The sequence below is a fragment of the Chiloscyllium plagiosum genome, unplaced genomic scaffold, assembly GCF_037043375.1.
Source record: "Chiloscyllium plagiosum isolate Xiang-an unplaced genomic scaffold, Cpla_swu_hap1 HiC_scaffold_12, whole genome shotgun sequence".
NCBI classification, from domain to species: domain Eukaryota; kingdom Metazoa; phylum Chordata; class Chondrichthyes; order Orectolobiformes; family Hemiscylliidae; genus Chiloscyllium; species Chiloscyllium plagiosum.
Genome location: NW_028270150.1, coordinates 72,735,569 through 72,879,747, shown reverse-complemented (window position 1 = coordinate 72,879,747; position 144,179 = coordinate 72,735,569). Strand labels below are relative to the sequence as shown.

Genomic DNA, 144,179 nt, shown 5'->3' with positions numbered 1-144,179 from the left:
TAAAGAAAAAAGTCCTGGCTTGTCCAACCTCCTTTTAATTCAGATTGTTGAGTTTTGGCAATATCCTTGTAAATTTGTTCTGCACTCTTTCCAGTTTAATTACATCCTTACTATAGCAAGGTAACCAAACCTGAATACACTACTCCAAGTGCGGCCTCGCCGATGTCTCGTATACAACTGCAAGATAACTTCCCAACTTCTATAGTTATTGTCCTAACCGATGAAGGCTGGTGTGCCAAAAGCCTTCATCACTGCTCTGTCTATCTGTGACCCCACTTGCATAGAACCATGCACGTGAACTCCATGGTCCCTCTGTTCCTTAAGGCCCTACCATTCACCATGAAACTCCTGCCTTGATTTGACTTTCCAAAATGCAAGATCTCTCACTTATCTATATTAAACTCTATTTGCCATTTCTCAGTGCACTTCCCTAGCTGCTCAAGGTCTTGCTGCAATTTCTGATAAACTTCCTCACTGTCCATGATACTGCCTACTTTCATGACATTTGCAAATATATTAATCATGCCTTATACATTCTCATCCAAGTTAAAATCACACAACACCAGGTTATAGTCCAACAGGTTTATTTGGAAGTATTAGCTTTCAGAGCGCTGCTCCTTCATCAGATGGTTGTGGAGCTGAATGAGCAGTGCTCTGAAAGCTAGTACTTCTAAATAAACCTGTTGGGTTATAACTTGGCATTGTATGATTTTTAACTTTGTCCACCCCAGTCAAACACTGGCTCCTCCACTTCATTCTCATCCAACTCATTGATATAGGTAACAAACAGTAGTGGATCCAGTAGCAACCCCGAGGCATTCTGTTAGTCACAGACTTCCAGTCTGACAAGCATCCTTCCACTATAATCCTTTGTTTCCTACCATCAAGCCAATTGGGTATCCAATTTGCCAGCTCCCCCTTGATTCCCTGCAATCTAACCTTCCAGAGAAGCCTGACATATTGAACCTTAACAAAGGCCTTACTAAAATCCATATAGACTACATCTACCACCCTGCCCTTGTCAACCTTCCCAGTCACTTCATGAAAGAACTCTAACAAGTCTATAAGACATGATCTCCCATACACAAAGCCATGCTGACTGTTCCTAATCAAACCTTGTCTTTCCAAATCAAACCTTGTCTTTCCAAATGCATGTATATCTCATCTTTCATAATCTTCTGAAATAACTTACCTACCACAGATGTTAGGCTTCCTGGTCTATAGTTCCTAGGATTTTCTTTGCAGCATTTCTTTGAACAAAGGCACAGTATTTGCTACCTTCCAGTCTTCTGGGATCTCACCCATGGCTAACGATGATGCAAAAATATCAGCCAGGGTCTCTGCAATTTCATCTCTAGCTTTTTGCAATGTTCTTGGATATGTCTGGTCAGGACCAGGAGATTTATCCAACTTCATACATTCAAATATATCGAACACATCCTCTACTGTGGTATGGACTGTCCCCAAGGTATGACCACTAATGTCCCCAAGTCATCTGGTCTTTGTCCACAGTAAACATAAAGGAGAAATAATCGTTGAGGACCTCGCCCATCTCCTGCAGTTCCACACACACATGTCCAGATTTAGTCCTTGGGGGTCCTATTCTCTAGCTATTCTTTTTCCTTTAATATACTTAAAGAACCTCTTTGGATTCACCCTAATCTTCTCAGTGAATGGCTATCGCATTTCCCTGTTTTTGCCCTCCTGATTTCTTCAGTAAACTCCTGTGTCCCATATACAGAAGAACCTCGATTATCCGAATACCAATTATCTGAAAATTGGATTATCCGAAGGAGATCTTGAGGTCCTGATAGAAACATTACATCATAGACGTGTTTCCAACAGTGATCGCGTCTTTTGTTTACAGTAATTAAACAAGCACCGTCTCCAAATGACTAACCCCCCCTCCCCCCCCACCCACACACAAACACACACACACACACATACACACATACACACACACACGTGCACACGCATTCGCACACACACACACACCACACACTTTCTCTGAAGTTCTACATCGGGGTGAACTCTAAATCTCCCTTCCCCAGATAATCTCTCCAACATTGTCCTATACGGGGCAGAGGTGGAAACTGTCGAAAAGTTGCAGTAAAAAGGTGTGTGTGTGTATTTGTACACGCTATATGGAGACTTACTCCACAAAGGTTGGTGTATAGTCTGACTACCCCGGAGAGGGGGCGGGAGTGGATAGGGGTTCTGCACGGGTGGGAGCAGTGTTGGATAGGGTTTGGGGTTGAGCAGTTGGAGGGGCGGGGGTAGCGGTGTTGGCCGGGTTTGGAGGGTGGTGTTGGACGGGGTTGAGGGGCGGGCGGGGGCGGTGTTGTACAGGGTCGGGGCAGGGGTGCGGGGGGTGGTGTTGGATGGGATCGGGGCAGAGAGGCAGTGTTGGACGGGGTTGGGGTAGGGCCTCGCCCTCAATGTGCTGCTGCCTTGTCTCCTAAACGGAGAGCAGACTTTTAAAAACTCCAAGCCCCAGAGGAAAGGCATTTAATCGATTAACTGAATAATCGATTATCCGAACGAAATAGTGTCTGCCCATCTCATTTGGATAATCGAGGTTTCCCTGTATACTACCAGGGACTCACTTGATCCCAGCTATCTGTACCTGAGCCATACCTCCTCCTCTTTTCTGGTCAAAGTCTCAATATCTCTGGTCATCCAGGGCTCCCTATTCCTGTCAACTTTGCCTTTCACCCTCACAGGAACATATAGACCTTGAACTCTAGCTATCTCACCTTTAAAGACCTCCCACTTGCCAGAGGTTACTTTGCCTGCAAACACTACTTCGACCAACTTCTGCAAGCTTCTGTCTAATTCCATCAAAATTCCCCTTGCCCCAATTTAGTATGTGTACATGTGGACCAGTTTTATCTCTCTCAATAACTATTTTAAAATTAATAGAATTATGGCCACTGATCCCAAAGTGCTCCCACTGTCACCTGTCCTACCCTATTTCCCAAGAGTAGGTTGAGTTTTGTCCTTCCCGAGTAGGACCCTCTAAATACTGCCTGAGGAAACATCCGTGCTGTACACCTCTATTTCTGAATGCACTTAAAACTTCCATCCATTTAAGTCTTTAATGCTATGTAGTCCCAATCAATGTTAGGAAAATTAAAATCCCCGACTATGACAGTCCTATTGCTCCTGCAAGTCTCCCCAGTCTCCCTGCATATTCGTTCCTCTAATTCCGTGACTATTTGGGGGCCTATAGTACAACCCCAATAATGTCACCATCCCCTTCTTATTTCTTACCTCCACCCACAAAGCCTCTTCAGTTCTTTCGTCATGATTCTTCAATTATTTCATCTGATTACTGCTGTGATACTTGCCTTGATCAAAAATGCAACTCCCCCCTCCCCTCTTTTCACCACCTCTGTCCTGCCTAAAACACCTGTACGTTAAGCTGCCAGTCCTTTATCTCCTTTAGTCCTGTTTCTGTAATGGCTGTGATATCCCAGTCCCATGTACTTAGCCACGCCGTGAGTTCCGCTACCTTACCTGTCAGTCCTCTTTCATTGAAATAGATGCAGTTTTATCTAACAGGCAGCTCCCTGTCATGTTCCAACCTGAGCCCTGTCTTCATTTTACGATCTGTGATTACTGTATTTCCTTCTAGCCTTACACTTGCCTCCTTGCAGTTGAGGATCTCATCCCTTTCAATCTAGTTTAAACCCTCCCTTTTAGCACTAGCAAATCTGGCCACTAAGGTATTGATCCCCCTCCACTTCAGATGCAACCTGTCCCTCTTGAACAGATCATCTCTGCCCCAGAAAAGATCCCAATGATCTAAAAATCTGAATCCCTGCCCCCTGCACCAGTTCTTTAGCTGTGCATTCATCTGCCATATCCTCCTGTTCTTACACTCACTAGCACTGGAAGTTATCTGGAAATTATCACCGACGAAGTCCTGGTTTTAAACTTTTTTTTCCAGCTCTCTCTAATCACTCCACAGGACCTCATCCCTATTTCTACCTTTGTCATTTGTGCCAATGTGCACTCTGACTTCTGGCTACTCACCCTCCCCCTTGAGAATGTTCTACACCCTCTCTGAGACATCCTGGAGCCACCATCTTTAAATTCTTCTCCTTTGTCGTCTTCCTCAAACTCAAGTCTTTTAAATTCAATTTCCTTTTCAGATTGCTTTAGTTCTTTCTCATGTTCAAGCTGCTTTAGCCGCAGTTGAATTCTCGTGAACTCTGCTGACTTGTTAGATGGTGTATTTCATCACTGCTATATTTCCATCTGTCCAAAATGCTGTGCTGGTATTTTATTTATCTTTGCTTACCTAGCTTTTCAGGAAATTCTGTTTTTAATTCCTTTGTCAATTCTGTTGCCTTAGCCTTAGTTCAGTCCACTGAAACAGTCAAGGATACCTTCTCAGTTTGCAGGATGATTTTGGCCACTTTATATAGAACATAGAAAAGTACAGCACAGAATGGGCCCTAATCTAAAATAAAATAACGTAACCTACGCACACCTGAATTCACGCTGTCCATTGCTTAAATGTCCCTACTGACTATACTTCTACCACCACCGCCGACAAAGCATTCCATGCATTCACAACTTTCTGCGTAAAGAACCTACCTCTGACATCTCCTCTATACCTTCCTCTTAATATCTTAAAACGATGACCCCCCCCGTGCCAGTCAATCCTGCCCTGTGGAAAAGTCTCTGGCTATTGACTGTATCCATGCCTCTCATTACCCTGTATACCTCAATGAAGTCACCTCTTTTCCATCACCTCTCCAGAGGGAAAAGTCTGAGCTTAGTCAACCTCTCTTTGTAAGACAGGACCTCCAGTCCAGGCAGCATCCTGGTAAACCTTCTTTGCACCCTCTCCAAAGCCTCCTTATCTTTCCTCTAATAGGGTGACCAGAACTAGTGCAGTCTCACCAGGGTCTTGTAGAGCCACAGCAAAACCTCGCGGCTCTTAACCATGATCCCCTTGTTAATGAAAGCCAAAAAACCATGTGCTTTCTTAACAACCCTATCCACTTGGCTGGCAACTTGAGGGATCTATGCACTTGAACACCAAGATCCCTCTTCCTCCACACTGCCAAGACACTGTCTTTAATCCTATATTCAGCATTCAAGTTTGACCTTGCAAGATTAATCACCGCATTTATCCAGGTTGAACTTCATCTGTCATTTCTCAGCGTAGCTCTTCATCCTGTCTGTGTCGCGCTGCAGCCTGCAGCAGCCCTCGATATTATCAATGGCACCTCCAACCTTTGTGTCATTGGCAAATTTACTAACCCATCCCTCAACCTCTTCATCCAAGTCATTTATAAAAACTACAAAGAGCAGAGGCCCAAGAACAGAGCCCTGCAGAATACCACTCACCACTGACTTCCAGGCAGAATACTTTCCATTTACAACTACTTTCTGCCTTCTGTCAGCCAACCAATTCTGAATCCAGACAGCCAACAGTCCCTGTATCCCATACCTCCTGACTTTATGAATGAGCCTACCACGGAGGACCTTATCAAATGCTTTGCTGAAGTCCATATACACCACATCCACTACTCCACCTTCATCGACCTGTCTCGTCACCTCCTCAAAGAACTCAATAAGATTTATGAGGCATGACCTGCCCCTTCTAAAGCCACGCTGACTGCCTTTAATCACGCTATGCTTTTCCAAATAGTCATAAATCCTATCCCTCAAAATTCTTTCCAAAATTTTGCTGACCAGAAACATAAGACTGACTGGTCTGTAATTGCCAGAGATTCCCTATTCCCCTTCTTGAAAAGAAGAACAACTTTCGCTTCATCCAGTTTTATAATATGAGAAACCTGGTATTAGCCCTCTTATCCATGATCAGTTTATTTTCTGCCATGTCCATGCTCAATTGTCTACTTTCAGAAATCCCACATTTGACCCATAAACTGTTGACAACTGTTCACAAATATATAAATAACCAATTGAATTACTAAGATGGTTAATTTGTCTGACTTTGTTAAAGTACAGAAAATACCACAAAGGGATGGAATAACCTTTTCACGTTGGCAGCTGATGATGAGTGATGTATTAAAAAGATCAACGCAAGAGTTTTGGGTATTTAAAAAGACCAACGAAATGCATCTAAGTTTGTTGATGACACTAACTTTGTTGAGATTATAAACTGTGAGGATGAAAAGACTGCAAAGATATGCAGACAAGTTGTTGGTAATTTTGTTTCATTTCTGGGATGTCAGCATCACTGTCTAGACAACCATTTATTGTCCATTCTTTGTTGCCTTTGAGATTAATGCAGTAATGTTCTGACAAACGTTTGATTTCCTGTTGCAAGATTGCGGCTACCCCATTTTTCTTTCCCAGGATAACAGAAGCTCCATCTGACGTAATCAGTGGTAGTGAGCTGCTGCCTTGGACTGTACTGTCCATTTGCTGTCAGTAGATCTACAATATCATTAGAGAGGGAGATCTAGGATTTCGACCAGCATCACTGAAGAAATAGTGATACACTTCAAGTCAGGATGGTGAGTGGCTTTGAAGTGTTTGTGCAGGTAGTAGTGACCTGTGTATCTGGGGCCCTGATCCTACTGAATTGTAATGGTCATGGATTTGTAAGGAACTTTGAGAAACATGGATGAATTTCTAAAGTGCATCTCTTACTGATACTGAGTGTTCATTGAGGTGCAAATGAATTGGTTGTTTTATCCTGAAGTGTCGAGCTTCATGAATGGTTTTAGAACTGTACTCATCCAGGTAAGTGAGGGTAGCTTTGCATGAGAACATTCACAGTGTCGTGGCAGCCACTTCACTTCATTCAGTGGTTGGAAGGCCACTGTATCACACTGTGTAACTTTGCCTGGATCTTCAAATTGTCCTTTTTGGACAGTTGACCTGTTGAACACTATACGCTATCCTTAGAGTAGTTTCAATGTCTTGCATAATTGGCACGTGCTTCCAAGCATCATCTATTCCCAGATCATCTCTGATCATCGCAATCCTGTACAGACAAATGTTTGATTTCATGTCACAAGATTGCAGCTAGCCCCTTTTCTTGCCCAGCATAACATAAGCTCTACCTGGTGTAATCACCACCATCTTCCATAATTCAAGATTACTGTGAACATAAAATTGTGTGTGATTCCTGTCACAATGAAAGCACTGTAGGAAACAGGAATTTTGAAAGTTCAGGTTTATTCAGTTCGTCCAGAAAGTATCTGTATGATGAAGCCGATACAGTACAAATTTAAAGGTGTATTTCTTGCTATGTCAATTTTCAGTAATTACTGTATACTTCACATGATCATGAATGTAGCACAAAGCAGAGATGCTTTCAGCTTTACTGCAAGTGTGACATTCAACATTTCAAGATTGTCTATATCATCATTAGTGAAAATGTCAACCATTCATACATCCTTTGTATTGAAAATAGCATTTTGGCTATGATGACCTTAGAAAGCCATTCCCTTTTGAAATGTGCACTGGGTTTCCTTTTTCAAGAACTTGAAGATCCATTTGCTTTTCTTTTTCACATATTTTAAATTGTTCAAGAAAATCAGGTTTTAATGTATAGAAGAGAAATGTAACCTACTGCTTGCTTCATGTACACTTCATTCTGAATGCACGCCTGCCTTCCCAACCTTGTGCCTGGTCCTGCTGGTCATTATTGAGAAGACCCTGTTTCTATAGCTTTCGACTTAAATCCCTTGCTGGAGTTGATGAATTCTGGCTTCTTCCCCTTTCTGGAGACAGCTTTGACAATCATGAATGTTTACAATTCGTCTGGAACTGGAATCTGTTGCATGGTTAAGTAGTGAATTGAAAAGGCCAGGGCTTTGTTCTGGCACATGGAGAATCTTGGGCTTCATGGGCTGTTTGTAGAAATTGAGGGCCATACAAGTGGTCAGAAAACTGGAGTTGACAAAGAAGATTTAGCCATGATCAAAAATAACAGAACTGACTGGAAAGGCCATATGACCTTGTTTTTGTATTGGGCTGTGCCATCATTGAGGATATGGGTGATTGTGGAACTTTCGCCTTCTCATTACTGTTTAATTGTCTATCGCCATTTACAACTCGAAGTGACAAGTGGATATCACAAAATAATTTAAATACTAAAAGCAGAATCTAGAAATATAAATCTGTTGCTTTATTCCCAGTGACTTTCCTGCAGATATACAAATTTGATTTTAACAATATGTAATACAGCTTTGAATTGAGCAGTTGGTTGTGGGACCATTCAGCACTGTCTGTAGCATGCTACTTCTTTTATCGTGCACATTGTCTTGTATTGTAGCTTCATAGATTTTTGGGTCTGCTTGGTGCTGTCTTACACTTCATTCCTGAAGAAGGGCGTGTGCCCGAAACGTCAAATCTTCTGTTCCCTAGATGCTGCCTGACCTGCTGTGCTGTTCCAGCAATAAAGTTTCAGCTGTCTTACACTTCAAACTTGGTTCACATATGCCCTGTCATTTGATGATAATGGAAGTATGAGAGACATAGTGGGCTATAGGCTTACAGATAGAGAATTCAGAACGAAGGACGTTGAGACAGATTGAGTGAGTAATTTGGAATTTGGGTCCAAGTGGGAATTCAACTGATGAATCTAATTATAAGAGTAAAAGTCACGATAAGACCAAGAACCAATAGCCTAATTCAACAGGCAACTACATTATATTGGCAGTTATTTGTCAAATGCCAGCAATTTTTCATGTGAATTACGTGTCAACTAGTCTAGCAGAAAGTTAAGAAAAACAACTAATTCATTAGAGGTCTACCTAAGACCTTTTTCAAAGCATATAGTCACAGTGAGAGTGAGAGCGACTCTGCCAGAGCGAGTGTGAACTTGGGTCAGAGTGAGAAAGTGATTGTTTAATGAAGGTTTACCTCAAGAACTAAAGCCTTTTAGTGGAATGTGAAATAAGGCATGATTGAAAGGTCTATTTATACTGAGACCATGGTGGTGAGACATGAGTACAAGGAAAGCCAGGATGCAGGTTTGGTGAATACATCCAATCTTTAGTGAAAGTTGGGTGTTTAATTTCTGTTTAAGTCTCTGAATGTGTTTTTTTTCTCTCTTTCTGAGAAATAGCTTGTGTATTTTCAGAGTAAGTTTTATAGTAGAAGGACCAAATGGACTGTGCATCCGATGTTTGAAGTCATGAACCCACCACGTGTCCAGACAAACAGATTCACAGGAAGTGTCACAAGCTGCACAAGCCTGAACTTTGAGTTGCAGAACCAGAGCAATGGCTGGAGTCACAGTTGTGCAAACTGGTGGTCCTACCACAGATGAGAAGCACTCAGACAGAGAGGAAATGGGTGCCTACTAGGCAGTTTCAAAAAATCTGTTAGGTAGTTTAGGAGCCCCTCAATCAATTGTGTTTTCTAATTGGTATTCTATCTTGGAAACTGTTGATGCAGTGATTCCTCAGGGTAATGCAGTCAAAGCCAATCCCTTAGTGACACAGGGAGAGGAAGTAAAATGGAAGAACTGTAGATATAGGTGATTTCATAGTCATGAATCAAATAGGCATTTCAATAGCAGTAAATGTAACTCTAGCGTGTTGCATCCCTGGTGCCAGGCAAGGATGTCGCAGAGCTGCTACAAGACATGACTTCTGGCTGATATTCCTGTCCCCAAAGAATGGTCTACATTGATACTAATGACATAGGGATGAGGGGTGAGGTCCTGAAGGCAGATTTCAGGGAAAGGAAAGGATTATTCACGGTGCTACGTGCTGTAAGGGTAAAAATGGGGCATTGATTGGACACTTGGCTAGAGAACTAGTGTCGGAGAAAAGGCATAATTTTTCTGAGAAGCTAAGACCAATTCTGGGGTTGGTCTAAAAGCTGGAAAGTTTATGTCTTAATGGGACTGGGACTGGAGCCTCACAGAAATTTGCAAGTTCTATTGGGGTCTGTTTAGACTAACTTGCTGGGGGATGAGAACCTGAGGGGGAAACCCAAATTGGAAGAAAGTAAAAGTTTATAAAATGAAGTCAAAAAGATGTGAGGGAGATGAGAAAACAGGAGAAACAAATCTGAGCATTGGGTATGGTTCAAAAGCAGAATGATGTCAAAAAAGAACCAAGGGCACTGTACTGTAAGGACAATGTCTTGTTATTTTTGTCTCCTTAAAATTGTGGACTGCAGTGAGAAAGCAATGTTTTTAAAAACAGCTTTACGAGGGTGGTTGTGAATTTTGTTTTTGTGACTGGGTTCTTGCAATGCACAGATGATTAGGAGCAGAGGAATTGTTTAAAGGGAAGCTGGTTCTTAGCTAAACATTAGAAATGCAAGCAGAGAGGGAGAGAGAGACACACAAAGACACAGAAATGTGTGCAGTTCTTCTCCCCAGAAGAAGGTGTCTGTTCTCTGTAGTTTTTTTAAAAAACTCGGTTTAAACTTGAACAAAACCAATTAACTTTGCGGCAGGAGTTGCCGTAAGCTATGACTTTTGGAAAAATAAATAAGAGATTTTCCAAATGACTCAGTCACTCTGTACTTCTTACAAACCAGTGAAGTTTCCAGAGCAAGACAAGTGCCTGGTTAGTAAAGAAGTATCGTTTCAGGTAAGCAAAGCCAACTGAACTAACTTTCTAGTTCTCCACCTCCACCAATAATCTATTTTCCCTATTTATATGTCTTTCAAGGAGAGTTTACAAGGGCTTTAATTAGTTTACCTGTAGCTATTGTCTAATTACTTATTTAAAAAAGTCTGGTCCGTGCTTTCTGTCAACCTTGGTCTGAAAGTCAAATAAATTGGGGTTCTGTGCATATTTTTAAAACAAAAGTCTAATATTTGGTATGACTCCAGAAACAGCACGGCTCGATTTATGGCATGCTACCCCAGTGAGTTGTAATTCTAGCTGAATGCACACGGCAGTTGAAACAAGGTGGACGACCTAAAGGCACAAATAGACATACATGGGTATGATCTAGTTGCATTACTGAAGTATTGCTGTATGATGACCAGAACTGGGAACTAAATATTCAAGGATGCTTGACATATGAAAGGACACAAGTGAAAAAGGAGGTGGAGCTGTGCTGATTATGAGAATCAATACATTTAATAAGGAAGGATCTCAGATCAGACAAATAAATTGTGGAATCTGGTTGGAACTAAGAAATAGTAAGGGGCAGCAGACATTGGTTGTATTATTTATAGGCCACCAAATAGTAGTGACAGTGAGGGGCATAGTATTAATTACCTATGCGTAAGCAACATAATTATCACTGAATTCCATCTGCATATAGACTACGTAAACTGAGCACTAAAGCTATAGAGGTTGATTTTCTGAAATGTGTTAAGAATGTTTTCTAGATCAGTATATTGAGGAGCCAACTAGAGGACATGCATTTACATCTAGTTTTATGTAATGAAAAGGACTAATTACTAATACAATTATCAAAGAATCTTTAGGGATAAGTAATTACAATATGATATAATTTTACATTTGGTTTGACAGGAGTTAATTTATTCAGAAGCAAGTGTGTTAAATTTGAATAAGGGAAATTATGAAGGCATAAGGCTCAAAATGGCTAAGGTAAATTGTAAAAATGCATTAGCTGGCTATAACTGTACATAGGCAATGGATAGGAGGCAGGCAGAGATGAGTCAAGATTAGAGTGGTGCTGGAAAAGCAAAGCAGGTCAGGCAGCATCTGAGAAGCAGGAAAATTGATGTTTCGGGCAAAAGCCCTTCATTCCCAATGAAGGGCTTTTGCCAAAAACGTCGATTTTCCTGTTCCTCAGATGCTGCCTGACCTGTGCTTTTCCAGCACCATTCTAATCTTGACTCTGATCTCCAGCATCGGCAGTCCTCGCTTTCGCCTGGCAGGCAGAGATGATAATTAATCATTGATTTTTTGAATGGCAGATGGTGGAATTTGAAAAGTGGGATTTGGACCTGGGACCCCAGAACATCATGTGGTTCTCTGGATTGACAGTCCAGCGATAATACCATTAGGTTGTTGCTCCCCTAATTCATTACCATCACAGTCAGAAGAATTTATTAAAGGGAATAGAGAAATGACAAAGAAGCTGAAAGATTGTTTTCACTGAGGAAGATCCCAGAAATATCATAGAATCAGAGATCCAAATGGTAGGGAGAATAAGGAGTTGAAGGAAAACAGCATTAGTAAGAAGATTACACAAGAGAAATTAAAGAGCTTGAATGGTAAGAGGTTGGCAATTGTACATGTACAGTGTGACCTCGGTGTCTTTTATGAAAGTGTCTCTTGTGCAGGACTGTAAACCTATATTGCAGGAGAATTTGAGTACAGGAATAGTGAAGGCTTGCTTTAGTTATATAGGAGCTTGGTTAGACTGCACCAAAAGTTGTGTATAGTTTTGGTCTCCTTATCTCAAAGATGTTATTGCCACTGAGGGGTGCAACAAAGGTTCATCAGACTTGTTCCGGGATGTATGACAGTCTCATGAGGAGAGATTGGGCAAAGTAGGGACCATCTTCTGCACAATTTTTATGAATGAGAGGTTATCTCATTGAAACTTACAGAAACTTAAAGGGATAGACGGGGTAGATGCTGGTAAAATGTTTCTCATTTTAGTGTGTGTGTTATGGATTAGGCCAAAGCCCCTCAAAATATTTTAAGATGATAGCCTAGACCCTAATCTTTTCTTATTTTCAAGGCAAGTGCCAGATGTTGTATTCTGGATGCAATTTGATTGGTCAACCTACTCATCTTGAAGCAAAACACATTTTATTCATGTACTATAGTTAAAATACAACATAAGAAAGAATAAACTGGTATAACTTAACTATTGGAAAAAACAGAGTGATAGTTTATTTGACTACTCAACAGTAACTGTTCAAATATGGTAACATCTAATAAACACACCCTTGGCAAAGGCAAATTCTGTAACATAGATTGCCTCTCATGCAATTCCCCAGTCCAAGGGGGACAAACATCAAGAGAAGACTCCGCATCTGGGATAGATACACTGCAACTTCAAGACCTCAGCAACTTAAACTAAAAGTCATGGTCCTGTGGGAGGTTGACCCCACCCATTCAGATTGCTTCTGTTGTTCCAATGTTTTTTTTTTAAAAGTCTCACGAGCTGTTGACTTTATTGGCTTTGGAGCAGACTGTCTGACATTTCTGTCACAATCTTTTTTTAATTAATAAGAGAAATGACAAAATGCCACATCTGAAAGCCATAGTATCACCACAAGAGGAAGCTAGGAAGAGGCATCATTTAAAAATAATGGGGATGCTACTTGGTTTTGAAATGAAATGTTTTTAACTCAGAGTTATGAAACTTTGGAATTCTCTCTAACAAAGTACTGTGGAGGCTTAGTCTTTGAGTATTTTTAACATAATGGTTAATATATTTCTGATATACCAACGGGTACAATATACTGAAGTGCTCAGACAGCTATGCTCATGCTGGAGGAGTTGCATTACTGGTCAAAGAAGATATAACAGCTGTGCTGAAGGAGGGCACAAGGGAAGACTCGAGCAGTGAGGCAATCTGGGCAGAGCTCAGAAATAGGAAGGATGCGGTAACAGTGTTGAGATTGTACTAGAGGCCTCCCATCAGCGATGTCATAGAGGTGCATATATGTAGAGTGATCATAGAAAGATTTAGGAGCAACAGGGAGGTGGTGATAGGAGATTTTAATTTTCCCAACATTGACTGGGATTCATTTAGTGTTAGAGGTCTGGATGGAGCAGAACCTGTAAGGAGCATCCAAGAGGGTTTTCTAGAGTAGTATGTTAGGAGTCCAACTCGGGAAGGGGCCAAACTGGACCTGGTGTTAGGAAATGAGCCAGACCAAGTGATTGAAGTTTCAGTGGGGGATTACTTTGCAAATAGTGATCACAATTCCATAGGTTTTAGGATACTCATGGACAAAGACGAGAGTGGTCCTAAAGGAAGACTGCTAAATTGGGGGAAGGCCAACAATATCAAAATTCTGCAGGAGGTGGGGAATGTAGATTGGGAGCAGCTGTTTGAAGGTAAATCCACATTCGATATATGGGAGGCTTTTTAAGAGAGGTTGATTACAGTACAGGACAGGCATTTCCCTATGAAAATGATGGATACAACTGGCAAGATTAGGGAACCATGGATGACAGGTGAAATTGTGAGACTAGCTAAGAAGAGAAAGGATGCATCCATCAGGTTTAGGCGACTGAAGATAGACCAAGCTTTGGAAGAATATTGGAAATGTAGGACCAGTCTGAAATGAGGAATTTAGGAGGGTTGAAAGAGGTCATGAGCAGGGTTAAGGAAAGCCTTTTATTCATTTATAAGGAGCAAGAGAGTAACGAGGGAAAGGGTGGCCCACTCAAGGACAAAGGAGGAAAGATATGCATGCAATCAGTTCTCCTGTACTGAAACCATGTCTTTCAGCAACTCCCACCTTGTACAAAGATCTGTGACCAGACCTCAATAATTTTAAATGTCAGTCCTGACAGAGCTCTTCATTCATTCTGTTTGAACCTACAGAATTTGCAATTTGTGACATGTAGGTAGCTGGAAACAATTATTTATCCAAAAGTTTCGTGAGGGCAGAAGTCATTTGATCTAGAAAAGAATCTCTACATAAAATTTAATCCACTATCAAAATCAAAAGTCATTCCATGTGAGATTTGTGCTTAAAATCATAACTTGAATGGAAGCACAGAGTCAGGAATTTCTCTCTTTTTTTTTTAGTATTTTGTGTAACCTGTCAAAATCCATGATATGTTCCTTGAAGGATTAGCTGTCCATCATCTTAGAGTTATTAAAAGTCAACCATGCCTCGAGGGATTGCAGCAGATTTCTCTTGGAAATTTTGCCCGTAAATTGTAACAGAATCTGCAATCCTTTTTCGGTATCTAAGTCAATTACGTACTTATGGTTCTGAATATAATTTAAACCTTATTTTTCCCTGGTAAAGAAAAAGCCAAGACCATACCTTGTTTCCAGAAGCTTCGAGAAGCAGTCCTTTTGTTGGAAAGAAATTTCTTTATTTATCTTCCTGTCTGAAGGGACCATGGTTTATCCTCTGGTATTTTTTATCCATTTTAAACAGTGGACTTATTGAAGCAAATATCGTTTTGTGTTCCACAATGGTTTATTTGCATATTATAGTTCATAACAAATGCAAATCTGCCTTTCCCCTTCCTAACCAACACCATTTACTAATGGAAAACTAGCTCATCTTTTTCATTAACTTGTTCAGACATGTTCTATCATGCTTCTGGAGCAGGTGTGACTTAAACTAAGACCTTCTGAGCTAGGCATAGGAACACTGCCACTGTACCACAAGAGTCTGAAAAGATCAATCCATGGATTTTTTTTAAAATCAACCTGTTCAGAGATGTTACACTTGAACCCAGGCTTCCTGCCTCAGAGGTATGGACGATACAACTTCACCACAGGAGATCATTCAAAAACCAGTCTTTTTGTTTATAATCAGTCTGTTCAATATAGTTTGACGCATTTCCAGTGCAGTTGGGACTTTGGCTTTCTGGGTCAGCGGTACCGGAGCCCTTAATCTGTTATGACACACTTCCGCAGCAGGTGGCACCTGGATTCAGGCCTGTTGTCCCTGAGGTAGGAAGACTTGCACTGCTGTATAGGATATCGGGTTTTTTTTTTCAGTTTACAGATGTTATTACATACCTCTAAATGTTTTTTTACCTCTAATAACCTGCCTGTGTTTCTCATTAAAGGAGCAATAATCTACCAGGGCAGTACAATAATAATGAACATAGGAGAGAACAAGAAAGAGAGAACTAAATTAAAATGAAATTGGAGGAGGAAGTAATACATTCCAGCCCCTGCAGTTTCATATCTCTCTAAAGACTTTGAAGGCATCAGTGGAGAAAAACAACCCTTAACTATATTCAATGGGCATCAGCTACTCTCTAAAACTTCTGCGACATGTCCTGGTTCATTATTAATTCGATCATGATTTACATTGTCAGGCTTTTGTATATTAACATTACATATCTATTAACATTATTATGGCACTATCCTAAAATCAGTTATACTTGTGAGAAGAAAAAAATCAGATCTTTTATACACGTGACATTAAATTATTGAAGTAGAACAAAAATGAATGGCAGGAATTCCAGATCAGAAATTGTAATGTGTTATTTTCTAGATTTTAAGTAAACTTTTCTCTTGGAGTATGAGTCCAGCAGTATTTGTTTTATAGTGATACATTGTATATTACCATAATTAACCACAGCATACTATTTAATTCACTTGCAGCAGCAACATGGATGATCTAAGATTTTCTTACATGTTTGTCCTACTTTAAGTAGAACATTAAGTGGTAATCTCTCTGTGCAGACACTGTTCAGTATATAAGGCAATTTTAATACTTTATAATCTGAAATCAGTTTAAGGTTCTGACCATCCCAAAATGTCACAATCTCAGTTGGAATATTCAAAAGCAAAATAAATATTAATGGGAAATAAAGTTGTTCGTGTATTAAGAGAAAAAGCAAGGGCTTAAAATTTAAAAGATAGACTTGAAAATTACAGTCATGATTTGGAGATGCCGGTGTTAGACTGGGGTGTACAAAGTTAAAAATCACAAAAGCTAGTGTGCTCCGAAAGCTAGTGTGCTTCCAATTAAACCTGTAGGACTATAACCTGGTGTTGTGTGATTTTTAACTTCTGAAAATTACAGAGCAGACTGAGTCAGATCATCTTCTGTTACACCATACTTCTGAACTGAAGCTTGAAACTGGCACAAACATTCTAATTTGCAAAGTTACTTATGCAAATAAATAAAACTGAATAACCCGAGGATCTGTTTATTTTATGTATAGTCTGCACAAATGTATACTGTTTCCATTACCAGTAGTCCCTTATATTGCATTCTGGATCAGTGGTGCTGGAAGAGCACAGCAATTCAGGCAGCATCCGAGGACAGGCAAAATCGACGTTTCGGGCAAAAGCCCTTCATCAGGAATAAAGGCAGAGAGCCTGAAGCGTGGAGAGATAAGCTAGAGGAGGGTGGGGGTGGGGAGAGAGTGGCATAGAGTACAATAGGTCAGTGGGGAAGGAGATGAAGGTGATAGGTCAGGGAGGAGAGGGTGGAGTGGATAGGTGGAAAAGGAGCTGGGCAGGTCGGACAAGTCCGGACAGGTCAGGGGATCGAGTTTCTGGAGGTTAGAAGCTAGGATGAGGTGGGGGAAGGGGAAATGAGGAAACTGTTGAAATCCGCATTGATGCCCTGGGGTTGAAGTGTTCCGAGGCGGAAGATGAGGCGTTCTTCCTCCAGGCGTCTGGTGGTGAGGGAGCGGCGGTGGAGGAGGCCCAGCACCTCCATGTCCTCGGCAGAGTGGGAGGGGGAGTTGAAATGTTGAGCCACTGGGCGATGTGGTTGATTGGTGCGGGTGTCTCGGAGATGTTCCCTAAAGCGCTCTGCTAGGAGGCGTCCAGTCTCCCCAATGTAGAGGAGACCGCATCGGGAGCAACGGATACAATAGATGATATTAGTGGATGTGCAGGTAAAACTTTGATGGATGTGGAAAGCTCCTTTGGGGCCTTGGATAGAGGTGAGGGAGGAGGTGTGGGCGCAGGTTTTACAGTTCCTGCGGTGGCAGGGGAAAGTGCCAGGATGGGAGGGTGGGTCGTAGGGGGGCGTGGACCTGACCAGGTAGTCACGGAGGGAACGGTCTTTGCGGAAGGCGGAGAGGGGTGGGGAGGGAAATATATCCCTGGTGGTGGGGTCTGTTTGGAGGTGGCGGAAATGTCGGCGGATGATTTGGTTTATGCGAAGGTTGGTAGGGTGGAAGGTGAGCACCAGGGGCGTTCTGTCCTTGTTGCGGTTGGAGGGGTTGGGTCTGAGGGCGGAGGTGCGGGATGTGGATGAGATGTGTTGGAGGGCATCTTTAACCACGTGGGAAGGGAAATTGCGGTGTTTTTACCTTATATTGCATTGTCTATCACACCTATTACTACCAATTGAGCGTGATTAAACTTACTATATGAAATGTAATGGAAAATGCTGATGTATCAAGGTCCATCCTCAAGAACTTAAACATAGCCCAGTTTAAATTGGTGTCCCTCGAGCATGGTGAGGTGAAGACAGGTACAGATATCTAATGAAAGACTCCAAAGTGCACCCTTCAGTATCTGAACCAGATACTGCTATTTCTGAGAACACGCACCACAAGAAAACAGAAGGATGATGTTGACTTGAATTTTCATTTATTGCAAATATATATGTGGTATTACATAAAAGTGGACTAGTCCTTCAAAAATTTTAAAACAATCAATTTTTTTTTAAGGCTGTGGCAGTGCTGGACCTCATTACAACCCCTGTAATGAAACTCATGGAGCACCAGAAGACAAAAAAAGGTGAGTTTTATCTAAACAGCAAAGTTTGAAATGCTGAAAGTTTATGGAAAAGTTTATGAAAAACTTTGTTACCATGTTAATTATTTTGACTAAGTACACTTTGGCTTTTCATCTGTATGGCAGATGAAGTATAATGTGGATACAAGTAGGGTTATCCACTTCAGTAGCAAAATCGGAAAGGAAGATTATTAGTTGAATGTCTATAGATTTGGAAAAGGGGAGGTGCAGTTTGACCTGGGTGTCCTTGCGCACCAGTTGCTGAAGGTGAGCATGCAAGTGTAACAGTTGGTGAAGAAGGCAAATGGTATGTTGGCTTTTATTGTGAGAGGATTCGAACAGTGAAGCAAGGATGTCTTACTACAATTGCATTGAGCTCTGATGAGGCCACATTTGGAGTATCGTATACAATTTTAGTATCTATGGAGAATGTGTAACAAAGGTTTACCCGGCTGATTCCTGGGATGGTAGGACTGACATTTGGTGCAAGTCTGGATCGGTTAGGACCACATTCACTGGAATTTAGGAAGCATGAGGGTGATGTCTAAGTTGGATTAGTTTCTGATCACATCAGGTTTTCAGAGTATTTTTAAGTCATATTATATTCCACTGTAATGTTTTTTAAAAAGCAAATCATTTCAGTTGATAAACAAAAATGCCTGTTGAGTGACGTTTTGGAGTCTAGGGATGGATTCAGTCAACTATAACCCTAATACTGAACTTCAAAGTTAGCCTATATTTTAATAAAGTCAGAAGTCACACTACACCAGAGTTTTATTTGAAATCATAAGCTTTCAGAGCACTGCTCCCTCATCAAATCCCCTGACAAAGGAGCAGTGCTCCCAGTCAAATTCTTTCTCACAAACTTTGAAATTTTCTCATACGAGCTTACACCTTCACTTTTTCTTGATTATGCAACCGATGTTGAGCACATTTCTTGGGGAATCTCATGGCAAGTGAGGTGGTAATGCTTGCCATTGTCAGGACCTTCTAACTATTTAAAGCACAGCTGCACACCATTTCAATGCTGCAGCAAGGATCAACCTTTCACACTGTGGTGTTCATTTCTGAAATCTCAGCATATTGTGCCAAAGAAGGCCAAGCCTACTTCCTACTTCCAAGACAGAGTTCCTAAGTTGCTGGGAGACAGGTCATAGGGAAGAAGCAGCCAACGTCTTTGCTGACCATCACAGACGGCCAAATCAATACACCCAGCCAGCCTGACGAACGTTTCAGTATGCCAAAAGTAGTGTCACAAGAGGGTAAGTGCCACCATTTTCTCATCCTCTAATGTATTGCTCACATTATTACTCTACCACTCGATTGGCATCTCATCAAGTTAGATGAACTACACTTTCCAGTATCCTTCCAAACTCAATCCATATTGCATTCTACACATTCTACTTACTCAGTGGGGACACCTCACTGTCTTTCCTGCTCATACACGATCACTAATTTTACTAAGCAAGGGCCGCTTGCTAGTATAACAAAATAATTGCAATTAGTTAAACAAAGTTAAAGCCCAACTTATTCATCCTGGAGGTAAGGCTGTCTCTGATCTTCTGGCTTGATGGCTTCTTGGCCTTTTATGTACTCAATGGATGGCTGACCTGGTGAATATCATGATCCTGATCCTGATCCTTATCTTCATGCTCAGAATATTGCTGTTCATTCCACGATTCTTTCTGCATCCAAGACATTTCCCAACTTTCTCAGCTCTAGTTATGAAGGACAAACTATGCCAGAATGAGGCCCTCCCCAGACTTGCTTTCTCTAGGACCAATTGAACTGTCTTCTGATGAACCCTGACCATTATTGACCAAATCCCAGGACTAACCTAACAGGACAGCCATGAGTAATCATGCCATCCCCTAGACTTATATCACAATGATAACCTGACTGACAGTGTCTAGGATCAGGATCTGGATCCAGAGACTTGCATGGGACCAAGTGACTGACTGACCAAGGCCAATCCAAAGAACTGGAATAGGACACGTCCTTTGACCTACTTCCCACTGTTATCAGTTGCCTGCTGCTTCTATGCTGAAAATCAAGATAAACTGCAAAAGCTGACAGCCTGTAAATATGTGCTCAAGACATTGTGAACTAAGAAGGCAATAAGGCTGGGAGCCTCCAAATAAGTGCTGAACTCCGAGAGCTCCAGCAAAGCAGTGTAGAAACTGGCAGCCTGTAACTCCACAATAGAGTCAGTGAGTGCTAAGAAAGCAAGCTAAATGGCATAAGATACTTGTGACTATGTCAGTGTAAAAGCTTCTTGTGTAGACACATGAAATGCATGACTATCCCTGCACACATTGCAACCTGGAGGAAGCACACAAGTCAGCTCCAGATCCAAAGTAAAGTATTGTAGGCATGAAGTGTTGGCTGAGTTGTTCCACGAGCAAAGCTCAGTGTGGTGAGACTGATGACTTGCTGATGATGAGCTGCATGGATGAAGGGTTGAGGAGGATGGTGGCCATGGAGCACGTAGGTGCATTATGCAGATGAACCAGTTGTATGAAGTCTGGGTGAGGCATTTAACAAGCTGCAGCTGTGTCTGATCTGTCAAACACAGTTTTTGCACTATTTAATTTCATACAGGAGGAGAGAAAAATTGCAAGTGGATGTAAATAGGGGGATTTGGGGCATTAATGAAATACAAGTACACAAATATAGTTAGTCACCAATCGTGGGTGAATACCACAAGAATTTCAGAATACAAATGCCTGTTCAACTACAAGATGTGTGCTGTGAAGCATACCAAATTCAGTACCCAAGAGGATTACATTGAATATAGCAGACATTTACCTTGTATGTTCCTGTCACTTAGGTACAGCTGGGAGGACTATACCAGTCATTGAATATATATTGTAAGTATTAAGGCTATTACAATTATAGTAAGGCACCTAAGAGTGCAACGAGATATCTAGAGACAAGTTGAGCTTCTTATGTAAAGTCTGTAAATTTTCAAATGGAATTAGTTTGTAATCTACTTTTACCAGTTTTATGAATAAATATTTTTCTGAAAAAAGCACACGGTAAGAGTACACAGCTTATATACTTCTGCCTCCCTCCTTTCTTCTCGTACTGTAACACAGCTATAGTGTACACCACACAACAATCACATGCAATTCAACCGTTTCAACTTTTCTATTTATAGTGCTGTAGGGCACTCTTAGAGCAACATGGGTGCAGTAAATAGCACCCTGCACTTTGGGGAATACGAATGCCATAGCTGCTTCACTACCATTGGCAAGGAGAAAGGATATGAAGAGGTGGTGTATGGCAAAAATGAATCTTGTCATCAGTAACTTCCCAGAGTAATTTTGTGGATTGGAAAATGCCACACAAATCCCCTAGTGCTCCCTGTAATGAGCCCTGTCCATAAAAGTTCAGGACTGCTGTAATAATTAGCAGTCATAGGGTGGGATTGCCAGTTATTCTGAGCAGAAGTCCCCCTGCGAAAGCTGGTATAGTTCAGAGATAATGGGGGTGAGGCACTCTCAATTTGCACTTGCAATGTCAAACAGTTGAAGAAAGTGACATTGAGGTCTTTTATGAGGGATCTAATTTACCTGTGCTTCCTGGGCTGAGGTCACACAACATCAGGTTATAGTCCAACAGGTTCATTTGGCAGCACTAGCTGATGAAGCTACCGATGAAGGAGCAGCACTATGAAAGCTAGTGCTTCCAAATAAACCTGTTGGACTATAACCTGATGTTATGTGATCTTAACCTGGTGGTGTGATTTTCAATTTTGTTCATCCCAGTCCAACATCAGCTTCTCCACATCATTCCTGATACTGTGCTGCTATTTCCCCCTCTGGTGGCTGTGTTACAGCTGCTGTTATTGCTGGTGTATTAAATATATTCTAATTGTTGTCTTGTATTGTATTCTTCTCAGAATCAGCAAAGCTGCAATGACTCCAATGATGGAGTTATCCACGTGAGCTCTGTGAGCATAGAATTTGTGGGAAATGTCAGGAATATTTGCAATTTCAAATAAAGAACTTTTGAGTTCTCACATCTATAAAAATGAACAGCACTGAGGCATTCCAAAGAGATCATACTTAAGCCTCAGTAAAAACTAAGCTTCAATAATAGTTATGTCTGACAACAAAAGTTTTCAATGTCAAATTGGGAATAGAGTTCTTTATTCAATTATTCACCACGAAAGACACACCTCCCCAAGAAAGAAAAGGTTCCCTTCCGCATCATAACCCTTGCTGTACCCTATTTATAAATCGGTGTGACGGTCTGGCAGATGAAATGTATTGAATTCCAGAACTTTCTGTGGTGTCATAAATCATACAGTACAGGAGAGGCACTTCTTCAGCCTATCAAGTCCGCACCAATTAAATCTATTTTAAATGTACATTTACATCCATAGCTTTGGATGGCATGACATTTCAAGTATTCATCCAAGTACTTTTTAAAAGTTTCAAGGTTCTGCACTTCAACTACCCTCCTAGGCAGTGTATTCACATTCCCGGTACCCTCTGGGTGAGATTTATTTTCCTGAAATCCCCTCTAAGTCTTCCACATGTTTATGACCTCTTGCTATTGACACTTCAACTAAGGATAACAGCTGCTTTCTGTCCACCTCTCCATGCCATTCATCATCTTACATACCTCCAATCAGACCTCCTGTAAGCCATCTTTGCTCTCAACAAAACAACCTGAACTAAATTGTGCAACATCCAGGTGAATCTCTTTTGCACCCTCTCCAGTGCAATCATATGTTACTTATAGTGCAGAGACCAGACCTGCACAGAGTACTCCAACTGTGGCTTTTGTACAGCTTCAGCATAACTTCTCTCTTCTTAAAATCTATGCCATGACTAATCATGACAGCATCCCAAACACTTTCTTAACTACCCTATTAACCTGTCCTACTGCCTTCAGGAATCTGTGGATGAGCACCCCAAGATCCTTATGTTTCTCTGAGCTTCCTAGTGTCCTGCCATTCATTGAATTCTTTCTTATTACATCTTGCAAAGTGCATCACCTTTTTTTACATACATGGTGTGCATCTGTGGAATGAGCTGCCAAAGGAAATGGTAGACGTGGGTAAAATTACAATATTCAAAAGATATTTGGATAGATACGTGGTAGGAAATGTTAAGAGGGATATTGACCAAATGCAGTCAAATGGGACTAGTTCAATTTAGGATACCTGGTTGACATGGATGAGTTGGACCAAAGGGTCTATTTCTGTGCTGTTATGACTGTGACTCTTGCTTAGGTTTAAGTTTCATCTGCTATTGATCTGCCCATGGCCAATCTATCTATATAATCCTGTAACAAAGACAACCTCCTTCCTCACCGTCAACCACCTGGCCATTCTTTGTAAAGTTATTGTGTAGTTAGCTTTTGAATCTAGCATAATAGTATTATGATGTTGTATTAGTGAGAGTGATTTGCAGGGTCCACCTGTGATGCACTGTTTTCCTAAAATCCTTTATGTTCCCTTTTCCTATTGCTGTACCTATGGTCATATGACTTTTCAGCAAACCCCCAGTTTTGGTCGAGCCCTTTTGCATCACTATAAATATGCCTTGAAATTTTTATGCACTTACTGGCCCTACACATCTACATCATGTAGGCACAAGAATTACTGTGACCTGCTTAAACGGCACCACGATCATCACCTTCGCTCCCAGTCCACTCCTGTTTCTCTCACCCATTACAATGAAATTTATGAGGAGAAAGTGAGGTCTGCAGATGCTGGAGATCAGAGCTGGAAATGTGTTGCTGGAAAAGCGCAGCAGGTCAGGCAGCATCCAGGGAACAGGAGAATCGACGTTTCGGGCATAAGCCCTTCTTCAGGAAGAAGGTTCCTGAAGAAGGGCTTATGCCCGAAATGTCGATTCTCCTGTTCCCTGGATGCTGCCTGACCTGCTGCGCTTTTCCAGCAACACATTTCCAACAATGAAATTTATCCCAGACATGAATTGACACTTTCTCCAGGACTTCCAAGTCCTGCCTCTATAAACCCCCTGACCATTGTTGACCTAAATCCAATGATCGACCGTGCTCCACCCCAGGATTGACTCAGCAGAATGCCCTGAGATCATGGCTCACCTCCCATACTGATGTCTCATCCCAATTGAGACATGTACCTGTAATCTCTTGCACTTTACCTGCAGAACTGATCGTGCCTTATTCCCAGGCTGCAAACACATTGATTACCAGACCACAGTAGAACCAATACTTGACTGACTGTGGCGAATCCCCTGGATTGAAATGGTCGGTGTTTTGACTAATGACAGTTCTGATTCATTCAAATTTCTGCTGTCTACTGTATACAATTCTGTGAGCCCCATCACCTCCAAGCTCCCTCGGCTGTTGTGTCCTAATGAGTAGAAGCTTAAAACTTTATACTTGTTTTCCAGTGGCTTATGATCTTAATGTTTTCCTGCTTTACCTCCCTAACTATACTTTTCACTCTCACAGTAGATTTCTCTTCAGCTTGCATTTCTTAGTTGTTACTATTGTTAAATATTCATTCAGTCACTATATTCCTGACCTTTGAAATTCCCTAAATGGAATGTTCCATGTTGACTGTTCCTTCCACTTCTAAGATTCTACCTTGATGACTGATGATTTTCATATTAACCCCTCTACATTAGTTCTCTTCTTCCAAAGGTTTAATGATGACCATCTTTTTTGGACATGACAGTTCAACATAAGTGCGGTTCTTTTAAAATATAAAATTAGACTGTATCCCCTTGACAGCAGAAGAGTTGAAATTTTGAGGATTTCCTCACGGACCTTTACTTTGCTGAAAACTTGTTGGAGTAGAAATGTATTGATCGGCATAATGGCTCATTTGGCAGTAGGTTTGTTTTGCAGTTAGTTCCTCTAATTATGGTTGGCTTATTTTTTTTTCCCTTTCTGTAATAACCTGAGACTTGTTCTGCAATACATCAAATTAACTTATGACCAGATAAATCAGGTGATATGCTTTAATAGTTTCAGCTGAACTTGGCAGAGGTTTCACATCTAAAGATGCTATTTGGACAATGTTTGCTCGTCTTTCTGGTTTGATTATATTTATTTTTATATTGGAGGTCCAGTGAATTATATTGCCATATTCAAGGAAACTGCCCCTCGACTAATTTACAAGTAATAACCACAGAGGGTTTTTTTAGGCACAGAGGTTTTAGTGGATATTCCCCTTTTGAGATATTGATGAAAGAGGAAAAGGAGAGAAAAAGGGAGCTAAATGTGGCAGTGTTGCCAATGGATTAAATCAAACTGTCTCTCAGGCCCATGAGATTCTAAGTGAGGAACTGTTTTGCATATTTAGGTTCACAAAGGAATCCTCAGCTAACCTAGTTTCTACATGTTAAACTTCCATGCCTGATTTAATAGTCAAACATGTTGACAACTTATAGCAAAGCTGGGTACAGATCTAATTTTTCATGCCACTGATTCGTTTGATATTGTATGTAGACCTTCTATAACAGCAGTTAGAGTGCTATCCTGTCCAACATTCCCAAGGCAGTCAGTGCTGTGTTTAGGAGAGCTAGGACAAGTAACCATTCTGATATAATAGAAGCATGAAAGAACTGTTCATTTCCATCATGTTATTACTTTCCTCAGAATTCAGAGGGCAATATGAGATCCACATTTCACCAACCACCCTCTCTGTAAGTCCATCAAATTATCACAATCAAATGGGACTGCATGGTCGGGTTTGTGAATCGCAGCAATTAATTCTCCATATTATTACCAATACAAATTAATACAAAGTGACGCCTCGGAATCTGACTTTAATTCGTTCCAGGAGGTTGTTCTGATTGCGAAAAGTTCGGATTCTGAAACTATTTTCCCATAAGAAATAATGGAAAGTGAATTAATCCATTTCTGGACCCAAAAAAAACATTTTCAAGACACTGTTGACTGCAAATACACATGGTTAAGGTAAAATAAGATGAGTAAATGACCTAAATATCTAGTAATAATAATAAAAACAAGAAATAAATGTATTAACATGAAAATAACTTAATTTACCTTAGTGAGGAGTGCTAATGGTGCATGTGGAAGCTGGAGAGGAGGAAGGACTTCCTCTTACTCTTATTTGCTTCACTGCTCTTCTTGGGTGCCATGGTGAATGCACAAGGGTGATAATTTAAAAAAAAAACTCAGCACAAATCAAGGTGAAAACACGAGGTAAACTAGTGATGGACACACGAGAGATGCTTTCACGACTACTTCCTGGGACAAACTGAACAAACAATGTGCGACCTGAACTGTACATGGTGTTCGGATTCTGAAAATATGTTTGGATTTTAGGGCAAAATTTTCCCGAAATAATTGTTTGGATTCCAATTTGTTCGAACAATAGGGCGTTTGGATTCCAGGGACAGCACTGTACTTTGTGATTCTAACAACTATTTCTTAGAGGGATTACGGCTGTCAAGATAAATCATCATTTGTTACTGTTTTGCTTTCGGATGTATGAGAACTGTCTAGTTTGGAGGACATTTGGTTACTCAATGTCTATGGCTGCTCATGCGGAGGACTGCACAGATAATCAAGGAGGAGGAAGAGTGTGACTGTACGTCACCTTTAAACCCAAACACAAATCTTCAATGGCAGGCCCACTGAATAACTTGTAAGCCAATTTGGGACCATTGGAAGTCAATCACATCGTGGGCAACTGACATTGAATGTGAACCAGGTGTATCAAATTTAGTTTTGAAACTTGTCATGAATAAATTTAGACTCTCACCATAACCACTGAACAACTAGATTCAGCTTGAAAGGAGCTGCTACTGCATTAGACTAGATAAAATTGTGTCCATAATGGCAAGATAAAGATGTGAAAGGTGAACTATTTATACATTATTTACTGAATTTTATCACTTTTTTCATACTTTGAGTCTAGAAGCAATTAAATTGGAAAATTCTGACATTTTGTCATTGACATTAGTTGTGATGCTTTGCTGAATTGAAGTAAAGGCCTTGGTAGCTACATGGCTTAAATAATAATATGTTTAATTCTGATTAAATCCCAATTCTTAAATCCATATAGACATGTAGGCGACCTGGGCAACATAGAAGCTGATGAAAATGGAGTAGCCTGTGTTGAAATGGAAGACCGACTTATTCGCCTAGCTGGAAAGTATTCTGTTATTGGACGTACTTTGGTGGTAAGTGTTAATGCTGTACTGTCAAGTAGTGTACCAGTACACTGGGTTATAGCGCAGTTTGAAGAAGCAGCCTTCTTCCCACAGTTTCTTATGTTAGCAAAATAGATATAACCAAAGTTAATATTACAGATGTGGAGAGATGATAGAATAGTCCCTGGTTTTATGACCTCTGACTGACTGAAGGCAGGTGTGTTTTTGAAAAAGTGTTCTAACACTGAGTGCTGTAACTTAAGAATAGACAAATTACAATGTTTCTGCTTTGTTCTCGAAAGGATTTTTTAAAATAGCTCAACAAATGCGATAGCGTGCACGTCCATATACAGGAAGAGGTATGAGAAAAGAAGTAGCATGCACTTAAAAGTATAACCATTCACTAGCATATTTGCTTGTTTTGAGATGAGGTCTTGAAATCTTTTTGATTCCCTTCTTTAAGGAAATAAAAGACAGTTATGAAGATTTGTAGTAACTTACTGCTTGTAAAGACTGGTTTCTTGGGTTTCAATCCAGATGAAGTATAGTCGATCAGTAGATGAAAGCCAGCATGAATTTTGTGTCATTGGATTTTAAGCTGCATTCAGTTCCTTTTGCTTTTCTGGCATTCTGTTTCTTTGTCTCTGACCACTTTTCTTAAAACATCAGAAATCTGGTTCCTCTCTCATGATCGTTGTGTCATTGCCTGCACTAATGGTCTCTGATGCTTTGGCCATGACATACAGTGGTGTTTAAGTTTCCTCCATTTAAATGTACTTATGATATATTCAAATTCATCTCACAACCATTCTTTAGAATCCAATTCCAAAGCCATGAAATCTGAATGTCTATTATGAACTAGTATTAATAACTGTTTGGATAATAGCAGCCATTAATGTTCAGGATGATTTGTTAAATTGTTGGTACCTCTCAATAAAATGTCTCAGAAAATCAGTTATGTTTAATGCCTTGTCCAAACATGCAGACTAAATTCCAGAGCCTGACTATTTCCATTTATTAACAGAGAAAAGAATCACTTTACCCGAGGACAAGGTGGGAGGCAGATTTGGATCTGGACGGGATGATGGTCTGGGGGAAGCAGTTTCAGAGTGTGTAAGGGAGAACCAAGTCTAAAGCGGGAGCAGGATAGCATGGGAATCTGGTCCAGAGTGGATGAAGGGAAGTCAACTCCTTGGGGAATTAAGGGACAACAGTTCAAGTGGATGAAATTGGGACAGTTTTCAAGGAGAGGAGGTTGGGTTGAAGGGGAGTTGGTTCTGGAAGAGGTGAAGTGGAGACCCAATCTTGGGGGTGAGAAATGTTGAAGACTGATCAGAGTCTGGAAGGGGAAAGGTGGCTCATCTCCTGGGGAGCTGGAGGGGTTTGGGTCTGAAGAGGCAGAAAGAGGAATCTGACTTGAAGCAATGAAAAGGGTGTCGGTTCACAAGCAGGTGAAGAGGCACATCAGCTGAATCTTAGGATTTTTGAATTCATTGTTCTTGAGCGGGATATGTGCCTTCCTTTTTAAAGTATTTAGAATTGGAAGAAATGAAACCTGAAATTGCAATGTCATAAACTGGAATTAGCTAAGATACAGTTAGAAATGAAAAAAAATTGGATTAGAAGAGAGCTAAACAGACTGTTAAGAGCAATAACCAGAGGAGGAAAATGAAGACACAGAAAAACGAAGATAAATGGAAAAGGAGATGGAATTTCAAAAACAAACCTTGTGCCTTAAAAGGGATGGTGAATTAAGGAAAGTGATTTGGATATGAAAAAGCTTAGAGCAAAGAAGAGAAGAGGTACACATTTTAGAGAACAGAAAAAAGAATGCCTCAGTTGTAAAGGAAAAAGGCTATAGAAATGTAATAGAAGTTGATATGTTTCCATTTTGATAAGACTGGACATATCATACATATCAAAGCCAATTGCTGGAATTTAAATGGGAGGTCAATTGGAGTAGTAGAAATAATTAAGGAATCTTCAGAAGGGACATAGGAAAGGAAATAGATATAGAACATTAGCAGTAGAACAAAGAATATAGTACTGTGTCTCAGTGGTTAGCATTACTGCCTCAGCACCAAGGACCCAGGTTCAATTCCAGCCTTGAGTGACTGTCTGTGTGGAGTTTGCACGTTCTCTCCATGTCTGCACAGGTTTCCATTGGGTGCTCTGGTTTCCTCCCACAGCCCAAAGATCTGCATGTTAGATGAATTGGCCATGCTAAATTGCCCTATACTGCCCAGGGATGTGTCAGCTAGGTGGGTTAGTCATGGTAAGTATGGGGTCAGGTGGGATGTAGGCTTGATGGGCTGAATAGCCCGAACTGTACTGTAGGGATTGTATGAATGTGCTTACTTATGGTATACTAAGGAGGTAGAAATGGTTCAAGACAGGCATGAAAATTCTTCTGTAAAGTATTGACAGGGATAATCAGGCAATTGGAGATTGAGGATTGTTTTAAAAGAGATCTCAAAAAGGGAACCCATTCCTAATAATTTGAATCAAGGAGGTAATCCTATATTGAGAGAGAATTAAGCAATCAGTCACTGAACTGGCTTAATGATACTTGTCTTCTAGATAGATTAATGAAGGTAATATTAACTGGAGGTTCACAAGACGTTTACAAACCAGTCTTGTTGTACAGTTGAATTAAAGTTAATTAAATTAAATGAGTATTAAAATAAATTCATATAGTAGAAATTGCCTTTATTTTGGGAAACAACCTGTAGGTTCAAGAATATTGGCTTCACCAAGAATGATGGAACAGCTAGTAGATGCTGAACTGTTATAAGAGGAACGTATTGGATTGTTTTCAGACTCTGTTGTGACCGGATCTCAGGCCCATAGAATTAAACAGGAAGAAAAGTCTATTAAACAAACAGTGGATTTGGAAATTTAACCAAAATGACTGAAAGCAAAAAAATGAGACTGATGTATTTAGCCCATGTGTTTTGATAGTAATCCATCAAATGGATGTCAAATTAAAAAAAAAGGAACCTTGATTATCTGGCAAGATCGCAAAGTCCTGATCCTTGGCTAAATTATGTTATCCAGCATTCAATTATCTGGAATTCGATTAACCGAATGAAATACGCATTGCTCGTGTTCTTCTGATAATTGAGGATCCTTGGAAGTTGGATCAGAGACAATACTGGTGGTGTGTTAATATTTGAAAAATGAAGTGTTAATGATTAAGTGGAGATCACCTCAACGACCCTGATAATGAATGGACAGTGTTGTTCAGAGTAGTGTATTGAAATTTTACACGTGGCTCTCAAAATTCTGATGGTTGATCACTTAGGTATTAGCAAAACACAGGCTAAAATGTTAAAACCTACTTACTAGTCTGGACTACATAACAATGTAGTTACATTTTCAGACATACTTACAGCTCAGATAATGGGGAAAACCCAGCTCTCAATTAAAACTGTGACCTTAACTTTAATTCCAATTTTTGAAGAACCATGTAATAGTTTGTCTAGACCCCTGCCTATAACTAGGAAGGGAACCAGCATTTTTGAACAATTATGAATGTTTCCACAGATTTCCTGAAGCAGAGCCTTCAGGGAAAATTATTGCAAAAGTCGTGGTGAAAAAGTTAGTTCAAAGTTTCTTTTTAAACAAGAATATGGATTATTTAAAGACATGCAATCAGATGAAGATTTAAATATTTAAAGAAATTATGAATAGTTTGGAATAATTTATATCTGCTCATCACCCATTATTACAAGGTGCATTTGAAAGAAGATATCATTCGAGCTTATTGCCAAGAACATTCTAATTGATTTGGAATTTTTCTGTCACTATTTGCCCAAATTAATCCATGGGATGTGATTTTGAACTAATATCTGGACTTGAGGTAACTCATGCAGAGTTGGACAAAGAGTTTCATTCCAGAAGTGAGATGAGAGTGACAGCCCTTGATATTAAAGCTGCATTTTACTGAATGTGGCACCAAGGAGCCCTAGCAAAAATGGAATCAAGGGGCAAATTCTCTACTAGTTGGAGTCATGCTGGGCATATTCGAAAATGGTTGTGGTTATTGGAGGTAGTCACCTCAGGTCCAAGATGACTCTGCAGGAGTTTCTCAGAGTAGTGTCTTATATCCAGCCATCTTCAGCTGCTTCATCAATGACCTTCCCTCCATCAGAACGTCAGAAGTTGGGATGTTTATTGATGTTTGCACAAGGTTCAGCAACATTCATGGCTCCTCAGATACTGAAGCAATCCATGTTCAAATGCAACAAGATCTAGATAATTTTCAGAACTGGGTAAAAAGCAGCAAGTAACATTTGCACAACACAAATGCCAGGAAATGACTTTCATGAATAAGTGCTAGTCTAATCACTATCCCTTGACATTCAATGTGTTACCATCACTAAATCTCCCACTACCAATATCCTGGCGATTACTTTTGACCAGAAACACAACTAGACTTGCCATGTAAAAACAGTGGCTACAAGAGCAGCTCAGAAGCTATAAATACTGCAGTGAGTAACTCGCCAAAGCCTGTCCACCATCTAAAGGCACAAGTCAGGAGTGTGATGTACTTGCTTGAAGGAATACAGCTCCAACAACACTCAAGAAGCCTGACACCATGAAGGACAAAGCAGCTCACATAATTGGCACCACATACACAAACATCCCTATGATACTCAGCAGCAATGTGTAATGTCTACAAGATGCACTGCAGAAATTCATTAAATATCCTTCTCCACACTTTCCAAACCCACAACCACTTCTATGTTGGACATACAGCAGATATTTGAGAATACTACTACCTACAACTTCCTCTCCAAGCCACTCGTCATTCTGGCTTGGAAATGTATTGCTGTTCCTTCACTGTCACAGGGTCAAAATCCTGGAATTCCCTCCCTAAGGATCATACCTACAGTTCATAGACTGTAGCAGGTCAAGAAGGCAGCTGACCACCACCTTTCAAGAGCACCGAGGGATGGCCAGCCAGTGACATCCCAAGAGTGAATAAAAAAGGACCACTTAATTAGTTAAGGAGAAGTTAGTAAACTGAAGCTCAAACTATGCTTCTAGCTGATGTTTCAAAGTTTGGAGACAATTTGATCATATAATGTAAATTGGCTAAAAAGTTTTTAAAAGGTACATAACCAAATAAAATAAAGCAGATGGAAAGGCCAAAGCTTGAAATATTGTGACAAGAGATAAGGTGTTAGTGCTGTTACCTGTCCTGGGGAATCATTGAAAACAAGTTCACTGGACCTTATTCAATATCAGAAAGGAACTGAATGTGTAGTAAGTGCACCAGCTGGGACGATGACTTTGTTTGTCTTGATGGAACCTGCTTGCATTCAAAACAAGCTGAAAAACAGATGATGAAAACTCATCACAGGCAATAATGGATATTATGTCATTTAAGACACCCACCATTCTTTAACTCCAAAATTAAAATCCCAACTTGTGAGTTTATAGTTTGTGTATATAACAAAGATCAGATAAAAACATTGAGTGAAATACAGAATAATAATGTAATTCACTACCATACCAAGTGCTTGAAATAGGTAACATGAATGCGCCTATAGATAGGTTTTATGCAAAGAGAGGGGTGAAAGTAATAGATAAGGGGCAGAAACCCAGAATTTTCCCTAGGATGTAGGTTATCAAGTCTTGTCCACCTTCATACCACAGTGAATTTTCCCTAGTGATGATGGTTGCTCTAAGTTCGTCCATTTCTATAATTTTTGTTTTACCTGTTATTGTTGGGATAATATTAGTGTCCTTCATGAAAACTGAGGCAAAATATTGAATTAGTGATTCCAACGTTTATGTATTCCCTATGATTAATCCCCAGTCTCATCCACTAAGGGCCCAGTGTTCACTTTCGCTACTCTCTTCCCACTTTCGCTACTCTCTTCCCTTTTATATACTTGTATGAGTTTTTATTATGAGTTATTGCTTTGTGCTAGTTTATTTCATAATTTGCCTTTACTCTTTTTGAATTTTTAGTAACCATTTGGGAAACTTTTCAAGATCAACTACCTTCCAGTCTGCCACTCGCCTTTGCAATATGACATGCCTTAGTTTTTATCTTTACGTTATCTTTAACTTGCTTGCTAAGCCTTGGATGTTTGTTTCCCCTCTTACAATATTCCTTCCTTTTTGGAATATATTTTACTTTGGAGAAATTGAGTGTTTCCTCAAATACATGCCACTGTTCATTAACTCTCCTACTTTTCTTGTCTTCCAGCCCAATCTATCAGTGCCAGATCTGTCCTCATACTATATAACGACCTTTATTTGATTCCAGAATGTTAGTGTGAGTCTCCAGTTTCTTGTCTTTCGACTAAGTTTGAAATTTGAGCATGCCATGGTTACTTTTTCCTCGAAGATTCTTTTACAATGAGATTATTCATTCGTCTCACATTGTTACACAATAGCCAATCCAGAATAACCTGTTTGATTGATTCTACAACATATTGCTCCAAGAAACAATAGCTAATACTTTCAATGAACTCTCCCTCAAGACAACTCTTGTCAATTTGATTAATCCAGTCTAAATACAGATTAAAATCATCAATCATCACTGCTGTACCTTTGTTACAAACCCCCAGTATTTCCACTCCACTGCAGGACTACTGTTTAGGAACCTAAAAATTACCCTGTTCAGGGACCTTTTTCCCTTGCTGTTTCTTTCTTCTACCCAGACTGATTCTATGTCTTGAAGGAAAAGCAAGGAATTTATGTTAATCTTATCCTAAGCACTGGTTTGGCCTCAACTGAAGTTCTTCAGGCAGTTCTGGCATTGCAACTTAAGAAAGATGTGAAGACATTAGAGATGGTGCAGAAAAAACAATTGCAAGAATGGTCCTCTAAAGGGGGGGGGACTTCAGATACATGTACAGATTGTCATTCTTTTCCTTGGAGAACAGAAGATTGAGAGATTGATACAAATATTCAAACATAGTCAAAAGATTTAAAGTAAAAGATAGAGGTGACACAATGAAAATCTTTTTTCATAAGCAAGTGTTTAAGATTCAGAATGTAATGAGTATGGTTTAATCAAGGCACTCAAGAGGAATTTGGATTTTTGTTTTGTAAATCTGCAGGCTAAATGGAAAAATTGAAGAAATGACACTCCGAGTTGTTGCATCAGAGAGCCAACACACAGTGGGTTATGTGACAATAAAGGGTATTCTAGTCTATTCTAAATGGTTCCTCTGTGCTGTAACCATTTTCATGGTTTGATTTTTTAAAAAATTGAATTGCCTTGTATAAATCTATGCACAATCATCATTTCCATAGACATTCCCATTTCTGTGCTTCTTGTTAGTTTGGTTAAATGTGAGGGATTGCATTTTGGTTTTAAAAAAAAACAAGAACAGGACTTGTACAGTCAATGATAGGACCCTGAGTAGTAGTGTCAAACAGAGACCTAGAGGTTCAGGTACATAGTTCTTTGAAAGTTGTATCACAAGTGGACAGGGTGGTTAAGAAGGCATTTAGTACACTTGCCTTCATTGCTCAGATCATTGAGTATTGGAGTTGGGATGTCATGTTGAGGTTGGACAGGACTTTGGTGAGGCCATTTTTGGAGTGCTATACTGGTCGCCTTACTAAAGGAAGGATATTAAATTGGAAATGGTTCAGAAAAGAGTTACCAGGATGTTGCCATATTGGAGAGTTTTGAGTTGTAAAGATGGGCTGAGACTTTTGCATTGGAGTGTAGGACGTTGGAGGTGACCTTATACAGGTTTATAAAATCATGAGGGGCATTGATAAGGTGAATAGCAAAGGTCTTTTCCCTCGGGTAGGTGAGTGATTTCTAAGCTAGGGGGGCTATTTTTAAGTTGAGAGGAGAAAGATTTAAAAGAAACGCTGGGGCAACTTATTCACACAGAGGGGTGGTTTGTATATGGAATGAACTGCAGATGAAATGGTAGATGCAGGTACAGTTACAACATTTAAAAGACATTTGGACAGGTACATGAATAGGAAAGGGTTAGAGGGGTATGGGCCAAATGCAGGCAAGTGGGTCTAGTTCAGCTTGGGAAACATGGTCAGCGTGATGAGTTGTATTGAAGGGTCAGTTTCTATGTGTTATGACTGACTTGCTCAAAAAAATAGTCTTGTTAGATGTGACAAATTCATATTGCCTTTCTGATCATGTCAATTTTAAGTGCACCTTGTGTTCCTAATTAGATTGCAATAATTTCCATATAGTAGAGAAACAGGACTGTACGGCTTGGTTCCTTTTTGTTACCATTCTTAATGACAGTTGTAGTTTTCCAATCCAAAGGGATAGTTTGAGCTTGGAAGGTAATAGCAAAATCATTTGCAATTTCCTCATCTAATAGCTTTAAGTCCTTTGTAGAAATCATCATATGCTTAGCATTTATTAATCTTCAGTGCTATTATCTTTTCTTGCCCAGAGTAATTAAACTTGTCTGAATGTACAAGTTCTTAAGACAAATACCACCAGTGTTTATGTAACTGGGATGTATTCACATTATTTGTGAAATTTAAGTTCATGGTAGCTTTGTTGCATGAGGTAACCTTCTTCATGTCATCCAGTGCTGTTAAATTTCCATAAAATAATCATCTCTTTCCACAGGACCAGCAACCTTTTATAATCTGGCAAATCTTTGGAGCTGTAGCTTACTGGGATTCTTTGAATGTAAAGATTAATATTCCTGTAAAGATTTTTTAATATTGAAGAACTTGCATTTTATGCACCTCTTTTACTACATGCATAACTGTTGCTTTATTTATATTGTTACTAGTCAATGAATTTAGTGGAAACTTGACAGGCTGTTTTGCAGTGCTGCTACTAGGTTTAATTATCATTGGTTCATTCTGTGGGCAAAACCTTAAAATAAGATGGTCAGCAAAGCGAAGGAAAGATCATGGGCTGAATTATACATTTGTTTGAATAAGTGCTAGTTGCGATGAATTTTTGGAGTGTTTTTCCACCACGAGCCTGAGCCAATTTTGTCACTATATCTTATCAATCTTTACTATATCTTGTTAATTATCTACTCTGCTGTTATGATACCTCTATCTTACAGGATTCTGGACCCATCTTACCATAAGCAGTCCCATGAACAACTTATCACTTCCAGGATATCCCAGAATTGACTAGCATCCATCTTTAAAATGCTAAAGTATTGCACTGTGCAGAGAAGTGAAATATGGTGGCCCAATTTTTGAGCAGTGTCCATGACACTAGACTTTGCGAGCCTGAGCCAATGTGTGACCCAGTGCAGTCTCAGCTATGTAGAAAGAAAGCCAGTGGCCTTTTCTACCATCTTAAGTGCCACCATCTTCTCTCTGATATCTTGTACTACTAAATCCACCACCCACTAAGTCGTGTTCTACTATGCTCATGGTTGCCTCCAAAGTCTTCCCTTGCAACCTTACCCACCCAAATTGCCTGACATCACTAACTCTGTATGCCATCTGTGCTGTCTACTCGCTTAGTCACCTCTCAACCAGGATTAATAGGCTGTGCCATCCTTAGTTTGTTATAAAGTCAGAGACATACAACACGGAAACAGACCCTTCGGCCCAAGCAGTCCATGCTGAACATAATCCCAAACTAAACTAGTCCCACCTGCCTGCTCTTGGCCCATATCCCTCCAAACCTATCCTACTGATGTACTTATCCAAATGTCTTTTGAACATTGTAATTGATTGAAAGTTATCCCCCTTGGCTTCACTGAAGACAACTGACACCCACGACAAGCTTCTTGGTCAGCAGTACTGAATTGTGTGCAGCTGAGGTGTCAAAATAAGGATGCTGAGAGCATCCAGATAGGTCAGAGTGAGTGAGCACTAACAGAAAGCAAACAGGCTGGATATGCAGTCTGATCCAAACCACAAAGTGGCGCTTATCCGTAAGTGTAGTGTCCTTGAAGCAACAATACAATGATAGTTGTTGGTTCAGCCTGAGATGCCACTTTGAAGTGCAGAGGTTGACTGTAAGCATATGGGAGATGTGCATATGGCTGGTGCCTGTGGAATATTACCTGAGGTGTGGGTGCTGAGTGTGCAACACTGAGTCCTTTTGAACTGAAGTTTCTGGATACCCACTGTAACTTCCATGTTGACAGTGTTTGACTTTGAATTTGTTTGGTACGTTTTAGGAAGCAGAATAATGGAGGTGAGTGAGTTGTAGCATTTTTGTGGCATCTTTAATGAACAGTAATTCTCCTTAATTGACAACAGACCACTGCTTAGCAAGAAACTGCCACACTGCAGATGCAACAACTTTTTCTCAACATCAAGGTAGGTCTCACCAGACAACTTGGCATGATTTTACTATAACCCACTGTCATTCAGGGCTCTGTGAAAGTTAGATGGAGTGGAACTGTAAAGTTTCAAATAGTACCACTTAGAATTTTTTAAAAATTCAGTTGATATAGATCATTTTGAACTTTGATGTGAAAATTAGATTTCTTTCAAAGATATAAAGGGTAGTCATCCATAGTCTTGAAATGTAATGTAGCTTGTATGTAAAATCTATAACTTAACATGCCCTCAAACCTTACTACATTTCTATACAACAGAAGTGTACTTTTTGCACATTCATAAACATACTTCAGATTAACTTGTAACCAAAATTGTACTTTTGTTTTAATTGAAGTACATGTTTTAATTGAATTTTCAATAACTCTTTAGGTATTTGGGACCATGAGAGCAATTAATATCTTGTAAAGCAGCTTACTTGCATTAAGTCTTGTGTGTTTACTAGTGTGGACTGATTGTGATGTATATTTTCCTTTTAAGGTTAATGAAAAGGAAGATGATCTGGGCAAAGGTGGTGACAACGAAAGTCTTGAATCAGGAAACCATGGAGCAGGTGTAGCCTGGGGTATAATTGGAATAGATGAAGACCCCAAGTAAATATTTAGCAAAGAATTCTGGTTAGAGACACGATACTGATCTCATAGACCTAAAACTCTAGTCATTGTTATAGATCGCAATTGCATAATTTTGTATTGTTTCCAACAACGTGCATGCACTTATAAACTGTATGTCAGGAACTTAATCTTTAGGGCCTGTTTTTAAAAGTCCAAATGTTACCTCTAAAGTTGGGGCTAACTTGAACATGCTTTTTGTTGCTTTGAGCATTTTTAATTTTTTTCTTTAAACATTGAATACTGATATCAAAGGATGACTTGGATGAGTTATTGAGTCCAGCACTTCAAGAGATCTGAATTGATATATTTCTAAAACTGAAGTGACCTAGGTTAATAATGGTATCAATGAGTAATTTAAATATACTGTCAGAAATAAGTGACTTCCAAACCAGTCGCTCAGCATTGAGGATTCACTGGAAAATAAAAAGTCAACACAGTTTAATCATAATTATTTCTAATTATTTTTAAGAGGTGGTGATACATCCTATTAAATCAATTTGGAAAAGCCATGTATAATTCATTGTATTTCTTAAACTAATATTACAGTGTTTACCAAGCATTTAACAGTATTGTATTTAAAAATGTAAACTTTTTTAAAAGTGAAAGTTCAACAGTGCCTACTATTTCCCCATATAAGCCAAAATTAAAGTTCATCAATAGACTTCAAGCCACATGACAGTAATTTAGATGTGTGATTGTAACAATTCTTTTCTCAGATTATTAGCTTTCCCTGCAACTTTTGTTTCCAAACCTTTTACTGGGCTGTGAAGTGAACATAAATTACTTTTTAGTTTTGATGACTGTTGTCAATTTGAATACTTTCTTCCTGCCTTTGTCATAAATTATGTTAATCAACAAAGCTTAATGCAATTATTTTACATTCTGGTACATTACTTTTACATAACTGTTGGATCTGGGGACCATCTGGCTAGGTGATAACTTGGTAAAATATGAACTTAAAGTAGAATTTCCGGTGAAGGTGGTCTGATGGTTAATGATGAGCTCCAGATGCAAAAGGTAGGACTTGTGGAATATTGTCACCTGTTACAATTCTGCTATAATCTCTTATTTCATTATTATTTGTAAAATTTTGAAAAGATTAGCCGCTGCATATCTCTGTAAAACAAGAGACAACAAATACTTGTGAAGTTTGTTTCTGATATAAAGGTAGATAGGAAAGGAAATTGTCAGAAGAAACAAAGCAGCTACAAAGAGATAGATAGTCAACCTCATTTCTTGACATCTATCTACTTCAGTGTGAGGAAGAAAAAACATTGAAAGAGAGCATTTCAGAATACCAATCCATGTACACAAGTCACAAAAAGTTAACATGCAAATGCAGAAAGTAATTTGGTCAATGGTTTGCTTTGCTATATTTACAGACCTAACCCCTGTAACACTCCATCATCACCACCACACCCCCCCCCCCCCCCCCCCAAAAAAAAAAACTAGAAAGTCTAGGGCACTTTCTTTGCAGTTGTGAAGTCAAGAATTCAGCTTTAGTTTTCCCTTTCAGTTAAGATATGGATTAAAAAAAAATCAAAGCTTTAAACTGCAGATTGCATTTCATCTGGTCAGCGCACTGCGTGTACTTACGCATATAGTTTGTTGTTCAGTCAAAAGGGCTGCTGATTTTCTTTTGAAACAATTAACTTTGGTATTCTCTCGCATTTTGTTCTCTTAACTTCTCTAACATTTCTAGGTATTTTCTAATCAGCCTCTTCAGGAATGTTGTTATATAGCTCCGGGGCAGATGGGACTTGAACTTCCTTTAAGTTTTTATATTGTTGCAAAAGAATGTGTATTCAGTCTGTCATTAAAACTGAGTTAATAACCAGTCTACTTTAGAATAGACTGGTATAGATAAAACATTTTCTTAGTGAATAATTTGCAGAAATGTAAAGTGCTTTCCATTAACCTTGAAGTCCCACTGATAGGCAATCCCTGTTGAAATGTAACATACCCTTAAGATAACTTGAGAATCTGTTTTTAGCACTGATTAAACAGGTAAAAGGAAAACCCCTTTGCTCATCTTCAAAATACTGCTGTGGATTCTTTTGTTTTATGTAAACTTGACAGGACTTAACGTTGCCTCCAAAAGAAAGCATTGTTGATCATGTAGCAATCCTTCAGTAGTGTATTAGAGACTGGCAATTTTGGGCTTCATCCGTTAGTGTATAAGTAACCTACAACCTTTTTTCATATTCATCCAATAATACTAAATGTTTGAAGCAAAGTGGAAACAGCAAAAATGAAATTCAGTACTGAAAGTAGTAGCTAGTCAGCAATTTCAATAGATTACACTACAAAGATATTACTAATTTCAGAATTTGTCACCCTTCATCATTCCTGCCATCTATATGAAAGCTGCTTTGGAATATGCTGGCATTAATTGCTAATGGAGATCTTAATACAGTCCTACAGATTGCATATTTGAAATTGCTTGGCTGGAGTTAAGCACAAGTAAATTGCAAGGTTTTGGCAGGAGGAAATTATCCAGGGCAGTTTATTTTCTTTTGGAACAACTAATTTTAATATCCTCACTTTAGCTGAAAATGGAGTGAAATCTGTCATTCTTCACCTCATTAAGTTTTTTAGTGCTTTGTTCTCTTGAATGCTAATTTCAAGATTTAAACATATCCAATAGTTATTAATTACATTAATTTCCCCCCCATTGCAAAGCACTGGTTAATATGGTGTATGAAACCATTTTGATATCAGACATCTAGATCTTTTCCTTTTTAATAGGTTTCCTCTGGATGTGACATAATCCTGTCAACTTTTGGAAAATCTACTTGTCAGGAATCTTCCAAATGGTGATGTTTCCACATACTTGCTGTCCTTTTCCTTCTATGCAGTAGAGATCTTGGATTTGGAAGGTGTTGTTGCAGAACATAGTGTGGATGGTACATATTGCAGCCTTGGTAGAAAGCAAACACAGAGGATGGGAAATAGGCAGTTTTGTCCTGGAAGGTTGAATTTCTTGAGAGCTTTGAGACTAGGATTGAGTGACTTTTCCTTAGAAGGTGGAGAAATTCAGCAGAAATGGCAACAACTGTGGAGGGAAAAACAGTTAATGTTTCAAGGCTAGTAACCTTTCATTAGAATTGAAAGCATCTGGGAAATAGTGGTGACATGAGTAGAATAGATGGAGACATGCCAGGAGAGAAAAGGAAAACAGATAAAGGAGTGCAGTCATTATGTTGACTGACGACAAAATGCAGACTGGCTGACCCTGTACACCTGACCTATCTCTAAAAATGACCCATGTTTCCAGTTGCTTGCCATGCCAGAATTTGTCTCAGACCTGTTTCAGTGAAGCTCAGTGGAAGTTGGAGGAACACCACCTAATCTCCTGCTTGGGAACCTTACAGCCTTCAGGGCTTGACACAGAATTCAGAGCATGAACACCTTCCTCCTTTTTCATTACCTAGCTCCCCAGGTCCTGTTCTATTTGGGATGATCTGAACACATGCAACTATTAGCCCTGCATCAGAATTGAAAGCAGGTGGAACTGGTCAGCTGTTTTTCCAAACTAATCAGATATATGTACTTCTGAATATAGTCACCATTTTTAAAATATCCTATAGATAAAATATGTTGACTTAAAAAAATTATGTAATTACCTCATCTCTCATCATATTATTGGAAATGTAATGTCCATTTTGAGGATGTGAGCAGTTTTGTGATAGTGGCCTGACATTTGAATCAGGATGCCTGGGTACAAGTCCCACCCCCTCTAGCAGTGTATCTTTGAACAGGTTAATTAAAATCTGTTTTTTTAAGGACTCATCAGAATTTCTATGCTTTTTGGCTTTGTACACCTGAAAATGCACATCTCCTTTAAGATGCCAATCCAACAGAGCAGCCCTCCAAGAACTACACTGAAGTGTTAATTTAGGTTATATATAAAGTATGGTGTGAATCAATGACTTTTGACCTTTGGGGCAAGAATATTTTCTAGGACTCTGCAATCCTTCCTGTTAGATCTTTTGGACTCAGGTTTTGTAGTACCACAAAAGGAAAGTAATTCTGGTTTGCTCTTAAAGGCATACATCTTCTAGTGAATGGCTATGTCCTGAAAATAGTTTGTTTGTCATAAAAATTGACAGAATATTTCTCAAAGAATTGTAAAGCAGGCTGGTGACTTAAAATTATTTGAGACCATTAATCTTAAATTCTTGAAAACAAGCTGGGCCCTACTTAGTTCTCACATTTTTACAAAGTAATTTTAAATTATCAGGATCATTATTTGATACTGCTAACCATCCATATGCTATGGTATCTTTAGCAAATGAAGGTAAAACACTAAAGGTTTGACATAAAAGATTCATTTAGATAATACCTTCCATTTCAAAAGTCATTCCAAAGCCAATGAAGCACTTAAGTGCCACAACAGTAATAAGAAATATTGCAGCTAATTTTCGCACAATAGAAACATGACTTAAAATATGTCTTGACCTCTACCTCAGATGGTAGGTTGTGCTTCCATTTAACATATCACCCATAACTTAGCACCTCTAACTGTGCAACACTCACTTAACTACTTCCTCAGTGGTAGTGCAAACCTTCACTCTGTGCTTACGTTTTAGGGTGAGACTTGAACCTACAGTTTTCAAATTGAGCCAAGATTAGAAATGCAGATAACTTGGGTTTGGTCAAGCTTAAATTAAGTGGAGTTAATATATATTTAATCATATGGGAAAAATTTTGCAAAGTCATGCAATTTCACAAGTTCAATACATTGTATCATTAAGAAAACTCCAAAGCAATAAATTGCCATTAAAAATTAGAATTCTAGTAGCAACAACTTAGTCAAACTGGCTCCTATTTGCCAATCACTCAAGAAAGTCTCAGTTAACATAATTTCAACAAAGACCGATTTATAACTCATGATATTCTCACATTAGATTTCACCTTGCAAGCACAAAATTATTAACCCTACAATTGCCTAGAAATTACAAAATTTCCTTATCCAAAACAAAAATGGAAATTGCTGCAAAATGTCAGGTCTAGAATATCTGTGGAGAGACATCAGATTTAACATTTGGGTCCAGTGATGCTACTTCAGGTCTTTTAGTTTTTCCCGAATTCAAGAGTTTCATTCTCATACAGCAACAAATCACGTCAGCATGTGCCAAGGTAGTGAAGGAAGAATGGAATCAGAAACACAAAAAATGCTTTGTACTTAAATCATACATTGTCCTAACCAGGCAACTGTAATCATAAGAGTTCTTGGTCATTCAGCAATACTGTATATTGGAAACATTATATAACTAAAATCTCAAGATGATTCAGAGGATAATTATAAAAACAACTGACACCAGGCCATAAAAGGAGATCAATCAGATGACCAAAAGGTTGGACAATGAAAGTGAAAAAGCAGAGAACTTGGTGCTTAGGCAATTAAAGGTACAGCCATGAATGGTGAAATGATAATTGGGAATGCACAAAAGGCTAAAAATAGAGGACTACAGGACTTATAGCAATTACAGATGTAAAGCAATAAAGCATAGAAGGATATGTAAACAGCTAAGAATTTTGAAGATATCAACTGGGAGCCAATGCAAGTCAGCAAGTAATGCAGTAGATGAATGGCACTTGATGCAGTTTAACTCAAGCATTTGTGAATATCTCAACTTTACAAAGTCAGAAGTGACAACACCAGATTATGGTTTAACAGATTTATTTGAAATCACAAGCTTTCAAAGTACTGCTCCTTCAGAAGGTGAAGTGGAGGGTAGCACACAGGCACAGAATTTATAGTTGGAGACATCATTGCAAGAAAATTCCTTGTCTTTGCACATGATCAAGAGTCAAAAATTGACCAAAAACTTTTGATCGCCCATAGACCTGTTTCCCTCCCCTTCATCTGACGAAGGATTGGTGCTCTGAAAGCTTGTGATTTCAAATAAAGTTGTTGGACTCTAATCTGATGTCACATAACTTCTAAATTTGTCCACCGAGACCAACACTGGCACTCCCACATCAAGTTTATGGAAGACAGAATGTGGGAAATTAAGAGCTATGCTATAAGAGTCGAGTCTAGCAGTATTAAATATGTTAGAGTAGTTGAGCTAAGACGGGAAAAGTCACGCAATACTATGTAGGTGGAAACAGACAACCTTTGATTCTCCCACAAAATAAATAATCTGCAACTGAAATGTCACTTCTAGCTTGAGGACATGATACGGAAGAACATAAATCTCAACTGTATACTGGACAAAACTCTTGAGCAAAAATGGCTGAGTTACAAAATATGATTAGAAAATGTGACATTGTTCAATTTCAAATTCTAAACAGGATTAAGTTTTTGATCATTCAATCCCAATCCCTTCCCCATCTCCCAATCCAATTTATTCTTCCTCCCCTATAAGAGTAATGCTTGTATATCAACAGGATAAGGCAAAAACAGCAACCTATTTAAATCCAGCAAGGGGACTCATGCAAAATACAAAGCATACACTTTCCTAAAACAGACCAAGACCTTTGACCAAATTTTAAATTAGCTATTCTAGTTGCAATTCTTGTAAAGTTGTTGTGGTTCTGTTCGCCGAGCTGGGAATTTGTGTTGCAGACGTTTCGTCCCCTGTCTAGGTGACATCCTCAGTGCTTGGGAGCCTCCTGTGAAGCGCTTCTGTGATGTTTCCTCTGGCATTTATAGTGATTTGTATCTGCCGCTTCCGGTTGTCAGTTCCAGCTGTCCGCTGCAGTGGCAGGTATATTGGGTCCAGGTCGATGTGCTTATTGATTGAATCTGTGGATGAATGCCATGCTAGGAATTCCCTGGCTGTTCTATTATAGGACAAGCCAAACAGAGTAATGTTGTCCCAATCGAACTCATGTTGCTTGTCATCTGAGTGTGTGGCTACTAAGGATAGCTGGTCGTGTTCTTTCGTGGCTAGTTGGTGTTCATGGATGCGGATCATTAGTTGTCTTCCTGTTTGTCCTATGCAGTGTTTTGTGCAGTCCTTGCATGGTATTTTGTACACTACATTGGTTTTGCTCATGCTGGGTATCGGGTCCTTCGTCCTGGTGAGTTGTTGTCTGAGTTCGACTGGGACAACACTACTATTATAGGACAAGCCAAACAGAGAACAGCCAGGGAATTCCTAGAGGCATGGCATTCATCCACAGATTCAATCAATAAGCACATTGACCTGGACCCAATATACCGGCCACTGCAGCAGACAGCTGGAACTAACAACCAGAAGTGGCAGATACAAATCACTATAAATGCCAGAGGAAACATCACAGAAGCACTTCACAGAAGGCTCCCAAGCACTGAGGGTGTCACCTAGACAGGGGATGAAACATCTGCAACACAAATTCCCAGCTCAGCGAACAGAACCATAACAACGAGCACCTGAGCTACAAATCTTCTCACAAACTTTGAATTCTTGTAAAGTGTTTGGGAGAAAAATCTCAAAATGCTTGCTCACAAGATTGAAGAACTTAAAACATACTTTCATACAATTACTGTCATGAGGACAAAAGAAAACTTCCACAAATGCTTTTAAAAAATATCAACATCTATAATAACATAACTGCAACAGTTAAAATTTCAATTTGAAATCAGACCAATTAAAAATGAATTAGAAAAGGGGTAGTTAGAGGAAGAGAAGTATACTGGCATTTAGTCAATAAATCTTCAATTGGGAGTCCATAGACATAGCTTTAGGAAAAGGAAAACATCTATAATTGTTCATGTGTATTCAGTGACTTTAACACATCAAGAACAAGAACAAACCTGTGTTCAAGCCCAAGTTCCACAGTTACATCATTTCATGTTGTATGAAGCTGTATTGGTGATCATGGATGTGTTTTCATGATGAGGATAATGATGTGATTTCTGTAACTTTTTAACAGTAATCTTAGATTGAAGAGTGATCATTTTTCTTGGGATATAAACACAGCAAATAAGAAACAATGCATTCCTTTACAGAAATTGAACAGCACACCAAAAAATGCTATCATCCTGTAGATGCAAGATGAATATAGCACCATAAGTATAGAAAGCCTTATTTGATACCCAAAGAGAGGAGAACTTGGCAAAATCAACTTTTAACATTTATTTTGCCATATGATAGATTAGCTGTCCCATTACTGGACTAACAATCCAGGAAACAGATTAAACCTTGTCATGCCTGTTCATGAATGAGTTCAGTTTCTTTTTAAAATGTTAGTTAGGAATGGTAAAAGCAATCATAATGCAGTCTGATCAATGTCATACTGTGTAGAAACAGACCCTTCCATTCACCCTTCCTACACCAGAAACAGCAAACTGTATAAATCCCATTTACCTGCACTTGGTTCATATTCTGGTATTTTAAGTACACATCTAAATGCTTCTGAAATGTCACTAGAGTACTTGTTTACACCACTTTCTCAGGTAGCATGTGGGTGAAAGAAACATTCCTAGATCTCTTCTAAACCATGTACTACTAACATTCAACTCATTCGGCCTTAGACTCATCTGCCATGTCTATGCTTCTCATAATTCCGTATATCTCAAATCAGATCCCCTCAATCTCCTCTGCCCCAAGGAAAACAAACCTAGCCTATCGAGTCTGTCCTCTTAATAGCTTTTTCTTCCCAGGCAACATTCTGGTGAACCAATAAGCACATCGACCTGGACCCAATATACCGGCCACTGCAGCGGACAGCTGGAACTGACAACCGGAAGCGGCAGATACAAATCACTATAAATGCCAGAGGAAACATCACAGAAGCGCTTCACAGGAGGCTCCCAAGCACAGAGGATGTCACCTAGACAGGGGACGAAACGTCTGCAACACAAATTCCCAACTCAGCGAACAGAACCACAACAAGAACTGCAGAGTGTTCCATCTGTGGCCTAACCAATGTTTTATAAAGTTATTGCTTCTATTTTCTATGCCCTGGCAAACGGATGCTTCCTTCACCACCCTGTCCACCTGTGCTCACACCTTTAGGGATCTTTGTTCCTCAGTACTCCCTAGGACCCACCATACATTGTGTACATCCTTGTTTGTTGGATCTCCCAAAATATATCATGTCACGTTTGTCAAGATTAAATTCCAACTGCCATTGTTGTGTCCAGTTTACCAGCCAATCAATATCAGATTGTAGCCTGATACGATCCTCCTCACTATCACCAGCAATTTTTGCGTCACTTGCTAATTTACCTGTGCATTCAAAGCTTAATTTGTTAATGACAGCAAAGGTTCCACTCTGCATCCTGCGGAAACTGCTGGTCACAGGCTTCCAATTTTCAAAACCAACCGCCCACCATAATTTTGCCTCGTATTCGTAAACCAATTTTAGATCCAGTTTACCAACTTACTCAAATTGCATGGGCTCGTACCTTTGGGATCAGTCTTCCATGTGGGACCTTCACAAGGGTTTAGTTAAGTGAGGCCTTAAGTCCATGTAAACCACATCAACTGCACAATCCTCATCAATATAGTCACCTTTTCAAAAAGAAAAATCAACTAGATAGGATTTCCCTCTTAACAAATCTGTTGACTATCCATAGTCCCCTTGCCTTCCAAAAATTGGTTAATTACATCCTTCAGAATTTTTTCCAATAATTTCTCTACCACTGATGTCAGACTAACTGGTTCTTACTTGCCTGGTTTACCCCTGCTGCCCTTCTATAAAGGAAGCATATTAGCTATTCTGCAGTCATTGGTCACTTCGCCTGTGGCCAACCAAGTGTTAAAAGTTATCTGCCAAGGCTGCAGCAATCTCCTCCCATGTTTCCCATTAGTCTGGGAGACTTCTTATCAGACCATGGGGATTTAAGTACCTGTTACGGCCCCTAAAATATTGAATACCTCATTAATCTTAAAAGTGTTTTAGAAACTCACCATCCCAAATGAAATCCTCAGCTACATGGTCTTTCTCCTCTACCAATACAGATGAGATATAATCATTTATGTCCTCACCTATATCCCCTGGCTCCACACATATTTGGTCTCTAATAAGTCTCATTCTTTCCTTGGTAATCCTCTTTCTCTTAATATACTTATAAAAAGCCTTGGGGTTTTCTTTGATCGCATTTGCCAAAAGATATTTTGTGACCCCACTTTGTTCTCCTAATTTCCTTCTTAAGCAATCTTCAAACTTTTGAAGGGCCCCCTTAATGTGCTCTACCTACCATTTGTTTCCTCCTTATTCTTTATAAAACTCACCATATCCCTTGCCATCCAGGGTTCCCTGGACTTGCTGCCCTCACCTGTAAGAGGAACACACTGGCCCTAAATTCTCACTACACTGGAACTTTCCAAATGCAGACTTACCTGCAGGTAGCTGCTTCCAGTCCATGTTTGCCAGATCCTGTCACATGATTTTGAAAGTGGCCTTCCCCAATTTCGACATTTAACTCTGCATTAACTTTATCCCTTTCCATAATGACTTTTAAAACCTATTATGGTCACTATCTGCAAAATGCTCCTCCATTGAGACAAATCACCTGACCAGCTTTATTCCCTAGGATTAGGTCTAGCATGACTATCTAAATACTGGCACAAAAAAAAAGCTCTCTTGGGTGTTCTTTAAAAATTCCACTCCATCTAATCCTTTTACACTTAGGCAATCCCAGTTAACATTAGCAAACTTGCAGTCCCCTACACCTATAACTTTATTTGTCTCACACCGTCTTCTGATTTGCACACACATCTGCTCCTCTAATTCCCTCAAATATTGGAAGACCGAATTGGCCTTTTTATTTCTAAGTTATACCCATTTGAAGAGCCTTTGAGGATGTCCTCCCTCATTATGATAGTTTCCTTAAATCAATAATACAGTACCTCAGCATACTAGCATTCCTTCCATCAGATTGAACCTTGCTCCTACCTTCACATCTACTCTGCCTCCTCCCCCTGCCATATCAGCTTAAAACCTCCCTGGCAGCACAAGCAAACCTCCCACAAGGATATACTAGACCCATTCTGGTTCAGATGCATCCATTCAGCTTGTACAAGCTTCAATGATCCAAGAATCGAAAGCCTTCCATTCTACACCATCCCTTTAGTCATCTGTTTTTAACTGGCCTATCTTCCTATTCTTATACTCAGTAGCACATGGCACTAGAAGTAATCTGGAGATTACAATTTTAGTAGTGTTTCTCTTTAATCTACCACTTCAGTTCCTGCTGCAGGACCTTTTTAGAAAGCCCATGTTGTTGGTACTGAGTAAGTATATCTTTGTATTAAACTGCTTCAAGAGGGCCAAGCTATCACCTCAATTCAATAAATATTGACCTCGGCAGTGATATCCACAAAGTAAAACAGAGGACAAATATAAAGGTTATAATTCCAAGAATAATTATCAACTTGATCAAAATGGAGAAGGAATTAAAAGGGAAATCCATGGAAATCTTGAACTATTTTGGCAAAGGATCGAAATATATTGTCAGAATGATTAATAAGATTAGGATTATTCAGTGGACAGTGGACTCAGTCATAGAGATAAACTTTATTCAGAATGCTTCAGACTAATCAAAACTACTTGTCAGGGAATATCAGACTAAATTGAATAGAAGAGCATCTCTTTGCTGAACTTAACCTGGGATTACCTCGTGGCTTATCTGTAACCATGTCTCCTGAACATGTTTGAAAAGCCATGGCCAGATTTAAAGTCTACAAACAGGATGATCTGTTGCAGAAGTTGGTACCAAATGTTCTCTGATTCAAATTAAAGTGTCCTATCCTACAGAATGTTGAATCATGCAAAGTCCTACAAATAAACCCAAAACACAATGAAAATCATACAAAGTCACAATGTTTTGAAAGTGATTATATAAGGCAATAAAATCACAAGTTGTAGTGTTGAGTAAAACATGCAAAATTTAAATAAATTCATGTATGTCTCTTTTCCCTGTAACAACTATTCTTAGGAGTACATACATAAGATCAATATCAGCCTTTTATCTCTGGCAGATTAAAAGTGCAAAGATATTAGCTTGAAATTACCTTGAATACCACCTAAACATGGAACCAAACATATGCTCAACATTCTCAGATGCCACACTATGCCTAATAGAAGTTCCATTCATATATTGTCTTTCATATTTGGGAGTTCCCAAAGTAATATAAATTATGACTGCTGTTTTGAAACGAGAACCATTTTGTACATGAATTACAATCCATTTTTGGTGGAGGTTGCTGCAAAACTGATGGCCTGTACAGTACACCAGGTCTAATCCCTAGCCAGCACTCATGCTGCACTGAAAGTTACTATAGATTCCATAATCAGGATTTGAAGTGGTGCTTCAACCCACAACTTCAACTTCGGAGCATGAGTACCATCAGTCAAGTTCCAATATGCATTGAATAAATATGTTTGAGACTGGAACCAAAGGAGTTCCAATATATCCTACTGTATTCATAATCTTTTGCAAATGTTCTTTCATGAAAATATCAAGCAACAGAAATATTCCTCCATGAATGGAGCAAAGCAGACAGAGTATTGCTCTGTATCTTATTGCAATGATGGTTTTGGTTCCCTTGAAAGGAGTTTCCAACTCAATTGTAATATCACAAAAAGAAAGATCTTGCTAACAACATAAGAAAATACTATAATCCAAGATAATATTCTGCATGTAAATGAAACAGTGTAATACTAACCTCCAAGGTATTAAGTTGCCATGGATTTTCATCATCAGGTAGGTAACTGATGCTTACTGAATTTGAATAGGTGAAACTCCCATTTTCTAACTTCGTATTCAAAACAAGCATGAAGACCTAAACCCATTATCATCCACATATTCCACTGCATGAACACGATTAAATGGACTAAAAGTAGAATTGTTTATGTCAAAAGCATTTCATTGAGAAAAAAACGCACTTATTTTCCCACAATGAATGGAGCATTAACAATTCAAACAGAATCTATGCAAAATCTTACTTTTGGGAATGTCCTGAGATTAGGTGGAAATAACATGAAACTTTAAGTGAGCCAAAATGCTGTTTTGCGTAAACAAGTGGGTGAATAATTTCCATGATTTTTTTTATGGTTAAAGCAAGTTACACAGCCATATATTAAATCTAAACAACATTCATTAACCCAGCTATAATATTGATGTCTGCTAGAATAGTGAACATGTGATACTCTTTTTACAACTACATTAGCATCCAAAACAGAAGAAAACAGGATAACTGTTACTTTTAAGAAACAGTCTGTATTTAAGGGAAAAGAACAAATAAACTTTCAAGAAACATTCTAAAACAAAGTACTGTTCAGACCATTTGTTTCCTGATCTTGAGTGGGCAACTTTATAAGTTTTCTATACATCACCAGTGAAATACACTAATATTTTTATAATACACTTTGCAAAGCAATCTGTTTTGGGTTCTAGTTGGTTGTTGAAAAACAATTTCCAATTTTTTTTTTTAAAAGAATGCATACTGAGAGTCTAATTTAGACTTGCTTCCCATATAGAAAATATCAAACTTTAGGGTGTTTATCAGCCTTATTCTTCCATCCCATGACATTCTTTTCTCCACAAGTCCGAGGAAGAATATCACACGCTCTAAAGTTTGTTAAGAAAATAGAGTTTATTAAAAACAAATCCCTAAGCTCAACTTTTGGAGGAGCTTTCATCGCTTGTTATCTTTTTAAATTAAAAAAGAATAGAAAGCACTTCTACCTTATGTCAAAGTTTTAAAAACGTACAGCAAAAATTTGATTTTTTTTTTCCCTGGTTGTTGGGTGTTCAGCCTTCGGAGTAAATCATATGGTCATTCTGAATACTGGGGAAAGCAAACAATTTGCTTAAAACTTTAAAACTAGACAGGACTGTAGGATAGCAGAAGCAATACTTTATACATCATTTTTTTATACAACTCTAAAGCTTCACAGCACAATAATGTGGTGTATACATCAATTACTACCACATCATGTGTTTTATTACAATTAGTTCCTATCACTGAGCCTCATCAGCTGCACCTGAATTTTTTGTATCAGGTTGATTACTTGAGGTAGGCTCCAATCCTACCATTCCTGCAGCTTTCAAATTCATGTTTGGTGAATCAGATTCTCCTTTAGCAGATTCAGGACCTGGGATCACGTCGGACTGTTTCATTATTTCTTCCTGTGTATCGCCATTAGATCTGTGATGCTCTTCAATGCTTTCATCAGTTTCTTCAGGCTTTTCTTTTCCACGTTGATCCATATCTCTATCCCTGCGAGATTCTTTGTCTCGTGAATCACGATCCCTATGTCCACTTGATCGTCTATTCCTTTCTTCCGAGTCTCTGTGTCTCTCACGTTCAGAGCTTCTTCTCCCCCATTCCCTTCTATCACGTCCACCACTATGGCGATCATGATCTCTATCTTCATGACGATTTCCATAACGATCATTTTCATTTCGGTTTCCACCAAAAGGACGATTTCTGAAATCTGATCTGCCAAAGCGTTGATCCTGGTCGCGATCCCTTCCTGGAGGAAATCCATGTCGGTCATTCCTAAATTGCCTTCCATCTCTATCCTCAGCCACACCAGGGCGACCAAAAACATTTTGAGGTGGAAACGGACCACGCATGGCATGAGGTGGAGGAACTCCATATCCTCCTGGCCCTGGAGGTGGTGGGCCCCTATGTAATAAATGTGGTAGCAGAGGACGTGGTGGAGCAACAGGAAACCTTTGCAGATGAGGTGGTGGAACTCCAGGCGGCCGCTGTAGCGGTATTAAACCAGGCCGCGCACCCAAGAGACCAGGGCTTGGTGGCTGTACACTCATTAAGGGAGTGTGTGCTGCAGTTCCACTTTGACTTCCTGAAGAATAAACACAAAGATGTATGTTAAGCAAAATCATTAACTTACTTGTAGTGGAAAACAAAAGTAAAATTATTTGATGGGATATTAATACTCTAATACCAAACATTCAGTATTATATAGAGCTATTTTGCCATCCAAATGGAGTACTACATTCAGTAGAACACAAAAAAACTGAACAGTAATAATGGCTCATACATTATTACTGTGCAATTTGCAAGGTGAAAACATCTAAGTTTTCCACCTTGAGATACAAAATCCACACTACCTGTTTAAAAAATAATTACATCAATACATTTTCATTTAATCCCTACAATGTAGATACAGCCCAACAAGTCCATACTGACCCTCCGAAGAGTATCTCACCCAGACCCATTCCCCTACCATATTATTTTACATTTCTCCTGACTGATACACGTAACCTACACATCCCTGAATACTATGGGCAATTTACCATGGCCAATTCACCTGACCTGCACATCTTTGGACTGTGGGAGGAAACTGGAGTACCTGGAGGAAACCCATGCAGACACGGAGAATGTGCAAACACCATACAGATAGTCACCCGAGGCTGGAATCGAATCTGAGATCTTGGTGCTGTTAGGCATCAATACTAACCACTGAGCCACCGTGCTGCCCAAAACATGGAAGAAATAAGGTGGCGATTGCCTTGTGATATTACCGCTAGATGTTATTCATCTATTATTAAATCCATTATTAATATACTATTATTGTTCTGGGGACCCCAGTTCAAGACCTGTCATGTCATGGAATTTGAATTCAATTCAATAAACATCTGGTATTAAGAATCTCCTGAAAACTATTGTCCATTGCCAGAAAACCCATCTCTCTCACTAATGTTCTTCAGGAAAGGAAATCTGTCATCCACACCTGGTCTGGGCTATATGTAACCAGAGACCCCATGGCAATGTGGTTGATCCTCAACTGACCTCTGAAATGGCCTAACAAGCCACCCAGTTATATCAATCGCTATGCAGTCTCAGAGAAATGAAACCAAATGGACCAGCTGGCATCAACTTAGGCACCAGAGAAGAGAATGGCAGAAGCAGCCATGTCAACTCTGCAGAGCATTCCTTACTAAAATCTGGGAGCTAGTGCCAAAATGAGAAGAGGCTCACAGACTAGTCATGCAACAGCTTGATAGTAATAGTCATGAAATCATACTTTGGAGATAATGTCCTAGGCACAACCATCACTTTCCCTGTATATGTTCTACCCCACTGGCAAGGAGTTACTCTTGGAGCCAAGTTGCCTTTAACATTGACTCTGGATCCCATGAAGTCTGATGACTGCAGATTAGAGATGGTTTTAGGTATGCCTGGTGCCGTTCCCGGCATGCCCTCCTGCTGGTTACCACATATTGCCCTCCCTCAGCTAATGAATCAGTACCCCTTCATTTTGAACAACAGTTGCAGGAACACAGAGGGTTGTGAGGGTGTAAATGTACTCCAGGTGCAGGATTTCAATGTCTACAACCAAGAATGGCTTGTTACCAGCCCTACTGATTGAGCTGGTGGGTCCGAAAGGACATAGCTGCTCAACTAGGTCTGCAGGTGTTTACGGAATCGACAAGAGAAAAAATGTATTTGATCTCATCCTCACAAATCTGCCAGCTGCAGATGCACCTGTTCATGAACGTACTAGTAAGAGTGACCAGCACAAAGTTCCACTTTCACAATAAATATAACCTGCATCATGTTGTGTGGCACTATCACTGCACTAAATGGGACAGACTTTGAACAGATCTAGCAACTCTAGACTGGGTATCTATCAGGCATTGTGGACCATCAACAGCAGCAGAATTTTACCCCAGCACAACCTGCAAACTCATGGCCAGTTAAATATCCCATTCAATCATTACCATCAAGCCAGGTGACCAACTCTGATTCAATGGACAATGCAGGAGGGCATGCCTGCAGCAGCACCAGGCATACCTAAAAGTGACATGTCAATTGGTGGACAATCTGCACACCAAACATTACAAGCAGCAAGTGATAGAGCTAAGATATCGCACAACCAAAAGATGAGATCTCAGTTCTGCAGTCCAGCTACATTTAATTGTGAATAGTGGTGGTCAACTGAACGCCTCACGGGAGGTGGTGGCTCCACAAATATCACCATCCTCAATGATAAGGCTAAAAGAAAAGGCTGAAGCATTTCAGGCAATCTTCAGCCAGAAGTGTAGAGTGGGATGGTCCATCTCGGTCTCCTCCAGTGGTCCCTAGCAATACAGATACCAGTCGTCAGCCAATTTGAATCACTCCTCGTGATATCAAGAAATGGTTGGAGGCACTGGATGAGACAAAGGCTATGGGCACTGACAACATTCTAGCAAAAGCACTGAAGACTTCTGCGCCAAAACATGCAGCTCCCGTAGCCAAGCTCTTCCAGCACAGCTATAACAATATCTAGCCAACAATGTGGAAAGTTTCCCAAGTATGTCCTGTACACAAAAAGCAGGACAATCACCACCTCATCAGTCTACTCTTAATCATCAGTAAAGTGATGGAAGGTCTCATCAACAGTGCTATCAAGCAGCACCTGCTCAGCAACACCCAGTTTGGGTTCAGTCAGGGCCACTCAGCTCATTACAGCTTTGCTTCAAACATGGACAGAACAGGCTGAATTCCAGAGGGGAGGTGAGAGTAACAGCTCTTGATATCAAGGCTGCATTCCACTTGACAATGCCATCAAGGAGCCTGAACAGAACTGGAATCAATAGTGACCGGGAAACAAACTCTCCGCTGGTTTGAGTCATACCTGGCACGTGGGGAAGACGTTTGTACTTGTTGGAGGCCATTTTCAGGACATGCTTGCAGGATTTCATCAGGGTAGTGTCCTAGGCCCAAACATCTTAAGGTGTTTCAATAATGACCTTCCATCCATCATAAGATCAAAAGTGGGGACGATTGCACAATGTTCAGCATCATTCACAATTCCTCAGATACTGAAGCAATCCATGTTCAACAATATCTAGACAATACCCAATTTGTGCTGACAAGTGGCAAGTAACATCTGTGCCACAGAAAAGTGAGACAACATCTCAACACTGCACCTTGACATTCAATGGTGTTATCACTGAATTCCCCACTATCAACCACCTTGGGGTTACCATTGACCAGAAAATCAAATGGACTTGCTGCATAAATACAGTGGCTGCAAGGGTAGGTCAGAGGCTAGGAATACTGCAGTGAGCAATTATCTCCTAACTCCTGAAAGCCTATTGACTATCTACAAGGCACAAGTCAGGAATGTAATGGAATACTCCCACTTGTCTGGGTGGGTGCAGCTCCAACAACATTTGCCAAACTTTACAGGACAAAATAGCCTGCTTGATTGGTTCCACATCCACAAACATCTACTCCCTCTACCATCGACGCTCAGTAATAGTAGTGTGTACTATCCATAAGATACACTGCAGATATTCAATGATCCTCGACAGTATCTTCCAAACCCATGATGACTTCCATCTAAAAGCAGATACTTGGGAACACCATCTCCACCAAAGTCCCCTCCAAGCCACTCAGCAACCTAACATGGAACTATATTGCTGTTCCTTCACTGTCGCCAAGTCAAAATCCTGGAATGCCCTAACAGCTCTATGGGTCAACCTACAGCACATGAACCGTAGTAGTTTAAAAAGGCAGTGCACCATCACCTTCTCAAAGGCAACTAGGGACAGGCATATATGCTAGCCAGCCAGTGATGCCCACATCCAAAGAATGAACAAAGAAAGCTTACAAAATTTGTTTGCTAATGTTGTTAGTCTGATACATCAGAAATATCTAGGAGACACAGAACAAAATACATTTACCACTGTCATTTTTTGAACATAACCATCCACGTTCTATTCAGGATAAGCTCTTCTGGAACACAAAACGGTAATGGAAAGACATGTTGATACAAGAAAGATACTAAACACAAGGCGGCCACAACTGTTTCCTGAGTTTAAAAAAAATAGCCTTGCATATGGAGACAGAATATAGGATGACTGAATTCAAAAGTGGGATAACAAACATTTTACTGCTTGACAATAAATTATTTGAGCTCAAATTTCTTTATAAATGATACTTTGGGATTATGATCGGCATGGACTGGTTGGACCAAAGAGTCTGTTTCCATGCTGTATGATTCTATGGCTCTACGACAATGCTGAAAGCAGTTTGGAGCACATTAGTACCAAAGCCCTCATCTTAAGGAATTTTTGCAGGACAACTTTATTCAGCTGCTGTTATTACAATAATAGAAAAGCCTGAAAGGAAACCATTCAGTCAATGACATTCATGTCAGTTCTTTGGAAAGAAATGCATCTCGGCCCACTCATCTTGCCTTTTCTCCACAGAATTGCAAATCTCACCCCAACAGCTAATTATGGAACACCTTATGCTATAACTGAATCTGGCTACACCACACTCAAAGGCTATTTTTTCCAGGACCTCACACTCAACACAAAATGTTTTTCTTCAACCAGTCTCTGGTTCACTTTCCAATAGTTTTACATTTGTATTGTGGTTCTTCACCCTTCCCTATGTACTCTAAGACTCATATTATATTTGCCCCTATACACACTGAAATCTGATGTAATAGCAACTGAATTAACTTTGTCACCATAATTATTGTCATTAAACTGAACAAATAGTTGGACTATAATTATTTGGTAGCAAAGATCTTGAATATTTCTAAAACAAAAGGACAAGGTCTTTCCTACAGTTCATTTGCCAACAAATTAGCACTCTGTTCTAATGCAGTGTAAATGTGATGTCCCCTTAAGTCTTTCTCACAAATTGACCTGACAAGTGCATGAGGAAAAGCTTCAACAAAAGTCAAGTATTGCCTTTGTACATACATCACTTTGATCGTACCATCACAGAACTTTACAAACTAGCCAGTAAATGTGTCAGGATGCATGCAGTAACAAACATAACTTTTATGCCACAGTTTCTTGAGATAATGGACTTGTTATTAGAGAAGACTAAACCTTGTATTTTGAAATTAATGTGCTTTTTAAAAAATCAGTCAGGGATAGTATACAGGAAGTTTACTTGTTCCTTGTCTGGAGAGTACCTTAGAAATTTGTAGGATTGGTTTTTCCTCCCAACCAAACTGGAATATTCCTGCAAAGACATGTCTTTAGCCATAGATCATCATAATTTCTAACAGAATGGGAGATGTTTCACTTTCCAGTTTCAAAACTGTTGCCTTCTTTGAACAACACTACCGAAAATTTAGATTATATATCAGAGAGATGAGTCACTGACTGGAAGTAAGCTGATCCATGACTCTTGCATACAACACTCGTGATAATACACAACGGATAAGCAACTACAATTTTTCAAATGTCCGTTTGGGAATCAGTCTAGGCAACAAATTTTAGATGAAAACTAAAAGAAGTTTCTTCTTCCATTTTACAGAAAGATGGTCATTCACCTGCAATATCTTTGACCAACAGATGGTACAATCTTTTACAATATATATTTTCCACAAAAATATCCACATCAATTAGATCTTCAATAGCATGACAAAAGATAACAACCTGAAAGCTGATTTTTGACAATGTGTTAAACTGAAATTCATGTTTTCCCTTCTGACCCAGTCATAACAAGCCCATAAACAAGCTATTAATTAACCTGAAAATGCCTACACTAAAATAAATACATATTTGAAAAATATAGCAGTGATCAGGCCCAGACTGGTTAGCCCTGCCATTCAAACCCCAATTACGATGTTCAGGTAGGTCAGGAGTTACACACTCAGAAAAGCGATACAGCTGACGTATTTCAATGTAAAAGAACAGCGTGTTTATCAAATGCAGACTTAGAGTCTCTCAGCAAGCAGACTCAAAAACAACAGTAGTTTGTTTTTTCCAATTTTCATCCATCATAATACTTTAAATATGAAACTTCAAACTGTGCAATATCTTGCTGCCAAACTCAATGACCACTTTGATTTTGTAAGTCTCAAATCCACTTTCTTGCCTTACATGCATCATCTTCAATTCCCTAAATGATGAGGGATCAATCTCTCAGTCTTGAATACACCTAATGACCCAGCCTCTTCAGCCCTTTGTGGTAAAGAATTCCACAGATTCACTACCCTCAGAGAAGAAATTCCTTATGTCTTAATCATGTGACCCCTAATTCTGAGATTGTACCCTCTGGTCCTAGACTCTTCCGCAAGAGATAATAACCTCTTAGCATTTACCCTGTCAAGTTCCCCAAGAATCTCGTGTGTTTCCTGTTGTTCTAAAGTCCAATGGAGTGTGAAAATACTTAAACCTTCCTCATATGACAGGCCCTCCATACCTGGAATTCATTTAGTGCAGCTTCTCTGGATTGCCCCCAATGCCAGCTAAACCAAGGGGCAAAAACTGTTCATAGTATACCAGCTGTGGTCTGACTGGTACCTTGCACAGTTTGAGCAACACATCCCTATTTTTATACTCAATTCCCTTGGAAATAAAGATCAATATTCCATTTGTCTTCCTTGTGACATGGGATAAGAATAGGAATAAACCTGCCAATTTCTCAGTGACCAGTGGGATACTGCAGGGATCAGTGCTTGGATCCCAGGTATTCACAATATACATAAGTGATTTAGAGGAGGGAACTAAAAGCAATATAGTGAAGTGAACAAGTGACAACGCTGGGTAGGAAATTGAGCAGTTAAGAAGATGCAGAGATGCTTCAGTTTGATTGAGACCAGTTCAGGAGAGACATGTTTTCTCTCTCTCTCTCTCTCACACACACACACACACACATATAGAGCAAGTGAGAGAGATACACTTAAAGCGAGACACATACAAAGAGACAGAGAGAGAGACACACACACACACAGAGAGTGAGACACACACACAGCGTGAGAGAGACACACACACAGAGACAGAGAGAGACACACCGAGAGAGAGAGAGACTGACATACAGAGAGAGTCACACACACACAGAGACACCCAGAGGGAGAGACACACACCTAGAGGGAGAGACAGAGAGAGAAAGACACACACAGAGACAGATCAGGGGTCTGCCAGGATGGTAAATTTCCCATTGAAACAAATGGGTTTACACCACTGTTTCAGGTTTCTGCAATAGGTCTTCAAATGTACCTCCTGCAGATACGAGGGAATTACTGTATTAATTGAAGTTCAGAAGAACATGGGAGTGATTTTATAGAAACCTATAAAATTCTAATTTGTCTAGACAGGGTAAACACAGGAAAGAATATTCCAATGACCAGAACGTCCAGAACCAAGGACATTGTCTATGGAAATGGGATAGGACTTTTTTGGACTGTGAAGTGTCTTCATCCAGTGAGTGTGAGCTTATGGAATTCTCTTAAGTAGTTAAGGCCAAAACAATGAATGCCTTCGAAGAGTTAGATATAGTTTTTTGGGGCTAAATTGATCAAAGGACATTGGATGGAAGCTGCAATTATCAGTCATGATCATACTGAATGGCGAACAAGGCTTATGGCTTACTCCTGCTTTTATTCTGTTTTTATTTTACCCACTGTACTTTTTGTGAATATTGCACAAGGACTCCAAATCCCTCTATCCTAGCAATCTCTGGATCTACCACACACTTGTGAAGATCCAGGAATCCATTATAAGATAATTTCCTATGATCCCACAACAGCCTTCAGCTAAACAGTTTCTCCTCTCTCAGGCAATCTCTTTCTTACGAAAAGCAACAGAAGTATCTGGCACCTAGTAAACTTGGTCTTTAAACCAACTGTCAAGGAAACCGTAGCATAGTCTTCACTGAAATGCACCATTTTCATTGTGACTCCTCAGATACTAATGCAGTCCATGTTCAAATATAGTAGGACCTATCCATCATCCAAACTTGGGGTGATTAAGCAACAAATAAATCATGCCACACAAATGTCAGACAATGCCCATCTCTAACAAAATAAGCTAACTATCGCCCCACGACACTCAGTTGCAGTATCATTGCTAAACCCCCATTAGTGAAATCCTGGGAATTACCACTGACAGAAACAGAAATGGACAGCCATATAAATACAATGGCTATCATGGCTCAGAAGCAAGGAATTATCTAGCAATTAACTCATCTTCTATCTCTCAAAATCTGTCTATCAAGGCACAAGTGTGAAGAAATATCCTGCACAAATCTGGACAGGCACAGCTCCAACAGCACTCAAAAAGCTCAAAGCATCCAGAACAAAGCAGTCCATTTGACTGGCTCCCCGTTTATCACTTTGAATATCCACTCACTCCACCATCAGAGCGACAGCAATTCTTAGCATCTATAAGATAGAATGACAGCACCTTCTAAATTTACAAATACAATCAGAAAGACAAGAGATGCCTGGGCACACCATCATTACAAGTTCTCCTCAATGCTACCCACATCAGAATAGCTCTGGTTTTCCTCCATTATTGCTGAGTTAACTCCTGCAGCTTCTTTCCCGAAAGCGGTGTGTGCCCTTAACCATCTTGAGATAGCAGTGGTTCTAGGAAGCAGATCACCACCACTTTTTCTCAAGGCAATATAAGCTGGCCTAGCCAGTGACATCCATGTCCATAAATTAATTTTAACAAGTGAAACTTTCTAGATTTCGTTTATTTTCAAGCATTCAGATAAAATGGGATTCTGTAATTTGGTGAATGATTTGCATAAAAGCAAAATACTGCAAATGGAGGAGATGTGAAACTCAGCAGTTCTGTCAGCATCTTTGGACACCAAAAAACAAATAAAAGCAAAGGACTATAGATGCTAAACATGTGGAACAAAAATGAAGCTCTCAGATTTTCTCTATTCACAGATGATGCCAGACTTGCTGAACATTCCCAATACTTTCAGTTTTAACAACTGAATCATTTGGGCTTGCATCATAACCTACTTTTACCTCTGAATGATGAAGGCATATAAATGCTCACAAAATAAGGAAATAAATTGAAAGTCTACTACGACCTGTCAAGGAGATTAACAAAGATAGTTAGCTCGCCAGGTATCTCTGCTTGAATATAACTGGAATCAAAAATGACTGTCTATTTAAGTACTAAGTCGGTGAATGCATGTCCTTATAAATACAATGTCCTTATTTTTGCTCAATGGAATGAACTTGCGTTGTTATTTCCGCTAAAAGGATCATCTCATGAAAGGTAATCCATTGCAGAAGCTTGAAATGACTAAGAACTACAGTAAACTGAAGATTCAAGATCTCAATCCCACAAAAATAGCTTACGCAACAATATCAGCCATATAAACTGGAGCAAAGGTATTCATAAAAACCATCAGATTACAAAGAGAAACCTCCAAAATAATGAAACCCTACTCTGTTGAACCAACAGACAAACATTCTCGCAAAACTTCAAGTTGATGAACTGATACTACCAACTTGAATTTATCAAGTCCATTTTGCATGCAAAATCAAAGCACAAAGGATTGGTGGTAATACACTTTCACTGATTAAAAATTATCATGCAGGAAACACAGCAAGAACAAATAAGTCATTTTCAGACTAGAAGGCATTGACTAATGGGGTACTGCAGATATCAATGCTTCAGCCCCAACTATTCACAATATATATTAGCAAGTTAGATCAGGGAATGGAGTATTAAGTTGCCATGTTTGCTGAGGATACAAAATTAGGTGGAATTAAGAGTCATAAAGAGAACCAAGTAGTTCCAGGGTAATTTAATGAAGTTGAATGAGTAGGCAAATATATGGCAGATGCACTATAACATAAGAGGAATGTGAAGTGGTTCAATAGCAAAAAACACAATTGGGCAGAGTTTTATTTGAATAATGATAGATTACCAAAGACTGACATACAAAGGGGCATTGGGTATCCTCGTAGAATATCCATTGAGAGTATCATATGCAGGTTTGGTCTCCTTACCCAAGAAAGGACATATTTGCATCATAGGGTGTTCAAAAGACTGATTCTTGGATTTGCCAGTTTGCCATCTGAGGAAAGACTGGGCCAATTGCACCTGTATTTATTGAGGTTTCAAAGAACGAGAAGGTACCTCATTAAAATGTATAAACTTCTGAGAGGGCTGAACAAACTGTACACAGGGATAATGTGCTCCCTGGCTCAGGAATCCAGAATAATTGATCATGGTTTCAGGATACCAGGTAGGCCATTTTGAACTGAAGCAAGGAGACATTTCTTCACTCAGAGGGTGGTGAACCTGTGAAATTCTCGACACACGTTGTGGAGGCAAAGTCACTGAATACATTCAAGACAGGAATGGATTTCTAGAAACTAAAGGTGTCAAGGGGTATTGGGAGATCACAGGAGTATGGCATTGGATCAGACACAAGCATATCAAATAGCAGAATGGATGTGATAAGCCAAATAGCTTTCCTCTTATTTTGCTTGATTCAATTATCTAAATCTAAACTATTCTAAAAAATTATTTACAAGCCTATTTCCTTTACAAAGTGAACAACATCGAAAGTGTGCAGCTGGAAAAGTACAGCAGGTCATGCAGCATCCGAGGAGCAGGACAATCAATGTTTCAGACATAAACCCTTCATCATGACTTATGCCCAAAACATCAATTCTCCTGCTCCTTGGACGCTGCCTGATCTGCTGTGGTTTTCCAGCACCACACTCTCGACTCTGATCTCCAGCATCTACAGTCCTCACTTTCCAATAAGTAAGCAACATATGCTCATCACTAGAAGCTGGACAAAATGCACAGCCATTGATCCCAATGGGAAGTATGATACACACAATGATGATTTTGTGGGGTCCTGTTGGAATGTCTCAAAGAAAGGTTGGAGTTGTGCCTGTGACTAAATACTGTAGTGTACTTTTTGGAGTCCAGGGGAACATGAGCCCATGCCAAGAGGGTGATTAACTAGAATTAGAGCAATCCATCACTGAACTGCACTTGGGTGGGTTGCCAGATCGGCGTAAGAACTGTAATTACTTATGACATTCGATGACATTGTGTCATTAATCATAGAATCCCTACAGTGAAGAGGCCAACCGGCCCATCGAGCCTGTGACCCTCTGAAGAGTATCCCACCCAGACCCACCCTATTCCCATAACCTCGCAGCCACCATAACTAACCCACCTAGCCTGCACATCCCTGGACACTATAATGCAACTTAGTACATTCAAATCTACCTCCCATGCACATCCTTTGGATTGCAGGTGGAAACTACGAAAACCCATGCAGTCATGGGGAGAATGTGAAAACTCCACAGTCACCCACAGGTCCTTGGCACTGTGAGACAATAATGTTAACTAATCTCTGGGGAAATCGCATGTAATGTATTTTGTTTGCAGGTGATGTGTCCAATGAGGTGTTCAATCACAGTGTTTACCCATGCTTAATTCTAAATGCTAGAAATAAGTTGCCGGTGTACAGGAGATTGTATCACTCATTAAACTATGAAATCTTGTGTCTTTAATGTCTCAATCAGTCCCCTTGACCTTAGCTTTATTTTTAAAATAAAGATCACTGCTCTTTAGCTAAATTGTAACAAAGTTGCTGGTCTGGTATCATAACTTATCTGTCCTTCTTAAGCATCTTCAATGTGATAGGCAAGTATATAACCAGACTGGACAACCACATTTTTGAGAGTTCAGTACACCTAAGTTCATTACAATTCGTTAAAAATATGCAATTTTTTTCCAATGTCAATCTCCGAAGAGTACTTCAAAAAATAATCTTACGATTTAATTTGGAATTTTGCATAACTATCATTGTCAAGTGCAGGAATCTATCAAACTGACATATGTTTCTCAAAAAAATCATTACAAAACAATTATTGGACACACTAAATGAATAGGAAAATCTATCAGATGATAAGTAGTGTGCATGTACTTCTAAATAATTATATGAATGCAACATAAATGAAACTTGTCACTTTGAATATTCAGAATAATAATTAATCTGTTGCTTAATTTTAAGTCTTTTAAAGCAAACACAAGATCAGATCCATATGTTTCAAATCTAATCATACAACCTTAAATACGACCTGCTTATAAATATTCCCCTTATTCTCCACCTACCCTTTCTAAAATTCCAAGATGGAAGGGCTTACCAATGACAGGCATAGCTTGTGTTGTAGAGAATGGTACGTTGGTACCTCCCAGCCCAGGGTTATGTCCCTGTACAGGTCCAAAATATTTAGTACCATCTGTAACGTCCTCACTGTTTCTCAGCGTAGACACTAAGGTAGGGGTCGGGTTCCTCAGTGAGGAATTCTTTGCACTATCTTCCTGGGAACCCAGTGGTGTTGCTGGATAAAATTACATCTTATTAGTATGCATTTATAAGATAAAAATCAAATTATTTAAGAAATTTTACAAATTATACTTCATATTAAATATTTTATGGCTAGACTGGCTAGAATAATCTTAGAAACATTGATCACCATTTTATGAAACAATGATTATGCAATGGCTCCAACCTTAAGCATTTAGGTAACAGCAACACAATTCTACTTCATCACCAGATTAATTTCAACGAAATCATGTAAAATGTGAACTGACATCCTGCAACCACAGTCGCACTTTACCATTCAAATTCTGAAAGATGAGAAAACACCCTTAAACTTTTAATAAAACCCATAAAACATGCCCAGAATTTTCTATCAGATAACTTTCAAACTTAAGTCCCTAATTCAGTGCATTGTAATTTATCCCCCTCCTCCCCCTCCGTTATGACCCAACAGAGACTTGAAAAACATTGTGTTCCCTCTATGAAAAATGTAAGAGTTGAGTAGGGAGGCTGGGAGGGCAGGGACTGGTTACAGCAAGAACACAGCTGTTATAACTTGGTCAAGAGCTCCATGGTACAATTACTGCCTCCAAACTCAACGTCTGTTTGTGACTCCACTTGGGATTCCCATCCCCCACTGTGATAAGCCCTGTCTGAATACTGCATGTTTACATAAACTGCTGTCTCATTCCCCAACAATAAATATATATATTATATATATATATATATATATATATATATATATATATATAAAAACATAAGATAGCAACCTGGATTTTCGGAATGTGGCATATTTCTGGTGTGGTGGGACTTCCACCCAATCTGGAGTTGGCTCTTTTACCCCAACATATATTCTGGTCCCAAGATCATTTACAACTATGGTTTCCAACCTCCACAAAGTGACTGAGCTAATCTCAAGTTGAATCTAACAGCAACAGACTTGGATGCATGGCTTTCATGCCCAGTGAAAAAGTGTTTGAATTATTCCATGTAGATATGGTACAGATGCCTTTCAAGGCGAAAACAGATGGTCACCATAAAATGGTAAGTACTTTAGTGCATCACTTCTAATGTTTGTGAGGATTTCGTGCAACAGAGTATATATTTACCTGAAACTGGAAAATGAACCTAAAATTACATCCACTCAACTATTTTTGCTGGCAGAGCCAAAGTGCTATGGAAACAATGACTACAAGCGGCAGTGGTGCTGCCTTAATTTTCAAACACTTGTCATTAGCTACAGTTCTGACACACCGTCTCCCTGTAACTAATGGTACTCAGTGTCAACAGTGAACCTGCTCCTCAAAGATTGCTGCAGAACATCATGACATCTGTGTGAAAGTTGACTATACCTTAGAAAAAAAGCCAAGTTTTCCAACAAACCATTTGTACATTCACAAATGTAATCTAGGCATAGATTGTGGCTGTAGAACCTCAACTGCTACCTTCTCGAGAAATCTGACCAACTTCACTGAATTTGATGTGATAACAGCGCAGTTTAATCAAGCGAATACAGTGGATGTATATATGGATTTTCAGAAGGCATTTGAGAAATTCCACATAGGAAGCTCATCAAAGAGAGAGAAGGGTAACGAATTAAGAAAAAAATTGGCAATATGGATTCAAAATTAGCTGTGAAAGAGAGCCAAGAGTTATAATGGATGAATAATTTTCAGACTTAGGATGAGTTACAATGGTCTCCTCCAAATGTCATAGAGATCTACAGCATGGAAAAAGGCCCTTTGGTCTATGTCCAAGCCAGTCAAAAACAACAATTTAACTATTCTAATCCCATTTTCTAGCACTTGATTCAAAAGCCATGTATGCCTTGGTATCAACAAGATGCATCTGAAATACTTAAATGTTTTGAGGGTTTCTGCCTCTACTACTCTCATGGGCAGTGAGTTCCTGATTCCCACCACCCCCGGGTGAAAAAGGTTTTCCTGACATCTCCCCTTACCTTAAATCTATGCCACTGGTCCAGCCATCAAGGGAAAATGCTTTCATGTCTACCTTATCCATGCCACTCAATTTTATACACCTCAATCACCTCTGCTTGACCAAAAACCACCTCAGTTCCAATCTCTCTTCATAAACTCACCAGCACAGCCAACACCCCAGTAAATCTCCTCTGTGCTTTTTTGAATGCTAGCATTCCTATAATGTGGATTCCAGAACTGTATACACTTGCTGTGGCCTAAACAACATTTTAATGCAGTTCCAGCATCTCTTGCCTCCTCTTGAAGCTGTGTGTATTAACGGATAAAGGCAGGTATACCACATGCCTTCTTAACCACTTTATCCACCTGACCTGATACCATAACGGGGCAGTATATTTTCCAGGGTTCTGCTGTTCATCACATACTCCCTTGCCTTGTTTGTTCTGCCCAATGCAAAGTTTCAATTTATCTAGATTCAATTCCAATTGCCACTGATAGCCCGCCTAACCTGCCCATTCACATCTTCTTGTAAGCTACATCTATCTTCCTCACTATTTATCACGCCACCACTTTTTGTATCATCTGTGAACTTATGGATCAACTCTTCTACATTCGAGTCCAATCATTTATATAAACCAGAATCAGCAAGAGCCCAATATTGACCCCTGTGGGACTCCACTGGACACATACTTTCAGTTGGAAAAACATCCCACAACCATCACCCTCTGTTTTTTGCCACTCAGCCAACTGTGCATCTAATTTGCCAAATTTCCTTGGATTCCATGGGCTCTTACCAACCTCTCCCCCCCACCCAATGCAGGAATCTATCAAAAACCTTGCTGGAAGTTCAAGAAGGCCAATCAAAAGCATTGCCCTCATTCCCCAAGAGAAAGAAAAAAACGACTTGGATTGTTTATTCTTTTCGACTTGTTATAAATGACATAGATCCAGGTGTAGGGAGCAGCAAATGTTTGCAGTACATCTATGTACTGCAAAGTAGTACATTATGGTAAACAGAATTTTAGGCATCAGACAGAATAATGAAATTGACAGACATTTGGAAACTCGGGTTATCACACCAAGAAAATGCAAAGGCACCAAAGGGGAGGCTCACTAGATATCCAGGAATGAAAAGTTCAGTCATGAAGAGTAATTGAATAAGTGAAGTCTATTCTCCTCGGAACATAGGAGATTTAAAGGTAACTTAGAGGTTTCCAAAATGTTGAGAAGTTTCAAGTAGAATGATGAGAAGATAATCCCTCCAACAAAATGTTAAACAATCGAAGGTCAGTCAAAATTCACCAGCAAGAGATCGCGAGGAAATAAGAAAAATATTTTTCAGAGTTTTTGGGATATGAGAATGCTCTAATTGAAAATGTTGTGAAGTCGATTCCATAAATAATTCTAAAAGGCAATTGCACATGGACTTAAAGGTGAGAAACATTAGGGTTATGAGAGAGATGGGACAAATTACAACCAATTGCTGAAAAAGGGAGCATAGGTACATTTTGGATCAAACTGCCATCCTTTTAGCTGCATAATCTATATTTTCTACATTCCTCCATTGTTGCGTCCAAATTTTAAGATACAGACATTACTGCCATTAGGGGTCTACCTAATGCTCTTGTGGGGACTTTGGACACAAGCACTTTCCTTGAACAATGAATTCCTAAGGCAGAAAAGGTGAAGATTCTTTTAACACTTTGGCCTTTACATATGGCATAGCAACACAATGGTGATTTTAAAAAGGCTTTAAAATAGCCTGTCGCTGTAGTTCCTTTCAATTTGTTTACAATCAGCTTTTTGAAAAATAATCAAGTGACTAACCAGTCATCAAAAGCCTAGTTTTTGTAATTCAACTACATACTGCCAATTCAGCAGAACGCAGACTGAAGGAAACTGCAGAATTAATGACAATTATTATTCAAAATCTGCAACTTTGCACTGTACTCATGCATTCCTAACCTTGTACTCGTGTATTCCTATAATTGAGTATGTGATATTAAAATGTAATTCTAATTCAAATATTATTTAAATAATGTGATCACAGGGTATAATTGCTCAGGCAAAGCAGGTGCAGAGTGTACATTGTTGCTTTTTACATTAGTTTTACACACCAAGCTCAAGCCTAGGAATATAATAACACCATGAACCTAACTACAAAATCTGTTTCAAATGGCATATACATCACCCATAGCAGCAGCATGCACGTGTTAAGTGACTATACGGTCATAAGATCAAGTACATTACCTTCTGAATTTATTCAGAGACCTCTCATTCTATAGCACCAGTCTAGTCTATTAGTATATTGTTTTCTTACGCTGATTAAGCTCAAGAGATCTTTTTTCATATATATTTTAAAACTTCTTTAAAGGGATTTTAAAATTCCCAAATTACAACTTCTATTAAAATTTTGAAATATGCTCTAAAATCTAAAGCATCCTCAACTTTGAGGATATAGTTAAAATGGCCACAGTCTTCACTGGTTTAACTAATTCCCTTACACTGCTTACTAGGTCTCCACATAGTCAAACTGATTAAAAAAGGAAGTCAACCAAGTCCCAGACCAACTTGCCATTGTGGATTGTCCTGGCTGGATCCTCTGCAAATTTCCTCTTATCAGAGCACACTACGCACTCCTTTTATCTTAACGAAAGCATGCAATACACATAGGCTCTGTTTTAAAATAGTGTATTCAATATTTGGGTGATGGAAGTTCACCTCTATATACGGAGAAAAGGAATTGTGTGGTTTACTTTACCAAATTCCTTTCATAACTGTATGCCTGATTGAACCTTTAATAGCAGCTGAAAATGTTTCATTTCATTCGCATTTTTAAGTCCAGGCAAATTTTAACTAGCAGAATAATACCAAAAATATTGACTGACGATTTTTACAGCACTTAGTATGTTTCTTGAAAAGTGCCATGATGTTTAAAAAGACAAAGAAGAAAACTATCGAAAAGAAACATTCCTTACATAACAGCAGCCTGCCAACACTTCTGAATCATAGAATCCCTACAGTGCACATAGAGGCCACCTGGCCCACCTGTTTCACCAAACAGCATCCAACCCAAACCCAATCCATAACCCCATAATTCACCTAATCTGCACATCACTGGGCACTATGGGACAATTTAGTAAAGCCAATTGATTTTATCTGCACATCTTTGGACCATGGGAGGAAATCAGAGCACCGGGAGGAAATCAGAGCACCAGGAGGAAACCTATGCAGACACCGGGAGAATGTACAAACTTCATACAGCCAGTCACCCAAGACTGGAATCAAACGCGGTTCCCTGGATTTGTGAAGCAGCAGTGCTAACCACTGTGCTAAGTGCCATACAGTGCTTTTCTGACTTAAGAAAATTCCTCCTGATGCCGACTATGTGCTTTTTTTTTCTCATGTTGTGCAGTCTGCTGGTTGCTGACATGAGATATGCTTATCTAAGAACTACGTTATGCCTCAAAAATCTCTTCAAAAAGCTAACCTTGCGATATTTTTCCCCCAAAAGAAAACCTTCCAAATGGAAAGCAAATTAACTTAAACATTTACATGGCATTAAACACTGCAGATGCTCAAGATCTGAAATAAAAATAGAAAATGCTGGAAGCACTCAGCAAATTCAAGACAGAAACAAATATTGTTTCAGGTTGACAATGGCAGTATATGTAAATCTAGAATTATTTATTATTTACATTCACATTTAGTTATTTACTGAACAACAGATATTTCAATCTGCTTGAAGCCACAAAGTTATGAAATTAAATTCAAGAAAGCAACTAACCAGGAAGATGGGAAGACTCGCATGTTGGAATGTTCGTTCCTGAACTCCCAATGGGCATTGCAGAACTCAGTGGAGGAATAGGCCCTGGTGGAAGATAACCTGAAATAATAGAACATTTACAGGATCAAAATAGGTTCTTTGCATAATAATCCAGAAATGGATTACTTAATGATGATTGTCAAGTCCAAAAAGTGTTCACTTTTTCTAACCTAGTTTATATTTCTAAGGATGAATGTACATTACAATGTATTGGCAACACTGCCACAAATAATTGAAAGACGCATTTTAAAGTTTAATTAGTTTTATTAAGCATATTTTACATGTACTTTTATAACTTCGAAGCAAAGTAGTTAATAAGCTAAATTAAAGGTATTTTCTCCACAAGCTAAACAATGAGCAATGAGTAAACTTGTCTAGGTAAATAAAAAACCTTTACCATTGTGTTAGAAAGTACTGATTTCCATTTATGAATGGAGGGAGATAAAAGGGGGACAAAGTTTTGGCGAACATACAAAAGAATAGAATGGCAGATTAAATGGCTCTCTCTCAGTGTAGCATTCTCTGATTTCTACAAGGGTCTCGATTTTATGAAATAGAAAGCTGTGAAGAATTCTGTACAAACATAAATCTGAAATACTGAAAGATGGTTAAATGCTATTTTGTTCAAGTTAAGCAAAATATTGACATGTTAACTAGCATGATGTATTCTTTGTACTTGGATAATTTTGTAATGATGATCTGTTTGAATTAAGAAAGCCCGCCAAATAGCTGTACTTCAAAAAAATTAAATGTGAAGGTAATGGTATTGAGTAGTGATGTTGATCCACCAATCCAATGGTCAAGAACTCAAATCAGAAAATGGAATGTTGCATTACATTTTGGATGTTGGTTTTATTATTCATGCTCCTTTGGGGCCTCGAACAAGGTGTGTGTGTGTCTGTGTGCGTGTGTGTGTGTGTGTGTGTCTGTGTGCGTGCATGCGTCTGGATTTGACACCTCTTGCGGTGGCAAGGGAAGATGCTGGGAGTGGAGGGTAGGTTGGTGGGGAGCATGGACCTAACAAGGGAGTCACGGATGGAATGGTCTCTGCGAACGTAGATAGGAGTGGGGAGGGAAATATATCTCCAGACTCCCTTGGTCCTCCCCTTCCACCCCACTAATCTCCTGATTCAGTGCACTATCCTCTGCCATTTCTGCCACCTACAATCAGACCCCACCACCAGAGATATACTTCCCTCCCCAATGCTACCACCATTCCGCAGAGACCATTCCTTTCGTGACTTTGTTGTAGGTCTATGTTCCCCACCAACCCACCCTCCACTTCCGACACCTTCCCTTGCTGCCCACACCTCCCCCCTCCCCACTTCACCTTCCCTCTGAACTATTACCCCCCCCATCTGTATCTATTGCCTTCCCAGCTACCTTTCCCCCCCATTCTCCTATTTATCTCTCTACCCACTTTCACCACCCCCTCTACCACACCCTTCATAAAGGGCTTATGCCCGAAACACTGACTCTCCTGTTCCTCGGATGCTGCCTGACCTGCAGTGGTTTCCAGCGCCACACCTTTCGACAACAATCAGAACTAGTTAGATTAGATTACTTACAGTGTGGAAACAGGCCCTTCGGCCCAACAAGTCCACACCGATCTGCCAAAGCGCACCCACCCAGACCCATTCCCCTACATTTACCCCTGCACCTAACACTACGGGCAATTTAGCATGGCCAATTCACTTAACCTGCACATTTTTGGACTGTGGGAGGAAACCGGAGCACCCGGAGGAAATCCACGCAGACAGGGGGAGAATGTGCAAACTCCACACAGTCAGTCGCCTGAGGCAGTTCCATGGTTAACAACTTCCATAGTTAACAACATGGAAGAAAACAAGTTAATAATTAAATAGTTGATTGCTCCAAGTTAGTATTAGAAACAAAGATGGAACCAAGATGTAATAAAAACTCCTCGCATTTATATAACATTTGGTTTATTTTCTCAGACAGGTTATATTTTGAAAGACAGATCAGTGAGAACATTCATTCATATTGGTAGAAAAAGGACAATTTTTTTTAAGAAATGGTGAGAAACTATTAAATATTGATGCACTGAGGGGGCTTTGAGTGCCCTTATACACTAGTTTCTTTCCAGGAACAGCAAACAGTGGAAAAGCAAATGGTAGGTTAACTTGTTCCGATGTGCAGAAGTTTGGCGAGACATCTGAAAACCACAAATAGCTTTGTCAGCATACCCAAGAGTGGATGTACAACATCAACAGGGTACATGATGAAGGCTCACTAGCCTAAATTCTGAGACGGAGAGAACTTGAGATGAATTAGCTCCTACTGTTGTTAGGAGGAGCGGGATCTCACAAATATACAAAATTCTGAGGGCTTGATAGAGTACAAGTTGAGAGACCATTTCCTTGAACCGCAGAGACTACAATTAGGCAGAATAGTTTCTGAATAAAGGGACAGGCATACCAGCCTAAACCAAGGATAAACTTCTGTATTCAAACTGAGAATATGACAACATTCGCTACCTCAAGAATTCTCGATCTTTGTATTTACTGAGTCAAGCCTAAGATCAATAATTTTTTTTGCATGCAAAAGAAGTCAAAGCAAATGAGAAGAAGGTGAGAACAAGATTTCAAGATCCAAAAGTAGACATAATCCTAAGTAAAAAGTCACACAACACCAGGTTATAGTCCAACAGGTTTATTTGAAATCACAAACTTTTGGAGCGCTGCTCCTTTTTTCAATGAAGCAATGCTCCGAAAGTTTGCGAGTTCAAATAAACCTATTGGACGATAACCTGGTGTCGTGAGAGTTCTAACTTTGCCCACCCCAGTCCAACATTGGCATCTCCACATCATAACCCCAATGGATGGTGAAGCTATTTTAAGTGACCAAGTAACCACTTAGCCCACTTCCATTGCTACTTTTTCTGTTTATTCTAGATATAGCAAAATATTGCACAGTAAGCATTCCAAAAAAATCAGTAATGTATTAGTTGCAGATATATTTTCCTAAAGCTATTGCTTTGTCTTGTCAAATGGAAATATTTTCTGGAATTGCAATTGCTAACACATTATGACACAAATGAAAAGTCCTGTGAAGTAACATACCAGGCGGTGGCTGTACTGGATTGAAACCAGGTCGCATAAAGGGAGGTGGTGGTGGTGGAGGTGGAGGTGGTGGCACTCCAGGATTGAAAGTAGGTGGTGGAATTGTTGAAAAGTTTGGTGGATGGAGCCTACTAACAGCTGGAATTGGCTGAACTCCAGGAATCTGCAAGAACAAATTTTATAGTAATCATCTTTTCATTGAATATTTGGTTGCAAAATACACTGAAGGCAGTGATCTAAAAGATGAATATCTATATCGTCAATCTTTCTGACTGTCTTCAAACAAAACTTTAAGTAAATGCTAACCTTCTTCAACTTGTCTGTTGTTCACATAAGAATGAGTATAATTCAATTGTATTTCAAATTTAAAAAAGGCCTTTTACTAACAGATAACTTACATTCAAGTGAATTAGTTTAATTGATTTTACATGTATTTACTGAGCCAGTATTACTGTGGTACAAATAATGAGAGATAATCCGACATTTTCTAAAACTGGGTACACGATAGCAAATACAATGCAATCTGGTTAAATATCGAATAATTCGAAACAAAGAATGAAAGAACTATGGGTAAAAGGATGAACTGTTGGTACTGAGCAAAGTTAAAATTCATAATAAATAACTGCGATTTTTTTTAATATAGAAAACATCAAGGTACTTTCTACAGAGGATTGGAAAGTTGGGACAGAATATATGTTTTAAAGAATAAATTCAGATTATTAAAACATGGAATTCTGGAAAGGAAATAAGAAATGCTCAGTGTTCCAGAGTGCACAGAACTGCCAGGAATTAAAAAGGCAAATAGAGGGTGAGGTGCACAAAATGCAGGCCGTGTTGGTGCATATCATATTGAACTTCACCAAACAATTTTTCTAGGGGTATTTTTGATTTTTCCAGGGCACTAAAACAAACTAGTGTGAAGCACTGTTGTAAGATGATACTCTGAACACAACATACTGAATGTGAATTCTGAAGAGTTGCACTGGACCTGTAATATTAACTCTAGTGAGTTTTGAAAAGATTTGTAGCTCAGGTTGAGATCCTGGATGTAAGTTTTGTCTCTGAGCTAGAAGGTTCATTTTCAGACATATTAACTCTGTTTTTCCTTCTCAACAGATACTGCCAGACCTACTGAGTTTCTATAGCATTTGTTGTTTGTTCCAGATTTCCAGAATCTGCAGTAGTTTGCTCTTATTACAATGAACTGAATCAGTATCTCACCCTGATGACCAGTGCTTCATGAAAGGACATGGAGTGCTTCTCTTCAGCAAACATATTTTGAAGTGATATACAGCAACCAGTCAAATGTGTCATAAACAATTCAACAACTGGTACTATTCTTGAGGAAAAGCCTGCACTAAATCAGGTCCTATACCAGTTATATTATCTGACATAGATATATAAAGATGCAAGAGGAGACTTACTTCAGTCATAACTTGGTACATTGCAATTATGGTAACGTAATATACTACGCATTCTGCTCATACAAAGTCGATTCTTCACTCTGATAACATTGTGGATCATTTAATTTATTTGATAAATATAATTCACTTTTTTATTCTTACCTGTGCAGGCATTGGCAAAGACGTTTGAGGCATTTCTTCTGGTTGTGTCACAGCAGTGTTACCATTTTCAGCTGTATCAACAACTGTTGGTGATGCCTTTGTAATAGTCTTCCATTCTAATTCATAAAGAATACAACAAGTTAAACAGCAGAAACTGGCCACATGGCTGTTCAGGTTTGCTCTGCTACTCAGGTTCATAGCTGATCTTCTAGCTCAACTTCACCGTACTATACCAAAAAAATGTATCAATGTCTTTAAAATGCTCACTGAGCGATTACTATATTCCCAAGATTCACAAACATTTGAGTGAATTTCTTAACTTCAGTTTGAATGATCAGCACATTTCAGAGTCTGTGACCTCTTGCTCTAGATTCCCTTGTCAGCAGGAACATTCTCACCTTCCACAGTGCCAAGCCAATAAGAAATTTTAAATTTCAATGCAAATGCCTTCGTGGGAGCATGCCTAGGAAGCCCAGTTATTACCCTCAAGAAAGTATGGCGAGCTGCGAGCCACTGCAGACTCTAGTGTAGATATATTTACATGGTCTAAGGGAGGGAACTCCATTCCTGATGATGGGCTTTTGCCTGAAACGTCTATTGTCCTGCTCCTCAAATGCTGCCTCATCTGCTGTGCTTTTCCAGCACCTCACTCTCGGTTCTAATCTCCAGCATCTGCAGAATTTACTTTCACCTATTTCCAAGATTTACACCGTAGAAGGGAATTTGCTGGCGGTGTCTCCATGCACCTGCTGCCCTTGTGCTTCTGGGTAGTAGGTCATGGTTTAGAAGGTACTGCTAAAGGAGCCTTGACAAGTTACTTCAGTGAATAGTATCCACCACCATGTACCAGTGACAGAGAGTGAATGCTTAAGGTGGCAACTTGGATGTTTATCAACCAAGTTACTTTGTCTTAGATGACAATGGGCAGCAAGCATTCAGTCAAATGGAGAGTATTCTAACAGACTTCTGCCTTGCAGATGGTGTACTGGCTTTGGAGAGCACTAATGGACTTCAACAGGATGAATACTATGGCCATACTTATTTACAGCATATATTACTGGCCAGGATGAAGGAAGCAAATGCCAAGTTTGTAGACAACACAAAAATAGGTGAGAAGGCAAGTGGTGAGGATGACCCAGTGCAAAGGGATACAAACGGAGTTGGGAAGACAACTGAATTTTGGCCTTTATTTCAAAGGCAATGAAATATAAAATTACATAAGTCTTGTTAAAACTACACAAAACAAGAGTGAGACAGCATAAAGAATACTGTGAACAGTTTTGGTCCCCTTACCTAAGGAGAGATAGCATCATAAAGCTATACAGCATGGAAACAGATCCTCTGGTCCAACTCGCCCATGCTGACCAGATATCCTAAATTAATCTAGTCCCATTTGCCAACATTTGGCCCATCTCTCTCTAAACTCCTCCTATTCATAAAACCATCCAGATGCCTTTTAAATGTTGTAATTGTCCCAGCCTCCAGCACTTCCTCTGGTAGCTCATTCCAGACATTTACACGCAGAGGGTGGTACAAGTTCTGTAGGTTGAGCCTGTACAGTTTGGAATTCAGAAGACCACACTGAAACACATAACATGCTTAGTGGGACTGACAGGGTCAATGGGGAGAGGTTGTGTCCCCTTGAGAAAGATTTAGGGTCTGAGACCAACATCTCAGCACAAGGGGTAACCCAGTTGGACAGAGCAAAAGGTATTTCTTCTGAAGATAGTAAATCTGTGAAATTCTTTATCTCAGAGGATTGTTTATGCTGGATCATTAAGATAGACGATCTTTTTTTAATTAGTAATGAATCAAGAGTCAGAGGAAAAGGCAGCAAAGTAGTTGAGAGTTATCAGATCAGCCATGATCTCACTGAATGGTGGAGCTGATTCAATCGGCTGAATGGTTTAGTTCATACATCTTTTGGTCTACCACCACAGATTTAAAAAAAAACACCATATACGTCAAGAAATTTAAGGAACAGACCAAAATATGTTTGTGGTGCCGATGCTTACCTGGACAAAGTGTTTCATTGTCTAGCATTCCTCCCTCACACAAACGGTCCAATTCTTCTGGTTTAACTTTGTCCCAAGGAATGTAAGTTACTCCAAGCTCCACATCCCAAAACTGTTTGTATTCAGTTTTCATTCCCTTGTTTAAGGCCCAGGCAATCTGAAAAACAAATAACCTTACTTGATACGCATAAAGCTAGCCCAAAAGCAGTTTCTTGATTTGTCACATTAGACAAGTTATAGCATCCAATTTCTCTCTCACAAAGTAACCCTGACTAGTGTGCTAATATTTCTTCTGCACAAACATTTGAAAGACTATTTCAGGCACAAGCAATAATACAAACAAAACAAGATGGCATTGGGTTTCTCAGTAATTCTCCAAAATGGATATACATTCCCAGAGCGCAGTATTAAATTCTATAATTCAATAAACAAGTGTAATTACAAGTAGCATATCTGTGTTAAAAAAAAGGAAATTTATTTCAATTTTTATTCTAAATGTTGTAACCCAACAGTAAATTTGTTTATAGGAGGAGCACAACATAAAAATAGGTCATTAAGTTTGGTGAATGGAAAGTCAGCTGTATAGTCTGGTGCATAGAGAAGGAAAATATCAATTTTCTAAAACTCAGCACCCCTTACAGGACATACCTTTATATACTTTTGATTGACCTTAAATGTCCCTCTGCTAAGCTTCTGTAAGGCTCTGTATGCATCTTGTCGATGCACCATCACAATGTAAGCACATCCTCTTGGAGGAATCATCTACAATGGAACACAAAATAGACCACAGAATCACAAATTAAGAACCAGACTAAGTAACACAAAATCAAATTAAATATACACGTTCTGATGACAGGTCAAACATTCATTGCTCTTTTCTCCCCTATATGCGCTGCCTGACCTATTACATATTTCCAGCATTTTCTCCTTTTGTAACAATTTCCATGTATGTTGTGCTCCAAGGTGACGGGAAGTCATACTGGGATGGGCTCTTCATCTGGCAGAGTAGCCCTGGACTTGAGAGCACCTGCTGCATTTGGAGTGCCATAAAACGAAGACATGATGTTTGGAATGAAATTAGCTCAGAATAAACATATAAGCTAATTATCAACATTTTGAAACTTTAAAATGCCCTTAAATGCTCATTGATTTCCAACCCTTTGTTGCACAGCTGTCAGCAACTTCTTCAATTCACACAAACGAACTACAGTGAATGCAGCACTCAGTGTTTAATCAAAACAGGCTAACCAAGAAAGATTTTGGTCACACTTAACATTCAAACGTATCTATTTCCATTAGGACTATATACTTAAATTAAGAAAAAAAGTCATGGTTGAATTTCAGACTCTTCCCCTCACCTACAGGTACTGAAGTAAACTGGGTGCTCAACACTGGGCGACTGACTGTGCGGTGTTAGCACGTTCTCCCCATGTCTGCGTGGGTTTCCTCCGAGTGCTCCGGTTTCCTCCCACAGTCCAAAGATCTGCAGGTCAGGTGAATTGGCCATGCTAAATTGCCCGTAGTGTTAGGTAAGGGGTAAATGTAGGGGTATGGGTGGGTTGCGCTTTGGCGGGTTGGTGTGGACTTGTTGGGCCGAAGGGCCTGTTTCCACACTGTAACATAATCTAATCTAATCTAATTCTGAATGTCTCAACTCTGGACAACAATGACACTTACACAACAAGCTACACTAACTTGACAAATATTTAATCCAATGTCACAAAACAATTTTTAACTAGGGATAAAATATACTCACATTCAAAGATTCGATTTGGCCAAATTCTTCCAGAAGATTTGCAACATCCTGCTGCGTTGCCCTCTTGTCTAATTGTCCTATCCAGAGGGTTGTGCTGCAAACTGTGAACATGATGTTGAAAATATTAAGATCAGGATGCTTTATTTTAGTAGCAATTAAAACATAGTTAGTAATAGATTTTGGGGTAAAGGAATGGAGTAAGAATCTCAGATTTAAGGGTTAGAGGACTTGCTTATCTTCCAATCAGGGAATGAGAGTAAATTCTTTAGGCAAAGAATTTTGTTGAATGAGCAGTTTGTCATCTTTACAATTTTTAAAATATTTCCATCATAAAATTATATACACAACATTTATTTTGTTGTTAATGGGACAATGCCAATTCTAAACAATTATGGTCATGCCAAAATGCTCCTTCAAAAATAGGACATATTCTAATATGATATGATGGATTTTATTCTAGATTCTAACTACCTACCGCTAACAATTTTTGATTTAATTGGTGGAAGTCCTTTTTGACGGCGTTCTCTCTCCTTCTCTCTTTCACGTCGCTCTTGAGATCGCGAACGAGGAGAGTGCCTGCGTCTTTCTCTGGATCGTGATCGAGAACGCTTGTGTCTTGACCTTCTTGACCTAGATCCAGACCGAGAACGTCTTCGCTTTGGTGATCTGTGAAAAATATACAATTTAAATATTCTGGAAATGAAATACTCTTTTCGGAATTAATGAAATGCACTATCTTCTCAACATGTGACAACTTTATAACAGACTGTACTTTTTAAGTACGAATTAATTTAGCAGTTCCCTAGTTAATCTAATTTAATTTTCTACAGTCATATTTGCTATCTTTAGGTGCATAGACTGTGATCTCCAGCTCTATACTTCTTGGAGCCAACGAATGCGTCCAGCAGCTATCCTAGGACCCTCCAACAGTGAAGGTCAATGTAATAACAATTTCTTTCATTCAGATATCTAATATGAAGTAAATTAATTTGTAATTTCACAGATTACATTTCTCCAAATAATCTGGAAATTACCTTTTAAGACATGCTATTATCTCTTCCAAGTTACATTACTGTTCCGCTCAATTGATATACTGTCAAGTATGAAAATGTTAGTGAATAACCAAAACTTTCTCAACGTGTAAAGTCCACATGTTTGGAACAAATGACTTGAATATGTGACTGTTTGTTGAAAAGGTGCAGTTCCTACCTATAGTAAGTTTTTATTTACCTGCACTTTTCAGACTGGTCAGTGGGTTGGGTTGGTGGGCAGAATCTTGGGCATCCAGAGGCTTGCAAGGCATACAGAGGGCTGGAGCATGCGTTTTATTTGTGGATTCCAGTGGTTAGTAGCAGCAGGGTTAGCGGAGCAACTAAACACTGCAATAGAAGGGGTGCTCAACAAAATTACCCCAGATAGAGGGACAGGGGATACAGATGGTATGGGATGGATAGATTGTAAGGATATGAATAATATGCGAGGGATTGCTTAGGAGAGGTGGATGGGATGACAGAGTGAGATAAGTAGGTTAATTTGACCACAAATGTTCTGCAGATCACTGTTGGTTCAACAGTGATTATCAAGGATACAATGAACCAACTATTAGGTGAGGGGAAAATAAATAAGAAATTATACATATAAAACCAATTGCCTACTTTTAGTAAACTTGAACTTATGATGCTTCATGTAAACATTCAGATTGAATTCATGCACAGTATTCTCGTGTTGCTAACCTTGATCCAGACCGAGTGCGTGATCTTCTAGTTTCAACACTACGACGTTTTGTTTCTCGTGTATCAGGTTTTTCAATCTCCATATCTACTTCCTTAAAATCAAAAGATTACGCTTATTAGATTACGATCTACAAAAGGGATCACACATTACAAAATATATTATGTGAAAGCTTACTTGCTGCTGCTGCTGTTGCGATGGTGGTGGTTCACTTGGAGTATGGTAGTCTTGCTGAAAAACAGGCTGTATAGGTGGTGCTGGAGGCATGGTAGGCTGTGGCATAGCTGCATATGGATGAACAGGAACCATGCCAAATGTTGGTAATTGTCCATTGGGAGGTGGGGGAACCTGAAATAAATTAGTATTTCTAAATATTAACAAGAAAGAAAGAAAAATATTCTGAAAGAAACACTTTACACTAAAAGAAAATTCTAACATTAGATTCAACAGTGTAGTCTTGTGATGATCAATGCAGAGATGTGCATGGGAGAAGCAAGATAAACAATGAGGAAAATTTTAAAATGGAAAAGGCTCCATAATTGAAGATTACAATCTCTTCTCACTCCAATGTACCCATGAGGACAGATCTGGCCCCAGTGAATTGGGCAGGAAGACTAAAAGATAGGACAGTTGATAGTCAGTGGCAAATGCTTAATGAGATACTCATCGCTCACAACTCAAATATATTCCAGAAAGGAAGATGAGAGGAGGAATAAACATCCATGGCTAAGTAAGTTAAAGATAAAGAAAGACAACACTCAGGCAGACCACACTGCAAAGGTGGGAAAAAAAAAGGCATAAAAAGGCAAAAGGGTAAATGATGGAAGAAAACTAGCTCAAAATTTTAAAATTTATAGCAAAAGCTTATGAGTACATAGAAGAGAAGACAGTGGCAAAAGTGAACATTGGTTTCTTGGAGGATGAGACTGAGGAATGAATAGCGGGAAGCACAGAAATGGCAGAGTCACTAAACTGATAATAGTATTTGGCTTGGTGCATTCTACAATGTAGTAGTTATATTCCCCCATGGCAATTAAGTTTGCTTTCCAAATTAATTGCTGTCCAGTTAAATTATGTGAGAATTACTACCATGACAGCTTTATCAACCTCAGTAATCAGGTCGCAAATTCACCTGCACCTCCACACACATCATTTACTGTATCCGTTGCACCCGATCTGGTCTCCTCTACATTGGGGAGACAGGCTGCCTACTTGCAGAACGTTTCAGGGAACACCTCTGGGACACCCGCACCAACCAACCCAACCACCCCGTGGCTGAACACTTTAACTACCCCTCCCACTCCGTCAAGGACATGCATGTCCTTGGCCTCCATCACCAGACCCTGACCACACGACGCCTGGAGGAAGAGCACCTCATCTTCTGCCTAGGAACCTTCCAACCACACAGGATGAATGTAGATTTCTCCAGCTCCCTCATTTCCCCTCCCCCCACCTTATCTCAGTCCCAACCCCCGGATTCAGCACCGCCCTCTTGACCTGCAATCTTCTTCCCGACCTCTCCGTCCCCACCCCCTCTCAGGCCTATCACCCTCACCCACACCTCCTTCCACCTATTGTATTCCCAGCACCCCTCCCCCCTACCCTTTATCTCAGCCCGGTTGGCATGCCAGCCTCATTCCTGCCAAGAAGGGCTTATGCCCGAAACGTCGATTCTCCTGCTCCTCGGATACTGCCTGGCCTGCTGTGTTTTTCCAGCACCACATTTTTCAACTCTGGTCTCCAGCATCTGCAGTCCTCACTTTCTCCTCAGTAATCAGGTTGCCTGTCTTGCAAATACTTGCACCAGACCCATACCACTCATATATGGTATAACAGAATAAAATTACAACATCATCATTAAATGCCCTTCAACATCAAATTGTTCAGTCCAACACCCACGTGCCTCAAATCTAAAAGACCTTTTCAGTTTATTTGAATTGATTTATTCCTGTCAAGTGTACATGGAGATACAGTGAGAAGTGTTGCTGTATGTGCTTCATAGGCAGATCATACTATACAAGTGCATCAGGGTAACAGAAGAGTTACTGCTGCCAAGAAGGTGCAAAGAGACAGATTAACATTAACATTAAAGAGGTCCATTCTAAACTCTGAAAACAGCAGGGAAGAAGCTGTTCTTGAATCTGTTTGTACATGTATGCAAGCTTTTACATCTTCTGCCCAATGGAAGAGGGTGGAAGAGAGTATAACCAGGGTGGGAAAGTTGCCTGTGTTCCCTTTGCATCAGGAAGTATAGATGAAGTCAATGGATGGGAGGCTGATGTGAGAGATAGACTGGGTTGCATTCACAACTCTGTATTTCTTGCGGTCCTGTGAACAGTAGTTGCTATACTACACTGCGATGCACCTAGAAAAGTTGCTTTCTATGGTGCATCTATAAAAGTTCGTAAGAGTCTTATCAACAGATGATCACTGAAGTCCCTCAATGATCTCCATTCAAACTTGATGACTGATGACATTATGCTTGGAAAAATTTAGTCTGCTCTCAAACATTTGCAAAATGATGAAAGGTGTTGTCAATACTGCTGACAATAATCTGTTCACTACTGCTTAGCTTGGGTTCCACCAGGTCCACTCAGCTGCTGACTTTATTACTGTCTTCGTTCAAACATTGAGAAAAGACCTGAACGCAAAAGGTGCACTAAGAGTGACAGCCCTCGACATTACGGCAGCATTTGAATATATAGCATCATAGAGCCCCAGCAAAACTGGTGTTAATGGGAGTAATGAGGAAAACTCTTTATTGCTGGAGTTATACTGATACAAAAGTAGGTGACTGTTCGAGGTCAATCCCTTGAATAGTAGCCCAGCCAATGAAACTCACATCATATGAAAAAAGTAACTACAACATAGCAAATAGATTTGTTGTGTAAACTCCATAGTATTAAAGGATTTAATCTTCCTTGTGAACAGTGCAGAAACCTATAAGTGCCTAAGAATGAAAGCGGTAGACACTGTCAACTTATCCAATAGGTAGATTAAGGCAACTTCATAATATGATCGTAAGTTTGTTAAATAAACACACCCCGCTAATGAAAACCTGAAAGAAGTTGAAGGTTGATTTGGAAAGTTTGGCCTGGACAAGTGACTTGAATATTGGTTATATGATTTGCTTTGTTGTTATTATATAAAAGGAGAGACACTGAAAATGTGGGTTTTGGTCAGATGAGAGCTCATGAACATGGAGCTATATATAGGTTAAAACAGGGAAAACCTACAAGTTAGTATATCTATTCTGGTTAGTGCAATTCAAATTTCAATCAGTATCACATCTAATATTCTCCATAAGTGTACATCCTATGCAATGTCCAAATATTTGACTGGCAAATATCATTCCACATTTCAGACAGGCTGCACGGAAATGAAGTCTTTTGCATTTTCTAACCTGCTGTTGCAATGTCTCCTGCTGGAGTCCCATCAAGGTCTGCTGAAATTGTTCCATATTTGGCAGTCGAATTCCAAGCTGCTGATACATAGGTGGCTGTATACCTTCTCCAGAGTAGCCACTAACATTAAAGAGATAAAATATTTCAAAAATTTGTTCATTTGATATACTCACAAAGAATGCAAAGGCAATATATCTAACATACCACAAACTAAAGGATCTTACATATTTTTCCCCCCAAAAATTGCCATCAATAATACTAATTTCGTAAAACAACTGCAGTGACAAGTGAAACTTCAATTACAATTTTTAATTATCAAATTTTGGAAAATTTTTGACACAAGGACAAAGTAAACTTTAAGCAGGATTATCACAAAGAACTTAATTGCTTCAGTCCAGTAGGTTTGCAGCACTTACAATGAAGTCTGAGAAGGTGGTGGACTGGATTCTTCTTCCTTCTTCACATCATCAACCTGGTCTGGTTCATCATCATAATCAAAGCGGTCAAGCAATTTCTGCAGTAAAATTGACATGAACAATTCATCAACTCACTGAGCTACCAGTGTCACAAGTCTTATCAGCTACTAAACTGCAGAATATGAGGGACTGTGACTTAAGTTGGCAAGTATTAATGTGTACTAACACAAACTTCCGATTTGTAATATTATTGACTGCTTCTGCATACCTTATCAAAGGCAGCCTTTTGCTCTGGAGGCTGTGTACTCTGTGGCTTCAACTGAGCTGTTAAGGCTTCCACCTGGGACATGATGCTATTGTCTACAACTGGTGACTGTGGCTTTGGAGCCTGCTGGAAATTCTGTAATATCTGTTGTATCTGATGTAAAAAATGAAATCTAGTATAATTATGAACCATTAAAAAGAAATTCAGAATTAGATCTGATCTCAAAAATTGAAAAATTTAGAATAAAAAGACAGTTAATGGCTCAATTTATATCTGGAGGAACAGTAATATATTTATGTAATACTTTAAGAAAATTTTCCATAGAACACAGTCATAGAGATGTACAGCATGGAAACAGACCCTTCAGTCCAACGCGTCCATGCTGACCAGATATCCCAACCCAACCTAGTCCCACCTGCCAGCACCCAGCCCATATCCCTCCAAACCCTTCCTATTCATATACCCATCCAGATGCCTCTTAAATGTTGCAATTACACCAGCCTCGGATTTTCATTAGATGTTCCCATGTCCGGACAATTTTTTAAAAAGTTTCAAATATCTCAGTTTTCACTTGCCCCCTTTTTTGGTCAATTAGAAACAAGGAGGGAGAAAATCTGAGAAAGATTTTGTCCTTTTCTTTTCCATTAACACCCACTGCACCGCAGACTATTTTGGGCAATCGAACCATATCGCTGCCCCACCACCTAAAGCTACCATTTTAATGCCAGTGGCTTCAATGCTGATGATGCCTTTGAAACCATGAAACAGGATTGCTAACTTTGATAGGACAACTGTCATCACATTACCTCCCATCAAAATCTGTCCCTCCCCAGAGTTCAACCAATGATTGCAGAACATTGCAATTATCATGAGCCCCAACCTAACCATAATTTTTCAAAATCTGATCACCATACTAAAGTGCTACAAAATGTTAGGCTTCCTAAGATGGTTAAATTTTACATTGTCTCCTTTAATTCAGGCTAAAATGGAGTAGCTTGGAGATGTGATCTTATACTAAGTCTGCCCTGCAACAAACTCATTCTGCTTGTTATCAAGAAAGAAACTCAACAAAATTCATTGAATTGTGCAAATTTTAACACCTTGAAACAAAGATGGCAACATGCCTTGCTGCATGCAGGCTTTCAAAGTCAGAAATTTGGGGAAGAACGCCATTGCTAAAAGACTAATGATTAACGTGGAAAGAAAAATTAGAGTACAAGAAAAAGCCAGCAAGAAGTTTTAAAACATTAGTAAAAGTTTCTATAGACATTTAATAACAAGATGACAAAGTGAATGGTGGTGCTATAAAAATGAGTATGGGGAAACTAAGGAAAAATAAGGAGCTCATTATTAATTAACAGATAATTTGCACAACAGAAGATATAGTAATACCCCACAAATACTGGAAATAAGGAAATGGAATGGAATTAACTCAAGAAAATTTGCAAAGTTGCAAGGCTGACAAGTTCTTAGAAGTGGCTAAATGAGATACTTTTCCAAGATTCAGGGAAGGTTCCATTAGATTTGAAAATAGTCAATGTAACTCCTTTATTCAAAAATGAAAGGAGACAAAAAGCTGGAAACTAAAAGCAAGCTAGCTTAATACTTATAATAGGGGAGATGTGATAAGTTATTATTTAAGACTAATAACAAGGCACTTGGATAAGTTCAAGGTATATGGGCAAATCAACATGGTTTTGTGAAAAGAAAAATCATGCTCAACTAATTTCCTGCAGCTCTTTGAAGAGCTAACGTGCTGAGGATCAAGGCAAGTCAGTGGATGTACAGTATTAAATCTCAAATAGTAATTTGATAAACTGCCATATCAAGAGGCTATAGTGGCAAATAAAACCTCATGGTGTGCAGTTAACATTGTATAGGCAGAAATGTGGCTAGTTAGCAGGAAACAGTAAGCATAAGTATACTGTTTTCTGGTTGGTAAGATGCAATGAGTGATGAACTATATTTCACATTTCATAGAAAATGATCAGATGAAGAGACTAAAGATCTGGTTGCTAAATTTGCTGACAACACAAACATAGGTAAATTAATTTGCGAAGAGCACATAAGGAGACCACAAAGAGATGTGCATAGGTTAAGTGAGTTGGCAAAGATCTGGCAAATTGATGACAAGATGGGAAAATCTGAAATTGTCCATTGCAAGAAAAATTTAAACAAAAAGAAAATGAGGCTTTGCTTCAGTTATACAGGACATTCGTGACACCACGCCTGGAATACTGTCTACAGCATAGGTAACCTTATTTAAGGAAGGGTGTAAATACACTAGCAGTTCAGTAAAGGTTTACTAGTCTAACGTATGGAGAAGAAAAAAAACGGATATACTGGACTTGTGTGCGCTGCGGTGTGGATGTTGGATTTGACAAAAACGTAGGATCCTAAGGGATCTTAACAGGGTGAATGTGGAACGGGTTTTTCCTCTTGTAGGAGAACCTAGATTGAGAGATCATTGTTTATTAATAACGAGTCATCTGTTTAAGACAAGTTGAGAAAGCCTCTGGCAACTCTCGGGTCTTATAGTCTTCACAAGCTTCTCTTTCTCAAATAGGGAATCTGTCCTCACCAGCGCTATCTTTGAGGGGACAAGTGGCCTAATCCTGCCAGTAATTTTCATGTTGTTATACCAAGCAAGACAAAAGGACAATTGTGGGTAAATCACTAAGGATAAGAAGCCTCCATCTTCCAAATGAGGGGATTTAAACTGTACCTGTTTCTTCCTAATCCACAGCAACATGCATCAATATTCTATATGCAGTGGCAATACACAAAGTATCAATCTCTTCTTGAGTAAAGTGCTGATACAGTCATTGGCATTACTACATTGCTTCGAACTCAAACAACACATACCAATTTAAATTTTACCTGTGCTCCTTGTGTCGATTGAAAAAGCTGTGCTACAGCTACAAATGCATCAGAGTTGGGTAGTTGCTGCTGTATCGCAGACAAAGAATCAGATGTAATTGGAGGAGCTTGTGCAGGTGTCGGAGGAGCAACAGGGGGACCTAGGAAAAATAAAAATACACTCAGATACCACAATCATATTTCTCTGCAGTATTTACTTAATGCCTCTACGCAGACTTCAGAAATGCAACGATTACCCCAAAATCTTGATCTAGTCATGAACATGAAACTTTACATTAAAACATTAATATCCCATTTTCCCACTAACTCAGCGCTCTGATTAAGGCGCTGAGTAGCACACAGACCATGGAGTTCCCAGATTTAATCCTCAATCAATGCCTCAGTCAGCAGATATCAAGGAGCATACTTTGACCATCGCATAGGTAAAGGGAAATAATGCCTGATCATTTTTTATTCGGTGACTGAAGAATTTGTGCTAATGTGAAAACCTGCTCATGGACCAAACAGGTATTATGCAAGAAACATTCCAAAATCCAAGAGCTTTCTGAAACTCAAGTGCAAGGATCAGAAGTTGAATAAATATCACTTGAGCAAAGCGCCAAAGTTATCAGCCCTAAAGATTGTTTTCCGGAGCTGTAGCTTACTATGTACCTTGACAGTAGTTCTAATGAAAACCTATTGAGCAGAGAAAAAAAAGTCTCCCTCTACTTGTATTCCCAGCACTTTTAGTTTTTGTTCCAGTATTCTAGCATTCAATGTTTTGCTTTCTTGTCCTGCTCCCAATTGGAACTTTTGATGTTGCATACCAAATGTAAAATGTTACTCTTATATTGCAATACCAATAACAATGGAAGAAGTTGCTCAAGCAGCTCCACTTATAGTACACCATTCTCCATTAACAAAATGTATACTTGGTTTAGTGCATTAAGTAGCACTGGTACATGGAACAAACTATGTGGGTAGCTGTTATCCTCATGGCAAGTTGAAAAGTGTTGCCAATTGCTGAATCAAGCTTTCAGTCCTAATGGATTTCATATCTAATGACCAACTTAAGAATTGAAAAAAAATCTCTCTACACGAGGTTGGTTCATTCAAGTACTAAACAATCTGCAGAGCAGTCAAATAACCAACCTGTTATGAAATGAACAGTTCATGTTCCAATAACGCTCATTACTTTTCTTTTTAAAAATTGACAATTCAGCACAAAAATTATACTTACTAGTATTGTTATCAGTATTTTCCAGTGCAGGTGGAACTGATGTTGCAGTTGCCATATCTAATAATGGCTGTATAACTTCAATCTTGAAAACACAGTTCTTTTGCCAAAGGTTCAGCACACGAACTATCTTGCTCTGTTTAAATACAAACAAATAACGATTCTTTAGATAGATGCATTAATTCATGTCATTTAGCTCTAAGTCATGATTTAACAATGTGGCTTTCTGCTCTTCATATATTTTCACTAGTTGGCATTCACTGCCCCATTGATGTATCACACCAACTCAAAACTTCCTCATCTGCTAACCATGTAATTTTGATTCTGGGCGAAAACATGGATAATACAATGGAATAGTGAACAGCAGGTGCTGCTCACCTCAGTTCAGCCTTGGTTCAAACACAGACAAAAGAGCTATATTCCAAACAGAAGGCAAAAATGACATCCCTTGACAACATGGCTGCATTTGACAGACCGTGACATCAAGGAATCCTAGCAAAACTAAAATCAATGAGAATCAGGGATGGAGGACACTCTCCACTGGTTATTGTTATATCTGTCGCAAAGGAGTTCCTCAGGGTAGTCTCCAAGGCATAACCATCTTCAGTTGCTTCATCAGTAACCTTGCCTCCAACAAAAAATCAGAGGCAGGAATGCTGGCTCCTATTTGCAGAACTTCCAGCACTATTTGCAAGTGCTAAAGATCTGAAACAGTCTATGTTCAATCACAGAAAGATCTGGACAACATTTAGACTTGGACATAAGTGGCAAGTAACATTTGCACCACTCAAGTGCCAAGGGATAACCATCACTCTGACATTTGAAGGCATGCTATCACCGAATTCCCCAGTAGCAATATCCTGTGGGGGGGGGGGGGGGGGGCGGTTACCAGTGACCAGAAATTGAACTGGTCCAGTCATCTAAACATCATGACTACAAGAGCAGATCAGGGGCCGCTAAGTGCTCAGTAGTTTACTTCAACTCCTCAAAGCCTGTCTATCCATCTACAAGGTACAAATCAGTGTGTGATGAAATACATTCCACTTGCCTTGAAGTATACTGCTCCGACAATACTCAAAAAGCTTGCCATCATCCAGGTTGAAGAGGCCTACTTGAATGGTATCCCACCTAATATCTAAAACATCCATTCCCTTCACTGTGACAACAGTGTGCACTATTTACAAGATGTACTGCAGTACATCCTTGGCATCCAAAACCATAACCTCATCACCTCAAAAGGACACTGACAGTGGATGCATGGCAACACTGTCCTCTACAAGTTCCTCTCCAGGTCGCACACCATCCGGACTTGGAATCCTATCTCTTTTCTTTCACTGTTACTGGGTCAAAACCCTCAATACGCACTTCACTAAAGCACTGAGTGTGCATCTATTCACCATAAACTGTAGCAGTTCAAGAGGCAGCTCACCATGTTCTCAAGAGTAATTAAGGATGGATAATAAATACTGACTTAGTCAGTGACATACACATTCCCAGAACAAACAAAAATAAATGTCAATATAAAATAAAAACACATGCACAGTTTGAACTGTGCAACAATATTCATTTACTATTTCCCTGTAATGGCACATCGTCTGTCTTTTCCTAATTTAATTAGTTTATTTCGATACAATTCAAACTTCAGAAACAAGGTCTCTGACTGTATTAATACAATATGGCTCCAACAATCATGGCATTAAAATTTTACCGACCCACCATTAATGTTTTACTGAAACATTAGCAGTGGATCATAACTTGGAGAATTTCATTTTCAGAAAACTCAAAAACCATCCCAAAGGTAATACATTCCAGTACATCAATCTGCTGCCTATTCAATGTCCTTACCTTCTCATCAGATGGACATTTATACAAATACTGGAATGTCGCAGTAATATTTTTGCTGAACCGCGGCCCAAATACATCTTTTTCTGCTCCAAATTGATGACGGGATTGACGCACAATAGAGTCGACCACATACAATCCTGGAACTTTAAATTCTGGTTTGCACTATAAAATTATTGTTTAAAAGGGAGAATTAGTAAATTATTAAAAAATTTGTAAATGTTACTACAAATTAACTATTCAACTTCCAAGAAAAACACTTTAACAAGTTGCTCACCTTTTTGATAAACTTCTCTACAATCTGCACAACATGCTTGTAAAGCTGAAAAATGACATATTGCACAGTAATTTATTACAATTGAAATTTTTGACTCAAATCACAATTAACCTTTGGTAATTATAAATATGTTGAAATACACAATATCATTTGGAACTAAGTGCAATACAATGGTCTTACAAAGCCTTAAAATTCATGTGGAAAGTAGATTTGAATTTTCCATAAATGGGAAATATCTCGTGAAGTTTTTAATCTTATCTTTTATATGTTTTACTCTACATTCTTTTTTAAAGACAGAAAACAATGTGTGCCTAAATTATCTAAGCAGAACAAAATTAGCACATCCTACAATTTGGAAAAGTCAAATTTCATTTTCAATTTTTTTGAAAAATTATATGATAGCATTGAACATAATATTGAACAGCAAAGAGAGAGAATGCTATCTTATTTGCATCATTTATCACTTCCATCCTCCTGGAAAAAACTATCACCCAATTCACAAACAAATTCATTTTCAAAATCATAATTATCTAGTCTTTGGCCCTCTGTACACAACATTTCTGCAGCTCCCGATTTGCTCAGCTTTGTGCCCACATCCACTTTTAGTATCATTGTCCCAATCCCCATTATGTGGCCCTCATTTTCAGTAATCAAGTCTTAATTGGAAAGAATATTGCACACAACTGGCTCAGCCATCCACCAGCAGACCTGTCTGATCCACTTAAAACCATACTAGATCCTCCTCTCCCTCATCAAACTACTCACTATTCAAAATCATCCAGAAATAAAGGGATGATCTCCCACTTTTCTCAATTGCAAATCATTCCCTTTTACCCTCAAGGACAAGGAGCTCATGAAAGACATGATTAATATTTAGACAATTCAATCAGCTGTGTTGACCACAGCACCTATCTTCCACTTGCTGTACGGTCCAATGTCCTTTAATGTTCCTCCTTGCCCTGGTCTTGACTTTGCATCTTTCGCTTCCATCTCCCTCGTACTCTCTGATCGCATATTGTTCATGGGATGCATTTCCTGTTCTCTTCATTCTATTCCCATCACACTGCCGATTACCCAACCTCTTCTTTTGATCTTAAAGTCAGCCAATATTGCAAATGATTTTTGCTTTCCTAGTGTTATCATTCCAACCTTCAAATGTGCTATCATTATTCCATTCCTGAAGGTATCAACCCTTGACACCCCCCAACTTCGCAGACTACATCCCATCTTCAATTTCATTTTCCCCTCCAAACGTTTTGTACACATTGCTGCCTTTCAAATTCAGTTTCATCTTTCCCAGAATACCACGTTTGGTTGCCTCTAATCAGGTTTCTACTCTTGCCACGGGTGCTACACTCGAAGTGACATCATGTGCGAGAAACCTTGTCCTGGACCAGTTGGCAGCCTGTCACACAGTTGACCAACTTATCCACCTCAATATCCTCTTTACTCACACGAAAGTCAACCTAATTACATAACTAGGTTTTGTCAAATATAAGCAACTTCTAAGCAGACCCACACCCGAAGCAGGCATACTTGCATCAGTTAATGTATGCATATTGAACATAACTGAACATATTAACAGCTTATCATACAGTACAGAGGAAAACATTCAGCCCAGAATCTGTCCTGCCAAAAATACATTATCTACACTAGTTCCATTTTTGATATTTCAAGCGCTGATTTAATGACTGAAGTTTCCTGCGTAAACTAACCTCCAGGCAGTGCATTCCAGATCCTCAATACCATCTGAGTGAAAATGTTTTTCTCAAATCCCCTCTAAATCTCCTGGCTTTCATTTGAAAATTATGCCCTTTAGACTTTCTATTCATACTGTCCATGCCCCTTTGAATTTTCTGCAACTCTACTAGATCCCCTTCAAACTTCTCTGTTCTAAATAAAACTGAGGGTAGACGAGCAGGAGGCTGAAAGAACACAGCAAGTCAGGCAGTATCAGGAGGTGGAGGTCAATGTTTCAGAGTGTAACCCTTCTTCAGGACTGGGACGTGTGTGTGTGTGTGTGTGTGTGTGTGTGTGTGTGTGTGTATGTATAAGGGGATCTGCAAATAAAGGGGGTGGGGGAGACAGGGTGGTGAAGTGGGGATAGGTGAACACAGGTAGAGGGTACCTGATGGTTGGTCAATGGGAAGAATGAATCCAGTTGGTGGCTAGAACTCAATGTCTCCAATTTCAAATATCTTCCCTTCCCATCACCTGACTCCCCTCCCAGCCAGCTCATCGACCCTTCCTTCTAGACACCAATCGAATTCATTCCACCCAGGTCGTACTCTCTACTTATGTTCACCCATCCCTACCTCACCGAGCTGCCCCCACAACCCTCCTTATCTGCAGCTCCCCTTACACCTACCCCCAGTCCTGAAGAAGGGTTACACCCAAAACACTGACTTCCCCACCTGCTGATGCTACCTGGCTTGCTGTGTTCTTGCAGCCTCCTGCTTGTCTACATTGGACTCAAGCTTATACAGCCTTTCTTCACAGATGCAATGCTCAATCATCCTGGTGAATCTCCTTTGCACCCTCTCTAGTGCATTAATCCTTCCTTTAGTGAGGTGACCACAATGCTCCAGCTACAGCCTAACCAAACTACTGAACAGTTCCAACATGATCTCCCTGCCATTAAAATCTATGCCATAACTGATAAAGGCAAACATCCCATATGCCTTGCCGAATCAAGTAACAGGTCTTGCTGCCTTCAGAGAGACCTGTGGACAAGCAACCAAGATCCCTCTGTTCCCCTAAGTTTCCTATTGTCTTGCTGTTCATTGAACTACTCGCTGATCTTGTTTCTCCTGCCAAGGTACATCACCTCAAATTTATTGGGTTAAATTCTATCGACCAATATTCTGCCTATCTGACAAATTCACTTATGTTCTCCTATAACGTAAAACATTCATACTGTCAATCACTGAACCAATCTTTCTATCATTCACAAACTTACTCATCACTCCCTACGTTCTCACCTATAGCTTTTGAGTATCACAAACAATAAGGGACCATGCACTGATCTCTGTAGTATACTCCAGGATACAAGTCAGAGTTTTGTACCACAAACATCTCCTGCAAATAGGCTAACTTTGGATCCAAACTACTAAGTTACCCTGGATCCCATGAGCTTTTACCTTCTTTATCAGTTTACCATGTGGAACCTTGTCAAAAGTCTTGCTGAATTCCATAAAAGCTTTATCAAATATCCTGTCCTCACCTCAACACTTGGCCAACTTCTCAAAAAGCTTCACTAGATTTGTTGGGCCTGACTTCTCTCTGACAAAGCTATGCTGACTACCCCTGATTAAACTCGCTTCTCTAAATGGAGGTGAATCTTCTCCTTCACTATTTTCTCCATTAGTTTACCAACCAGCAACATCTGACCTCATAACCCCCACTCAATTATTACCATCAAGCCAGGGGATCAACTCTACTTCAAATGTAGAATGCAGGAGAGCATATCAGGATCAGCAACTGGTATATCTAAAAATAAATAACCTGGCGAAATTAACAAACAGAACTACTTGTTGCCAAATAGCATAAGTAGAAAATGGTAGAGTTAAGTGAACCCACAACTAAACAGATCAAATCTAAGCTCTAGTCCTGCCATATCCAGTCTGGAATGGTGGTGGACAATTAAACAACTCACTGGAGGAGACTCCCATCATTGAGAATGGGAATTTTTATGAAGAGCCCAAGACAATAGTGCAAAAGCTAAGACTGAAGCATTTGCAGCCATCTTCAGCCAGAAGTGATGATCCATCTTGACCTCCTACAGTGGTCCCCAGATACCAGTCTTCAGCCAATTTGATTCATTTCATGCAAAGACTATGGGCCCTGACAACATTCTGGCAATAGTAATGAAGAGTGCACTCCGGAACTTGCTGCTCCCTTGGCTGAATTCTTCCTGTACAGCCATAACACTGGCATCTACCTGACAATTTGGAAAATAGGGCGAAAGTGAGCACTGCAGATGCTGGAGATTAGAGTCAAGGCTGGAGTGGTACTGGAAAAGCACAGCAGGCAGCATCCCAGGTGCAGGAAAATCGATGAAGGGCTTTTGCCAATTATGTCCCATCTGTCGAAGCTTGATCATCAGTAATGTGATGGAAAGTATCACCAAGAGCTTTTAAGCAGCACCAGCTGAGCAATAGCCTGCTCAGTGACACCCAATTTGGTTTCCACCAAGGCTCCTGATCTCATTACAGCCTTGGTTCAAACATGGACAGAATAGCTGAATTCCAGAGGTGAGGTGAAAGTTACAGTCCTTGACATCAAGGCTGCAATCAATAGTGAACCATCACTGACCAAAGCTAGATTTACTAGCTAGGATATAGGGGCAAACTCTCTAGTGGTTGGAGTCATACATGGCACACATGGAAGACATCGTGGTTGTTGGAGGTCAGTCATGTCAGCTCCAGGACATCTCAGCAGGAGTTCCTCAGGGTCGTGTCCGAGGCCGAACCATCTCCAGCTGCTTCATCAACAACCTTCCCTCCATCATAAGGTCAGATGTGGGGATGTTCGCTGATGATTGCACAATGTTCAGCAGCATTGAAGTGATTTGTTTTCAAATTCAACAAGATCTGGACAATACCCAAGCTAGGGCTGACAAGTGACAATTAACATTCACACCATACAAATGCCAGGCCATGACTATCTCAAATAAGAAATAATCTAATCAATGCCCTTGACATTCAACAGTGTTATCACGACTGAATAGCCCACTAGAAATATCCTGGGCGTTTCCAATGACCAGAAACTCAACTGAACCTGCCACATAAACACAGTGGCTACAAGATGCGGTCAGAAGCTAGGGATACAGTGGAGAGTAACTCACTCCCCAAAATCTGTTCATCATCTACAAAGCACAAGTCAGGAGTGTGACAGAATACTCTTCAAATGCCAGGATGGGTGCACCTTAAGCACCACTCAAGAAGCTTGACACCACCAAGAAAAAGCAGCTGCTTGATTGAGATCTCATCCACAAGCATCCACTTCCTCCACTATCGGCATTCAGTAGCAGCAGCAGTGTGTGCTATCTACAAAATCCACTGCAGAAATTCATTGAAGATCCTTCGACACCATCTTACAAACCCACAATCATTACCATCTAGAAGAACAAGGGCAGCAGATACATGGGACAACTATCACCTGCAAGCTTCCGTCCAAGCCACTCACCATCTTGACTTAACAACATATCACTTACTTCACTGCTGCTGGATCAAAATCCTGGAAATTTCCTCCTATATTGTGGGTCAATCCAAAGCAGATGGACTACAGCAGTTCAAGGTAGCTCATATGACCTTCTCAAGGGCAACTAGAGACAGGCAATAAATGCTGACCAGCTATATTCACCCCAGGAATGAATTTAAAAGTATATAAAAACCACTGCTGCTATACTCACTGGTTGATCGTTTCCTACCAAACCTAACAAACTTTTTGTAAAATGGAACACATTAGCTGTCCTCCAATCCTCTGGCTCCTCTCATGACCAAAGATAATTTTAAAATTTAGGTCAGGACCCTGTAATTTCCTTCCTCATCACCAACTCATCTAACCTGGGGTTTTGTCTACTTAAATCCACTAATATCTCCAATACCTCCTTGCTTCTTAGAACAATCGGCACAAGTTTACGGTCCAACTTTTCAAACTCTGATCTTGCAGAAGACAGATGTGAAGTATTCATTTAATACTCAACCAAAGTTCTTCAGATTAATGCACATTGTCCCCTTGGTCCCGAAAAGGCCCTACTCTTTCCATAATTATTCTCTTCCCCTTGATATATTTGTAGAATATCACGGGGTTCTGTCTGATCATGCTCATCAGCATTTTCTCATACCTTTCTTTGCTTCCTTAATTGCTTTCTTTAGATACCCTCCTGCACTTCCTATATTTCTCTAGGGCCTCCATCGTCTTGCTCCCTTTTTAAATGTTATAGTTTCTTTTCCTTTGCATTCAGTCCTGACCATTCCGAGACATCCATGGTTCTCTGGGTTTGTTGCTTCAACAGTTTACCCTAAAGGAAACATGTTGGGGGCAGCACGGTGGCTCAGTGGTTAGCACTGCTGCCTCACAGCACCAGGGACCGGGTTCGATTCCAGCCTCGGGCGACTGTCTGTGTGGAGTTTGCACATTCTCCCCGCGTCTGCGTGGGTTTCCTCCAGGTACCCCGGTTTCCTCCCACAATCCAAAGATGTGCAGGTCAGGTGAATTAGCTATGCTAAATTGCCTATAGTACTAGGCACATTAGTTAGGGGTAAATGTAGGGTAGCGGAATGGATCTGGATGGGTTACTCTTTGGAGGGTCGGTATGGACTTGTTGGGCTGGATGGCCTGTTTCCATACTGTGGGGAATCTAATCTAATCTAATCTGTATGCCCCCATACCATGTTACCATGCTGAACACCTCCCATTGTTCTACCATACATTTACCCTCAAGTAGCAGTTCCAAATCTAATTGGGCAGATCTTGCCTTATTTGAATAAAATATACATAATCTCAATCCAAAACCCTTTTTGCAAGTCATCTTTCTCCTTTTCCATAATGAGCTGAAAACATACAGTGATGTGGTCACTATCTCTAAAATGCCTCCCTGCTATCATCTCAAACACCTGTCCGATTTCATTCCAGAATGAGATCCAACACTGCACCATCACTCGTAGGGTCATTGACACATAAAAAGCTCTCATGTACATCTGAAGAAATTTAGCCATCAAAACCCTTTATCGTAAGATTGGCCCAATTAACGTTTGGGTAACTTAAAATCTCTTGCTGTACTATTTTTACATACCTTAGTGAATTGACTACATATTGCTCCTTAATTGTCCACTGGCCATTTGGGGCCCTATATTATATTCCTAACAGTGTAACTACGCCCTTTATATTCTTAAGTTCTACCCACAAATCATTTGATGACGTTTCCAAGCTATCATTCCTCCATACCGCAGTAACTGACTCCTGAACTAATCACTGCCTTCAATGCTACCTCCACTTTTGCACTCCCCCCTGACCTGCCTGAAAATTCTACACCCCAAATGTTAAATTGCAAATCTTGGCCCTTCCTCAAGCACACCTGTGACAGCAATAATATAACACTTTGACATTTCAATCCATATCTTTAACTTACCTGCCTAAATTTGAATAGTCCTAGAATTAAGATACAGGCCATTCAGTCTTTCCTACTCCCTTGATATAACTATAGCTGAACTCACTATACAAATCAAATATGCAAAAGAATCACATTAGCTTAGATAACACTGAGAAAAAGAATCTTCGTACTGAAATCCAGGTAGCACAAGAAATCTGTATATTCCCTTGGCCCCTAATTTGCCTGTCTCACAGGCTATTTATGTGACATCCAGTTCTGAATAAAGCACACCTATTTATAATTTAGCATTTGGAAGACAGAAGCTTTCACCAACATGCTTCTTCATAAACTTAATTTCCCGCTTTCCGTCTGAGGTTAAACCAGACTATTTGTGACCTCAAGGCCTGATTTCACAAATGTGAACTTCTAATCCCATAACCTTCCAATTTGATTATATTTCTTTGTCATGAGGAATTGGCACTGTGTGGTTCAGAGATGAATTCTAACCAAATGTCATATTCTCCCTCCTGAATTTTCAGTTTCCTTCTAACATTTGAAAGGTCCTCATATAATCAAACAGGCAGACAGCTCTGGAAGTGAGTCTGCAGACCAGACATCCTGTAATAATCAGGACACGTATTGGTAAACAACTGAGTAGATCACGAACGCAAGCCATGCTTCAACAATGGTCAATCACCTGCAAGCAAATTCTGATTTGGAGGTTTAATGAGTCATTGAATCATGTACATGAACACTACTGCAGGCACATTGGTGGTGGAATTAAATTTTGACTTGTTCTTTATCGAAAGTGGGCAGGTTTTGGGCAGTAAGGATGTGAATTATTTGCTGTCAAGTTCCAAATCTGTTCTTGAATGCAGAGCACTTTCTGGTCAATAGGTCTCCCCCTACCATGAAAAATATATTGATCTATGTGCCTATCTGACAAGGATTGAAGCATTCAAGACGACAACTCACTCTCTCTACATTCTCAGAGGTAATTAGGGATGGGTTTAAACATTGGATTTTTCTAATGTCTTCACACAAAAATACAAAATGCCACCTTTTCCTGATTCATTTACCTGTGTCAAACCTACTTTACAAATCCTTGGCTCTCCCTTCAGATTCAGCAGTCCCCTACTCATATCTTAATTTTAATACTATTTGGAAATTAGGCCAGTTACAAGCAAATTGTTAATGCAAATTTTTAAAAAAGTTATGAAAGATTCAACCCTAACCTTATTGCAAGATGACCCAGTTAACTGGCGTTTGGGCTTTTCCTAATTGCAAATTTTAATTTTTCTATTTATCTTTGGCAGATTCTCAACATAAAAGAAAACATTTCTACCACTCAGAAAAGTTGCTATTCATCTTGGTGAATGCTTAGTTGTTGAAGTTACGGGGGAGAGCAGCAGGATTTCATGCATATACACAATTAATTTCTCCTATTCCATACCATAATCAGAAAGGGATACACAGAAGGAAGGAAGGAGCAAGAAACAACAATAGCTCAAACAATGAAGTACAGCAAATATGTGACTTTCTTACCTTTATAGCTTTGATGGCAGCTTTAGTAATAAGAATCATCTTTGCCCTAGAAATTGGTGGCTTTAGTTCCATCAGTGAAAAGAGCTGAAATGCACAAAAAAAAAGCACAATTAGTATTTGTTGTTTTAAGCTCAAGTTTCTTTTAAGTTATCCTAGGATATGGTATACATTGACATTAGTGTCATACTGTATGGCCACTGTTTCCACTGGCTAGAATTCATAAGCTAACAAAAACCAACAAATATAGTTCAAATTTCACAAAATTTCTACGTCAGCTTTCCCATATTGCTTAAATCATCTCAGGTATACAAGAAACAGCATTTTCTATAAACTTAACTTTAGATTCACCAGGATGTTACCTGGGATGCAGTGCTTTAGCTATAAAGAGAGGTTGAGTAAGTTCTTGGCTTTTCTTCTTTGGAGCAGAGAAGATCGAGAATGGACCTGATGGAGCTGTGTAAGATTTTGAGGGGTATGGGCAGGATGTACAGAAAACAGTTGCTTTCCTTCGTTGAAGAGTCAATAACAAGGAAGCACATTTTAAGATGAAAGGCAGGAGACTGAAAGGGAGTTGAGTAAAAACATTTCAATCGAGAGTGTTGGAGATCTGGAATGCAGTTCCTGCTAAATTAGTAGAGACGAGCAACCTCATCATTTTTAAAAAGTGCTTGGTTGAGCACTTGAAAGGTCATAATATTCAAAGCTGTGGGCCAATTGCTGGAAAATCAGATGAGTGTAGTGTTCACACAGTTTTGTCCAAAGGGCCTTGTCTAAGGTCTATGATTCGATCCATTACTTTAGTTGCAGAACAGTACCATTACCTCTGGTAAGTCTTTAAATCAAGCAGCAGTTAAGAAAGGTTGGTATTAACTTCCTACTTAACACTCACCGATTGACCATGAAAGTCTATTGCCATGTTTGCAAGAATATTACTTTTTTTCACGAGGTGTTAGTTTAGATTAGATTCATGAGTGTAGAACAGGCCCTTCGGCCCAACAACTCCACACCAAACTTCTGAAGACTAACCCACCAAGACCCATTTCCCTCTGACTAATGCACCTAATACTATGGGAAATTTAGCATGGCCAATTCACCAGACCTACACATCTTTTGGACTGTGGGAGGAAACCCACACAGACACAGGAGAATGTGCAAACTTCAACACAGACAGTCACCTGAGGCTGGAATCGAACCTGGATCTCTGGTGCTATGAGACAGCAATGCTAACCACTGAGCCACCGTGCCGCCCCAAAAGCTTAAGGATTATGAATCTGCCGGCTAGTAACAACAGGCTAGGAGTTCACAAGCAGTTTGTGAAGTTGATAATCAGTCACAGCTCTGATACTTAATTGAATGGAATTTAAAACATTTGCAAAAGCAGGCCAATGAATAGGGTTCACATAGCTTGTTGATAGGACAACCATTTTTCTAATGAAGATATCTCAATAAGGTTGACACTTTTAAAATTAATTTATGTAACTGAATACTATGTTTAATAAATTATGTACCCCATCAAACATTTAGGAAAGAATATTCAAATTCTCTGTTCACAACTATTGCAAGAAAAATCTAACTAATCAACTGTTTTATTAGCAAACTGTTTCAATTTTGGCTACAAAATCAGCACAACTTAACTGCAGGTAAGTTCATCTAGAAAAATGAAAAGAAAAATTAATTGGGTGAAACTTGGAACTTTTATTTAAATTCCATAAATAAAATGTTATGTTTGCTTACAGAAAAAACTACTCTATTCTCAAATTATTAATCTAAGGTAAGCCTAACACACAAATGATTCAATCATCAACAACTATCTAAATCTAGACTACCGAATAGCAGCAAATCTGAAACAAAATACAACACAAACATCTACATGTATACACGTACATCTAAAACAGTTTTATATTCCAATGCTGTTATGCAATGCGTAAATGTAGTTAATTGAAAAGCATGTGCAGATTTTTATTACTTTCCTCAGATCAGAGCAGGCAAAATAGCCAATCACAAACTTGTTCCAACATTTTCAACAACAAACCTGTTGTCATCAATCAAGTGAAGCAGTTATGATGAAATTTGCCAACGCTTGTCTCTCAGTAAAGAGGAATTGTAGCACTCTAATTGATGCCCCAGATGAAATCAGTGAATGATAACATTTATTAGCCCAAGCCATGACCTGTTAAATCTGATACTCCCCCAACAGCCCCCCCCCCCCCTCCCCACAACTGTACTGGCTGGTCCTGTTACTTGAGAATCTGCAGAGTTCAACATTCTACTCTATCATATAAAAATACTGTGCATTCCTTTTTATGCTTAATACTGGTATTTTGATAAGGAATTGATTTGCTGCACTATTAAAATGAGAGATTCACACTGCTTGGAATACTTGAATATTTTTAATATAAATTGTTGGTAAAATGAAAGACAGTCGTCATATTCTTCTTACTCAAACTAACTCTAAGACTTAGAAAACAGTCGCAAGATTTACTGGAGTAAGACAAAGTGCATCACTTGACTCACCCCTTTAAGGTCACTGCTCAGGTACGATCTGCAAGGAAGCAGATTAACAAGGCCAAGATTTTAAATCAATAAGGCCTGGTTCTCAAAATCAGGAGAATTATTTTCCCATTGTTTTATAATATTTTGACACCCATTTTAAAAGACATTGCACAAGGAGTCAATACCATATCATCTTCAAATGAAACAGGGTTACAGACTAGGGATTGCAGATGTAATTCAGACATCACTTTATGTCTTCATTACAAACTGCTAATTATCCACATTTATAATTATTGTATATTTACGATACTTCAACTTCATCTTGCTTTTTTTTTGTAGGGAGGGGAGTGGCAAGGAAAGGTAATCCAATGACAAATTCAAATGGGAAGCAGTTTCATTAGAAACAAGTGAGTTGGAATAAAAACTTTTCGTAATCATAGTAGGCACAGACATTAACAATGCCTGTCATCTTGCCCACGAAACCTGAAGGCACTGTGTAAGTGGGTGGAGTGCTTCAGAAATTAGTCAAATATTAGCTCAAGAGAAAGAAGCAAACATTGGCTCTATTGGCACAAGACTTCATTAACAATGTCAATCACTGTTGCTACTTACAAAGTATATGTTTGAATTGAGCATTGGAACTAAAGTTTTCCAAATTTGGAGAAGATATCAAGAGCGACTGCGAGTAACAGGAAACAAAGGTATCAAATCCAGATGAATTAGATTAGATCAGGAAGATGGACTAGCTGGTTGCAAATACCATTCAACGTGTAGAATGATGGAGAAAGTGTTTGTATGGCCACAAAGAAGGGTTAAGAAAAACGATGTGAAATGGAGAATTTCGCTTAAATGGCAAACATTTATAATTCAGGTCACATTATGATGAAAAAGACTTCCACTGGTTCCTAAGATAATAGTTGGGGGTTAGACAACTGAATTGTAAGAAGCTGCAGAAACTAGGGTTATTACACGGAAAGTCTTCAGATCTTCTGAAAACTATAATGGATTCTCCAAGATGAACATGATATCCGACAAATAAATGACACAGGCTAAAACCCAAAACAGGAAAGGATTTTGCTTTCAGCATTACCAAGAATAATTTACCATAAAGATGTATGGCAATGAAACTGGTGTTTCCTATGACCCATTTTTCATCATTTAAAAAGTGCTAAGTGAACACACATTTAATCCTGTTTTATAAGACTTGAAAAAATCCATGTCTGCAACAGGTGTCATTTAGCGTACTCTTATTTACGTGTAAATAAACTGATACTGGATGAGATAAATGGGGATCAGAAATACCTTTCTAAACATTTTAAAAATAAAATTTTGCTTTGGACATATTACTAATATAACTAATATAATGGCAAGGATTGTCAGTTAGCATAATCCTATCCACCTGAAAACAAAACAGATACTGGATACGTGAAATGAGAAACAAAAATAACTCAAAAATTTGCTTTGGGCATATTGCCAATGTAACTAATTACTGATCAGATAGTCAATGGACTTAAGTGCATGCTTAAATAACATTGTTTTGTGATAAACCTGCATAATATGCAATGTTTCTGAATTTCCACAGCAGAGACAAAGGGAAAAGCTATTTTTTCTTTAATGTTATTCACTTGATATACAGTTAAATATGCTTAGAGATTAAATTCCAACCATGCAAATGCTGTTAGAAAAACCTAGACTTTATTAAATGGGAATACATTGTCTAATTTAAACAAATTTAATTAAGTTTTACAAAATAATCTGTTCTGAAGAGGAGGTGTAGCAGGTTTAAGCCTCAACAATATTTTCACTGTTCAATACGTTCAGGCAGAGAAACTGAAATGCAATTTCAGAACTAATCTTCAAGACAATTGTTAAATGTGGATCAAGGCATATGAAAACGTACAGTAATTTTAAGAGAGCACTGTGCCATTGATCAATATATATTCATGAAAATAAATGTTTCATAGAGAGCTAATTTATGCAATAAAAATCTTTATTTTGCCCATATTGCTGAAAATGTTCAGTTATGGAAATTAAATGAAGCAGATATATTCAAAATGTGGAATATCAGAAGACTTTATTAAAACTCCACATTATATGACATTAATGCAATACTAAAACTACAGGACACCAGTCACGTGGAAAATTAAACCTGCCAAGTGTGCATATTTGACAACAAACATCCAAGAGTTGTGACAAGCTCTGCGTCAAATCGAAAAGAAAAATAAGGTTGCTTATATTTTTCTATTTTATAGTAGATTATGAAATACAAATATGGCTTTGATTTATGCTGCATCTTATTTACTCATTTAATTAGGTCAAATCTTCTGGTATGCATTGGTTCCACTTTTCTCCATCACGATGTCTAGTCAAATACCATGTAGCTCTGGATGTATAAGCAGTATCCTTGGGTGCAGACTTGCAGGACAAATCCACTGTGGTGAAAGTCTTAAAAGTGATAGCATGAAGTTTAGAACACCACACCTCCGGTGCAAATTTGAAAATCATAGTTTCTTACTCATGCATATCGACTTAAGTCAATTCAGATGCACAGTTATTTTCCATCTGTGTAGTACATCTTTCCATGTGAGCTTCAGTGATTTATGTAAATTTATTTATTTTTACAAATCCATTTCATTCCACCTTATGTCCGTTGCTCAAGAAAACCAAGTGAATTAGATCCATGATATTACAGATAGAGCAAGTAGACCTTTCTACTTCACATCATTGAATGTATGGACATGCAAACAGAATATTAGGCTTTTATACATGGAAGCTTGGAGTACAGAAGAAAATGGCTCAGCCTCAATTAAAATTCTAGGGTATTGGACAGATGTAATGATGATTCATGAAAATGATTTCAGGGATGAGAAACTTTAGATAAGGTCAGATTAATGAAGTTGGCCTGAAGGGTTTTGGGTGTGGGTGTGGATGCGAGATCTCAAGGGGACAAAACTGCTGTTGAAAAAATCAAGAACCAGAGGGTACAAATTTAAAGATTCAAGAGAGAAAAGATCAAAAACATTCATGCAGTGAGCAGTCAAGATCTATGATGCAAGATCTCAGAATACGGTAAAGTGAGGTAGAATTGTGGCATCCGAATGTGAATTAGATAATTATGACAAAAATATTTTCATGGAGATGGGGAGTCACATCAATCACAACCAAAGTGACAAACCAAAAAGCGATTTACTGCAATGAGATGAGAAATGTCATGCTTGGATGAGCAGCGTTCTTTGCTGGAAACCTTTTATGCTCCCCAAGAGCAATGAATGTCTCTCAAAAGGGTTTACATTCTAATTTTTGACTTTGGTGCTCAAAATCAAAAGAATAACAAAGGTAAAATTCTTTAAAATCCCTCCGTACCAGTGAATGTTTAATATTAAAAATATTGAAGTGTTTCAGAAAATTTCATATCGATTTTCAAATTGAAGAAATAATTATATTAACCATTTGAAAATGGGAAACACCATGGTTGTTGATTCTATTAATCTAACAGAAATATCCATCCCTTCAATTGTTCTAATTGTAGTAAATTGTATTTGTTACAAATTAAGCCATTTGGTAGGCAAAAAACCCCTAAATTTCCAGACTTACTGTGTGACCAGGAAGCGCTCTAACTCGAGTGGCTATTAGAATCATGTCCAATAATTGACGGTGATGTTCAAAGGCATTGTTCATTTCCTCAGGTACTTGACAATGGATACAGCATCATTGGTCAATGTAAAGTAGTTTATGACAAACAGCAAAGAGGTTTTTATGGTTTTACTTTTATAGTAAATAATTTTAAACTCTGCCACTCAATTTCCTGCCTTACCTATGAGAAAATAAATGCTAGTATGCTCTCCATATGTCCTGCCAACACTCATGTCTCTTAATCAAGATGGCTTTTTTCAAGTAAAGACAGTTGAGGCTGAATTCACAGCTGTAATTTGCATAGCCTACAGACATGCAGAATGGCAAACAGAAATTTTGCTTTTATTTGGTTGAGGGACACAAGCCAGTTGCACAGCTTCCAAAAGATCGAGGAGCACCTCATCTTGTATAGCTTAAAACCACTCAGTCACACATTAAAAGTGCAGAAATGGTGATGATTCAGTTCAATTAAATTAAATCTGTTCAGGAGCTTTCAAAGTAGTGACAGTCATCTTTTTCGAGATTGAGAAACTCAAAATACCCTACAACCTACTTAAGTAAAACCATATTATGAAGCTGTGGAAGTTACCAGTTGAATGTTTAACTTAATTTCCATATACTTTCAGATTAAATTAACAAGTGCTGACGTTATAATGAAGGAGCTAGCCACAAACTGGGCCAGAGTATGAAAAGTAGCCCATTCCAATTCTTCAAGGGTGCAAGATTAAAACAGACTGAAAAATGTGAAATATAAGCACAAATAAGGTAAAGTTGCTGGATGGCAGAATTGAGAACTTTAGTGCCTGACATGGTGGCTATACATAACCCGTAATAAAGCATACTACTCACTGCAAACTGCTATGAAGGTGAAGTTTTGAACTGGCATGGTCAAAAAGTATCAGTACATCTCTGAATAGTCACCAGACTAGTCATGCAGCAGTCTAATGTGCTTGGCACTGATGGAACAGTTCAAATAAATGTGAAACATAGATGTAGCATTAGTAATAGTGACAATGAAACCATTAATTGTGTATAAAAAAACCAGGTTCACAAATGTCCTTTAGGGAGGGAAATCTATTGCTGTTATCTTGCCAGGCTTGTGTGACTTCAAACCTACAAGGTGGTTGGCTCTTAATGGCCCTCTGAAATGGCCTATCAAGTCACTCAGGTCAAGAGCAATCAGGATGGGCAACAAATGTTGTCCTTGCCAGCAACATCCATATCCCTTGAAAACTATACACAAAATAGAATGGGAAATTAAACAGAAAAACTGGATTCAGCTCTTGGCGAGTGTGTTAATTACTCATCTGTGGCCATTCTACAAGCTGTGTCAAACATAGAAACAGACATATTTTGTCACTTTAGAGCATTGACTTTCTCATGGCGTGAGGAGCACAAGACTAGTCAATCTAAGTTCCAAATGAACTTTTCACTTTTGGCATTCTTAACAGTTAAGTAAGAGGATGTGCCATTTCATCAGCAAAGCCACATTATCAACAATCCCTGTATGATCAGCTGCTAAGATGAATGTATGCATTCTGACATGTTTCTTTAAAAGCACAAGACCAAAATGCTGTAAAAATACCTTCTGGTATCACAGGATATATTCTTTAAGAGGTGAAGGTATACAGTAATTTCCCAGCTCAAATGGCAACAAACGACCAATGAAACGTTATACTTCCTTTATTTGCATTTCATTTTCAAATAATAGTGCTGCAATTAAATTGTATGTGCTATATGTAATGAACCCATTTCAAAATATACACACCTTTAACCTGTGTGTCAAAATCTCCCATTAATTCTTATGGGGCATATCAATGAATGCTATCCATTGCACAATGTTGAAAATTTAGTAGTGTAGTATCTTGCAAGTGTTGCCTTCTTTCTCCCATCCACAATTCAAAATGATGTCATGTTGGTGCATTCAAGATCACTTACAAGGGACTAAAACCATTAAGATTAGAATTCTGTCAGAACTGTTCATATCAGTATCTTTCTAATAAGTTGTATATAAATCTTTCTTACTTGCAACATCAACCTCAGAATATCAGAATGCGTCTAATGCTACTTCATTTGAGGATCCGTGGAGACAAAGAGAATTAATGTTTCAGGGCAATGGTCTTCTTTCTAATCATTGACTTGAAACTTGAACTGCTTCTCTATCCATAAATGCTGGCAACCCTGTTGAGAATTTTCTGTTTTTAATCCGTATTTATGGCATTTTACTTTTGTATCTACAAATCTTGCAGCTGTCATCATAACAGCTTCAGAAATCTGTGAATATAGGTCTAGTAAATATTAACAGTTTGGGTGTAGATGGTTATGATCGGAATATATTTGGTTTTGCAGCCTATGTTTGTTTGCATTAGTAGCAACTTGTGCACACAAGTTAAAAATGTAACGAGGACTCAGCCCGTTTTCCCACTTCTGATGAAGAAATATTCTTTTATTCAAAGCACAATTTCCTTCATTCAGGTAGTGTGACTACACAAATAAGGATGCAAATGGGGTGTGACATTAGATCTCAAGTGTCAGGTGAAAAACTACAGAATGGTTATCTAAATGTCTGGTCTACAAATATAGAAGATGTGCAGATATTCAGCTTGTCTACATTCAAAACAGAAAGCATGCATTCAAACAATGTTTCATTTAGCAAAGTATGGAGTGCTCTGACTTGTAACTCTTCTTCAAACCAGTTAATATATTCACCAGCAGAATCATAAAGATGTGATATGCACATGATTGCATTTAAGTTCAAAAGGATAACCAAAATTGAACAAAATGGAACACAAACAGTTTGTGACATCCTATTTTTATAAAAAAATATTGACTTCAACACCAACCAAATCAGTCAGTTGAGCACGAATTTTCAAAAGATCATCTGGTGCATGTAAAGATGTTTTTTCCTCCTTTGGCCAGATCATAATTTCCTTATTTAGCTAGAAATCAATGGACAGTCAGTACAATTGTAAGTAATCCCGTTAATAGGTTGAGATAACACAATACCACAACAAAATTGAAGACTAAATGGTTTCTAATCACCCTAAATCAAAAAACAAGTGTCAATCGCTCAGCTGTATTAATTTCTCACTGACGGTACTGTGGATAATTTGTATTCCAGGTTTACGTTAAGATATTTATACAAAGGATTGCTAATAATTGCCTGTTCCTTTTAAGTTAATCTCAAATGCTACTGCCTGAATTTATTTTGGACCAAATTCAGAGTTATTTAGTGTTTAATTCAAATGAGTGATTGATTCACACATGAAGTAATTTTTATGCTAAAAATGACTGTATAGACATAGACAGAAGTCACAAAATTAATCCCAAATATTCCTGTAAGACACTTATAATAAATGGTATATAGATGCTGCTAATGAAGATTAAGATATTGTATAAATCTTGTTTTAAAAGACAGCTCTGAATGATTCCTACCAATGTCACAACAGGGCTAATTTCTATTCCTCACCTGAAAAAAGTGAACTGTAATCGCATAATTTAAAATGGCTGATGCAACACTTGTGTATTGCGAAGATGTATCATTAAGATTGCTAGTGTTGCTTATTTTGCTAAGATCTGCAGGGAACATAAGGCTATCACCATTTTTTTCAATTTAATAATCAGAATGCACAATATTAAAAGCACTTGATGGATGCACTTGCAAAATCATTATAGAATTTTAAACAAGAAACTCTAGAACTAATTGTAAAGATAAATTAAAAGTGTTTACAACCTGGTACTAATAACTGGTTGAATATACCATGACTGGCTCTGCACTCGCACTTTCTTTTAAAAACAATAAACTATGTTGCATTACTAAACCAACTAGAGTGCCATGTAAGTGAATAAAAATAGTAACCCAATAAATATGATTTGACGTTGAAACACCTTTCATATCAAAGTTAATGTGTGTGGGCTCCTCACACCTGAATTTATGATAGCAAACTTCAATTAGAACCATCCCTTACACCTGAACTAAGACTGCTTAATTCCCAAAGGTATTCAACGAACTTTGCATGTAATAAGACATACCTTTTTAGCACAACTGCTTCAAAGTATACTGCATCTTCAGTAGATAGTTATAATAAAGACAGCAGATTCATTTTAATATTTTTATTTTAAACCAAATTATACATTATCATGCAAAGTACGACCATATAAACATTTACAGCTGTTTCAGGAAACCAACAAAGCCATGGACAACACATGAGTACATGACTTTGTAATAATTTTACATTTGTTTATTCTAAAAGAGTCTATTCTCTGAAACATGCTTTTGATGCTCATCCAGCTGAGTTCATATTGGCAAAATTCACAGCGAAGAAGGTCCCTTCATCCAGACAGTCAATCCAAGGCACCCTAGAGCCTAAATTAACCAGTGTCACCACGTTCTTCACACTTCAGTTGCCAATTAACAGCAATATAATGTCTAAACTATACAAAATATCAGCAAAACAGCAAACATACAATTAAAAACAATTCTCAAAACAAGTTCAAGACCCTTGTGCAGTACCTTTTATTTATTGTTTGTTAATTATATTTTTAAGATGTGCAAAATTTATAAAAACAATATTAATTTGGCCAGTAGCGCTTTCTTAAATTTCAAAATCCATGTTGCATAACATTTGTGATTTTTACAAAATATTTTCAGTTAAATATTTTTTCAAATTTTGTCTTAACTGTGAAGGGAAACAACAGGCAGACAGCAGTATTATTATTGCTTTTTCAGCAAAATTCTTCCTCAACCTTGCAAACAAATGTGGTTTGGAAAATGTTGGCATAATCAAACATCAATGCATCACATAGCCCAGGCAAATGGACACTGATAGAATAAGCACAGTCATTTTCTAAAATCGATTGTTACAAACAGAAATCTGATGGCAAAAAGAAGCTTAAGGATTAACTACCAGCTAAGGAATGCAACTTTGCCTGGCAACAAACTGCAAAATATCAAGCACATGATAAAGTATCATATAATTTAAAAGATTTCAAAGTATAGTATTAATTACTTCATGTCAACACCTTGATTAGTTGAAGGTTGCTGGTAACCAATTAATCACCTAAATACTAGTGCAGTCAATCATACCAGTTATATTTATAATTTTCAATCAGGAAGCGGAATATTGTACCAAATAGAAGTGACATGACAAGGTGCTTGATGAAATTGCAGCAGCTGGCCAATCAGGAAGATGTTCAACAAGAGACCAATTTAAAAGAGTTATTTTATGCACAACCTTTCTTGATGAAAAAGATCCTCTTTAGTGTTAAGAAAGCTATGAGCAAAATTTTGAATAAGTTATTGCAGAGAAAGTGTCTGCTAGGCATTTAAAAGCATATGACAATATCAATGGATGACTGTGCTTTCTCAGAGAGATTGCTTAGCATATCTCAGATACAAGCATTCAGTGGAATGCAATTATTTTAAGGTAATCTGGCCTGTATGGACAGATTTACAATCTCAGCTATTCTTTCAATTTAGTAAAAAGAATATTTACTGAAAGTTACATCCCAGAAATAATCTTTTTGAATCATGCCCACATACTCAAGGGCTCCAAATCCCCATGAAAAGAAGTTGGTCATCTGAAGTGCATAGGTGAAATATTATTAATTACCAACACAGCTAAGATGGCAATATCAAAATAACATGCCAATTCAAGTAATTTGGTGAATTTAGCAATCTTTATTCACTATACATGAGGATTAATTTCAGTGATCTAAAGAAGGTACTTAGGAAAGCAATTTGGAACGGTGCTGTAACTTGTGAAGCCCTTGAGCAGCATTCTTCCTACATGTGTAGGCCTGTAGACAGGCACAAGCAGCAATGTTGGTGAAGCTAAAGTTAGAATGCACCAAAGACTACCACTGAGCCTTTTCTTTCCCTCAACGTCTAAAATGCTCGCAATGACCATGATACTTTGTCTCATTGCTCAATGATGCTTGCAGATGACACTAATCTATGTGGTGTTGTTGGAATATATCACCATATCTGAACAACTGGGGTAAAACAGAAAGACAGACATACAAAGATCTATGAATGAACATCCCAATTTATGAACTGTCAGCTTATGCTCATGGAAGAATATCAGATTAAAGGTGTAAATATTAGGGGAGAAACTAAGCAACCTCAAGTAGAAGATGGAATGTATGGAAATTGAAGACAAGCAATAGATCAGTTTTGACTGGAACAAATGAAAGAACTGTAGTGTTGTGACCAAAAATAAATAATGCTGAAGAGGAAACAACACACAAGGCAACTGTTCAGTAATTTTGTTGTAAAGTGCATAAACTTGGGCAGCGAGGGAACAATGACTCGATATGGAGATGCAGATGCCAAGCTTAGATGTGTTAATAAGAAAGGACAGAATCAGGAACAGCACACTGAAGGATCAGTGAAGATCTTGTTTGTGATATATTAACTGAAACGAATAATAAAGTGACAGACTGAATTTTTTTAAATTAAAATTAATGGCCTCAAGCAGAAAAATAAATTTTACATTAAAGATCCATGTAATAGAATAGACACAATGCATAGATAGGGAACACACCAGAAAGACTAATGCTAAGCGAAGAGGTATCTTCAAGAAGGCACAGATGAGCAGTGACTAGTAACAGCAATGCCAGTACAGTACAAGTAAAATGCCTTAACACTATTAGATTATTTGAAACATGGCATTGCCATGTTTTATTTACTTGCTTCCCATAACACTGAAGGGGCTTCTGGAATGACAATTATGAGTCCTGTGAAAACTAATAGAGGAATACCCAAGGGGAGCACCAAAAATTTAAATTTGAATCGAAGAAAGCCATTTGGAATCAAAACATGTGATTTACAAAACTATACCTCTTTGTGGCAATGCAGACAAAAAAGGTTAAATCAATCATCAGATTCAAACTAGCTCAATATTAAGGCTGTAGTTACAGCTCACAGTTAAATAAATTGTTTGATTTGATTTATTATTGTCACGTACCGAGGTACAGTGAAAAGCATTGTCTTACATGCTTTACAGACAGATCGTACTTTATGAATGCATTAGGATTACAGAAATGTGGAGGATACAATGTTACAGCTGCTGAAAAGGTGCAGAGATCAACATTTACATTAAAGAGGTCCATTCAAAAGTCTGATTAAAGTTCATTGTTTAGCTGGTATTTAATATGTAGGCTACTGTTTAGCCATCAGCAAGACCTGCAAACAAAATCTCATGAAAAAACCCACACTTAAAATGCGATAACCGAAGTGTTCATGATTTCCAATGTTTCAGACCTGTGGAACAATAAAAACCCATGTAATAAAACAGTACAACTTTAGAGGCCAAATTTCATGTTAATTTAGCCATTTAAAAATGTCATAATTCTATGCTCTGCTGGACAGGATGCGTGTGAAAATAGTCATGAGCTTGCATTCAATAATAAAGCAAGAACAAAAATAACAAATCTGACGTTCTTTTTGCATGAATTGTCAGGTACCAAACCTTAATTTTTCCCAAATTACTGAAAATGCAAATAAAACTGTTACATGTCATCATGTTTGAGTATTAGTTATTCATATTCCATTCAAATTGGCCACCTTAAGCAGAACAATACCAGTGAATTACTCAAGGCATTATAAATCAAGAATTTCTTTTATTAAAAATGTGTTTATGGGTTAAAAATCAACTATACTGCTGTGGGTCTGGAGTCACAGAGTCAGAGTCACACAGCATGGAAACAGACCCCTTGGTCCAACCAGATCACACTGACCATGTTCCCAAACTAAACAAGTCCCATCTGCCTGCACTTGGCCCATGTCCCGCCAAATCTTTCCTATTCATGAACTTATCCAAACGTCTTTTAAACATTCTAACTGTACCTGCATCCACCACTTTCTTTGGCAGTTCATTCCAAACATGAGCTGTGTAAACATTGTTGCTCCTGATGGCCTTTGTAAACCTTTCTTCTCATTCACCTTACCTATGCCCCTCATGATTTTATAAACCTCAATAAGGTCACCCCTCAGCCTCCTATGCTCTAATGAAAAACGTCCCAGTCTTTCCAGTCTATATTCAAGTATTCTATCTCAACCCTCCATTGCTGGCAACATCCTGGTAAATCTTTACTGAACCCTCTCCATTTTAATAATATCCTTCCCATAATGGAGCCACCAGAACTGGACACACTACTCCAGAAGAGGCCTCACCAACATCTCGTACAATCTCAACATGATTCCCAACTCCTGTACTCAAAGGTATGGGTAAGGAAGGTAAGCAGACTAAACACCATCTTATTCACCCTGCCTACCCTTGACACAGGTGGAATTAGCAACCTGTGACAAAATAATTATTTACTTAAAACCAGAGGCATTTCTGTTCTACAACACTACCCAGAGCTCTCTCATAATTACAAGTCCTGCCTTGTTTGTATTACCAAAATGCAATACCTCGCATTTATCCAAATTAAAATCTATCTGCCACTCAACTGAGCAAAATTTCTTTGTAATCTTAGATAACCCTCTTCACTGTTCCCTATACCAATTTTGGTATCAGCTACAAACCTCTAACCTGTATTCTCAGCCAAATCATTTACATCAATAAAAGTGGACCAGTACCGATCCCTGCAGAAGACAGTTGGTCACAGGCCTCCAGTCCGAAAAACAACTCTCCATCACCACCTTCTGTCCCCCACCATATAGCCAATTTTGTATCCAATTGGCATGCTCACCCTGAATCTCATCTAACTTTTCTATAAAAGTTAGTCCATCATGTGGAACCTTGTCAATGCCAGCACTCTACCATGCTGTCCTCATCAATCTTTTTGGCTATTTCATTACAACATGTATGCCAGACCAGTTCAGGATGGCAGATTTCCTTCCCTAAAAGACATGGTGGTCATGGTGGGATTTGAATCCATTTCCTCAATTTACTAGTTCAACAAAATTGGGTGACCACCTTCCCTTTTTCACACACTTGCTGTGGGTAGCAAATACTGGGGAAAAGCAACTTTCTGTTTGGTTGCAAAGATAGCACAATCACAATCACTTAATATATTCCTTTCTCAGGCAGCAGAGCTTCCAAAGGAAATTTAACAATAAAAGACAGAGTGGCTGATGAAGATGCAATTTACAAAGTTTAAAGGTAAAAGCCAATGTCTTGAGCATCCTTCCTGGCTCTACATATCCCACCAAATAGCATTCTAAGAACGACATTCTCCAGTGAATTCTCAAAGTAGCAAGAAATTTTCTTTCATTAAGACTATAGTAAGCATTTTATGACACCAACTGTCCTTGGGAAGATAGTAATGAATACAACAGAGCATTGAGTTTGTATTTTATACTCTCAGGAAATCAAGAGACATGAAGAGTGGGTGGGAAAATGGAGTTAAAGTCCAAGCCCTGTAAGCCACATCTGCAGTTTCTTGTAACTTTGTTATCTATTAAAAAAGGGGCAGTTAAGAGTCAACTATGTTGCTGGGTCTAGAATCATATCAGTCAAATGAAGTCTGGACACTAGATTTTCTATGCTTGGATGTGAATTTTCTTTTAATCATGATCTATTAGCTACATGATCATTACTGATGGCAGCTTTTTATTCAAGGTTTTATTCAATTAACTTAATTAAATTTTTCGAATTGCTGGATTGTGACTTGAACTGATATTTTTGAACAATTCGTAAATGGAATTAAGATTCCATGTGATTTGGTAATCCTTCGACAGATTTAAATGCCATGCTGATTTAGTGTGTTGCATCTAACCATGTCTTGCTCATCCAGTTTAAATACATCAAGTAGTCTCATAGTTTTCTCTTGTTAAGTTAATATTTAGAATCAAGACTGTTTATGTATTCCACATATATTAGGCACTGGGACAAATGAATGTCAACTGGGTATGGACACCCTCTTCAGGAAACTATGTTGAGGATTTTGATTTCCAGCTAACAGCAAATGCTGGAAATCTGCTAATGCTTTAAAAATTTACTTTCATGCTAAGGCCTTCAACAGTTCCTTTAAGGAATCTTGGTCTCATCATCAATACAGTGCCCAGTACATAATGCCCAGGCACCCACAGCTGAGAGAAACAGTACAGAACCACTGAACGTCCAGTTAATATTTTATTCTGTGTAGATGCATATCTCTTTATGGGTACAAAGTCATACTGATATTCAGTAAACCTTTTGCAACATAATTCAAAGGTTAACCCATAGCGCAGGCTACAGATCACATGCTGCTTGCTATTTGCAGGCAGGTGAATTAAAGACAGAAGGTACATGGTGGCTCCCATAGTTTGACTGTCAATATGTCTCATAAGGTGCGGAGACAAAGTTACAACACACATCATCTAAAGTTTGACATACCTAAAACTGCACAAAGTAAAGACCCAGCGTTTACTGGAGCAGATTTACTAAAGCAGGACTCGACATACCTGACAGCATGGATTACTGAGATCAAAGTAGTTAATGGCAATGGAACCATGGACTTTAGTGGCATGAGCAACTGGGGAGGGAGATTGATTGAGATTCAACCTTAGTTGAAAATCCCATTATCAAAGTGTTGTTCCACAGTGTCAGTATTATTCTTATGGTAAAATAACATAAAAAGTTGTTTTAAAGTCAGAGTTGGGAAAATAACACTGACATCAGTGAACTAAAATGGGATATACCATAAGAACTCTACAACAGCTCATAAAATCACAAACATCATGCCTGACAGTCTTGTCACTATACACAGAGATAGATGAACTAGCTTTATATATAAAGATAAATTTTGCTTAATAATAAGTGTATTCTAAATAAAAGGCAAGAACAATTAAAAATGTATTTACATTGTCAAGTTTAAAACCGAAGCTCAAGGTTTTGGTTTATTCACTCTACAAAGGCAATGAGAGAATTGGTTTTCAATTAATTAAATCTGCAGTGAATTACTACAATACTGATCTGCATGAAATTACAATAATTCATTCCAATCCAACAAAAATACTGGAGAACTTAAGAGGGATGATGCTAATCCAAATAATCACACACCAGGAAACAAGGTCAGAAATCAAACAACACCGGGTTGGATTTTTGATCTTGTCCACCCCAGACCAACTCCAGCATCTCTACATCATGACCAAGAAACAAGAGTGTGGTCCTAAGTTGCATATTTTCCTGTACTGAAAAAGGATTTCAGCACAAAGTCAGAATCATTATGGGTCATAAAGCTACACTTTTTTTGGCTGCTATAAAAAAAGTTGCAAGATTATGCCAAGAAATGCTCAAGTAAGCAAACTATAGACAGTTTCTTTCAGGTATGTTCTGATCTGATACAATGCAAGTATAACTCCCTGTCAGGAACATCTTGGATTCAAATTATTGCATTTTCACATTTTTACCTTCCAGATTCTGGCAACACTGAAAGCTACTTCAGGGTAATGCAAGCTGGCAGAGTATTTTGGTGCCTCTCCTGTTCTGCACTACCAAAACAGCATCCACAACACACACTAATATTTTATCAGCAATTGTGATACTGCCACCTAGCTATCGTCTTACTTTGAAAACAGAATCATGAACATCTAGCAATATCTCAAGAGAACTTTAAGCCTCTGAGGCAGCTCTACTCTCGTCTTGAATAGCTCCCAGCATGCTCCTTGCAAGATTTAACCTTTAAACTAAAATAAACTGAAAATATTAACAGTCAAGATCAACATGACATTTCGCAGAAGACACTGAATCAGCATAAGTGTATAAAACAGTAATCTTCTGACTATATGTTGCAATATTCACTCAACAAATAAAGGACCAATGCTGAAATGCAAAATCAGGCTCTAACAAGAAAATTTTACATGTTCTACATAAACTATTGATCCAATACATAATAAGATCTAGCAAGCAGATTCCGCTTTTCCTTTGGCACACTACATTAGCATTGTTTGTATGAACAAAGTGGAGGAAGAATTAAATTCATGCACAAAGCTATCAAATACACTAAATAAGACAAAGGACAACAAATGCTGGAGATCTGGAACAAAATCAGAAATTACTGGAGAAACTCAGCAGATAGAGCCACGGGACTCAAAACATTAATTCCGCTTTCTTCCCACAGATGCTGCCAGACCTGATCTGTCTCTTTAACAATTTTGTTTTTGTTTCAAATATATTAAACGTTTGCCTTTAATAAAAAAACAAGCACACTAGCACTCATGCAGAGTAAACATCAGCAGGTAGTAGCAGCATTTACCTGCATAATTAGTCTTCAAACCCATTGCAAGATCTTGAAATTCATCATTGGTTCAAAATGTATCTTATTATTTCATGTTAATGATGGCATTCTAAATGCCATTGTTGAAATTGGGAACAACTACCAAGGTATGGGGTGATTTCAACCCTCATGCACTTAAAAATAGAATTTTAGGAAGGGTATACTGAAGAAAAATCAATTAAAATCTGGACTCTACAGTTAGATTAAAGATTGACATTAAAGCAACAGTCTTGCCAAACAAACACACTAAGTGGACAAAATGAATCAAGGTCATATAGGATCATCTCAATCTTGTGAAAAAGATCTTTATCACACAAAGAAAATATGGAGCAGGATGTTCAGTACATGTGTTCTAAGAACTGAAGTTCTTATTAACCAATTAGGAATAGCATGCTTCTGATATGGTCACTGTATATTCTATTTGGAATAGTTGAAACTTTTCAGCCATAAATATTCAATGTGTTTTGTATTGTTAGTTGCTAGCTGTCGGAACACCTACGTGTTCTTTCTTAAGGGTATAGCAATGCTCTTCTTGTGCAAGTACTTACAAGGGATCAATAACTAGCAAGCTACATTTCCCAGCACTGCAAGATGATCAGTGAAAGTCTTAATGCCATAAAAAGTTCACACAATACACAATGGAAGACGGAATGCAAAAGCAACGTAATCATTCAAACACCATAATTTGAGGAATTATATAATTACGATACTCTGCTTAAATATCTGTACAAAAACACTTTATAGTGATGAAGAAGCCAGTCAACACCAGCACACTTCAGTGTGTAGTAAATGTTCTTAATTGCAAACAAGTGTTAATATTCTTACATAACCATAATATTGAGATTGAAGTTCCAGTAATAAACAATTCATTCCATAGCCTCTCAACCTTATTTCATTTTATCAACAAAGCTTCTCAGCTTTTCAAACTTGCCCATGGAGTATTTCGTTGCATATTTGCACATTAAGTTGACATAATCAGGTCCCTTACAAATAAGACTGCAATGTATACAATTATATGAAATATTTTCCAAGCACTTATATTCGTCATAGATCAAAGAACTGAAATGCCAGGGATGGACTTTTCTATGATATCTGTTAGGAAATAGGCACAGCCTTCCAAAGTGGGGATCAAGACCAACAGTGAGGCCATGGATTCAAGGCAATCACAACTGTTGTGGAGCTCTGACCAAATTATAACAGCTGTCCTCCCACTCGAAGAGTTGATCTTTACTTCAGTGTCTACAGGAATAGTGCCAGAAGGCCGAAGGATAGCAAATGTTGTTCCTTTATTCAAGAAGGGGAGTGAAGACAACCCTGGTAATTATAGGCCAGTGAGCCTTACTTCAGTTGTAGAAAGAAAGTGTTGGAAAAGATTATAAGAGATAGGATTGTTTTGGGGCCACTGCTGTTTGTCATTTTTATGAACGACCTGGATGAGGGTGTAGAAGGATGGGTTAGTAAATTTGAGGATGGCACGAAGGTCGGTAGAACTGTGGATAGTGCCAAAGGATGTTGTAGGTTACAGACAGACATAGATAAGTTGCAGAGCCGGGCTGAGAGGTGGCAAATAAAGTTTAATGCAGATAAGTGTGAGGTAATTCACTTTGGAAGGTGCAATAGGAATGCAGAGTACTAGACTAATGGTAAGATTCTTGGTAGCTTGGATGAACAGAGAGATCCCTGAAAGTTGCCATCCAGGGTGACAGAGTTGTTAAGAAAGCATATGGTGTGTTAGCCTTTATTAGTGGAGGGATTGAGTTTCGGAGCCATGAAGTCATGCTGCAGCTTTACAAAACTCTGCTGTGGCTGCACTTGAATGAGTCTTGCGTACAGTTCTGGTCAGCGCATTATAGGAAGGATGTATAAGCTTTGGAAAGGGTTCAGAAGAGATTTACTGGGATGTTGCCCAATATGGAGGGAAGGTCTTAAGAGGAAAGGGTGAGGGAATCGAGGCTGATTTTGTTGGAGAGAAGAAGGGTGAGAGGTGGGTTAATTGAGACACAAGATAATCAGGGGGTTAGACAGGGTGGACAGTGAGCGCCTTTTTCCTCTATGGTGATGGCTAACATGAAGGGGCATAGCTTTAAAATGAGGGGTGATAGATATAGGACAGATGTCAGATGTAGTTTCTTTACTCAGTTGTAGGGGTGTGGAACGCACTGCCTGCAGCAGTCGTAGACTTGACAACTTTAAGGACATTTAAATAGATAGTCTTATGGACGAAAATGGAATTGAATTGATTAGATGGGCTTCAGATTGGTTTCACAGGCCGGCGCAACATCAAGGGCCTGTACTGCGCTGTAATGTTCTATGTGTTCTCAATGAGGGAATGCACAATTTTGAAAACTTGAAATGGGGTCACAAAGGAAAAGCATTTGAGAAAATACTGGGTGGGTTATGCTCATCAGCTGACTACAAAACCATGCTTGGCCAGAATAGAGATAACATGCTTGCCTTCACTAGTCAGAATATTAAGTACAGGAGTTGGGACATCATGTTGTGGCTGTACAGGACACAAGTGAGACCAACAGGTCAGGCAGCATCCAAGGAGCAAGAGAATCGATGTTTCGGGCTGAGCCCTTCTTCAGGAATGAGGAAAGTGTGCCCAGCAGGCAAAGATAAAAGGTCGGGAGGAGGGCACACTTTCCTCTTTCCTGAAGAAGGGCTCATGCCCGAAACATCGATTCTCCTACTCCTTGGATGCTGCCTGACCTGCTGCGCTTTTCCAGCAACACATTTTCAGTTCTGATCTCCAGCATCTGCAGTCCTCACTTTCTACGAGTGAGACCAAGTCTGGAATACTGTGCACAATTCTTGGTGCTGTTCTATAAGAAAGATGTTGTTAAACTTAAGGGATGCAGAAAAGATTTACAAGGATGTTGCCAGTAATGGAATGTTTGAATTCGAGGGAGAGGCTGAAGAGGCTGAGGCTTTTTTCCCTCTTGGAGCACTGGAAGCTAAGGGGTGATCTTATAGAGATTTATAGAAGTATGATGGGCATGTATAGGGTGAATAGCTGTGGTCTTTTTCCTCGGTGGGGGAGTCCAAAACTATGCAGAGGTTTATGGTGAGAGGGGAGAGATTTAAAAAGGGATCTAAGGGGTAACTTCTTCATGCAGGGGATGGTGAATATATAGAATGAGCTGCCAGAGGAGGTGGTGGAGGCAGGTACAATTACACCATTTAAAAGGCATCTGGATGTGTATATGAACAGAAAGGATATAAAGGGATATGGGCCAAATGCTGGTAAATGGGACGAGGGCACATTAGGATTGCTGGTCAGCATGTACGAGTTGGAGGGAAGGGTCTGTTTCCATTTTGTACAACACAATGACTTCATAAATAACTACTATATTCAAATGAACAATGTAATGGGCCAAAATCTACACTATCTATGAGATGCATCTAGTGCTTGTTATGAGATGAAGACGACCCCACAGCTTGTCGAGTGTACATTACAGCACAGAATGTGAAATCAACATTACCTTTAAAAAGGTAAATATGGGACCAGCATAAATTTGGGCTATTTTATCATTCATTACACTAGTTTTCAGTTGGGGTCTTTCTGCCAATTTGGGAATAATTTCAGAAAACCTTTATTTTAAATTTTACAAAAATACTTCTACAAACAGTTTAAATTTTCTACAATGATGCATGTTTCCTAAATCAGACTTCCTAATTCCCTTCAGCAGCCTGCCATATACAGAATGTGGTGCAGTAACTGGAAGCCCCACCCATGACTGCTCTGCCTTGCTGCACTTCACACCAGGTGGGTATCTTTGAGCAATCAAATTTTATGATCCACGGTCTTAAATCTCATGCCACAAGGATTATGTGTAAATCTATTTGAGGTCAGTGAAAAGCAACCCCGCTATACCACTGGAAACAAAATCTGACTCACCCCAACAGAATAATTAAATGATTCATAGAAATTTCATCTTTAAATTCCTTCTTCATAGGTTCAAAGAATGGGTCTTATAAATTCCTGAAGAAATACAGACCTAAATTACAGTATATTTACATGAAATCATTTTTAAAAGGAACCCCAGACTATGTTTGAAAAAAAAGGCAGTTAAAAGAAGAATCTATTCACAAGTACCATTGACCAATCGAAAAGTGCCAATCCTCAACTTCTGACAAAATGACTACAGTAGTCAGCCTCCTCCAAAATCACAATTCAAAACACACAATACACAGGCATGAATATTCATATACAAACATGAAAAACACACAGCATAACAGTTTATCTTACAAAATACAATGCTGCTTTCACTAAGAGAACCTTTAGCTATGTTATGCTATGTTGTCTCCTCAGGATTTCAATTAGAGCTGCAGAATCAAATTGAGGTATTCCACTGATTTCAATCTGCCAACTGTTGAGGCTCCATCAGTCAAGTACCTCAATTTCAAATTGGAGGTATATAAACCAAGGCAAACTCATGGAGGAAATATTTCTGGCGATTTCAAACAAAATGTATGCAGGAAAGTTCCATGCTTGTCATGATTATCTCATTTCATTTCTTTATGCACTTGTAGGTCAGTGATATGCAAGATGACAGAAGCTTCAAAATATTATGCCACCTGCTGACAATTTTTGCTTGATTGTTTTTATCGTTTGCTGATAGTTCTTGAGTGGTGATTTTTATCCTTGTATTCAAGTTAAACAGATAATTCTGCGACCTACTCAGATGAGGTACATCAATATTTTATCAATGCAATATTAGAAATGTAACACAAAGTTTACTTTTGAAACTCAACATGCACCCACAAGATAGATTTCTTGTGAGGTAATCCTTTGAATAACACGAGGGCAAGCGAATGCTTGTAATACTGAGTACAGGCCAATTCAGAAATGGGAAATGGTATACATTAAATGGGGAGATGACAGGGAATGGCAAAGTGATATGCAATACAGTCCATTCGGGTATAACACGTGTTTGGTCAACGCGAATTGACTATGACTTGACTGACAAATTATGGAAGCTGTTTGGATAATATGAACTTTCTACTGAACAGGTATAGCAATTTTCTATAGCTATCTTCTACAGTGAAATTCTCTGTAGCATTTTCTATAGTGCGAATTGCAGAGAAACGAAACTGTTGCATTATACCAGAATGCACTGTATAGAACTTTACAAGTCAAAATCTTAAATACTGGCCCATCACAAACCTTTCAAACTGATCATGAGAAACCACCTGCAATTGGATAAATGGCACTGCCAATACCTGACAATATTTAATGAGACACTGCTAAATAAAGCTGTGTGCCACTTATTTCATGCAGTTTCAGGAGCATTTTATAACTTGTCATGTTTGTATGTAGTGTAAGTGAAAATTTTAAGATAGCTCAAATTATGATTTGTATTATTGATTATGAAAGTCATTCAGAAAGTGAAGATTTCAAGTAGATTCACTGATTTGGTTTTATGACCCTATAATCATGGGAAAAGCATGTTGGCACAAACATGCCCGATGTATGTGGTAGAACTGCACTAAGGAAACAAAACAATGAACAGGGACGGTAAAAAGGAATGTGAAACAGGTAAAAACTGAAGAGGTTTAAATCTAAAACAGGTAGTCAACAAATTATAGTAAAAATTAAATGGAAAGTAAGCTATTCCAGGTATTGCAAAAGTATGTTTAATGTCCGTTGGATTCGAATTGTTATCCATGGACTTACTGCTGGAAATTGTCATAGTTCAGATTTTGCGGAGGCAGATTTGCTAAAATTGCCAATATTTCTCAAACTGACAACACCTTCTGGAGTTGCACATGCAGAGTTAAATGCAGACGTCCAAAATTTACTGTCAGTGATCATATCTGTTCAGTTCCTCCATAGATTTGCCCTCTTGGTACTTCCAGGTAGTCACAATGTGAAATCCATGAACTGTCAAGAATTTTCAATTTTAATCCTTTTGTCCAAAACACACAGAAAAAACTAGTTTGTTCAATGAAGTACTGATGAGCTTTTAAAATGGTTTACTAAGTTCACATTTGCTGAACAATCACCTTGCTTCTGAAAAACTGATTTTCATTTTTAAATTCCTCAACTTCACAAGAAATTCCAAAATGTTATCTGAAAACTTAAATTTCAATCCGATCCTTAATTCTATATCACAATGTCAATCCTTCTTTGGTGACGTGTAATATGAGAGCATTATATTTTTCTACCTGGTACGGTCCCAGGGGAATACTTCAGCTTATATTGTTGGTTCACCAGCTTGTTGACATCCAGGACTAGGGAGTAATACATTCAGAATTTGAGGAATTTCAAGACTGAAATGTTTGGACAATATGGGTATCATGGGGTAGGAAAGTTGAGGTGAGGTAGACAAATAGACATATTATGACAACACAGGCTTTCAGTGCGCAATGGTGGACTTCTCTTACAAGCTTTGCAATGTTGTGACACTTAAATACAGTTGTTAACTTAGCGGAGGTGCAAAATAGCTTAATTTTCAAGAATTTTAATTCTTGGTACTTATGAGATGTACGTTTTTAAGAATGTACACCTGATATCTTTGGTTCAAAATGACAGATTTATTTTTGGAATTGATTTCACCAGTGTCTGAATTAGTATTACTCTTGTTTAAGTCACAAGGTTCTGGTTTCAAGTACTATTCAAAGATCAAGGCTGACATCCAGTGGGGGTAAGCTCTGTTGCTGGAGGGGTTATAGATAATAAACCATGGTCCAATCTCATCTCTCATTGACATAAAAGATATTGTGGCACTATTTTGAAGGACAGGAAGGGAGTTAATACCTGCATTGTCTAATATTTATCTTAGAGTAAAACCATTTATCTAGTCATTACCACTTTGCTGTTTTTGGTAGCTAGCTGTCTGCAAAGTTTCTACAAGTGATTACAATTCAAAACTACCTCAGTGGCTGTCAGCTAATTTGAAATCTCCAATGGGTTTGAAAAGCTCCATATAAATGCTCATATTCTTTTAATTTCTCTGCCACAGCTATATATCTACCTGCAGTGGATAAAGTGATCACCAAAGAGCCCCGTTGAAAGGGAGTGCAAAATAGGTAGAAAACAATAGTCAAATGAAGCAGAAAATATTTTCCAGCAAATCAAAGCTCACTTCTTTCACTGCCAGTAAGCACTTAGTTTCCAAATACAAAGACATTGTCTCAGGATGCATCTTTCTACTTCCATACACAGCAAACAATGTGACATCTGATTCACAGGAGACCAATTATTATTTAAAGCAACATGTAGCTAGCTGTACTGCAATGTTATTAATCATAACAAATCAAAAATAAGAACAAAACTCCAGCACATTATGACACTTGACCCAAACGTTCAGCTAAAACAATAAGAAAACTAGTCTGGAATATCTATCATTCTCCAAGTATTAAAAGCATTACTACATCATACCTCTATTTCTTGGTCTTCCCACCTCCCTTAAAATTTAACCAAATTAATGTACAAACATATTGCAGCCTTCATTATTTGCCATTAATCGATTACTCATTGCTGCCATAATTATATCAAGCACTAAATAACTCTTATATCAAGTCATTGTAAACATTTAAGAAACCACACAAAATCACTATTTCCCCCATCATCAGTTTTAGATACTTGAAAGGCACTTTCCATGTTGAAACGTCAAGTTTGAAGATATTCCTCATTAAATTATGGTTAACTAAAATATCTTTCTGGTAATTTTACTATTGTTTTCAATTTTAGTATTGGGTATGGATTTTAAACAAAATATCACACATACTTAAAACTTGTTAACTTCAAATAACATTGCAACAAGTTCACTAAGCAATAGATTTGTAGTCACAATTACCTCACCTGTGTGTTCAGAATACTTAAGCCAGACATTGCATGTGAAAATCAAATCCAATTTAACTCATGACCAAATTGCTGCTTGTTGATCACGTTGTCCTCCACAAATCCTACCAAATCAGCCCACAAAAGTAGACAACTCCGTTTATATTGCCAGATTGTCCTAACTGAACATTAGGATCTTCAAAGATTTGAAAAGAGGTCTTAATTAGTGCATAAATCCTAAATCAGAGCACCGAATTTTGTTATCTACCGTTTCAAATAATGAAAAATAACACAGATATTCATTTAACCATTACTTGCAGCTCTATGGCACTCAAAAACATAATCACTCCTGATCTAACCATACTGATTTCCCATAGAATGTCAATTCACAGAATTAAACTTGAACATTCATGCCTTTGACAAAATCCTAGTGGGGGAAGAAACTAAGCCTTCATCTCGTTATTTAAGAGATGGGATTAAAGATGAGACTGAAAGGAGGAAAAAATAACTACCACACTCCACAAAGGAGCAAGCAGACCTAAAGTTTAATCTGTGCAATAGCTGGATGTACCCACAAGTCAAAACAAACTCTTTCTAGAGTTGCTCTCCAAGTCAAGAACAAGAATAATCTATATAGACCAAGTCGTATGCCTCCCCCTTCATGTTTTAATTCTCCTCTGTGCTATCTCCCTACTTATACCCACCAAACAAACCAGAAACAGCAAGGTTTGAAGTTCAGCAAGCCAGCTGGAGCCAGGAACTGGAAACAATATGGCAGCTCCCAGGTTATGCTGACCAAAACAAATCACTGATACAAATTGAACATTAAAAAATTTCATACCATAGACTGAACCATGTCTGGCCATGAGCTGTTAATCATTCTATTTTAACACACGATGCGCCACTAGTCGTTTATAAGTGATCTATACAACTCAACTATAACGCAGGTTTAAAACAAACTTGCATCAAGTGTAGATTCTGTTCCTCTACTTGAGAAAGTTCGAATTATGTGTATAGAAGTAATGGAAACACAAAATGAGACTTAAATGGAACATTGTGCCCAATTATTTTCGACAGCCTGTTGTAAAATAAAATTTTAATTAGACTCCAATGTAAATCTTTACATTGGATAATTAAGTCAACTTGGTGTTTTCCCCCCCAAAATCCCATGGATAAATGCATGGTACAATCCAACTCTCAGTCATTGGCACACAGCCTCTCAGTTCCTCAGTGTTCAGATTACTTCCTCGAACGACACATCATTGTGTGTTATAGGAAAGAGAGTCATGCTCAGCCTCCAAAAATTCAATGAATCAACCCACCAAGCTCACTCCTGACTTAAACACAAGTAATATGACAAATTAATAAGGCACCTGGGTAAACACTACCCTGATGAAATTTCACCCATCGTGAATCCCTACCTCCAGGAAAAGGGCAAGACAAGAAAACCTGCGGAAACATACAAAGATTAAAAATGAAGTTAGAAAATACAACTACAGTTGTTTTGATAAAATTAACACCTCAAATGCAACTCCATTTTATTTCTCATACTGGCATTATGGCACCCATGGACCACATTAGGATGCACAATGCTTTGAGACCTTAAAAAGCTGTTAACATTTCCATGGTATGCTGTAATGGTTAAAAAAAGCCATTTCAGTCTGTTGCTTACTTTCAAAAAACCATCTTGCTCATTGACACCTACTCATCTTGGGAAATTCGTTGTGAGCACTCTTAAAATGTTGTCTATTTGCGTTAGTTAATTAGAAATACAGTATATGCAAGAGTATCATAAACAATGATGCACATGCATCCTAGAACTTAGGTTTCCACTGCAAAATTTTAAAGAGGATTCAATTTGAGGCAGGTGAATTAATGAACAACTAATTTCATTTCAGTATTTAAAAAAAAGGAAGAAACTGAAAATGCATTAATCCTAATTTTCCCAACAGCAGGAACTATACAATTTCAAAGGATTGTTAAAAATGATTCCAAATTGAGGGAATGAGAACTCAAATGATTATCTAAATCGGTCATGTCTGATTAATCAAACTGCATTTTTTGAGAAAGAAGCACTCTGTATCAGGCAAGTCTTGTGGATGTTGTATACGTGGACTTTAATTTTTAAAAATTGCTAAGATGCCATACAAGGAATCAATGATGAAAGGGCATGGAATTGGAGGAGGCTGTGTGACAGGGCATTGTAATCGGTTGCTTGGAGGAAAATAAGATAATCAATAAAACATTTTCAAATTCAAAGAAACATTGTGAACTAGAGCTTCAGAAAACAACTGTCAATAAAGTAACAATTGCCCAACCAAGTTTGTAAAGGACGGGATGGGAACAGGTACCAAAGCAATCAAAGCTAATGGAATGGCTGCCCTTTATCCACAAGAGGCTAAAATAGTGAAGATATGTTGGGATGTCAGTGAGTTGTAATGGTGATCTCTCCTTGCAGTGTTTTACCTCATCTCAATACCACTACAATGCAAGAGTGGTGATCAGGAGTTTGTATATTAATGTTGATGTCTGGAATTCACACCCCATTTCTGAAATACCTGAAGATGGTTGAGATCTTTCCTTCACCATAGCATCACATCAGGTTGTTTTAAGGTGGCTCCACTGTTCAGCTCCATTCACAGACAGGCAGACAAAATGACCCACAGTGGCTAAACAATCTTTCACAATCATGAACAGCAATATTATTGCCTAATGCCTCAACATCGCACAGGTAATTGTTCACAAGAAGATTAACTGATCTGGCCATATCATCACAGCTACAGGAGTACCAGAGGCAGTGTATTTTGCACCAATGGTTTATGTCCCAATCCTGCAAGACTCCGCAACCAAGATGATCCAAGTCAGGAATGTAATAAAATTCAAGCTACAACACACCAGAACAGAACAGATCCATTTTTTTTAAACCACCATGTAGTCAAATTCAATATCAACTCTTTGTCAGTGGTGCGTTGTGGCATGTATGACCTTCGGGATACAACTGTTCAAAGCAAGTACCACCCTGTAACATATATTGCAACATAACAGAACTACATTCCTTCACTGATGTCAAAAGCAGCTCACGCAGACAGATCAGAATGTTTCATAGGGAAGGATCACAATGATAAATGGTGAAGCATCTTTTCAACTCTCAAGGAAACTCTAGATGGACAAGAAATGTAGTATTGCTAGAATCAGCCCCACCCCAGGAATTGTTTTTAAAAACATATCACAATATTATAAACATTCCTTAGCAACATTTATCAATCATTGCAAACCTTTCGTACCAAGGATTGTGATCCACAAGTCTAGGATTTGTGTACACTTCAAGTAGTTTTTTTTCCCAATAAACAGAACACACCAATTTGGTCCATCATGCACACACACAGCTCATGCTTGTTCTAGTATCATCCCTTGCCTTTTCTTCACAACTCATTCAATTCTTTCTTTGAATATTTATCAAATTTCCTTTTTGAATATAATAGTGACTGTTATGGCCTGTTGTGATAATATATTCCATAGTTTAAAATACCTTCTATCATTCCTCTTTGTTCTTCCAGCAATAGCGATATTCGTACATTTATGTTACTTTTTTTTGCTAGCTCAATGACTCTGAAATAACTCCATTCTGTCTATAAGCTACTAGTATGAATATCATTTCAATCATGCAGAAGTCAGAACTTTATGGAGTAATAACCAGCGTCCAAACCTGTATATGTCATTAAACAATCAAAATTTTGAAATGCTCCAGCTGTATTGCAAAGTATCAGAAAACTCAAATACTAAATAACCACCTAGGCCCTTAATATCTAATGGCAAAAACATCTGCGATGCAGCAGACTTCACATTTAAATCTTTGAAAACAAATTTTGAGTTTATGGAAAATCTTATTCATATCACGTTCAATGGAGGTGACGCTTTCAGAGATCAATTAAACAACATATTAGAACATTTTATTTTAAAAATGGGAAATTGCCTGACTTCAGCTAATTGCTTGCACTCACTTCTTAGAAATCATCTTTTGGATTTTATGATGGCCTTTCTTCAAGTGTTTTACCTGCAGATAGGCTTTCCCCAGCTGAAAAGTGAGCTATTGAGGAAAGGCTCATCTCTGCTATGTTTCTGAAACACCCCTATTGTGGCCAATGTGAATCCAGATAGTCCTCATTAAAGGATATGTAGAAGACTTGGTGATGGCTGTTCTTCTACAAGCTGCACCTGCCAAGACCACAGTCAACTGCATGCACCTCGTGACCTGTGTATGCCAAAACACCAGATTGACAACCACCTGAATAGATCAGACTTTACCTCTTCCGCTCCTTAACAGAATGAACCACAAATGATCAATAAGGTTTTGTCCTCCGAAATGAATCACAACATAGAGAAATCATTTTTTATTGCTGTTTGCCTTACGTATGTCTGCTTTCGGTTCTTTAGAGGGATAAGCATTTATACTTTCATAATGCAAACTACGTGCTAACCAGTTCTACATCTTGATTTAATAAATGTTGTTTTATTCTAAGTCAATAGTTTTGCATTAAAGAAAGTTGGGATTATCGTTAACTGGAGACTTGGCTGAGGTACTCTCATCAGACTTTACAGTTCAGAGTATTTGATGAGCTTAGAATTAGAAAAAACAACTTCACTGATAAATGACATTTCAAGTCTTGTGATGAGCCAGGTGGCCTACATTTACCTCAAGAAAAATTTAAAATGAAGCTCACAGCTAAAAAGTTAAAAGCATTCTTGTAAATAAGGGTACAATCAGTAATAGTCAGAAGAATTGTCCTGACATCATTAGAAATGTAAATTATTGAATGGCCCAGAGTTTGAAGGCTAGATTTTGAAAGCAACAGATGGTTTACATTTATTTGGAACATGCAATGCATGCCATATTGCAATGCAATGGGTTGCCAGGGTTAGCGAGTTTTCAATTTTGAATTTATGTGTTAGCACCTCCGAAAAAGACGGTCAGTAGTTCAGTTTAGGAACAGAGATAGTTGCAGCTTTTTGCGCCAAGGGACAAAAAGGATACATGTTAGCCAATCCTGCACCTTAAGCAGAAAAAATTACTAACAGTGTTAACACTAGAATGCAGGTGGGAACTCAAGTTTCATGTTCATGAAGGAAAAGGAGACAAAGATTTACCTAGGTTACATAGAACATAGAAGAATACAGCGCAGTACAGGCCCTTTGCCCTCGATGTTGCGCCGATCCAAGCCCACCTAACCTATACTAACCCACTATCCTCCATATACCTATCCAATGCCCGCTTAAATGCCCATAAAGAGGGAGAGTCCACCACTGCTACTGGCAGGGCATTCCATGAACTTACGACTCGCTGAGTGAAGAACCTACCCCGAACTTCAGTCCTATATCTACCCCCCCTTAATTTAAAGCTATGCCCCCTTGTAATACCCGACTCCATATGCGGGAAAAGGTTCACACTGTCAACCCTACCCAAGCCCCTAATCATCTTGTACACCTCAATCAAGTCACCCCTAAACCTTCTTTTCTCTAATGAAAACAGCCCCAAGTGTCTCAGTCTTTCCTCATACGATCTTCCTTCCATACCAGGCAACATCCTGGTAAACCTCCTCTGCACCCGTTCCAGTGCCTCCACATCCTTCCTATAGTATGGCGACCAAAACTGCACACAATATTCCAGATGCGGCCGCACCAGAGTCTTATACAACTGCATCATGACCTCAGGACTCCGGAACTCAATTCCTCTACCAATAAAAGCCAGTACGCCATATGCCTTCCTCACCGCACTATTTACCTGGGTGGCAACTTTCAGAGATCTGTGTACATGGACACCAAGATCCCTCTGCTCATCCACACTACCAAGTATCCGACCATTAGCCCAGTACCCCATCTTTTTGTTATTCTTCCCAAAGTGAATCACCTCACACTTAGCTACATTGAATTCCATTTGCCACCTTTCTGCCCAGCTCTGCAGCTTCTCTATATCCTGCTGTAACCTGCCACATCCTTCCTCACTGTCAACAACTCCTCTGACTTTCGTATCATCCGCAAACTTGCTCACCCAACCTTCTAACCCCTCTTCCAGGTCATTTATAAAAATGACAAACAGCAATGGTCCCAAAACAGATCCTTGTGGAACACCGCTAGTAACTGCACTCCAAGATGAACCTTTACCATCAACTACTACCCTCTGTCTTCTTCCATCCAGCCAATTCCTAATCCAAACCTCCAACTCACCCTCAATGCCATACCTCCGTATTTTTTGAAGTAGCCTACCATGGGGAACCTTATCAAACGCCTTACTAAAATCCATATATACCACATCTACCGCTTTCCCCTCATCAACCTCCTTCGTCACCTTTTCAAAGAATTCAAAGGTTGTTACTAGAAGAAAATTTCTACAGTAACCATCATGAGCTTTCAGAAGTTGGGGGGGGGGGGGAGGAAATAGAAAGAGGGAGAGAGATTGGGCGGGGAACAAACAGTGTCTGTTAGGAGCTGTGCCTAGTTGGGACAAAGAAAACAGACAATAAATAATCAGAGATGTCCCTGATTTTCAAACCACAAATGTAGTCAAACCCAAGCCCATAGTCACAATGTGTTGAAGGAAAGTTGGAGGTTCTCTTAGCCAAGTGAAACCTGAAACGATAACTGATGATCACCTTGCTGCATTGGAGAATAGTTGGAAAATGGATGAAAAGTCAATTCCAGAAAATACTTCCAAAAAGAGAGGTGAATATTTTGGAATTGTTCACAAGACCACTGGAGCAGAAATTGTGTTATTCGGCCCACTGAGTCTGCTCTACCATTCGATCATGGCTAATAGGATTTTCAATACCATTTTGCTGCTTTCTCCCCATAACCTTTGATCCCCATGGTAATCAAGAACATATTTATCTCTGCCTTAAATATACTTAATGACCTGACCTCACTGACTTCTGCGGCAATAAATTCCACAGATTCACAACTCTTTCACTAAAGAGGTTTCTTCTTATCTCTGTTCTGAAGGGTATTCTCTTTACTCTCAGGCTGTGCCCTCAGGTCCTATTCTCTCTTGCCGGTAAAAAATCTTCCCAACATCCACTCTGTCCAGGCCAAATAGGAATTCCGTAAGTTTCATTTCAATCCCCCCCTCATCCTTCTAAACTCCACTGAGTATGGTCGCAAGGTTCATATGTTAAACATTTCATTCCAGAGATCATTCTCGTGAACCTGCTCCAGGGCCAATACATCCTTCCTGAGACATGGGTGCAAAGTTGCTCTAAATCTGGCCTGACCAGAGCCTTATAAGCCTCAGAAGTACATCCCTGCTTTTACATTCTAGCCCTCTCGAGATGAATGACAACATTGTATTTGGCTTCCTAATTACTGACTCTACCTGCAAGTTTACTTTAACAGATGCTTAGACTATATAAAGTCCCTTTATACTTCAGATTTCTGAATTTTCTCCCCGTTTAGAAAATAGTACATTCCTGGCCTCTATTCTTCCGACCAAAGTGCATGATCAAACACTTTCCGACATTGTATTTCATGTCACTTCTTAGCCCATTCTCCTAACCTGTCGAAATCTTTCTGCAGCCTTCCTGCCTCCTTAATACTACATGCCCCTCCACCTATCTTTGTGTCATCTGCAAACGTAGGCCGAATGCCATCATTTCCTTCATCCAGATCATTCATGTACAAAGGGAAAAGCTGTGGTCCTTGTGGAGTACTACTTATGACTGGCTTCCATTCAGAAAAGACCCTTTTATCTCCACTCTCACCATTATTCTTTAAAGTAGGCATAATGTGTGCTGTGGACAAGGGTACCAGTGTATTTACAATGTGTTTTTTTTTAAACTGGGAAGTTAAAGTTGATTGCAGAAAACAATACTTCGTGTAGTAGGGGTTAGCATATTGGCATGGATAGAAGATTCGCTAGATAATAGGAAACAGTAGCATAAATGGATTATTTTCTGGTTGACTAATATAATAAGTGGTGCGCCAAAAGGAATAAAAGGTGCAACCTAAACATTTAATAACTTACACAAATAGCTTGGAAGAACTAACTAACGGTATGGCTGCTAAATTTGGTGATCATACCAAGAAAGACAGGAAAGCAAGTGTGAAGGTCACGAGTACGAAATTGACTCCATGGGTTAAGTAGGTGGGCAAAGATCACGGACTCCATTGACATGCTTCGCTGTTGCGGAAAGGCTACTATCATCAAAGACCCCATCGTAGGCAGAAGACAGAAGTCTGAACACACGCCAACAGGTTCAGGAACAGCTTCTTCCCAGCTGTTAGTCAACTGATGAATGGACACTCTAGCATCACATAATGCTGACCTTGACAAAGCTGATCTCGCCTAGCACACAATCTGCTCAATGTAATCTGTATGCCTCTGTCTAAGTCTTTCGATCTGTACATTCTTGCTTACTATGATATGCTTGTACTGCTCGCAAACAAAGCTTTTCACTGTACCTCGGTACGTGTGACAATAAATAAATCAAGTAGATAAGTTATTGGTAAGCAAGACAATGAAAGGTTTTCACAGCAGGCAGTAATGTGGAAGAATCAAATATGTTCTTATTGAATGACAGGGTTAGCTCAAGGGAGCAAGTGGCCTTTTCCTCTTTAACTAGAGTGTTAAGTTATAACATTTACTTTATTAATGCATTGAATATAAAGTTTACTGAAAAATATGTAACCTTGTGGATTTATTCTTTGAATAATGAACGTGGATTTTTATTTTCTCTAATCATTAGAGATCTCTATTGGGATCTCAATAACCTTTATAAGATTATTTGCACGATGTTTCCTTTCAGAAGTTCTCCAGTATTCACACTTAGAAATCTTCAAGGCTTCTCTTCTCAATCCAGCATTTTTACCTCTGGCATCCTGCAAGGTTCCATCCTTGAATTCTATTGCACATGATACCACCAGTAACATGTGAAAACACTCAGTTTTAAGTCAAATGAGTATATCCAGCTGTACCTCAACACCAACTCTCTCCATTCCTATCCTGAAGCTTTCAGCCTGCCTATCCACATTCACCTTAGGTTCCCATCAAACTTTCTTCCACTCTCTCCTTCCACTCATTCCTGGAACATCTGGATAACAAGAATACCAAAGTCAGACTCCCTACTTACTGACAACAGTTCCACCTAAAATATAATTCCAACCAAACTTCTTTCCAAACTTCAAGATCTAGGTCTCTGCTCTGCCCTCTGCAACTGAATCATTGACTGCTTGGCCCACAGAAGGTAAACAGTAAGAATAGGCAACATTTCCTCCATAATAATCCGCAAAGCTAATGCCCTGCAAGGCTGCATACTCAGCTCCTTATTATATTCCATATATACACGGCTGTCGCCAAATTTCATCCTAACTCAGTTTGCTGACAACACCACATTTGTAAGCGAGAGTTCTTGGTGATATGGTGCAAAGATAACCTCTCCCTCAACATCAGCAAAACAAAAGAGCTGGTCATTGACTTCAGGAAGATGGAGTGTCTACATCAATGGTGCTGAGATGGAGGTGGTCAGGAGTGCCAAGTTCCTAGGAGTGATGATCACCAATCACTCCTGGTCCACCCACGTCAATGTAACAGTCAAGAAAACACAACAATGCCTCTACTTCCTCAGGAGGCTAAGGAAATTCAGCATATCTATTAAAGACTCTTACCAATTTTTGTAGATGCACAATAGAAAGAGTTCCATCCAGATGCACCACAGCTTGGTATGGCAACTGCTTTGCCCAGACCCATTAAAAAAAATAGAATTGTGAATGCAGCCTCATCCATCCACAAACCAACCTTCCACCTGTTGATTCCATCTACACTTCTCGTTGCTTCATGAAGTCAGCCAACTTAATCAAAGACCACTCCTAACCCGGTTATACTCACTTCCACTCTCTTCCTTCCGGCATAAGATATAATAGTTTACATACAGGTAAAAACAGATTCAAGAACGGCTGCTTCCCTGTTATTAGACTTCTGAATGGACCTCAAATTTTAAATTTAATGTGCACCTTCTCTGCAACCATAACATTGTATTCTTTGCTCTATTCTATTACCCTAAAAGCATTTGTATGGTGTGACCTGCCTGTACTGCACACAAATCAAAACATTTCGCTGTACCTAGGTATGTGACAATAATAACTCAAATCTTGTGATTTCTCAACTCTACTCATTCTTAGTATTTATTTGCCACTTCCACAATCTACACCTTTCTGCCTAATATTTAATCTCCATCTCCTGCTTATATTAATTTGCATCCAGGACATACCAGAAGCAAATACCAATGATGATCACTGCTCCTTTAATCCAAACATAGTAGGGGGTGCAGCTAAAAAAGAAATCAGTATTTAGCAGTACTGGATATCCTACAAATTCTATCTGTGTATTGCTTTCATGCTCACAGTCAAATTATTGTTTTGGAATGGGGACAAATGTCAGATCTGAAATATGGCATATTGAAACAAACACAAGTAAACTTTGTTTTAATGATTTTAACGGTAAAATAAAAGTCTTCTAATACATTTGGAAAACAAGGACTGATTTAATGTATTAGTCCCTCCATTTTATAACACCAGCTTCTGACCAAATGATCAAGCCACTGAGAAATAATAGAAACCCCCCCCCCCCCCCCCATATCACCTAATAATTTGAGACACTGCAAACAAAAGAAATCTCGATAATTGTGTTTTCCAAACCAAAGAAAGAGGTGCTAAAGAAGCGGACTTATCGTCAACTTATACATGCTATTTAAAACTAAATAGCCTGTCTTCCATGAACATCGAAAAATTACACAATAAGCTAAAATTCAAAAATTGACAAGTACTGGTTGAGGTGTTTTGTTCAATCCTGGTAAATACTATCGACTGATGACCATGAGAGATCAAAATGCGTTACTGCAGTAAATCAGACTTCAAACGATGTCGCGTTTGAAGTAACAAACGACACGAATGGTAGAAAGTCCAAACCAATTATAAAAATAAGCTAACTTTTTGAGAAAAACTGAAGGGTGCCAAAAAGGGTCGACGGAATGGTTTGGCGCGGCGCTGTGTAGGCCGCGATCCAGCTTCCTCGAACCGCGAACTGAGCCCAGGTCGAGGGAGCGGAGGGAGACATTGTCCTCACTCAGTTCTCGGGCCTGACAGGACTCCACCTTTCGCTAAAACACACACACACACACACACAAATAGGACAACACAATAGCAACCAACCGCCTGTCGCCCTGCTTGACCTGGCAACAGCGATCGGCTGCAATGCCGCACCGCAAAGCGGAGGAAGAGACACAGAGAGAGAGATGGGGACAGGATTGAATGTCTGGCCGACACTCCTGCCTCGCCCCGCTCCCCAGCCCAAAATAAGAGGCCGGGCTGCCGCCCTTGTGGGTGATACGGCTGCTTCAATCGAAATAAACGTATCCGCCGCAGAGCGGGCCCGCCGCCATGGCGCACCGCGCTCAGCCCGCCGCCTCCATCTTCTGATTGTTCACCAACACCGGGCCTATTCCCACCCAGCTCCTCCACTCAGACAATAATGTGACGGCCTACTGAGAGAGGAAGGGGAGGGGGGGAAGAGTAGGGGAGAAGGAGAATAAAGCTCGGTTTCGGCTGACATTTTCCCTGCTCCCATCCAGCGGCGGGGAGGAGACGAGAGATAAAGGCCAGCCGAGCGGCTCCTGCTCGCACTCACCTCATCGTTAAAGGCGTTGACGGCTTCCATGCTGCCGGTGCCGGGGGAGGGAAGGGGGGGAAGGGTCACCGTGCTCACTCTGCTCTGTCAGAGGTCCAAGCTCCGGCTGCGGCCCTAACCGGGTTCCTGCGGCGCGATTCGGTTCGTCTCGTCTCGTCTCGTCCCGTCCCGGCTCTCACCTCCAAAGCTGCTTCACACGCGCCTCAGTCAACATGGCGGCGGCTGCACAACATCGCCGCACTGTCTGCTGGGAATAGATCTGCCAGTGGCGCCCGGCAACCGTCTGCTCTCAGGCAAGGGGAAGGCGCTCCATGCGCATGCGGAGGCCAGCAACCGTCTGCATCCTGCAATGGGGAAGGCGCACTGTGCGCATGCGGACACCGGCAACCGTCGTGCAGGGAAGCTTAGTGTGCATGCGGACACCGGCAAGAGCCGCGGAGGGGAAACTTAGTGCGCACGCGGAGGCCGGCAACCGTGAGCTTCGATCCGAAAGAGGGGCAAGGGTATGAAAGGTGCACATGCGAGGACCACAGTGTGCTGGGTGGTAGGTTATCGATCCCATATTGTACCTCAGCTATATTTTGCAACAAAAGTGATTCAAGATCACTATTTTCACAAGCACTCCAATTGCCTTCCAACTCTCAAAACAGAATGTCTCTGACACTTAAGTTGCTGATTTCACATTTTTCTGATGCCTCTCCAATGAGATACAGTTATAGCCAATGTTATCACACTTGGCACAGCTTTACAGGTTTATGTTGAAATAGGAAGATTTGGAAAGCAATACCGACGGGGATTCTATACGTAGGGGAACAGCAATCGCTTCTGCAGCCAAAGATATGATTCTGGGATCCAGGATGTCACTGAGTGGCTGCAAAGCAATCTGAGACAACAAAGTAATCAAACATACAAAATTAAGAGCAAGAGGAGGCCATTTGGCCCCCAGAGTCTGCTCTACTATTTAACAAGAACATGGCTGTCTGATCATGACCTCTACTTTCCTGACTACTCCTGTATATTTTGACCCCCTTATGTTTAAGAATCTATTTAATTCAGCTTTAAAAAGTATAAAATGATGTTACATCTATGCTGTCTGGAAAGATGATATTCAACCTACCAAGGTTTTACCCATTTGCTTAACCTCATAATATATCATTCTGCAGACTCTTTGTCTCACTAGTTGTCTGGTGTGTCATTCACAGACTCAATTGGAGGACATTCACTTTCATCATTACTGTCATTAGAATGTATTGTCAATAACTGTGGACCCAGCATGGATCCTTGTGGCACGCCACTAGTTGCCATCCTCTAAATGGCCCTCCTCATCCCAATTCTCCGTCTGCTATTGTTTAGCCTACCCTCTATTCTGCACCATAAGCTTTAAACTGAATAAGTAGCTCTCAGTGCCGGCAAAACCAAGGAACTCATTATTGATTTTCGGCAGGATGTTACTCATGCCCCCCTACACATTAACAGCACAAAGGTGGAACGAGTGGAGAATGTCAAACTCCTGGGAGTTGTCATCAACAATAAGCTTTCTTGGACTCTTCATGTGGATGCACTGGTTACAAAGGTCCAACAATGTCTCTGCTTCCTCAGGCAGCTGAGAAAATTTGGCATGACAGCAAATACCCTTGCCAACTTTTATCGGTGCACCATCGAGAGCATTTTGTCTGGATGTATCACTACCTGGTGTTGCATCTATACCATTCAAGATCGGAGATGGTTACAGAGAGCGGTGAACTTGGTGCGGACAATCACAATGGCCAACCTCCCATCTGTAGAATCCATCTACCAGGCCCGCTGTCAAGGAAAGGCTGCCAGCATTCTCAAAAATCCATCTCACCCTGGCAATTTTTTCTGTAATTTCTACCATCAGGGAGATGGTACAGAAGCCTGAACACACGCACCAGCTGGTTTCGAAACAGTTTCTACTCTACTGTTGTTAGAATACTGAATGGACTCACAAACTCTTAGCATTCGCCTGTACTTGTGTTTTAGTTTTTGCCACTGTTTGCCTATTATTTTCTTAGCTATGCTATTTAACTATGCGATCTGCCTGTATTGCTCGCAAAACAAAGCTTTTCACTGTGCCTCGGTACACGTCATACAGTCATAGAGATATACAGCATGGAGACAGACCCTTCGGTCCAACCCATCCATGCCGACCAGATATCCCAACCCAATCTAGTCCCACCTGCCAGCACCCAGCCCATATCCCTCCAAACTCTTCCCATTCACATACCAATCCAAATGCCTTTCAAATGTTGCAACCGTACCAGCCTCCACCACTTCCTCAGGCGGCTCATTCCATACACGTACCACCCTCTGTGTGAAAACGTTGCCCATTACGTCTCCTTTATATCTTTCCCCTCTCATCCTAAACCTATGCCCCCAGTTTTGGACTCCTCAACCCCAGGGAAAAGAATTTGTCTATTCTATCCATGCCCCTCATTGGAATTCTTGCAAGTAGAGTAATCGGGGTGGATTACTCCCCACATGTTGAAGGTGGTCTGGAAGGGAATAGCAGTTGCTTTCAGGATTAATTTCCAATCAAATGAGTTCTGTTGGTTAAACAAAGTCCAAAGGAAATGCCAAACAGTAATAGACCAGTTAGTCTTACTTTGGTGGTGGGCAAATCGTTAGAATCAATCCTGAGAAAATGGATAAACTGTCACTTAGAAAGGCATGAACTAGTTGGGGATTGTCAGCACGGCTTTGTTAAGAAAGATCATGCCTTATGCATTTGACAGAATTTTTTGAGGAAGTGACAAGAGGATCGATGATGCAGTGGATATTGTCAACATGGATTTTAGTGAAGCTTTTGATAAGATCCCACAGTCTGAATTAATGAATACAGTTTGATTCAGAGAATGAATGAGGCATGTCAGATTATTAATGGAAAAAAAATCAGGATTGCTTCCTTGAATGAACGAATGGGCCAAGTTTGATTCATTGAATGAACGAATGAAGTATGATTCATTGTATGAATGAATGCAGTTTTATACATTAAAAGTATAAGGTTTGGTTGATTGAATGAAATTATGAAGATTGCATCACTGAATGAGTGAAATTTGATTCACTGAATTAATTAATGCAGTTTGATTCACTGAATTAACTAATGCAGTTTGAGAAGTTTGATTCATTGAATGAATGAATGAACTTTGATTCAATGAATGAACAAAAGCATTTGCATTCAATGATTGAATGAATAAAGTTTGATCCATTGACGAATGAGTTGTGCCTGATTCATTGACTTGAAAGAATGAAGGTTGATTTATTGAATGAATGAAGTTTGACTCACTGAATTAATGAATGCAGTTTGATTCACTGAATTAATGTATGAAGTTTGCATCATTAAAGAAAGAGTGAAATTTGATTCCTTGAATTAATGAATTAAGTCTGATTCAATGAATGAATGAATGCAGTTTGATTCATTAAATGAATGAGTGAAGTTTGCCTGTCAAAAAAGTAAAAGCCCATGGGATACAGAGTAATATGCCAAATGGATCCAATAGCTGCCCTTGGAAAGCTGTTTCAAGTTGTGTTCCATAGGAAAGATGGGATTAGAAAAGGCATTGTGCTGTCTTTGGGACAGCATGAATAAAATGGGATGAATATCCTCCTTCTCTGCTGTATCATTTCTACGGTTCTATGGACCACAGTCAAGTTACCAACCTATAGGTTCCTGCCTCCCTCCCTTCTTAAACAGGGATGCTACTTTAGCTATTTTCCACTCTTCTGGGTCCCTTCCTGACTCCAGCGTTTGCTGAAAGATCACCACCAATGTCTTTACAATCTCCTCAGCTATCTCCTTCAAAACTCGGTGCAGTCCACCTAGCTGGGGTGATTTATCCACCTTCAGACTTTCAGCTTCCCCAGTACCTTTTCCTTAGCGATTGGCACTACACTCTCAAAGTTTTGTACATTGCTTGTGTCTTCCACTGTGAAAACTGATGCAAAGTACCGATTCATTTCCTCAGTTCCCATTACTACTTCTCTAGCCATATTTTCCAATGTGGAATGTCTACTCTTGTCTCTCTCTTACCTTTTAGCTATCAAAAAATACTCTTGCAAGTTACTTTTAATATTCTTTTGTTATTACTCTAATTTTATCTCTCCCCCACCGCTCTGCTTATTGCTTTTTTAAAAAACTATCCTCTGGTGTTTAAATGTTTCCCAATCCCCCAGACCTTATAGAAGTTTACAAAATTATGAGGGGCATGGATAGGGTAAATAGGCAAAGTCTTCTTCCTGGGGTCAGGGAGTCCAAAACTAGAGGGCATAGGTTTAGGGTGAGAGGGGAAAGATATAAAAGAGACCTAAGGGGCAACGTTTTCACGCAGAGGGTGGTACATGTATGGAATGACCTGCCAGAGGAAGTGATGGAGGCTGGTACAATTGCAACATTTAAGAGGCATTTGGCTGGGTATATGAATAGGAAGGGTTTGGAGGGATATGGGCCGGGTGCTGGCAGGTGGGACTAGACTGGGTTGGGATATCTGGTCGGCATGGACAGGTTGGACCGAAGGGTCTGTTTCCATGCTGTACATCTCTGTGACTCTATGACATTGTTTGCTTTCTCTTTTGTTTTTATGCTGTCCCTGACTTCCTTGGTCAGCCATGGCTGCTTCATCCTCCCTTTAGAATGTTTCTTCTTCATTGGGATGTACTCCAAATCTGGTCTCAGCAGTGCCTCGTGCACCTGGTGCATGATCTCCCTACTTTTCTATTTAACTCTCTTGCAATAAATTACATTCAATGAAGTTTCCTAAAACTTTGCTGTGCCTGCATACTAACCTTTTGGTGATTCATGTGTCCAAAGACCCAGATCCCTCTGCATCTCAGAACTCTTTAGACCTTGTTACTTTTATTTTTATTTTTCCTAACAAGTTCACAGTTCCATGTGTTTGATACTGTTTTGAAACTTTAGTTGACCACAGATGATGTGTCCTCTCATCGTATTGATTTTGTGTATTCTGCAACATCCTTTCTGATATTTGCCACAACATCTTTAGTGACACCTTAACCTAATTTTCAAGTTCAATTCAGCTGTTTTCTTGCCTTCATATTTCCCTTATTTAAGTTTAAAAACAATCTTTTCTCCCTCAAACTGAATATAAAATCAATCACTTCCATGTCAGGAGCATGATGGAACATTCTCCATTTGACTGGATGAGTACTGCTGAAAAAAACAAGAAACACCACCACCCAGGACAAAGCAGTCCAACTGATTGGTGCCCTCTCCATCACCTTCAACATTCACTTCCTTCTCCACCACAATGGCAACACCCACAAGATGCACTGTAACAACTAAGAGTTCCTTCTACAGCACCTTCCAATCCTACAATCTTTACTATCCAGAAGGACAAGGGCAGCACACACATGGGAACAACACCACCTTCACCCAGACTTGAAGTTATCTTGTCATTTCATCACTGTCATTAGGTCAAAATCCTGGAACAGGACTCTGGCTGTACCTACACATTATGGACAGCAGCTATCCAAGATAACTTTTCAATACTATCTTTGCCAGGCCATTTAGAGATGTGGTAACCGTCAACTTGCCTGCAATGCTGCATCCCTCAAATAAAAGTTATTTTCACAATATTCCAGGATGGAATTTATGGTTTCAAAACTTGTTTTGAGACAGACCCTAATTGAAAAGTTAAACAGAGAAAGGAAGTCCACTCAAGAGTTTAACCTAGACAAGTGTGATTTCATAGAGTCAGATGTACAGTACAGAAACAGACCCTTCAGTCCAACTCATCCATGCCGCCCAGATATATGCTGTAATTGTATGAGCCTCCCCCACTTCCTCTGGCAGCTCATTCATACAGACACCGCCCTCTGAGTGAAAAAGTGGTGTTTTCTGGAAGGTCAAATGCAAGAGGAAAGTATACAGTATATGGCAAGATCCTTAGGGACATTAATACACAAAAGGATTTGTAATGCAAGTCCATAGAGCTGACAGTGGCAACACAAGTGGATGAGGTGGTAAAGGCAGCAAATGGCATGTTAGACTTTATCGGTCAGGCACTGAGTATACAATGTGGTAAATCATGTTGCAGCTGTATACGTCAATCAAGTCACATTTGGAGTATTAGGTGCAGTTCTGGTTACTACACGATAGGAATGACATGGAGGCTTTGGATGGGGTGCAAAAGAGGTTTACCAGGAAGGTGCCTGGATTGGAGGGTATTAGCTACA

At 39.1% G+C, this 144,179-nt stretch overlaps 2 protein-coding genes and 1 long non-coding RNA gene across 5 annotated transcripts in view; 1 reads left to right on the top strand and 2 right to left on the bottom strand.

The window, feature by feature from the left end:
* Window positions 1–38,958, top strand: part of LOC122555061 (uncharacterized) — a 62,958-nt gene extending 24,000 nt beyond the window's left edge. The window contains exons 3-5 of the mRNA XM_087992311.1: window positions 18,243–18,312; window positions 27,353–27,470; window positions 38,202–38,958. Coding sequence (XP_087848437.1) covers window positions 18,243–18,312; window positions 27,353–27,470; window positions 38,202–38,318 — 305 coding nt within the window. The 3' untranslated portion in view covers window positions 38,319–38,958. The remainder of the gene's footprint in view (window positions 1–18,242; window positions 18,313–27,352; window positions 27,471–38,201) is intronic.
* A 12,522-nt stretch (window positions 38,959–51,480) lies between these two features.
* Window positions 51,481–138,136, bottom strand: scaf4a (SR-related CTD-associated factor 4a). 3 transcript variants are annotated; one of them, XM_043700716.2, is made up of 21 exons: window positions 137,970–137,989; window positions 127,723–127,750; window positions 100,180–100,263; window positions 91,539–91,583; window positions 91,265–91,426; window positions 89,423–89,555; window positions 88,204–88,343; window positions 85,327–85,476; window positions 85,059–85,156; window positions 84,642–84,762; window positions 81,416–81,586; window positions 81,241–81,332; window positions 79,983–80,173; window positions 79,508–79,608; window positions 78,400–78,513; window positions 77,752–77,908; window positions 75,737–75,852; window positions 74,172–74,334; window positions 71,050–71,148; window positions 65,144–65,341; window positions 51,481–53,095 (listed from the first exon to the last, which is right to left on the bottom strand). In XM_043700716.2, the coding sequence occupies exons 1-21, from the start codon at window positions 137,972–137,974 to the stop codon at window positions 52,245–52,247; spliced, it is 3,219 nt and encodes a 1,072-aa protein (XP_043556651.2). In that variant the 5' UTR covers window positions 137,975–137,989; the 3' UTR covers window positions 51,481–52,244. The 3 variants fall into 3 exon arrangements, with proteins under 3 accessions (XP_043556651.2, XP_043556652.2, XP_043556654.2); XM_043700717.2 differs by lacking the exon at window positions 127,723–127,750 and having other exon boundaries at window positions 137,970–138,136; XM_043700719.2 differs by lacking the exon at window positions 65,144–65,341.
* LOC122555064 (uncharacterized) lies at window positions 110,404–121,054 on the bottom strand. Its single transcript, XR_006313149.2, has 2 exons — window positions 117,098–121,054; window positions 110,404–113,569 (listed from the first exon to the last, which is right to left on the bottom strand). It is a non-coding gene; the product is annotated as an uncharacterized LOC122555064 (long non-coding RNA).
* Window positions 138,137–144,179: the final 6,043 nt, after the last annotated feature.

Bases quoted from the DNA above. Each gene is read 5' to 3' on its own strand.
- scaf4a (XM_043700716.2), bottom strand. The intron at 88,344-89,422 runs GTAAGTATAATT...TATTTTTCCTAG, and splicing joins AAATACTGATAACAATACTA to GTCCCCCTGTTGCTCCTCCG. The intron at 78,514-79,507 runs GTGAGTATATTT...GTTCCATTGTAG, and splicing joins GCCAAATCGAATCTTTGAAT to ATGATTCCTCCAAGAGGATG.